The sequence below is a fragment of the Spodoptera frugiperda genome, chromosome 22 (assembly GCF_023101765.2).
Source record: "Spodoptera frugiperda isolate SF20-4 chromosome 22, AGI-APGP_CSIRO_Sfru_2.0, whole genome shotgun sequence".
Lineage (NCBI taxonomy): Eukaryota > Metazoa > Arthropoda > Insecta > Lepidoptera > Noctuidae > Spodoptera > Spodoptera frugiperda.
Window position 1 is genome coordinate 6,160,668 of NC_064233.1, and position 113,105 is coordinate 6,273,772.

The following is a 113,105-nucleotide window of genomic DNA, read 5'->3' on the forward strand; positions in this document are numbered from 1 at the left end:
AAAATCCTGTGAAATCATCAGCTAGTTTTGATAAACGAATCGAGTTTCTTGCTCGTTCTTCTCCATTTGAAGCTACACTGTTGAACAAGCACCTTGCTCCACTGACAGACAGACTGAAAGACTATTGTTTATTTTTTTTATTTGTTGACATTTCAAAAGTACTTATTTATAGTTCAACTAGAATAAATGATTTGACTTTGTAAAGTAACAAAAATAATCTGAAAAAGTATGAGAATATTCTAGAAATAAACACTAAAACAATAATTAAACAAAAGACTGCATAGAAAATAAAATACCTATTCTATTTTTAATTCAACTAGTCATACAAAGTATAGCTTAGCAACTTAATATCTTTCTGTGAGCAATTATTTCATTACCACGATGAGCAGTAAGTATTAATCCATCAAAACCTACCGAAGCGGTCATTTCAAACTGACAGTTTGACGGCATATAGTTAGGCTATATGATGTACCGTGAAAAATACTTCAGTCATTTCATAATTAACTATTATAGGTAATGCTTGGGTTTTTAAAAACATGTTATTAAATTATCGGAATTAGAAATGTATTTTTCTTCATCATATTCAGCCTTTTTTTTAAGGGGGAAAATCATCCAATTGCTTATCCCGTCTTGGGCTAGGCGAGAGGGAATGTAAGACTCTTACTGACTAAAAACTACCTCGTTCCTACTCCTGTTTTTCGAGCTGGAGCCCTGGTAAACTCGTTAGGTAGTCCATAGTTCCGGATATCATATTCAGTCCTAAGACGTCCACTGTTGAACATAAGCCTCCAGGGATTTTTCGATCAGCCAATTGGAATAGAGTAGATGACTATTTCTTATCCTAATGTCCGTCTTGTAGATTATTTTAAAATATTAGACAGGATATATACTTTCGAACTATTTTCTTCCTTTTTTTTTTAAGGGTAAAATCATCCAATGTCTTCTCCCGCCTTAGGTGAGGCGTGAAGGAGTGTCAGACTCTGACTGACTAAAAACCACCCCGTTCCTTTAAGCCAGAGCTCCGATAACCTGTTACGTTATCCGCAGCTCCGGATTAGGAATTTTATTTGACTTAACAAAGCGTTTAAATAAACTATTGGAACTAAATAATAATTGTTCACTTATAAGTGTTTAACAAACAAAATTAAGAATTAACTTTTGTCAACACATAGAAACAATTGCTCCGTGCGAACTCATTTTTTTATCCTTTCATATCATTCAATTAAGTATTTTTTATACCTTTTGTAAAACGAAAAAAATACACTTCGTATCACAATTATGATTAGAAACAACATAAATTTTACGTTTCAAATTAGAAATTACACTTGATTTTATGTCTTATGTAGAGTATATAAGGTTACAATGACATTTTTCGAATTGAAACTTTATATTGGTGTAGGTAAAACTTCTTCGGGCTCTGGTAACACCGTTTTGCTTGAGAAGGCAAGTCAGTTGTGTGCGGGGGGTCGTCGCGACAACGCGCTTGCACCTTAAACAATTTCAATCTGTTACGCTAGCTAAAAATCTCATTGTAAAACAAATAAATATTATTGACATACTAATTATACAATATAAACACGCCGAACAGTGAGTTTCGCGTTATATTTTTATTATTTTAAAGTCGTTTAAACCGGTTTAAAGTATAGGAAGTCAGTTACAGTTATATAAAAGTTAGTTTTCATTCGCTTGTAAACGTTATACCAGAGTTTTGTTTGTGTAGTTTTATAACTAACTCAAGATTTGTTTTATTGTTGTTTTTTGGTGTGATATCGACACGTTTTGTCTGTGAAATCGGCGATTTGAGTCAGGTAAGTTTTTTTTTTAATCTAGAGCAGTGTTTCGACTTCGGTCCGCTTTCTCTTGGGAGCGTTGAATAATTACCTTCCTACGTTACTATCAGAACAAACTTAGCTGACTTAGAAGCTATGCTTGTACCATGTTTACCTTTTCCTGTATATAAATATTGTGTAAGCAATAAATTGCGTAAGTCAACCGGTTCGTTAATGTAATCAAATAAAACTCTTTTCGCTCAGATATTTGCGTTTAAAATCGCGTGTTGTTAATTATTTTTAGTTTTTAGAAGGCTATACTTCCGCCTGTTTGGGCCCCGTGGTAATAAAAGTGTGGAAAAAAACTAATGTTTTATCATGGCACAAAAAATGGCCAATGGCTAACTCTTGTTCAGTTGTTAGTCATTCCAAGTAGACTTGTTGGTACCTACCTACTAAGTATAAAAACCTCTTTGCTACTTTTGACGTTATTGGCTGAATAGGTCGTGACTATTGCTAAAAAATAAGTCGGTGTTCTGAAAAAAAATATCTTTGTTGCTGTCAGATTTCTAATTCTATTCTAGGTAATGGAAGGTTTTTTTTAGAAATCTTTAAAAATTGTGTTGATCTTAGAGTTTTATTTGCAAATTGTAATAAAATCTTGTTCAATAACGGTGTTTAAATGCTATAACTGTAATATTTACAGTTTCTTGTAACTTATTTATGTTTATTGGCACACTTTTATTGGTATTGCATATTGATTTTTAAATAAAAAAACTATACATTACGTATTTTTTATTACCTTCATTGAAAATGTTTTAATGCCACCGTAGGAATAATTCGATTTACCTACCCTATATTTATTACTTACTCAATAGTTTATAATCTGGACAGTAGAAAAAAAACTTACTTAATTACTTAACCCAGTCCTTAGCAATTGTTTTCGGAACAAACATTTTTACTAGGGAATAGTTTAATTAATCACTAAATGACTGAATACGGCATCGGCAGTTAAATACCAAAATATTTATTTAAACTTCAGTCTTCATAAAGTGAACTATATAGTGATACATACACAAAAATTAAGGAAAAATTATGGGTAAAAGTATCACGGAAATTGGCAACATTTTTGATACATGACAGGTAACTTAAAATTTGCTTGTTTTAAATAAGTTTCTGCAGTATTTAAACATTTTTCCGTTTCCTAATGCGGTAAGGAAAAATAAACAATGCTGACACATTGTAAATAAAACAAAGAAAAGGGAAATAAATCTTCTTTGTATGCAGGTACGATTCATAATAATTCAAGTAGGTAGGGAAACATAAAACATAAATAGGTACAACTCAAAAAACATAACTTTACCTAAGTCATTTCTCATTAGTCTTTATATCATCGAAAAAGGAATCAGAAGTAAAAAAAATACCCACATTTTTCAAGTAAAAACACAAATATATTTTAAAATAACCAAAATGATCACTTATTTTTATTTTACCGTGTCTATACATACTTATAAAACGTACTTAGAAGTGACGTCTCGTGACATTTCAAATCGATATATGTATCTTCGAAAAAGTATTCGTTTCCGTAAGAAAATAAATCATACGTGTCTAATGTTTTAAAATAATCTACAAGACGGACATTAAAATTAGTCATCTACCCTATTATTTTTCCATGTGTTTGATTGAACCACCGACAAATGAATCGAACCCTTTGCCCGGTTGTATAGTCGTCACTCAATAATCACGTTTACTACAATTAAAATAAAGTAAAAAATCGGATAATTAGTACCTATACCTGGATTTGCAACCTTTTTAAGTGTGGGAAAGCCATGCTTCGGCACGAATGGGCCGGCTCGACCGGAGTGATACCACGGCCTCACAAGAAACCTACGTGAAACAACGCTTGCGTTATGTTTAGTTGTGTGAGTGCGGTTACCGGAGGCCAAATTACCGCCCTTCCCAATCCCGGATTCCCCAACAACCTTTAAGTACCTGTCCCCCAAAATGCCGTTAACGCACTTGTAACGCCATTGGTGTTTCGAATGTCCATAGGCGGCGGTGATTGCTTACCATCAGGTGATCGTAACTGCTCGTTTACCGGCTTATACCATAAAAAAACCCTCAATTCTCCACGCGTCACAGGTTTCGCTGCCCCCCATTAAAATTTTCTGCATCAAACTGTCATTTCGTGGTGAAAATCGAAAATAGGTACCGCACTGTAATAACAGGTACAATCGTTGCACACTCGCAGTTTTCCATTCTGATTTATGATTGACATCGAATAAATCACATACCTGTTTTACACGCTTGTCTATTAATCTGAACGAAGAGAAAATATGTTTTCAAATGTATTTTTATTCAGTATTTAGTGTTTAGGTAGATGTGAAACGGTTAAGTCATATCATGCGGTCTTTTATTGCAAGTTTTATTAGTATTTTTGCAGTGGCTATGCAACAAATAGTGCATTTACCTCTAAAATTGCCGCCATTTTAATGTGATTTTGACATTAGTGACAGTTTTTTTAAGAGGCGAAAATCATCCAATGACTTCTCCCGCCTTAGGCGACGCGAGAGGAAGTGTCAGACTCTTACTGACTAAAAACCACCCCGTTCCTACTCTTGCTTTTCGAGCCGGATCCCCGGTAAACCCGCTAGGTAGTCCGCAGCTCTGGATCAGGCATCAGCCCTACTGGGCCCCATCTGTGGATACTCGTCGGTTAAGGGTCCTGTTTATTTGGCCTTTCTTTGTTATATCGCCGACATCAAAGAAACATGAAGATGCAAATAGGGAAATGAATAAACTTGCTAATTAATGCTTATCAATTAAATGCATTAATGGTACGCATTCTTATGCATAAACTTAATAATTTATTCCTAGTATAAGTGCAACTGGTTTCGATTTTAATAACAGAAGAATCCACTTATTATATAAGTGTGCGAGAGCCATGCTTCGGCACGAATGGGCCGGCTCGACCGGAGTGATACCACGGCCTCACAGAAAACCGACGTGAAACAACGCTTGCGTTGTGTTTCGTTGTGTGGGTGAGGTTACCGGAGGCCCAATAACCTCCCTTCCTAATCTTCCCAAATCCCGATTCCCCAACAACCCTTAAATCCCTAACCCCCAAAAGGCCGGTAGCGCACTTAAAACACCTCAGGTGTTTGGGTGTCCGAGGGTGGCGGGGATTGCTTACCATCCGGTGATCCGTCTGCTTGTTTACCGGCTTATACAACAAGGAATTTGGGATAAGGGCAGAGAGAAAATGGCTGTGATTACCTGACCATGAGTGACCTAACCTCTTTTAAATATTAAGTAATTCACTAAGCTCATTATTGAATGTTCATATTTTACGGTGTTTTACTAAGTCCTAGGTGATCAACCTTCAACTTTGGGATGATGTCCCAATATTTTCATAGTTAAGAGGTCAAGAACAAACACTATCTGTGACCAAATATTTATATATTGACAATACGATAATCAGCTGTTTTCAAACGAGTTCCAACCTTATTTAATAATTATAATTAGATCTATAATTCAAGGTCATTTAACGAAATATTTCGTTACGACCTTGTCGATTTCTGTCAAGTATTTGTAAACATGATTTAGTTTGCGATTTTAAGTAAAAATCTCATATTTGATCATCTTTTGATAAATAGGGATGATGACGAGGTATGAAAATTAAAAACATATTTAGTCTGTAAGTAAGATTATTTAGATACCACTGACAAACGGTGCAAAAAAACATCGTGAGGAAATCTGGGCTTATACGGTCTATTTATAAGTTCAAAATTGCCAACCCGCCTTGATCTTCTCTGTGCGAGAAGAGGCCTTTGGTCAGCCGTGGCCACTTATAGGCTGTTGATTTGATGTGTGAGTAACCAGAAGTGTTGAAATCGTCACAGTGTTGAAACACTCCGCGACAGTCCACTGCTGTTTTGTTTTTATTTAATTTTAAAGGGGGAAAATCATCTAATTACTTCTCCCGCCTAGAGCGAGGCGAGAGGGAGTGTCAGACTCTAACTGACTAAAAACCACCCCGTTCCTAATCCTGTTTTTCGCTGGAGCTGGAGCCTCGGTAAACCCGCTAGGTAGTCCGCAGCTCCGGATGGTTACGCTAATTTGGGTTGAAGATTGTAGTTTGAAAGGTTCAGATTTATCAGGGAGCGTTGCTGGCCGGTCTCTGTCAAATGTCTAGTTCTTTAGTTCTTAGCCCTCCTCTTCACTAGAGAACTGACCGACCCACAGACATTTTTAATGTTGTTACTAACAAACCAGACGAACTCCGTTTCGCCACCAATGGCTTCAACAATCAATCTGTTTTCCTGCTTTCCTCTAGTTTTTTTTCCTGAATTTTCTTTGCTATAAACCTCACGGATATTATGTACAATAATCTTTTAGCTTTTTTCTTATTTGCTTTTATGTTCAAAAGTGCCTTCCTGGTCTAATTGAAATAAATAATTTTGATTTCGACTTTAGGACAGCCGCGGTATGAGTAGAACTAAGCGTCCAATGCATTCTATAATGTTGTCTCACGAAATTAACATTTCTACCGACCTCAGAATCAGCTGTGTTCAAGAACAAAATGGCTAGAATTCACTTAACGGTAAACGCAATTTACCACAACCGTGTGAGCGGGACAACGTAATTATTCCTATAGAAAAGAAAGAGACAATACCACATTTGTCAGTGTCGTCAATGAGCTTAAAACTGTCATCTCCGGTAGAATTTTGCTGATGTCATTGCGTTCTTTATTCAAATTGGGACAAAACGGTTTAGAACGCTTAATTTTTTTTATGTTGGTACGCTTGGATGTTTGTTTTTTTTTTTTCGAATAGGAACTCTGTTGTTCCCATTTCAAATTTGAAAAATGCCTCCTTTCTCATTTTTGAGCTGTTTGTTATTTTTTTCACGAAATAAGAAAAATAAAACAGGATTTTCTAGTAAGTAATTTGTCTTTTTGACCGTCGAAATCTAAGTAACTAAGTCTAAGTCGGATTCGATCCGGAGCTGCGGACTACCTAGCGGGTTTACCGGGACTCCGGCTCGAAAAGCAGGAGAAGGAACGGGGTGGTTTTTAGTCAATAAGAGTCTGACACTCCCTCTCGCCTCGCCCAAGGCGAAAGAAGTAATTGGATGATTTTTCACCCTTAAAAAAAGTCGGGTTCGATTCTCCAGTGAGCTAAATCGGACGTTTTTATTGTCTGTAGATGCTAGAAGTTTCTACTATTTGCAAAAACTATAGCAAGCCAGAGAATTGGTGTAGGTAATACACACTTCTGCTCAGCACTTTAGTAATAAAAGTCGTGATGCTATGTAATATTAAACGCTCAATACTAAATAACCCTCATTCCAAGAGACACTATTAATGCATACACTTACATTTGTAACAAACCAAAACCAACTTTATTCCCAACAACATAAAACTGAAAATCGCCAAACAGAATCTTAAAGCCCCATAGCTGTTCAATTTGTTACCTCATTACAAGCTGAAATCGGCTCTAAGTCTTAGAAGATAAAGGTGATATTGCAGTGGAGTGTTAATAGTCCCATACATGATCATCTTATGACGTCATCACATTGCATGGCCCTTACATTTTTGTGACATGAGTCAATTCTTTGTTGTGTATAACAAAAGATATTAAAATAAAGGTATTTGTGTAGGTACTAGGTAAATAGAATAAGATAAATAAGTTTTTCTATGGTATAAGCCGGTAAACGAGCAGACGTATCACCTGATGGTAAGCAATCGCCGCCGCCCATGCAATGGAAACACCAGAGGCGTTACAAGTAGTTGTCCGGCTTTTTGGGGTTAAGAATTTAAGGGTTGTTTAAGGGATTGGAAAGATTGGAATGGGGGGTAATGAGGTCCTACGTAACGTCATTCACACAGCGAAACACAACGCAAGCGTTGTTTCACGTCTGTTTTCTGCGAGGCCGTGGTATCACTCCGGTCGAGCCGGCCCATTCGTGCCGAAGCATGGCTCTCCCACACTCGATATTTGCTTACCCCTTGAGATAAAAACGTATCTTATGTGGTTTTCCTGGGCAGACGTGTTCCATCGTAGGCCGCATCATCACTTACCATCAGGCGAGATAGCGGCCAAACGTCGACCCATTAAATAAAAAAAAAACAAAAAAAAAACCTATATGTACCTATGTATGCTTTAGGGAACAGAGAGTAAAATTCCCTAAGAAAAGGAGGATCCTCCGACCAGGTGAGGTAATCATATCTGGCAGGCTTTTAGCCCAACTGTTGTTCGTTGGGATTTTCTATCCATGTTTATTCGCATGTAAACTTTATAATGCGCGATGTAGGATTTATGACATCATCCGTTGATTTGCTCGTCGATAGTCTATGTGCGACTTCTGTCATCTGTCACTTGTCATGTGTCGCCACATGCAATAACAATACTAACAAACGATATACTTAATTAAATAATTATTTAATTATAATTATTCTGACCCTAATTCATATTTGCTAGGTAATCTAGGCAAGGTCTAGGCGACCTACATTCTGCTGCGTACAATTACTGACCTAAGATCATCATACACATATTAATTTATTGTTCTTAAGAAGAATATTAGTTTGTAAAATCTTTTGAAAACATATTTAAATCTTTAAAAGGTATATGTATAAGACTTCTTTTTCTTCTTATTAAAAAAAACGTTATCTCACATTAGGATTTTCTCCAGTGTCGCGGGTGCGTTTACAAACATACAAGTTCACATGCACATGACACCCAGACCCGAAACAACAATTTGTGGATCACACAAAGAGTTGCTCCGTGCGGGAATCGAACCCGCTACCCGTTGCGCGGCAGCCAGTTGCCCAGCCACCGCACCAACCGTGCAGTCATTACATGGGCTTCACTTGAGACTCACTGCCTATTACATGGGCTTCATAGCATAAGAGCTTGAAAGGCCGGCAACGCACTTACAACTCCTCTGGTGTTCAAGAGCGGCGTCGACTTTTTTTATGAAATAGGGGGCAAACGAGCGGGCTGATCACCTGATGGTAAGAGATCAACGCCGCCCATGGACACCAATTACTATCGTGGCGTAAGTTCATTAAAATCACAACAGGCACCAGACCCTTCTAGTGTAGGCTACGCGACGTCGCCATCCGAGGCTGCCGAATCCCTCTGTAACTTGAAACTAGCTTGCTAGCTTTAACTAGTGAGCTTTTCTCCACTAATGTAAGTGAGTAAACCGTGATTTTTAGTTAAGAGTCGACTAGTTTACGAGATGAAGATGACACTATAATATTTATTTTATTTAATGTGTGTACAACTCTTAATTAAAATCATGCATAGAATAAATCGTGCATAATTTGCGTGCATATAATTCTAAATGCAAATCATGCACGCTCGAAATGGTGTTTATGGGGCCTAGCACCAGTGTCGACAATAATCTTAGAAATATCTAGGCATTGCATCATACCTAGGTACTAACTCGAGTCTAATTTTAGACATGCATATTGGCGTATTTCCGAACCGATACGACCTTCAAACCTTCAAGAAATGAGCGTATTCCTTTTTAAAAGGCCGGCAACGCACTTGTGACTCCTTTGGTGTTGCGGGTGTCCATGGGCAGCGCTGATCGCTTACCATCAGGTGACCCGTCTGCTCGATTTTTTTATGGAAGAGGGATATTCCATGAATAAAAAACACGCATAAGCATAGGCTAGTATTAAGTTCCACGAAATAGTTCCGCGAAAGAAGAGCAAGAGTAGAAATGGGGTGGTTTTTAGTCGGCAAGAGTTTGTCTCTCTTTCTCTTCTATCTTTTCATCTCACCCAAGGTGGGAGAAGTCATTTTAAGACTTTTCTCCCTTGTAAAAAACCCGGAGCCTCGGTAACCTGTTATGTTATGTTGTCCGCTCCGGATCGGGCTGATGTAGCTGCTGTAGCTATTGTTTATTATTGTTTATTATTATTGGTACAGTAGCTGGAGCTGTTATTTTGTATTATGGATCACAGAGAAAGATAGACCGAAAAGAACTACGAGACGAGAGGGATTTCCAACAGAATGTTCGGTCCAAATTAGATTCACCAAAGCTAATTATTATGATAAAAAATGTAAACAACCAACTCAAAGTCGTCTAAAAAAAATCTAGAAAATTCTAATCATAGACCAAAACTGTACCTGGTACCAAAACGAATGCATCAGAAACCATTTCACACAATTTAACCGAAAAACTTCAAAAAAAGAAAAAAAAACGAAGAAATAGAAATTCAAATATTCGAATTCGCAACGCGCCACCCAATCAAAGGCTGACAAAATTGGCGCTAGAATTCTACTCACTTTCGACGCACGTGATTGGCTTGACAAACTGTCGGTGACCTGTAATTGGTCAAACATAATGGCGCGGGCGACTGTCATTTGCTTTCTCTTATTGTCTACGACTTTCGCTTTGTACGTTTTTTATTTAATTTTCTAAATACAATAGACTTATTTTGACCCTGTTTCTTTGGTTTATTATGAAACATTATGCTTGGTTAATTACTCAGTCGTTTAACCGTCAAAAACCAAACAGTCAGTCAGTTAGGTAGATATGGCTACTAGGGGAAGTATTTGAGTGGTTTCCGCAGTCAAAAATAAATTACTTAAGCTCGAATACTGAAAGGCTACTCAATTAAGTTGTACTTAAATATCGTACTATCTCTGTCATTTTATAAAGAATTAATAGTAGCAGAACTACATTTGAGAGTGTCTTAAAATTGAGTAGCGTTTGAGTTTTTTGTTTTCATTTATAGATTTGATGATGTACTTCATTTTCGATTTTATCTAGCTATTAATTCTCTAGAAATAAAACTGCTATTTGACGTACAAATCTGACGCTGTTAACGCAATATTTCATGCAAAATCCATAGAAAGTATCGTTTTTGACGTTTCGAAAAAAAAAGTATTGAATTTGTCTAGCTTTACTCGAAAAGTCGAAACCTACCAACGGCAAGTACCTACCAATGTGACATTTTCTGAGTTAAGTATATGTAGGTACTTTCAAAGCTTATTTAGACACCACTGATAAACGGTGAAAGAAAACATCGTGAGAAAACCTGAGCTTATAATTTCTAATTATAAGTTTGAAATCGCCAACTCGCATTGAGCAAGTGTGGTGATTAATGCTCAAAATATCTTCTTCGTGTAAGAATAGGTCTTTGGTCAATGGCCACTTATAAGCCACATTAAGTTCATATGACACCCGAAATAAAACAAATTCATTCGACTACCGTTCGTATCCTTTCGAAAATACAACACATCATTATATTTTAACTAGCGACCCGCCCCAGCTTCGCATGGGTGCATTGGTGATATATTATGCCTGTATTATACAAATAAACCTTCCTCTTGACTCACTCTACCTATTACAAAAAACCGCATCAAAATCCGTTGCGTAATTTTAAAGATTTAAGCATACAGACAAACAGACAAAAATAGCGACTTTGTTTTATACTATGTAGTGATATCTTTGAAGCCCTTTCCAAGAAAGTTATCAAGCTCAAGTTCACTACATAAAGATGGAAAGTAAGTAATAACAAAATGAGAACGGATATACACTAGTGAAACTTGTACGTGCCATAGACAAGCTATATTTAATCTACGTGCATAGACTATCAAGTCTATAGATGATTGACACTTGATATCTATGAATGAAAGTGTTATAATCTGTGGCGTGTGTGTCATGGCGGACTCATTGGTCGTTTGTGATTGGTGATTAGCTTTTGATATTGTCAATGTGTTGTGTTTGACGTTTTAGAGATTAGAGTGTCGATTGGAATTTGATTCCTAAGGAAACGGTCGGCTGCGGACTGATTAGCGGGTTACCAGAGCTCCAACTCGAAAAGAAGGAGAAGGAAAAAGGGTGGTTTTTAGTCAGTAAGAGCCTGACACTCCCTCTCGCCTAGCCCCAAGGCGAGAGAGGTCATTGGATGATTTTCCCCCTTCAAAAAAGGGGTAAAGTCCCAGAGCTGCGGTCTGTCTAGCGGGTTACTGTGGCTGCGGCTAAAAAAGCAGGAGAAGGAATAGAGTGGTTTTTATGTGTACCCATAAAAAAATATGATTGGTGGAAGCCTAACGCATCCACAGCAACGTAGTATAGCACATCTCTGATGGAAAAGCACCCAGATCCTGCTCGTTTGCCCCTATCTCATAAAAAATCCATCTTTTATACACAAAGAACTGCACAAACAGATTTTCAACTTTTTACTCTTGTACTTAGAATTCAAAATCAATTGAAGAGTGTTATTGTGCTTTTTAGACCAAAAAGAACTGCTCAGACAGATTTTTACCTTAGTACTCTTGTATTACAACTCAAAATCAATTGGAGAGTGTTATTGTGCTTTATAGACCAAAAAGAACTGCTCAGACAGATTTTCACCTTAATACTCATGTACTAGAATCGAAAATCAATTGACGAGTGTTATTGTGGAGGACCAAGGGGAGGCCTTTGTTCAGCAGTGGACGTCTCTCGGCTGATGATGATGATGATGATGATGATTGTGGTAGGTTTTGACATCTGCATGAGATTTTCTACGCAGCACTAATGTCCCCAATAGATAATATCGAGATAAGTGTGTAGACAGTAATTAATACAGAATACTACGTCGCTTACTATTTCCTTGACCCCTTGTAATTAATACTGATAATTGACGGGTAAAATTAACTAATTTGCTCTTACGCCTTGTCTTACTTGAGTATTCTGATAAAATGTACGCATCCACAAGCCCGCATCGTACACATCGCACGCAACGGATTTTAGTTTGTCTTGTATAGAAACTCATACAACTTCGTCCACTGATCCGCATCGTACGCATCCCACGCAACGGATTTTAGTTTGTCTTGTATAGAAACTCATACAACTGCGTCCACTGATCCGCATCGTACGAACCGCATCATCGGCAATGCCTACATGCGATGCGTACTGATGACGTCATACGGAATGTCGATGCCAAAAATCCAAGTGAAGTGACATCGGTAATCCGATTGCTTCAATACTCCCGTCGGCAATCCGAACAGTGGACGCAGTCAATTCGTTTGATGCGATCCGTCCGATGCGTGCGATCATAATACTAAGCTATACAGTCATGGAGCCATCAGACCACCACAGATGGGGCCCAGTAGGGCTGATACCTGATCCAGAGCTGCGGACTACCTAGCGGGTTTACCGGGGCTCTGGTTCGAAAAGCAGGAGTAGGAACGGGGTAGTTTTTAGTTAGTAAGAGTCTGACACTCCCTCTCGCCTCGCCCAAGGCGAGAGAAGTCATTGGATGATTTTCCCCCTCAAAAAAACAAGCCTTGTAGCGAGAGTGTGACAGACTCTTACTGATTAAACACCACCCCGCTCCTACTCCTGACTCCTGTTCCTAGGCAGAGCCACGGTAATTCCTTTCGATTCTCCGCAGACTCTGATAAACCCGTCATTTTTTAATTGCGATTTCCAATCCTCCTCTAACCTTATTTTAGAAGAAACCAAGAAGGTCCAAAGATAATAAAGTAAGCAAGCAAACGGACAAACTGTTCAACTTTATATATTAAAGTATAGATAACTTCTTTATCAGCTAGCAGGCCAAAGTGCGGTCACAGCTCAATTCCCACAATTTCTAGACATTTACTCATGTCTAGCACATTCCTTTGTTACTAGATTATTATATGTCTTACTTCTTACTAATTTATTTCTTTTTTGTTTTTTTTCGTGAAATCAGCTGAAAATCAGCGTTGAGTGTTACCGCACTCAACATAATGCTGAGGTGGAGGCCCGTTCGGCATAGACATGCTCGGAGACCTGTTTATGCACTTAAATATTGTTATTTGTAATATTTATCTTTTTTTATTATTATTTTGTCTGTACCACTGTGCATGTAATGTGCCGAATAAATGCTTTTTCTTTCTTTCTTTTTTTCTTTACTAATATTATAAACTAACTGACCCGGCAAACTTCGACGTACCGCCTCCTTAAACATTTTTATCTCACCTTTTAAATCTTCCCTGGATCTATAAACAATTTAAGGCCAAAGTTTGCCAAATCGGTCCAGCAGTTTTCAAGTTTTAGCGAGTAGGTAGTGGCGGGCTTGTCCCAATAAAAAAATATCGTCCCAATAAAAATTAGCAGGCAGATCGGAGACCGCAGTTTAAAAGGTTCAGGATTATCAGAGAGCGCTGCCTGGTCTCTGTCAAATGTGTAGTCCCATAGTCAGCTCTGACTTCAACTATGATAAGAGTTGGGTTGATGACTAAATGTATTCTCCTCTGTGGCTCGCCCCCTATTACTCATCTGTCAAAAAGTGGGTGCTACATTTAACGCGTGACCTATCTTTTTTATGGTATAAGCCGGTAAACGAGCAGACGGATCACCTGATGGTAAGTAATCACCAGGGGCGTTACAAGTGCGTTGCCGGCCCTTTGGGGGTTTTAGGAATTTTACGGTTGTTGGGGAATCGGGAATTGGGAAGATTGGGAAATCGATTTTCTGTTAAACCGTGGTATCAGAACATAGCATAGATACGCCTAATTAACATACTACACCTACATATAATTAGTCATAATATTATTGTTGACGGTACGCCTATTTCCCGAGTTCCTGATAAGCTGGGATTGGCGCTGTTTACGAGAAATCCGCTATTATTTTGTTTTGCAGTTTAATTTTGTGGAATTACCTTATCTGTGGCGTGGTTTTTTCATGTTTTGATACAAAAGTTTTACGTAATAGGTAGGTAGGTTTTTTTAGGAATGAATGGCGTGATTAATATGTTAAAAGTTGAAACTTTCGCATATTTATTCATGTTAAGGCCAGTTTAACTAAATTATTACGTATTGTTATAATATCAATTCCTTACTTAAAATAATTAATTCAGCAGACGACAATTGGTGGCCAGGGGTCGTAAAAATAAATTAACACTTCCTATATAATCCAAGTCCTCATAAGAAAAAAAAGCATCGTCACGCCTTTTATCCCCAAAGAGGTAGGCAGAGGTGCACATTACGGCACGTAATACTACTGTACAATGTACACCCACTTTTCACCATTTGTGTTATAAGTCCCATGTAATAGGGGCTGAGCCTATTACTATATACCGGATAATTCTGGGCTCCGTGCTACTAATGAGAAATTTTAGAAAAACTGAAAAATTTCATCAATTCTTTGCCCGACTCCGGAATCGAACTCGTAACCCTTTACCACCAGTCGCACTCGCGATCACTCGACCAACGACGATCATGTCCAGTCCAGATCCGAGACTCTGTGCCCGGCAGTCGCACTTACAACCACTCGACCAACAAGGCAGTCCTAATAAGACCAAACTAGATAATCAAAATACTCAGAAATTAAGCTATTTATAGAGTAGATTGTACCTCCTCCTCCCCTCTCTTTAGATAATTGTTTTGCGCGGTTTTCCCAAATATTGGAGGATGGATAATTTAAGTGTTAAAAGTTTAACAATCTTTTGAAAAGGCATCGATACTTTGTCCGGCTTAGGAATCGAACCCGAGACCCTTTGCTAGACAGTCGCATTTGCGAATACCCACTCGACCAACAAGGCAGTCCTAATAAGACCAAACTAGATAATCAAAATACTCAGAAATTAAGCTATTTATAGAGTAGATTGTACCTCCTCCTCCCCTCTCTTTAGATAATTGTTTTGCGCGGTTTTCCCAAATATGTGAGGATGACACTGCGTGGTACACATTACATGTGGTCGGCTGCGAGTGACGTAGTGGACGGTTTTATGTAGTATGTCGATAGACTGTTACTATTCCACCAAAGATTTTCTTAATGACAAACATTGAACAAAAAAACATTGTTATGGTATAGTTCATAATACATTTATAAGTAGAAAATAAGTAAGATTTGTAGAATGATCGATTCGGTAGAATGCATAAGACATTAATTAACTAAAAACACCCGTTGTGACACATATTCTAACAAATATTTTTTTCTTTCTAGAATTTTTATCTTATTAATATTATTAATGCGAAAGTTTATGTATAGGTATGTTTGTTACTCGATCACGTCAAAATGGCTTGAAGGGATCGGGATGAAATTTGGAACGGGGGTATATGAATAGGTGAAATTGGGAAAAGATTGTGGTCTGGAATAACACATTGGCTCCTTTTTATCCCACGGGACCGCGGACTTAATTACTTTTTTTTAATATACATATAAAACTGAAGAGTTTCTCTCCGCATCTCCCGAATTACTTGATCAAATTGAGTAACTATTTATGTATTGGATAACCAATTTATCGAAAAGGGCTATGAAATATTACACTACGATTAATAGGAGCCGAGCAAAGAGGGTAAAAGCGTGCGAGAGTATCTAGTTAAAAATATAGGTCAAATATAAGTATCAACTTGTATTATTTGTAAATTAATGTTTTAATTTTGTTGCAGGTATGAACCAATAACAGATCTCATGCTGATTTCATAACTATTGTAAACAGTAAGTCCTAAATTTTACAAACAAATCAATATTATTTTGCTACCTTTGAGTTTCTTGATCGTTCTTCTTCATTTGAAGCTACACTTTGGAACGAGAACACTTAGCTTCACTGACAGACAAAATGACGGACAAATCAATTTGACGTTTCAAAAGTGCCAAATTTTGGATTAATTGAAATAAATGCTTTGATTTTGACTTTGACTTCGTTGCGGGATCCAAGACAGTCATTCATGTCCCTGGGACGCGCCGGACTTCAGTGTTCCGGTGTTTTCATGGTTGTATCTACTGTAGATCCTGGCTTACAGGAGTTGCAGTGGTATGGGAGGTTGTGGCGGGCTTGTCCCAAAAAAAATGCCATAACAATAAATTATTCTGGTCTTTACTAAGTATCTTTAATTTATCATTTTTCCTTAATCGTTACATACATTTATGTAAATGTTATCTATAAAAAAAGACATGTTGACATTAATTAGATACGTTTGAAATATATCTACAGGATAATACTACAGTTTTCCTTTACAAAACAGGAAAGAATTTATAATTCTTAGTAACCTACTGCCTAATTGGCTGAAATCTCGTTTTAATATAACTCTTACAGATGGATGGACGGATCCAGGATGATATTATTCCCCCCCAAAAAATGGTGAAAAGTAGGTGTACATTGTATAGCGGCATTATGATCCGTAATCTGCCTACCCCTTCGGGGATAAAAGACGTGACGTTGCGAAAAATGTGCCAACCTTCGCGAATTAAAAGACGTTATAAGTTATGAATAAAAATAATTCTCTTATTTTTTTCTGAGTAAATAAAAAGTGTATATAGCCAACGCCTACATGTCTGTCAGTCAGTCAAAGTCGTTGTAGGTAAACTACATATTAATTTTATTCCACTTTCGTTTTTGTTTTGTATATTATGTGCATATTTTATAAAAAACAGTTAATGATAATAACATGTAATAGTTTTGAAAGTAAAAAAGATACTGTTAGGTCCGAAATATAATAAAAAAAATCTACTAACGTTTATAAAGTATAAGTTAGGTTTCTCTATTTCGAAATTCTAGTATGAAAAGTAGAAATTCAGTTTTTGGCAACGAATATAATCTTAGTCTTATACACTGAGTCCTAAGCTATGTTTTTTTGGTAGTAGTAAATTTTTTTATGGTTTGTTTAAAACTACCAAAATTTTAACCATAGATGATTTTCTACCAAAGCAGATGACATGTACACCCGAAACACCAGAGACGTTACAAGTACGTTGCCGGTTAGGAATTGGAATTAGGAAAGGGTTGTTGGGGAATCAGGTAATTAAGTCTCCGGTAACCTCACTCACACAACGCAAGCGTTGTTTCACGTCGGTTTTCTGTGAGGCCGTGGTATCACTCCGGTCGAGCCGGCCCATCCGTGCCGAAACATGGCTCTCCAACACTTAATAACCTATGCCTATATTAAGTGCACAATAATGTACTTGGTACCTGCCTGCGGTACGTATCGACAAGCGATATCACCATTTTGTTTTCTTTTTCTTGAATACAATGTACTTGTGTCGCTAGGTTCAACTTCTATCGCAAATAACCTTTCGAGAGTACGATTAGGTATTGAATTTTGAACTACTTATTAAAGTTTAGCCATAGATTTCATTTTTATCAAGAGCCTGTGTCATTCTCATACGGAGAAGGTTTGAGCATTAATCAGCACGCTTGCTCAATGCGGTTTGGCGATTTAAAACTTATAATTAGAAATTATAAACCCAGGTTTACTCACGATGTTTTCCTTCACCACTATCATCATATAAAAAAGTGCAAAGTCCCCTTAACAGACAAGCATATATGAAAAGACTGATGACTGTTGATGAAGCGCAAGAGGTGTGTAAGATTCGTAGCAATTCCATTGTCTCTGCCTGAGGGTCCATGGGAGACAGGCGTGAGGCGTATGGATGTATGTTTTTTTGAACGCGCTTATCTCCGGATCTACGGGTCCGATTTTAATAATTCTTTTTGCGTTAGATAGGGCATTTATCGAGGAAGGCCATAAGTTATAAAACATCACGCTATGACCAATAGGAGCTGAGCAGAGCGGGTGAAACTGCGCAGAAGTAGCTAGTCATTTATAATTTCCTTAATTAGATTTTAGCACCAAAATAGACAGGAAATGTGACTAAAGATTTCGTGAGCGGTAGTCAGGATTGCAACCATTAGACCAGTTCAGCCTTACACTACATTCACTGAAATTCAAGGTCGCTGTAAGCTAATCATTGCGAAAATCTCATCTAGAATTTTCGGTAACGATGCTTGTTAAAGAATAATAGGTACAATGGTGGTCGCATGCGGTTGACCACTACTTAGTTAATGTTTGCTTGTACCTGATGAGATCCGCTTTCTAGCTCTAGCTTCGCCTAAGACGGGGGAAGTCATTGGATGATTTTCCCCCCTCAGAAAAAGCCTTAAGGGATGTATCGATAGTAGGGAAACCATGCATAGTACACATCCATAGCACGCATCCATACGCATCTTTCTATATAAAAACATAGCTGAGTCCGATTCCACCAGTGCTAAGCTATGTGTATCAATGTATATGATTGGTGGAAGGCAAACGCACCCACAGCAACGTAATATAGCACATCTCTAGTGAAAAAGCGCCATTAATCTTAAAATCCGAAATCGATCCTCATTTTTAACGTAAATCCTATAGAATTAAATTAATGTCAAAAATCGATCTTAATCTAAACATTTTTGTATTAAAATCGACCGTAAATCATAGGCAGTATATTTGCGCAGACATCACATTATCCTACCCTCTAACCTGACAACAGATTTACAACTTTATGCAAAAGACAATAAGGTATAATATCTTCGACAGTGTAAGTATACCTTGATATGCGTTGGTGTTACAAAAAATCTATACGGAAATAATCATTAGGCATGACTGTTTGTTTTGTTACGTGACCAACATATTAGGTAATGGTAAAGTAGGACGATGTGGGCTCAGTAGTATTGTTTATAGACACAACGCACTTTCTTGTCTTTAGCTTTAAAAGAGCAATCATGGACTCTTGTATAGCGACACATGACAATTGACAGATGACAGAAGTGATTATAGCAGGCAACGCACCTATGACTCCTCTGGTGTTGCGGGTGTCCATGGGCGGCGCTGATTGCTTACCATCAGGAGCTCGTTTTTACACCTATTCCATAAAAAAAGAAGTCGCACATAGACGATCGACGAGCAAATCAATTTGTACTTGCTTCTAAAATTAATTATCTAAAATCTAGAACAAACATACATTACCTAATGTTGCGACGACGTCAGTAGGCTGCGCGACGTTGCTCATGATGAAGAGTCCCTCTGTGACTCGAAACTAGTAGAGCTTTTCTCCATTAATGTACCTGAAATAACCGTGATTTTTAGTTAGTTTAATATTATGTCTCACGATAGTTATTATAAAAATATAACAAACATACATACATACAGGTCAAACTCGGTTAAATAGACAGTTAAAAGTAGCCAATAGATAATAAAACACACAACGTCACATTACGAACGCATTACCATACCATAGTAAACAAAAAAAAAATTTGGTCATAATAAACTGCAGTTGCATCAAAACAGACAAAGAACTGAGATAAATACAAATTAAATAATGAGCTAGTATTTAAAACAACAACGTAGATACGTACGAATAAATATTTGATGTTCACTGCGTGCGTCAGCTTCGCATAAACCCGTCCAATTATCATTGGCACAACAGACGAGCGGTCATTATTTGTTATCTGTGTACACCGGCCATCACAGTATTAACATCAATAAAATAAACGCAGAATAGATTCGTTCACTCTTCAGTGCATCGCCGAACGCCGCGTCGACGGGTTGTGCGCGCTTTTAATATTTAATAATAATAATTTAACGCACGATTATAAATATTAACAGTAATTTTCGAGTTTACTTATAAAAAAGTGTTTTGTAATATTTTCTCAAAATGGCGGAGGGCGATGTGCCTTTGGTTACTAGTTATGGCGGCAGTGAAATTGAATTTGGAACGAACGGATCGAAATTGTCGAAGGCTAATTCGAGGTTTGTGTTTTTTTTTTTCTCTCAGCTTAAGGTATTTTTATAATCGGTTTCGAAAATTTTCTGCGTTGAAAAATGTGTTTTAATATTTTATTTTTATTTTATTTTCTTGTTTTTGTTTTGTTTGTGTGCGAGTCGACGTGATTATTATTTAGTAAAACACAACGCAAGCGAGAACCTTGAATGTTAATCATTAGTTGACTTAGCAAAACTTTGTGGCTCAATGTTAAATCTTTGTTTTTCTTTACATCACCTTTGTGCGATTCTCGACTTTATTACCAGTGACGGAGCTAAGATATCAGTATTTACATAGATTCACATGACAAGTTTTGTAAATATCCGAACATTGAACGTGGACAATCATTTTATTAGGACAATGTAGCCATATGAAAACAAAGAGCGCATAATGAAACGTCTAGTTGAGTAAATAAACACAACACACGTAGACCGCGTAGGTTTATTTTTTATTAGGACCACTCATAACTAGTTTTCATATTATAAGCGTTATAAAATTATCATACTACCTATAAAACGAACCTCTTTCGTTCTTTTATGTCACGTCACGTCAGAGAGAAACAAAAAAAAAGTGTTTTGTTAGAATTTCGAACTTTTTAAAGTTTGACGTTTGGGTAAAAATGGCGTCTCGCATTTTAGATTGAGATTGATGTTATTTATAATTGATCAACATTAAATATGAACTTTTAAAGTTAGTTGGGACCTATTTTATTACAAAGAGTGGGTAATTGTTGTTTCATATCAGATATCAGCTGATCACTGGTGACGGGAAACTGCTATCAGCGGCAATTATAGTTGCCGTACCGTCCCATAACGCAATATTTAAACATATGGTTTTACTTTATATGTGTTGTTTTTATAACATATTATATACTATGTATTAAGCACGTACAATATTTGTACAATTACACATTCTTAATGAGGTCGAAATGATTGAGAAACAGAGAACAGAAATAAAATTGCAAATTTATTTTTACGTTAAACTGCCTCGTTGTTCGAGTCGCAAACTTGCGACTGCCGTACAAGGGGTCTCGGGTTCGATTCCCAGTACGGGCAAATTATTGCTTTTCGGTATTTTGAACATTTCTCAGTAGTAGCACGGAGTCTGGAATTGTGCCCAGTATATGGCAATATGCTCACCCAATAATGTAATAGGTACATGGGACTTATAACACAAATGGTGAAAAGTGGGTGTACATTGTATAGCGGCATTACGTGCCGTAATGTGCACCTCTGTCTCTGATAAAAGGCGTGACGTTGCGTATATGATTTTTACGTAGATAAATAAGTGGTGAATGTTTTTTTTAGATTTTTTGTAGTTTTTTTTTTAAATCTATAAATGCTAAAACTAGTTTTGTTTATTTGTATGTTTTTACGTCACAGTTAGAGTGTTAATTAACATCGCATGATTTGTATGTTTAGACAAACAAACAAACACATCTTCTGCTGTTTATTACTATGTATTACGAATACACGTGCATGAGAGAAATTATGTATTCGGATTGTATGTGAAAACGAATGGATGTTTGTCACGCAATCACTCCGAAACAGCTGAACAGATCTACATACAATTTTGCAGAGATATAGACCTATAAAAATACCTTTGGAATAACACATAGATTGCTTCCTGATATAAGGTTTCAAAGAGCCATCATACCACCACAGATGGGGCCCAATAGGGATGATTCCTGATTCGGAGCTGCGGACTACCTAGCGGGTTTACCGGGGCTCCGGCTCAAAAAGCAGCAGTAGGAACGGGGTGGTTTTTAGTCAGTAAGAGTCTGACATTCCCTCTCGCCTCGCCCAAGGCGGGAGAAGGCATTGGATGATACTCCCACCTAAAAAAAAGGTTTTCCGTGGTTGTGAGATAACTGTCGAGTCGACAAACACAAGCGAAGCCGACAGCAGAAGATAAATTGATATTTTTATAGGATGTAACTTTAATTGCGGTATAAAAAAATAAACAATTAATAATATTGTTGGTTTATAGACCTTTGATAAGTCATTCAACCGACGTTTATATTTAATTTTATTATTACATTATTGTTGATTGTGCCGAGGGTCAGACACTTCCGACCATTGCATTCTATGGCTGCATACAAACATAATTGTCATCATGATATCAGCGTCAAGACATCCTCTGGTGAACGTAAACCCCTCCAATGAGTTTCAGATCGTCTTTTTTACTGAGAGCGAATAATCTTCCAAGGACTTTTCCATCTCCCGCGTATGGTGAGGCGAGAGGGAGTGTCAGACTCTTACTGATTAAAAACTACCACGTTCCTACCCTTGGAGGAACCGCAGCTTCGATAGTAGTTCACAATTCCTGGTCCATCCATCGCCATCTGTAGCGGTCTAATATCTCTTTGAAACGCGCGCAGAACACATGCCACTTCGCATTTTCCGGATTGACAATTACAGAAGAGCCTAGCGGTTTCTGGTCAAGCGACGAGCTACCCTTACCCTGGCTCGCTGTTTGCAGACCCGTACTTCCAAATCAGCTAGCATGAAGTAACTTTATGTAATGTTAATCGGTTCGATTTTTTGTCACACTTAGGTCATATAAAAATCCGGTTTTATAAAATTATCAATTACAAAGGTTAAGTAGCTTTGTACCAGTCTGTGTGTTATACCTACATACTATGTTGTTTCTGAGAATAACATAAAGAAACAAACTAAACACTGAAAATAGAATTAATAAACATAATTCGCGGTAATTCCCAATATGTATGTATGTAAACAATTTACATAAAACGAAATTAGTTTGTGAAAAACCCAATCATTGTGAGATATATAATCATAATACATACTTGTATTATTATAAAAACATATAAAAGTAGGTAATTATGGATTGATATTATTTATACAATGTGATAGGCGTGGGACTTCTAACCCGTTAAGGCTGAGTACTACATCTAATTTTATCGACAAAAATAATAATATGGGGGTTGAACCCCTAATTGAAAATATTGAAAAATAGTGATTTTTTCAGTAAAAATAATTCACAAATGATTTTTTTTCTAACCAAAACATTATCAAACATATGAAAAAAGTAAAGAATAAGTTAGCCAAGGTTATTAGGTACCGTTAGTCGTTTTTTTTGTTTCTACGACGCATACAACCTTTGATTTTAAAAAAAGTAAAAAAAATATTAAAATAGCCATAACTTTTAGGGGAGGGGATTCGACCACTTCGACCCCCGACTTTTGTCGATAAAATTAGGTGTAGAACTCAGCCTTAACGGGTTAGAAGTCTCGCCCCTATCACATTGTATAAAACGTTGTCATCTAGCTTCTGCTAGCGGATCGCTAGCGATCCCGTAGGATAAAAAGTACCTATCCTATCACCCAAATCAGCTCAAGCTGTATACCAAATTTCATCAAAATCCGTTCAGTAGTTTCAGCGTTATTGATAGACAAACATCCAAACAAACTTTCACATTTTTATAATACTAGCTGACCCGGCAAACTTCGTATCGCCTCAAATATTTATTTCTCATCTTTTAAACCTTCCCTGGACTTCCACAAATAATTCAAGACCAAAATTTGCCAAATCGATCCAGCCGTTCTTGAGTTTTGGCGAGACTAACGAACAGCAACCTCCAAGAAAAGAGCATACTCCTTTTAAAAAAAAAGGCCGGCAACGCACCTGTGACTCCTCTGGTGTTGCGGGTGTCCATGGGGGCGCTGATCGCTTACCTTGTTTGCGCGTTTGCCTCCTATTCGATTAAAAAAAAAACAGCAATTGATTTTTATATGAATAGATTAGTGTGATATGAATAAAACTACATCGTTTGTTAAATGAAACCAGGTAGAAAAAAAACCTAGACACATGCTATTAAGAATTGAACTTAAATCCATTAAGGATAAGGCTATTTTTAGAGCTAGCAAACTATAATAGCACTAGATACCTAACTACCTAAACCTATTTTACCTTAGATTATCCTTGTATGCTGCTCATCCTTGCGAGCAGTTTTCCTCTATTCTGTGTCTAATACTTCACTCACATATTTTTTTATACCACGACGATTGTTAGCAATCACTACTGTATAACGGGGTGAATAGAACTCAAAAGGTTAATAGATACAGGAATGGGGTGATATTAGAACTGACTGCCTTGTTGGTCGAGTGGTTGTAAGTGCGATTGCTAGACAAGGGGTCTCGGGTTGTATTCTCGGGTTAGGCAAAGTGTTACTGGGCTTTTATCGGTTTTTCGTAAAGTTCTCAGTAGTGCAATAGGCTCACCCCCTATTACATGGGACTTATAACAATCTACAACGGACTTATAATGCAAAGTGGGTGTACGAGTACATTGTATAGCGGTTTTACATTTCGTGTGCACCTCTGCCTACCCCTTCGGAGATAAAAGGCGTGACGTTATAATTCGCCCTTTGTATGATTAATATTGTTGTATTTTGTATATATGTATGTATATAGTCCACCCACTTTTCGCCGGATATGATACATATTAACGCCCCATTTCGGTGAAAAATTTGTAGGTAAGGTACAGTTTAAAAATATTAAGCCTCGTGTTCATGGTAAACATTTTGTTTAGCAACAGTTGATGAACAGCGAGAATGCTGCTGGAAACTTTGTTTAAACTAATATAAACTGATGTTTTCGCTCGCCGGGCGTCAACTCTGCAGCATGGCGCGATCAACTCCGCAACACAAGTGTTGCCCGCAACATGTTTATGCAACCATGTTGCTAAACAAAATGTTTACCATGAATACAAGGCTTTATGTATTTTGTATTTGTACACCCACTTTTTTCTAGTTACAAATTGAATTCATTGTAAATTGTGATAAAATTCTTATCTTTAAACACCCACTCGCACGAAACGCTTCACTACAAGCTTCCTAATGCGAACTGCTAGGGAGTGGAATTCTTTGCCGGAATCTGTGTTTCCTGATGGGTATAACCTGGGTGTCTTCAAGGCCCGAGTGAATAGGTTGCTTATGGGCAGACGTGCTCCATCGTAGGCCACATCATCACTTACCATCAGGCGAGATAGCGGCCAAACGTCGACCCATCAAATGTAAAAAATAATATTACATTGTTTCGATTTTCTTTTCTATCACTTTGACTAAATATTAGTTTTACATTGTTCTCACATAGTTAAAGCAATCTAAACAATGTAACCAAGAATTGTATTGTTAATCTGATTGAATAAAAATAAATAAATTAAAAAAATTAAAAAACCCGACTGCATAAAAAACACTTTAAATAAAAACTGAAAAGTAAAAAACAAGCTTAGTCTATAAAAGTGTAGATAGCAATGCTATTACCACAAATTTAAATAATTTCATAATCAATACACAAAAAATAATAATCTTATGCGAAACATAATTGAGTGTAACAGTCGGGACCCATATTGAATGATTTTAGTCTAGTTTATTTAATGGGCCCCGACTGTTACACTCAATTATGTTTCGCATAAGATTATTATTTTTTGTGTATTGATTATGAAATTATTTAAATTTGTGGTAATAGCATTGCTATCTACACTTTTATAGACTAAGCTTGTTTTTTACTTTTCAGTTTTTATTTAAAGTGTTTTTTATGCAGTCGGGTTTTTTAATTTTTTTAATTTATTTATTTTTATTTAACACTTTTTAGTTAGTTATAATACGGCTATGTGTTTCTCAAGTGTTTTTTATGCAGTCGGGTTTTTTAATTTTTTTAATTTATTTATTTTTATTTAACACTTTTTAGTTAGTTATAATACGGCTATGTGTTTCTCAAGATTTCACCCGCGACACGAGAGAACTACTTCCAATACCAAGATAATAAAAAAATAACACACGTCGATCCAGTTATTTTAGATTGATTGCGTAACACAAAGAGAGTAAAGGAATTAGAAAAAGAAGAAGGATTAAGGGCAGTAAAATTTACTATTTACAAATTTCGTAAACGGTCTAATTCTTTAAAAGAATTTTCGTCGTGTGGACTATTTAATATTTTTTTTGGAACTTTTATTGTGAGGGTTTTTGTCCGTAATAGTATTAATCCTTATCCTTTTAAATAGTCTATTAATTTTCTACATTAAATGAAGATAAAATTTGCTCTTTACACTGTTTCAAAATTTCTACTAGTTTTATACAAAAAACGGTCTTTACAGTTGACGCGTCGCATGGGCTATAGGTAAACGACTATGTAGATAGATTCCTTATTTAACGTTCAGCAAAGCGAGGGCGGGTCGCTAGTCCTTTATTTATAAATAAATTCATTGTAAATAATTTAGTTAAGACGTACTTTTATTATCACTTTTCACTTTTAAGTTCAGACACCGCTAGTCAATCGCGTCGCGTAGTACCTATACGAGTATTTAGTTTGGATAATAAAGAACATAATTGCACATAGTATTTTTATTTCTATATGTCAGTGATATACCATTTTGGAATCCTCATGTTGAGCTCTTTAATTTGATACCCATATTGTAGCAAATAAAAAAATTTTTTTTTTTTTTACTCCTATCTAGGGCGCCTCACGGGCGCCATGTTGGTTTTTGTTTTACGTCACATATCTAAGAACACTTGGGTAATTAAGACGAATCCAACGATACCCTGATTGTCGAAATCCATCAAGCCGTTTCGAAGAAATGAGGTAATAAAGAATATTAGGCTCATACATACAAGATACGCGCGAAAAACATAACCCTTCCTTGGCAGTCGGGTAAAAAAAGTAACCTATGGAGTTTCTTGCTCGTTCTTCTCCATAGGAATCTACACTTTGGAACAAGCAAATAGCTTCATTAGAGGACTGACCGACAGACAGACGTTATTAATATTATTATATTTGCTTTGACGTTCAAAAGTGCCTTCCTGGTCTAACTATTTGAAATAAATAATTTTGACTTTGACTTTGATTTCGAGTACCATACCATAAGAGATTTAACATTACATGTGGACCCTAAACCCATATATCATAGTGAATTGGAAAATAACCCAACAAATTGGGTCAGGAACCAACTGGCCATTCAATTTGGCCCCCATAGATTGTATTATTGAAAGTCAGATGTGACTGGATTGTGACAGGAGTACCTACCATTACGACAGCGGTAGAATACCAGCTCAATGCATAGTCTTACACATACTGAACTGGGCCCATTTTACCGAAGATAAAATACCTACATTGTAAAATTTTTGCATAAACTGTACCTACTTGACATTGGTTTTTGCGTGTGAAATAAGTGATTTTTCTTTCTTTCAATAAATAGCATTTCATTCAACTATATATCTATATTTTTAGACACAGATCTCTAGAGAATGTTATAATTAAGTACGTAGCTGAACCACCAGATTCAGAGAGGAGGTATAAAATGATTGGACTATCGTAGAGCTATTATAGACGTGCGAACTGTTTTAAGTCAGAGACCCAATTCCTAAACCCCGATTCCCAACAACCCTTTAAATTCCTAACCCCCAAAAGGCAAACGCCTCTAGTGTTTCGGTTGTCCATGGGCAGTGGCGATTGCTTACCATCAGGTGCTCCATCGGGTGTTTCCGTTTTCATCCCACGTTTTCATCCCAGGAGTTAAAAATAATAATAATTATTCCGCTTTCAACCCGCAACAAAAATGGACTCCGTTTTCAACCCACGGCATAGTACATAACTGTTTAGTAACTTATGTACTTATGTAAGTAACGTTAGCAGACAAACAAACTTTGTTAGAAAAATCTTTATTCATAATTAACACAACTAAGTCTTTAGAATATTGATATCTAGAAAATCACAGATTCGTACTATTATCAATTCTACATTTTAAAAAAATCACAGATTGTAAACAGTATTATTCATCCTACATCCTACATCTGTGCTGCCCATGTCACCATGAATGACATATAGCTGCATAAATGGTCGTATGCAACATTTAAATGTTCCGTCTCCAAAAAACATTGCAAGTTTACTCATTCGATCTCTAGCTTCATGTGTAGCGAACGCAATTATTCTATTATTGCTATCTTCGTAATCAAACAGTAAAAAATCTTTGAAGGTGTTCGGTATTTCTACTTCCCTTTTGTTCTTAAATACTAATTTAGAAAAATTTTGACTTCTGTTTCGGGCATCGAAAAATGCTGTTTTCACACTTGAGAACTTGGGGATTTCTTCTACTAAATCTAACCCTTGTTCTTTTATTTTCTTCATCAAATTATAAGTATAAAAAGTTTAAATAGTTTAAGATTATTTTTCTGTCTGTACAAAAAAACAATTAAACTGCAGTGGGTAGAAACCGGAATATATTTTAGGTAGAATACGGAAAAAACAACTATTATTATGATTGTGGGTAGAACACGGATTAAGATTTGGGTAGAAAACGGAATAAAATATTCGTGGGATGAAAACTTGGGATGAAAACGGAAACACCCGCTCCATCTGCTCGTTTACCGGCTTATACCATTAATAAAAGCACCTCGTCTATCTAAGATTTCTTTAAAATATTTTAACGGATTAGTCGAAATAATCTTCAAATTGTCGACTAAAAATGTTTAAAGTCAAAGTCAAAGTCAAAGCATTTATTTCAATTAATCCTAAATTAGGCACTTTTGAAACGTCAAATTGAATTGTCCGTCAGTCTGTCTGTCAGTGAAGCTAGGCGCTCGTTCCAAAGTGTTGCTTCGAATGGAGAAGAACGAGCAAGAAACTCCATCGTTACTCTTTTCAAAAAATGTTTTTTACAATATCTCTGATACATTATTTGATCATTTACCTATTGTATATATATGTAGGAACAATGTAACGACAATACGACGTCAAAACTATGGGACAATAAAACCAATTTGTAAAGAATATAAAATAAAAAAGCGGGTTGTTTCAAACATAGTGCCCACATATGTACACTTACAATTTTGAAATAATGCTTCTATACAAATAAAAAATAATCTTTAATTAAATTTTTCAAATAAAAAAATAACTGCTTGATGCCACAGGATCCCTAGACTACATTGGAATAAATTAATACTTTAATTTAACGTGTAACTAGTGGTCGTATTAGAGCATTGTCTAGTGTGAGCGAGTGTCCAGTGGAGCCGGACCAACATGCTGCCACACATTTTTATCTTCAATATAATCTGACAGTTTATAATATGCCTGTTTACACAGTTCACGCTTTATACAAGATTTAAATTTTTTCTCATTCAGATTCAGTATGGTGGTTGGTAGTTTATTGTAACACTTAACACAAAATCCCATGAAGGATTTCTGCACTTTGGACAATCGGAATTGCGGTATAGCTAACTTATTTTTACCTCTCGTATTAAAATTGTGTCTGTCGCTTCTTTTTTCAAACAATTGTTGATTTTTTCTCACGTACATAATATTTTCGTAAATGAATTGAGAAGGCACTGTAAGAATGTTTATAGTTTTAAATAGTTCTCTCAAAGATTCGCGACGGGGCAAGTTATATATTGCTCGAATAGCTCGCTTTTGCAAAATAAAAATTGATTCTACATCCGCAGCTCGCCCCCACAGCAAAATACCGTAAGACATTATGCTGTGAAAATAACTAAAATAAACAAGTCTTGCCGTACCTACGTCCGTTAGCTGCCTAATCTGTCTAACTGCATAAGCAGCTGAGCTTAGTCTCCCCGAAAGTGCTTTTATATGGGGCCCCCATTGTAATCTATCATCTAATGTGATACCCAAAAATATAGTCTCCTTAACAAATTCCAACTTTTGTCCGTTCAAAGCAACATAACATTCGTTATTTTGTACGTTTGGCAAGCAAAATTTAATACATTTGGTTTTTTTCTCATTAAGCGCCAAGTTATTAATATTTTTTCAGTTCAGTTTATTAAACCGATAGTAATTTTCCGACCTGCTCTAGTTAATTCCAAACATGTTATTTGTTTATTACGTCATGTAGGCATAAAATATATGATTCCGCTATTTTGTGGTTTAATTTCCGCCTGTTAACAAGTTATTTTGCCAAACAAACTTGCGGTTTTCATGGTACTAACTATGTTGAGTAAGAACCATATTAATACTGGGGTTCATTCATAAACAACTTGGTTATGTAATTTTGTTACATAATAAATCTCCTTACACTAAGGCCTAAGTAACTTTGTTCTTATCCCTTCTTTTTCTTTCTTCCCACATCTATAACCCATGGTATTCCACCGCTGAACTATGGGCCCCCCTCTACTTAAGCGGGGTTTGCCAGAATATATATGCTCGGCAGATTAGAGTTCGAAGTGTAATGCGTTAAAAAGTAGCCCCAAATTAGCATTATCTACCTCTGTTCTAAATGAAATCCCGATCCCTTCAGCCGTTTAGACGTGATTGAGTAACACAAACACAAACTTTCGTATTTATAATATTAGCAACATTGCATTTTTTTTTTTTGATGGAAGAAAAACATCCAATGACTTCTCCCGCCTTGGATCGAGAGGGAGTGTCAGACTCTTACTAGACTAAAACCACACCGTTCTTACTCCTGCTTTTCGAGCGGGAGCCTCAGTAAACCCGCTACATAGTCCGCAGCTCCGGTTGTTACAGACTATTTAATAAAAGAACGTGAATAAATAAGAAACAAAAGAAAACTAAAACAATCTACACCTAAAATATGCATCTTAATTTCGACTATTTAATATTCATAAGAACAAAGAAAATTTCTATTAGTTAACAACTTAATAAAACCAAACGTTTTATATAAGCAAAGGAGCTAGATATTCGGTTACGTAACGGTAAATGAAATAAACAACATTGGTACAGGAATTCTCTAGTTTTAGTCAATATGGCACCGGTTTTCAGATTACCATAATAATGGCGTAAGGTCGCGGACATTTGACGCAAATCATCATTACATATTATGTTGGTAGGAATTGGGTACTATCCTCGGTCAAAAATAAATTATTACAACTTTTCAATACAATAAAATACTCAAAAATAATCACACTCTCATTCATAAATTTGATGAACTATTTAATTTTCGATTTTTTCTAGCTAAATTTCTAGAAATAAGTCTGCTATTTGACGTCAAAAACTTATGACGTCATAACGCACTATTTCATACAAAGTTCATAGAAAATATCGTTTTTGACGTTTCGAAAAAAGTATTGAATTTGACTAGTAGGAAAGTAGCCTATTGTTAAATACTATCTTCTAACAGCGGCTTTGCCCAGGTTCCCGTGGAATAAAAAGTATCCTATGTTAATTATTATGTTATCGGCTTATGCTCGTAACTGTTTGACGAGGAACTCGACTAGTTTCAAGCCATGCTAGAGGCTCATATTCATGAGCAGCATTCCGCGACACACGACGCGACGATTGTCGCGCTGCTACTGGTTACTACAGTTACGTGAGTAAGCCGATAACATAATAATTAATTTAGTATGTCACACGAAAGTTACAATAAAATTATAGTATCCTATGTGTTATTCCAGATCATAATCTACCCCTTTTCCAAATTTCATCCCGATCCCTTCAGCCGTTTTGACGTGATTGAGTATCAAACACATAAATTCACGAATTTTTGCATTTATAATAATATTAGGAAAATAGATAAGCCCAGGTTTTTGTTTAATGACATGTGGCGCGGCTGTTATAATGCCGTATTTGTAAAGAATGTTCAAATTAACTCAAAGAGAATAATGCACTTTTTGGCTAAGGTACCTACTACGGGGCCTATTTCGCTCATTTTTCGTTTATCTTTAGCCAAAATGATAACAAATATGTGATTTCAATTAAGTCATAAGAGGTTTCCCCATACGGTATATTTTACATACATACATACATACTAACCTCACGCCTTTCTCCAATGGGTAACGCCAATAGCTTACGATTCTTATGCCCGAATACTCAACGCTACTCAATTTTAAGACGCTCTCAAATGTAGTTCTGTCACTATCAGTTCATTATAAAATGACAGAGATAGCACGATATTCAAATACAACTTAAAATTGAGTAGCGTTTAAGTGTTTGGGCGTTACACTCATTATATTTTATTTTATTTTAAGTAAATAATGCTTTCCTGCATACTGCGTGTGCGTAGCACGCAATGTTTTTTGTTAATGTATTTACCTTATATTTTCATTGAACAATTTTGCATGTAAATCGATTATTTAACAATATATTTTGTCCTTTAAAACTCACATGGTCATATGATTGTATACGTGTTTTAATGGTTCTAACGAAATTGTCAAGTTTTTTTTTTTCATTCATTTGTATTTGTGATCTACATTCTGTATGTTGTCTGTGGTTGTTGTTTCGCGGCAAATGTGTTTGTGAAAAAGGAAAATGTTTAGGCACAGATGTTCTGCTGTTTCGGGCCTTTGTGTGCCAAATATGAGGTGAGGAGATTTACCAATTCTTTTATTGTAACTTTCGTGAGACATACTAAATTAATTATTATGTTATCGGCTTACTCACGTAACTGTTTGACGAGGAACTCGACTAGTTTCAAGCAATGTTAGAGGCTCATATTCATGAGCAGCATTCCGCGACACACGACGCGGCGATTGTCGCGCTGCTACTAAACTAGTTGAGTTTCTCGTCAAACACGTGAGTAAGCTGATAACATAATAATTAATATACCAATTCTTGCTTATGTTTTAGCAAAATTATGCTCCTCTAGTTTTAGCTAGGTATTTTATACAGTAGGTATATGGCAATAATTAGACAGTCTTTTAGTCCACAATACAGTTTAATGACCCCATATTTTACGTGAAAATTTCTAAATACCTACCTCGCTCTGCCAATAGCAAATGTTCAACTTTTTTCTGATAGTTTTGACTGTGTTGTCTGTTAATAAGGTAAATTACCAATTTATATTTCAATGTCCGTCTTGTAGATTATTTTAAAACATTAGACACGTATTTTTTATTTTCTTACGGAAACAAATACTTTCGAAGATTATTTTATTATTTGAAGTATCACTTGACGTCGCTTCTAGGTACGTTTTGTACGTAGAAATGATGAGTATTTGCTCCCACTCCTAAACTTTGATTCGTTTTATCTGAGTATTGTTATCTTATATGACAAAATAATAAAAAAAGTATTTTATATTTTTTCATTACCTAACTGACGGACTAAATAGATTTTTATATTTCATACCCCATCCTCATCCTTATTCTTTTAATGAAGTATGTTTTTTCTGAACTATATTGATCACATCATAGTAGGTATTTTAATCTTAATACAATTTCGTAATCAAAACAGAAAGATACCTATAGCTATATTAAAAACGTTTGGCCTTTTGAATATGAATCACACAGCGGTGGATCTACTTTTAAAAGCCGGTTAAACAACTTGCTAATATTCTATTGAACCAGATTGCGGCGGTTTCAAAAATTGCCTGTTATTTTTGCGTAAGCTTTTGCAATTTTAAAAAATAATGCTAGAACTATGTTGATTCGGCGCTACGGACTACCTAGCGGGTTTACCGGGGCTCCGGCTCGAAAAGCAGGAGTACGAACGGGGTGGTTTTTAGTCGGTAATAGTCTGAGGCTCCCTCCCGCCTCGCTTCGGCGAGGCGGGAGAATTCATTGGATGATTTTTCGCCATTAAAATAATATATATTTGGTTATGCAACGAGTCCTATATAGATTTTAGAAGGTTTTACAAAAAACCAAACCAACCTATCGTATTCGTTGGTAGTACTTCGTATTGGTGGAAATGGACTGAGCTTTTCTGTTTTTATATGGATAGATGCGTGTTATGGATGTATGCTATAAATCGCCGGGAATAAATAATATGAACTATCGATACATCGCATGAGTATACGAGCAGCTCTAGTGAGCTCCGCATCTTCCTCGCACAGATACATAGCTTAGTGGACAGTGGAAACAGCATATAATTTTTCTCTGGTTGAAAAACCGTCTAATTATTATTATTGATGCATTTAATTCCCTATCCATACATTTTAATTTTTGGTTAATTTATACAACTTATTATCGATTCTAGTCCATGAGATGAATTATTGCATCTCGCGTGTTAGCAATTATGTAAGTACCTAACACGAGAATACAAAAAGGTATGAATAGTTCAAGGATGCCGCTTTGTATTCGTTATTTTGATAAATGTAGTACATTGTTTATGCATTATCGAATTTAAAGCAAGAAAATATCAACATTTTTGGCGAAAATGTAAATATAAGTTTTTAAACTAACATGTTCACTAACACTAATATTAGAACTTAAGACGGGATATTTACCACGTTTATTTGATGAACAGTTCATCCGTGATCATGGCGCTTGCAACAGTGCCGAAATATCGGAAACTCATCGACATAAATAAACATGGTAAATATCCCGTCTAAAGTTCTAATAATAAAATTTAAATACTAATATTTTGTAAAGAATCGGATGTAAAATGTTATAAGGCGAACGATGTTACCTATAAGGTTAAACATTACTCACCATCCGATTACTTCTCCCATCTTGGGCGAGCAAAGTGTCAGACTCTTACTGACTAAAAACCACCCAGTTCATACTACTGCTTTTCGAGCCGGAGCCCTAGTAAACCTGCTAGGTAGTCCGCAGCTCCGGATCAGGAATCCAGCCCTACTGGACCCTATCTGTGGTGGTCTGAAGACTCTAACGCGCCATACGCATGGGTCTGGTCGGGCGGCGAGCTAAGCTCGCCGTCCAGAGACCCGCTATTCATCATACATATATAGTATACTTTTTATTCAAGTTCAAAAAAATTTTTTTTTCTATATAAGTATAAAGTTTGTATGGAACCAAACAATAAAAACAAAAAGCAGTATTCGTTTATAAAACACAAAACTGAAACAATTAACATACATTTCCGATGATTGAACACGAGAACATTGAATTTATTGTGTAAATTAAGCAAATTTTGAGGTTATGCGCAAGCGCAAGGTCGGACATAAGTGTTACGTTTAGGGGTCAAACGTTTCAAGATTTATTGAGGGGCATCACGTATTACGATTATTTAATTTTAATTTTAATTATGTAGAATTTTCTAGACTGCATAGTTTTTTTAGGGGGAAAATCGTCCAATTACTTCTCCTTGGGTGAGGCGTCAGAGTGTGTCAGAGTCTTACTGACTAAAAACCACCCGTTCCTACTCCTGCTTTGAGCCGGAGCCCCGGTAACCTTTTACATGAAGATAAATAAATAGGTTTTGACATGAAATTTATATTATTTATTACGATTACTTACAAATTAAAACTTAAAATTAAAAATAAAACGTTATTTGAAGTAATTCTATTCAATAAAACTGACGGCCGAAGATTAAACGAAACTTCGCATTCGAGAACCGGAGTAGACCTACAAGGAACGGGCGAAGGCACGGGCAGAAGCTTTTTTTTTTTTGAGGGGGAAAATCATCCAATGACTTTTCTCGCCTTGGGCGAGGCGAGAGGGAGTGTCAGACTCTTACTGACTAAAAACCACCCCGTTCCTTCTCCTGCCTTTCGAGCCGGAGCCCCGGTAAACCCGCTAGGTTGTCCGCAGCTCCGGATTAGGCATCAGCCCTACTGGGCCCCATCTGTGGTGGTCTAATGGCTCTTTGAGGTGCGCGCAGAACATGACGCGCCGCACGCACGGAACGCGACGCGCCGCACGCACGGGTCTGGTTTCTGGTCGGGCGGCGAACTACCCTTGCTCGCCTTCCGCAGGCCCGCACACGGGCAGAAGCTAGTTCTTATAATATGGCAAAAATCATCATCGTGTGCATTCACTTCCGTATAATAAATACTAAATAAATTTTACTGCAACTGAATGAAGTCAGTCAATGAAACAAATTACGTCATTGCGGTTATAAATCTTTATGTCGGACGAGTAAAATAACACTCACACGCACACCCGGTTGCTAAAAGGCTCATCAATGGAAAAAATAAATAATTTTAATCACTATTGACATGATTATTGTGTTAAGGTGCTATGTAGCTACGCTATGCTAAAATGTAATAGCTAAGCTGTGAAACTGTTTGACCATTTCCACTGATACTAAGTTATAAAATAATATCACTCAAATGCTCACCCGGTTGCTAAAAGTCTGATCAATGGAAAAATCAGTAATTTTAATCGCAACTCACATAATTATTGTGTTAGGGTGCTATCTAGGTATGCTAGGAAGATGTAATAGCTAAGCTATGTGACCGTTTCTACTACAGTATGCGATGTATCGGTAGTAGGGAAGTCATTCATAGCCCGCATCTTTCCATGTAAAAAAACTTAGCTTATAATAACTTAGCTGACTCCGATTTCACTAGTGCTAAGCTATTGTGTACCAATGAATATGATTGGTTGCCGGGTTGACCTGACGGGTTGCCGGGACTCCGACTAGAAAAGCAGGAGTAAGAACAAGATGATTTTTAGTCAGTAAGAGTCTGACACTCCCTCTAACCTCGCCCAAAACGGGAGAAGTAATTGGATGATTTTTCCTCCTCAAAAAAAGTGTTGAAATGAAAGGGTTGCTGATGCCAACTACTTACTATGAGGCGACCCGTCTGCTCATTTACCCTACGATAAAAACAATATATTTCTAAAAAATCATCTTGCAACATCGGAAATCAGACAACATATTTATCCTCGTACAATGTCATAACCAAAAGCTAATACAAATACGTAACAAAAACAGTAACTATGACGTTTTGTTTACTAAACCATTCACAGTATATAAGTGTATTCACAAACACAGATCACACTTGATGACAGCCGTCAAATATCTGTGTTTTAAAAGTTCATGACCAATCTATTCAATATGGCGTCGGTGGCGTCATTGTCTGTACTATAACGTTTATATAGACTTCTCCCGCCTTGAGTGAGGTGAGGGGGAGTGTCAGACTCTTACTGACTAAAAACCCTTCCTACTGCCCTTCAAGCTGGAGCCCTGGGGCCTTAGTCTGCTATTACAATTGCGTCAGAATGGTCGATCACTGAGCAGTGCGAGAGGGACGGAGCTATGTAGGTTGTATAGCTCCATCCCTCTCGCACTGCCCAATGATAGACCATTCTGACACAATGGTAAACCCGCTAGTTTGTCCGCAGCAGTAGACTGTCTATGTTTATGAATAAGAAACTTTATATCTAACAAGTTACCCATTGCTCGGGTACTATTGGTCATAGCGTGACGTCTCATAGCTTATAACCTTCCCCGATAAATGGACTATCCCACATAACAAGAATTATTCAAATCGGACTGGTAGTTCCTGAGATTAGTACGTTCAAACAATTCAACAAACAAACTCTTTAGCTTTGTATACTTAAATATGTATTAGTGTAGAAGATTAATAATATCACTGTCACTAACATTAGAACTTGAGACGGGATATTTACCATGTTTATTTATGTCCGATATTTCGTTCGTTCATCCGTGATCATGGCGCTTGCAACAGTGCCGAAATATCGGAAACTCATAGACATAAATAAACATGGTAAATATCCCGTCTTAAGTTCTAATGTTAGTGTTAGTGACCATGTCAGTTTAAAAACTTATTCAGTAGACATTATTATAATACATCCGTTTAGTACTTTAGCTCTAAAATGAGAAGGAAGGTTACCTAAAGCGAAAGTACATCCTACAGTGTGACGTCATCCAACGCTGTGCACACTAAGTACTAAGTGCAATACAATAACTAACCTTATACTGAAAGAAAATTAAGTCCAAAATGCAATGGACTTAACAGACTTTAGAATTTGTCACCGTGATCTTTGCTATTGTTAAGTTAAAGTATACCTTTCAGTGTTGTATTTAGAGTGTAAAATTCTTTAATGCGGTAAATTATGGATTATTAACTCTTGTTCTTAATCAATGACTTAGTAGTTACTGTATATGATTTGTCACATTATCTAAAGAATTAATACTATTTGCCTCCTTAAGTGTGGGAGAGCCATGCTTCGGCACGAATGTGTCGGCTCGACCGGAGTGATACCACGGCCTCACAGAAAACCGACGTGAAACAACGCTTGCGTTGTGTGAGTGAGGTTTCCGGAGGCCCAATTACACACTCTTCCCAATTCTCCATTAACCCTTAAATTTCTAACCCCCAAAAAGCAGGAAATGCACCATGTAACGCCCCTGGTGTTTCGGGTGTCCATGGGCGGCGGCGATTGCTTACCATCAGGTAATCTGTCTGTTCGTTTACCGGCTTATACCATTTCGTGGATCTAAAACATTTTGCCCGCCTGTGTTCAAACCTTTATCTAGTCAGATATTTAACTAAAGAAGCAAACCACTTTCCTTAACTACGATTCTATTGTTGGATCCTCAACAATACCATTTTACAAACTACTGCGGTTACACAGATGTTGAGTAATCAACTTTCTCGATTATAATCATGATCAGTCGAGAATTATGTGTATACCACCGACTGCGTCGTAATTTTGTTATGTTATAGCTAACAAGTATGTTTTTGCCTTTATTTCTATTTATAAATTTAAAATGTGTAAAATAAATCTTTGACTGTACTGGCAAGTAAGAAGAAATATTTAAAAATGGAACTTTATTTTTGGTTCTATTTAAAAAATACTGGCTGTTTTAAAATTATTTATGTTATCTGTGATTTTAAGAGTTGTCAAAGTCATTTTTATGTGTCTAATGAATTTGAGACAGACCTGTCACGATTGAATGGCAAATCCCGCGCTTTTTCCAGTATTTTGTATTTATTTTTACAATTTACTTATTTAGAGACGGTTAAGGAAAGCGTCCACAGGCCCGCATCGCACGCATTCCGTATGACGTCATCAGTACGCATCGCATGGAGACATTGCTGATGATACGGTCCGTACGAAGCGGATCAGTGGACGCAGTTGTATGAGTTTCTATACAAGACAAACTAAAATCCGTTACGTGCGGTGCGTACGATGCGGGCATGTTACCTTTGATTGCTTCTTCCTCAAACATTTCTGTCAAATCAAAATCTTTATGTCATCTTATAAAACAGAACAGACTCGCACTTTATAAAACTTCCTATTCACGCATTTTATTTCTGCACGAAATACTAAATTCAATTCGCATTGCCTTTCCTATTTAGTCTTTAGACTGAATTGTAACAACATTATATAACAGTCAAATTTCTAGCTTTTTAACATAAAGTGTCAAACGTAATTTGTTTCATAGCAGGAATTTGGTAGTTTCCTACGTCAAAAATAAATTATTTTGACATTTCAACATAATAAAATATCCCAAAATAATCGTACTTTCATTCATTATTTTGACGATATACTTATTTATTTAATTTTTCTAGCTAATTTTAGAGAAATAAGTAAGTATGCTATTTGACGCAAAAAAATTATGACGTCATAAGTTGCGATCTCCTACAAAATTCATAGAAAAGTAACGTTTTTGACATTTCGATAAAAGTATTGAATTTGACTAGTAGGAAACTAGCGTATTATAAAGTTTGTCAAAACTGAATCAGTTTGCTTACTTTCGAAAACCCGGAAGGAATTGTAACTATGTTATTGTGTCTAAAAATAGTTGTGAATGAATTTATTTTATTGTGTATTTCTTACAACAAATCAAGTTACCTAATACTGTCAAATGTATTTAATAATAATATGTATTTCTAAATATATCAACTTGTGAATAAAATAGATGACTAATTTTTATTCTAATGTCCGTCTTGTAGATTATTTTAAAACATTAGACACATATTTTTTATTTTCTTATGGAAATAAATACTTTCGACTTATATCGCGTGCCGTCACTTCTAGGTACGTTTTATACGTAGAAATGACGTATTTGCTCCCGCTCCTAAACTTTGATTCGTTTTATCTAAGTATTGTTATCCTATACGACGATAAAAAAATACGTTCTAATGTTTTTTCATTACCTAACTGAGGGACTAAATAGATTTTTTATTTTCGTACCCCGTCATCATCCGTATTACTTACATATTTCAAAAAAATATTATTTTACGGCTCAAATATCAGACTGAAACAATAGTTACAGTCACTTTAATAATATCCTTGACTGTCTATCAGCCACCCTTCACTTTTGAGCAATTTCGAAAGTAACATAGATACCTTTGTCTGCCTTTATTTAATAAGTAAGTATATATAATATATTTCATCCTGATTTATCACTAACTAACATTAATACGTGTGTTTGTTGTTTACTCCTAAATAGCTGAACAGCTTTTGATTTTAATTAGCATAACTGTAGAAATTACTGTCGTCGGCGGTATTTCCGAACCCATGGGCCATGGGCGGCGCTGATCGCTTACCATCAGGTGACCCATGTGCTCTTTTGCCCCATGTTCCATAAAACATCTTTTTATCCTAAATTATTACTTACTACTAACTTTAATATGTGTGTTCGTTGCCAAAACTGCTGAATAGATTTTGATGAATTCAGGTACTAAGTTAGATAGACAGATACGCTTCTAATTGACGGATCTGGAAATCATTGAGTGAGGTCTATGTTCAGTAAAGGACCTGTTATAGCTGCTTAATGAATAATGAAACTTTAAACTACCTATAACTTTTTTGAATTTACCTAAAATACAATCGATAAATAGCAAAAATAAACGTATAATCGATTAATAAGTCTAGTAACTATCGTCTCGTTCCAATCCTAAATCGATTATCAGAAGCTAAAAAAAAGTTAAGACTCTTTAAAAGATTCAAAACTTTCACCTTGACTCCTCAACATTGACATTGTATGTATGTATCTATGTAATATTTCATAAAACATTTGACTTTAACGAGGTCATCAAACCTCACATCAAAATGACCCAAAAATGTCAACATTCTTTAAAGAATTCTCAACTTTACTCCCAATAGTGTAAGTTTGAATATTGATTGATAGATTAGTATAGGTTTATGTGCGTCAGATGGGGCCCAGTAGGGCTGATTCCTGATCCGGAGCTGCGGACTACCTAGTGGGCTTACCGGGGCTCCGGCTCGAAAAGCAGGAGACGGAACGGGGTGGTTTTTAGTCAGTAAGAGTCTGACACTCCCTCTCGCCTCGCCCAAGGCGGGAGAAGTCATTGGATGATTTTCCACCATCAAAAAAAAGGTTTATGTGCGTCTGTCCTTTATATTTCCATGTTTCATATTGAGTAACTTCATAAGTTATTCTAGTGAGCTAATTGTTGCTAACGAACAATGGTTATGCAATGTTTATACCGACGATCCGACGATTGCGAGAGACAAAAGAATTTGTTATAGAATTCTCGCTATTTTAATTTAATTAGCAAAGTATTTTAGGTAATCAGAATGCTAAACATACAAACTAACGCCTTTATGATATAATGGTCTTAACATACTTGTGTGTGGGAGAGCCATGTTTTGACACGAATGGGCTGACTCGACTGAAGTGGCGCCGCGTCCTTATGGGCCGTTCGACCGGAGTGATAGAAAACCGACGTAACACAACGCTTTTGTTGTGTGAGTGAGGTTACCGGAGGCCCAATTACCAAAATCTTACCAATCCCAATCTTCCCAATGCCTTATCCCCAAAAGTAACGCTTCTGGAGTTTGGGGCGTCCATAGCTGGCAGCGATTGCTTACCATCAGATGATCTGTCGGTTCGTTTACCGGCTTATACCATAAAAAAATCATACATCTGGTTAGGGAAACAAAGCCAAAAGTTAGACACCAGTGTATAATTTTATGAGAGCTCACAAGCCAAAAAAAATTTGACTATAATAATTGTTAAAAACTTAAAAACTCATATTTATCTGGACATTTTTTGTCTGCTGGATAAAATCGTCTTCTATAGCACACCACTGCTATGCTACGCTGCTGCTGTGTTACGCCTTATCAGCCTCTAGGCTCCAAAAATTTCGATATAAGCAACCTTTACACTTTCTATTAAACAACAAAACAAAAAGTTTAAGGAAAACGAAGCATAAACAATCATCAGTAGGTAGCGCTTTTGTGTCTTAAAAGACAACAAAAATACATTATGCACGTATGCAAATTTTATACCTCAGAGTTCTGTGACCACAAAATTTATTATACCTTCAAACGCCAGTATAATTTACGACATCACACCAATTCATATATCACTGCTAAAACAAAGGCTTTTTTTAAACGGGTAAGACTAATCGCAATTTGTCGTAAGTCATTGTCAGTTTGCGCGGAAGTCGAGTCGTTCCGGAGTTGGTACGTGAATGGGTCGCCTTATAAGTGTGTCTTTAATTTGAAATTGACGTTCTAGGAATTAGTTTGATGAGGATGGCGGTAGTGTCACGTGTTTTTAATGACCTACAATGGATGTAAGAGCTTAGGAACTAAGGAGGTGTAATATAGGAATAGGGTAGATGGCCAATTTTTATTTTAATGTTCGTCTTGTGAATGATTTTAAAATATTAGACACGTATTTTTTATTTTCTTACGGAAACAAATACTTCCGAAGATATATTGATTTGAAATATCGCATGACGTCACTTTTAGGTACGTTTTATACGTAGAAATAACGTATTTGCTCCTATTTCTAAACTTTAATCATAGTTTAGATGTAAGAGCATTTTTGTGAGATTTGTCTGCTCATAAACATCCTCCAACATATACTCCAGTTCATCCGTGATCATGGCGCTTGCAACAGTGCCGAAATATCGGAAACTCATAGACACAAATTAAGACGGTAAATATGCCGTTTTAGGTTCTAATGATATAAACAATGGTTTTTATTGTCTTCTATTTATCGAACAATTTTTCACACACAAAATTATTTTCTTTACTTATTTAGTGCTTGGAATTCGATTATAAATAACAATAGCTAAAACAAATAGAGGTTATGTTTATTGTTTTCGCGCGCTTTTAATAATGGCGTCCAATGAAATGTCAACGTCAAAGTTCATAACCAGAGGTCGCTTACCTCTCTGATTACCATTTTAACATATTTTGAGAGAACAGTTTTATTTAAATTCTTTATTTACAGTTACAAACATTATTCATATTTGTTTTTGAGTAAAATAACAGTATACCTATATAGTAAAATAGTTATTTGTTACTTTTTTACTATGAACCCGGTTACTGAATCCAAATGAAAGACATAGGGTTCTTTTTTCCAGAAACGCAGGTGTTATTTCGTTGCCTATTAACAAAAATGAAGAAATATTTTAATAACTGTCTCGTTGGCCGAGTGGTTGCAAGTGCGACTGCCGGGCAAGGGGTCTCTTCGATCCCCGGGTCGGGCGAAGTATTACTGGGCTTTATTTCGGTTTTTCAAAAATTTCTCAGTAATAGCACGGAGCCTGGAATTGTGCCCGGTATATGGCAATAGGCTCACCACCTATTACATGGGACTTACAACATAAATTGTGAAATGTGGGTTTATATTGTAGTGGGATAACGTGCCATAATATGCACCTCTGCTCTCACCCTTCGGGGTTTAAAAAGCAACACAAAAATTATAAGTTTTTAAACTGACATGGTCACTAACACTAGTATAAGAACTTGCTTAAACGCTTGCAACAGTGCCGAAATATCGAAAACTCATAGAAATAGAAAAACATGGTAAATATCCCGTTTCGATTTCTAATACTACAAACACAAAAGTGACACAAAAATTGCCTCTTAGTACACAAATATAGCCGTTTGACATAACATCCTAATCGATCATACGCTTCAACCTTGAAAAGGGGGATAACTAATTGAAAACACAATAAGTGACCTTGTAACAGCGTCTCAGTAACCAATATATTGCTTTACGTGAGTAAAAATTGCTATTTTACGTACATATATCGTATCGGTATCGTTTAATTAAAATTGTTTTCTTATCTTTACGGTATTTATGTTTTTGCGAGGTCGACAGATTTATAATTATTGTGATACCCATCTTGTGTTGGTTAAAAGAGTTTTTTTTGTGGTATAAGCCGGTAACGAGCAGACGGGTCACTTGATGGTGAGTAATCGCCACCGCCCACGGACACCCGAAACACCAGAGGCATTACAAGTGCGTTGCTTTGTTGCCTTTGGCCTTTAGGAATTTAAGGGTTGGTGGGGAATCGGGGATTGGGAAGGGGGTAATAGAGCCTCAGGTAACCTCACTCACACAACGCAATCGTTATTTCATGCCGATTTTCTGCTCGACCGTGGTATCACTCCGGTCGAGCCGGCCCATTCGTGCCAAAACATTGCTCACCTACACTGTTTTTTTAAACAACAGCTGTTAAATTAATTCAGTATCGTATGCAAATAATGCAATAAGATTTCCTTGTATTCATCTTTGTTCATTGACTTGTTGCGGTAGACAGAGAGACGCGAGTGGTTTGTAATTATGTGGACATTGAAGGTAATAAACATAATAAACAAAGAACTGTTTCTTTGTGTTTTATACCTACATACTTACTTAGTTTCATCCTAATCCATTCAGCCTTTTAAGTGTATAGGACTTAAAAGAATCAGGTGTTAGTTATGAGTGCTTTCTACTCACCCCCTATTACATGGGATTTATAACACAAAATGTGGTACAACTTCTTTATTCTTTTTTTCGGTTTTTAGAATTTTTTTCAGTAGTAGCACGGAGTCTACTTGTAACTTACTTCGTTTGACAGAAACTAGGCAGCGGCAGTCTCTGGTAAACCTAAACCTCTGAAGCGCCTTTCTTCGAAAATCGCTAATCAAGTGTGGCGTGGAGATTATGGCATACCATCTTATTTAGAATTTTTGCAAAGGAGGAAAATCATCCAATGTCTTCTCCCGCCTTGCGTGTCGCAAGAGGGAATGTCAGACGCTTACTCACTAAAAACCACCCCGTTTCTACTCCTGCTCTTTGAGCCCCGGTAATCCCGCTAGGTAATCTTACACGGTCTATTATTTCACTCTTCACACTTTACAATATCTACTATCTAGTCATCCACCACCTCACTACAAAATTGTAAACAAGTATCAACGAAGTTACGTCACTAACACCGTAAACCCAAACAATACATTGTGACATAATAGGATTGAAATCATCACTACATACTAGTATAAAACAAACTCGCTTTCTCTGTCCCTATGTCCCTTTGTATGGTGATTGCTTACCATCAAGTTATCCATCTACTCATTCGTCTCCAAAACGGAGTGCTACCACGGTCTCACAGAAAACCGACGTAAAACAACTCTTGCGTTGCGTTTAGTTGTAGTTATGAGTGAGATTACCGGAGGCCCAATTCCCCCTTCCCAATTCCTAACCCCTAAAAGGCAGGCAACGAACTTCGGCTCTGGTCTTGTGTCCATGGGCGACACCGATTACCATCAGGTGATCCATCCACTCATTTGCCTCCCTATCCCACAAACGTTCAACAAAACATTTAAACATGAATTTCATCATCTCACTCAGTTTGTCCTATTTAAAACAAACAGTATGATTGTATTAGTACCTAGTGCAGTTTCGCGTTATCTATTATAAAGTCCCTGACCTGATTTTCTGTTCTCGTTCCTTTTCATTCAACTGCTCTAATAATGATAACAGAAGTGACCCCGTGATAGTATTGTGTTAACCTATTTTGGTAACATCATCTGCCTATAAGTGGCCACTGCTGACCAAAGGCCTCTTCTCGCATGGAGAAGGTTTGAGCTATCAGCTAGCAGACTATCTACATATGGAGTAGAAGGAAGCTAGAAACATGAAAAGAACATTTTTCTAGTCAGAAAACCTTCAGATGTCTCCTCCCGTCCCGAATAAGGCGAGAGGAAGTGTCAGACTCTTACCAACTTGTTTGTATTACATCACATCCTCATCAGGCTATAAGTTGACCATCTGACCAAAGCCTCTTCTCGCATAGAGAAGGTTTTCAGCATTAATCACCACGCTTGCTCAATAGCCACCACTATGAAAATCAAAGATAAATAACCATCAGGTATTTCAATAAATCGATTTTAATTTTGGACTACATTATACCTTACTACCACCATTACACATGACTTCCGGAGCTGCGGAATACCTAGGGTTTACCGAGACTCCGGCTAGAAAAGCAGGACTAGGAACGGGGTGATTTTTAGTCAGTAAGAGTCTGACACTCCCTTTCGCCTCGCCCAAGAGAAGAGAAGTCATTGGATGATTTTCCCTCCTCAAAAGAGACCTATTTGGTTATTCAATGAGCCCAATATAGTTTTTAGAAGGTTTTATAAAAAAGATATATGTCCGTACAGCCAATTCCATGATTTTACCCCCTTAAAAAGTAATTACACATGTATGACTTCTCGGAAAGCAAAACATACATACAGCACGTTTCTTCAAGACAACGTAAGAACTGCAGAAATTATAGTGATGACTCATAACTTCATACAATGAGGATGCGCCGTGTTCCACCAATGAAACGGAGTAATTCAGGTAGTCGCCAGTTTCTGATGTTAATTCACGAAGACGGATGAATTAGTTGATTAAGTCGTCTCGTTTTTATGGATTTATGGTTGTTCCGAATGAGAATTGATGGTGTTTTAGCCATAGTAACGGCAATCGCCGCCTATAGACACCCAAAACACCAATCGTTACCAATGCGTTGCCAACCTTTTGGGTGTTAGGAATTTAAGGGTTATTGGGGATTGGGCTCAACTCATAGGCTCACCACCTATTACATGGGACTCGCAATATAAATAGTGAAAAGTGGGTGTACACAGTGGCATTACGTGCCATAATGTGCCCCTCTGCCTACCCCTTCGGGGATTAAAGGCGTGACGATATGTATGTATGTATAGGGATTGGGAAGATTAGGAAGGAGTGTAATTGGGCCTCCGGTAACCACACTCACACAACGAAATACAGGTTTACATTTTTCTGTGTCTACAATTTTCTGTGAGGCCGTGGTATAACTCCGGTAGAGCCGGCGCATTCGTGCTGAAGCACGGCTCTCCCACACTTAAACATTTTCATAATATTCTCAAAATATATTACGAAATCTCCTTTCCTGTTTCAAGCGCGTTGAGTTAGGACAACAAACCGCTAAGTCTGAACTAATACACCTAAGATTATGCTCCCAGTAGTTTATCTTACGCAAATGTGTCTGACTCACGGACTATAAATAATAATGGCTAACGGCTTATAATATATGTAGGCATCTACTGCATTTATCCGGTAGATATCTTAGTAACAAAGGTAAAGGTTCTAGGTTCTAATAGAACAAACGCGAAGCAGGGATAAAAGGTCCGGAGCTGCGGACTACTTAGCTGGTTTACCGGGGCTCCGGCTCGAAAAGCAGGAGTAGGAACGGGGTGGTGGTTCTAGTCAGTAATAGTCTGACACTCCCTCTCGCCAAACGCGGGAGAAGTAATTGGATAACTTTCCCCTCTTAAAAAAAAAAGATGGATTTTTCTCTGTCTATTTCTAACTTTAAGTGTCTCTTATTGGTTGGTGAAAAGAAAATGTCGTTAAATGTCACTTAGTTTACGGGTCTCTTAGAATTTAGGTGTGTTTGGTTTAAACGGTCATTAAACATTCTTCATTAATCACTATCCACTAGTGAACACTACATAAAAATTGGTTCAGTAATTTTTGAGCTCAACACTAACAGAACAGATTCACAAAGCATTACTTTTTTTAATAAATATGTACAGATTTACATACATAACCTCACGCCTGTCTCCCATTGGGGTAGGCAGAGACAATGGAACGCCAATTGCTACGAATCTTACACACCTCTTTCGCTTCATCAACAATCATCAGTCTTTTCATGCATGCTCGCCGGTTAAAGGTACTTTTAATTTGGCACTTTTTTAATATATCGCCAATCTGGTCGCTATATGTCCGTCTGAGCCTTCTACCGACGGTCCCACTCATATTCGCCTATATACATACACATTTAAATAGATATTAGGAATCGGAAAGGTTATAAGCTACATAACATCACGCTTCAACACTAAGGAACCGACTAGAAGTATATAAAACATTACAACGGAATTCATAAAGTGCACAATTACGCACAGACACGCACAAATAAACGTAGCTAAGCATTTATCTTCCTCTTTCATAATTTATTTACTGCGTAGTACATAAGTGTTCATTAATTCATAAGCATATCTAATATTTTACTGTTAATCAAAGTGGCTTATGTATTCGATAGTATATATTATGACTGCCCCATTGTTCGAGTGAGAGTGAGAAAATTACTGGGCAGTTTTCGGTTTTTAGAAAATTCTCAGTAGTAGCACGGAGTCTGGAATTGTGCCCAGTATATGACAATAGTCTCACCCCCTATTACATAGGACTTTAACACAAATGGTGAAAAGTGGGTGTACATTGTATAATGGCATTACGTGCCGTAATGTGCACCTCTGCCTACCCCTTCTGGGATAAAAGGCGTGACGCTGCCTATTTTTTTATGGAATAACCCGGTAAACAAGCAGACGCGTCGCCTGATAGAAAACAATCGCTGCCGCAAATTTATTTCAATTAAACCATAAATTGATACTACATATAAATAAACAAATAAATAATAGTCTGCCAGTCTGTCCGTCAGTGAAGTTGCTCGTTCCAAAGTGTAGATTCGAATAGAGAAGAAGAATGAGCAAGAAACTCCATTTGTTACTCTATTCAATCTGCTTTGCACTCTTTCATATAAAACACATAACTTAGCTGAGTCCATTTCCACCAGTGCACTAATGAATATGATGTGTACTAATGAATATGATTGGCAGAAGCCAAACGCATCCACAGCAACGTAGCATAGCACATCTCTGTCAAAGTCAAAGTCAAAGTCAAAGCATTTATTTCAATTAATCCTAAATTAGGCACTTTTGAAACGTCAAATTGAATTGTCCGTCAGTCTGTCTGTCAGTGAAGCTAGGCGCTCGTTCCAAAGTGTTGCTTCGAATGGAGAAGAACGAGCAAGAAACTCCATCGTTACTCTTTTCAAAAAATGTTTTTTACAATATCTCTGATACATTATTTGATCATTTACCTATTGTATATATATGTAGGAACAATGTAACGACAATACGACGTCAAAACTATGGGACAATAAAACCAATTTGTAAAGAATATAAATTAAAAAAGCGGGTTGTTTCAAACATAGTGCCCACATATGTACACTTACAATTTTGAAATAATGCTTCTATACAAATAAAAAATAATCTTTAATTTAATTTTTCAAATAAAAAATAAATAAATAAATAACTGCTTGATGCCACAGGATCCCTAGACTACATTGGAATAAATTAGTACTTTAATTTAACGTGTAACTAGTGATCGTATTAGAGCATTGTCTAGTGTGAGCGAGTGTCCAGTGGAGCCGGACCAACATGCTGCCACACATTTTTATCTTCAATATAATCTGACAGTTTATAATATGCCTGTTTACACAGTTCACGCTTTATACAAGATTTAAATTTTTTCTCGTTCAGATTCAGTATGGTGGTTGGTAGTTTATTGTAACACTTAACACAAAATCCCATGAAGGATTTCTGCACTTTGGACAATCGGAATTGCGGTATAGCTAACTTATTTTTACCTCTCGTATTAAAATTGTGTCTGTCGCTTCTTTTTTCAAACAATTGTTGATTTTTTCTGGTGGAAAAGTCTCTATTCTTTATTTACTAAGTGTCTCTCTCTATTTTTCTATGTAAATGTGTAAATAATGTTAATTAATGTGTATTTTTATTTGTTTGCAGGTAATTTCTTATTCATTAGTGACCTGGACGACTCGTGAAGGTAACTTTGGAAAAGTCAGAGACATGTTTATTATACGTACCTATTACAACTATATTAGGTTAGGTATGTTTATAAATATATTTTCTAATATTTACATTTAAAACTAAAATCAACCTTTGTGTGTCTTCCCACCGTACTCAGTGTCATTTAATGGTTACTTAACCCAGTCCTTAGCAATTGTTTTCGGAACAAAATCGTTACTAAAAAATAGTTTGAGTGAATATCTCTGACTACGGCAGTTACTCGTTAGGACGAAACGTTATACATAATAATTATTGGATTTTTTAAAACATTTTGGATGAATTGGAAACGAAAGTTAAGATATTTTTACTATAGTATTCAGAACCATTCACAGCTGCCAATCAGAGCGCCGAACGCGCTCTCGTTTCGCTTTCGTTCAACGTAAAGCAAACTTGTACTAAGGGTACAGATAAATTCCGGAATTACAGACAACGTAACAGGTTACCGGGGCTCCGGCTCAAAGCAGGAGAAGGAACGGGGTGGTTTTTAGTCAGTAAGAGTCTGACACTCCCTCTCGCCTCGCCCAAGGAGAAGTCATTGGATGATTTTCTCGCCTCAAAAAAAAAAGGCACAGATAAATCAAATATAAAACAAAATGTCGTTAAAAATTGAAATTGGAACACGTTTAAACTTTTACGCGCGATTGTCACGTACCGATTGAGCCTACAATCGATTACGAATCGATGTGACTAATCGATACACATCACTGATTGTAATTATCGTTGTTTTAAATCGATACGCAATGGATATGCGGCTTGATATTTAAGATATTATTTATACAGAGTGTCATATCATTTTGTTTGTAATTTGGCATCGAATAGACGGAGTATCAGACTATTCTAAGTACCGAAATGCCGTTGAACGGAGGCCCAATTACCCTCCTTCCCAATCTTTCCAAACCCCGATTCCCCAACAACCCTTAAATTCCTAACTCCCAAAAGGCCGGCAACGCACTTGTAACGCCTCTGGTGTTGGCGTGGGCGGTGGCGATTGCTTACCATCAGGTGATCTGTCTGCTCGTTTACCGGCTTATACCATAAAAAACACGCTAAGTAAACGGTTACTCACAAAAATATTTATAGAATTAACTTTACTAGTTTCGAGACATGGAGGGACGCTTCATCACTGCAGCAACAATCCTCTTTTAAATTCGGGAATCAAAATTAAGAGCTCTATCTTCCATTATTATCTACACTAGTTCTACAAAACCAAGTTTAGAATTAAACATCCACAAAAACAGACTCAGAATAGAAATTGTATTTAATCAGCACGACTTGCTTTCCATTTAGGGACGGGCAGTAATGTAGGTCGATGTTCTATGTGCCTTATTACCTATGTATGTATGGTACATATTATGTACGTAACTTTGCAACTAAGTAGGTACATTATGTAAGGAGTTAGGTGGTATAATATGTAACAGCAGCTTCTGCCAGCGGTTTAGCTCGGTGGTAAGCAATCGCCGCCCATGGATACACGAAACACCAGAGGCGTTACAAGTGCGTTGACAGCCTTTTGGGGGTTAGGAATTAATGGTTGTTGGAGAACCGAGGATTTATTATTAATATATTTATTAATAATATTATGTTTAAATATAATATATACAGGGTAACTGGTAATTCTTGACCGATACTTAAACACGTGATTGTACTCATGATAAAAAATACAAAATTTTTGTTGTTTTGTTTTGTTATTGTGATAAAAATAAAACTAATGAGTATACAAAAAGTTCCTTTAGGAAAGTTGTTTGTAATCATGAATACAACCACGTGTTTAAATATCGTTCACTAATTACCAGTCACCCCTATGTATAGACTAGATAATAATAAAAACAAAGACTAAAATAATTCAGGAATTCAAAACCAAGTTGTTTACAAAGTTTTTGCACTATAAATAAGTCATAAATTTAATATTGTCTGAAACGCGTTCGTCAGTGAATTTTCATGAAAAACCCAAGTAATTTGGTTTTTCCCAAATTGCCGGCAAAGACTACACAGCTATTCAATTGCCAGCCTAGACGGTTAAAACATAACGTGGATATTAATAGATTGCAATCTGCATTATTAGGTATGATGTGCGGAAATAACTGAGAATTATTTCTCAGTTATTTACGCAATACCTGTGTTTTTCTCAGTTCTAGAATAAATTCTAAGAATTTTGGACATTAAACCCCAAAAAGACCGGCAACGCACTTGTAACGCCTCTGGTGTTTCGAGTGTCCTAAGCGGCGGCAATTGCTTTGAGTGTCTATGGGCGTCGGCGATTGCTTACCATCAGGTGATCCGTCTGTTCGTTTACCGGGTTATACCATAAAAAATATCGGAGTTTTATTTCGGCTGTAAAGGACTTTGGCAGCAGCGCTCTCTGATAAACCCTCAACTAAGTTCTCCAATCAGCTCTTGCCGAGTGTGAATCTTGAGATTATGGCAAACCCTCTTACGTAGAGGAGGCTTACGGTGCTTTTCACCAGAGATGTGCTACGCTACGTTGCTGTGGATGCGTTTAGCTTCCACCAATCATATTCATTGGAACACATAGCTTAGCACTGGTGGAAACGATAAACTATGTTTTTATATAGAAAGATGCGTACCACGGATGGCTTCTCTACTATCGATACATCGCATATACGAGCTGCGCATCTTGCTCGCTCAACTTATTCTCACGGCTGCATTAAATAGGAGCGAGTGAAACCGCGCGGGCTTGCTAGTCGGTTCTAGTTTTTCCAAACCTATGACTAAGACCTAGGTATTAAAATTCAGGCTCGAGTTACATTTAAATGAAAGTAACAAAATACTAAACGCGAACGTAATATTACACCAATAATCTTTCCGATCGAGTAGGCAGAAAACTAACAAATCCTACTATCACATTACAACTGATATTCAACCTTGACTTTCATGTGATAGAACTGAAATTTCACTGTCTATTTTCTGGGATATGTTCGAAAATTTTTAGTTATTGTAAATTGAACTTTGTCTTTTAAAAGGTAGGGTTTGAAATGCAATGTGATGAAATGACTGGATGAGTAATCCCTTTAGTGTTGAGTTACTTAAGCTCTTTGTTCACTGTAGTAGAAATGGGGGTGAGCGGACATATGCTAGAGTATTAAATTAATCACATTATTAGGATTCGAGAAAAATAAAAATATTATAAGCATTGTCTATGGAAAAGAGGGTCGAAATTAAATCGTATAAATCAGTAATGATTTTGATACCTTCCCAATATTCCCAATCCCTGATTTAGCAACAACCCTTAAATTTCCCTCCCCCAAATAACCCTCCCAAAAGGTCTGCAACGCGTTTATAATGCCTCTGGTGTCCATGGGTTACCATCAGGTGATCTGTCTGCTCGTTTACCGGCTTTTGCAATTAATGAGAACCTCCTCCTTTTTTTGAAGTCGGTTAAAAAATGAAGATGTTTAGGATAAAAATAAGAAATTAATATAATTATGATAAACTAGCTTCTGCCAGAGGGAGTGTCAGATTCTTACTGACTAAAAACCACCCCGTTCCTACTCCTGCTTTTCGAGCCGGAGGCCCGGTAAACCAGCTAGGTAGTCCGCAGCTCCGGTAACCACTGCGCTTAGGATAACAATATGAAGATGATGAAACCTACCATGGGTGATAAAGAAATTATGATCGAAGTATATTTCATCTGATTTCATCAAATCTTTTAAACTTACAAAGAATGTGAGTCATACACACATGTATTTGGAAAGCATGATGCATTTGTTTTCCCAGAAACACTAAATATAAACTTCTTGCGGTTTTTCCTCCTTGCACATAGCATCCTGTGTTTCCTCAAGGGTTAAAGTCACAGTTTTCATTTCAATTAACCAAAATAAAACCACTATATTGCTTTTGCCCAAATATATCGACTAGGGGTCTCAGGTCCGATTCCCGGTTCGGGCAAAGAATTACTGGACTATTTTCGGTTTTTTTTTAAACTCAGTAGTAGCACGGAGTCTGGAATTGTACCCAGTATATGACAATAAGCTCACCACCTATTACCTACGTGGGACTTATAACATAAATTGTGAAATGTATGTACATTGACATTATGTGCCATAATGTGCACCTCTGCCTACCCCTTGGGGGACTAAAAGCGTGACGTTATATAAAAAAATGGACGGAAACGGGCTACTATGATGGTGATGAAGCATTTTCAGTTCCCGAAACCGACCACATCCAGGATTTCCGTCCTAAAGATAATAGTTGGCACGGAACAGATCTATGAATCACTTTAAATGGTGCTGACTGCTGACTGACCTGATGATTCAGGAGTGCTAATTCTGTACACTTGCTGAGAGATTGATGAATGAGGATAACGGTGAAAAGAGGTAGACTAGAGTTGAGAGAAGCATTTGGTTATATTTTTAGACTTGCTTGTCTTAATGAAAGACTATTGCCCGAATACTCAAACGCTACTCAATTTTAAGACGCTCTCAAATGTAGTTCTGTCACTATCAATTCTTTATAAAATGACAGAGATAGCACGATATTTAAGTACAACTTAAAATTGTCTGCCTCAAAGAGCCGTCAGACCACCACAGATGAGGCCCAGTAGGGCTGATACCTGATCCGGAGCTGCGGACTAGCTAGCGGGTTTATCGAGGCTACGGCTCAAAAAGCAGGAGTAGAAACGGGGTGTTTAACTTCGCAGATTGCATACTACAATTCTATTTATTGCGAACTTTCGTGAACAAAAATTAACGAATGAAATGAAGATAAATAAATAGGTTTTGATATGAAATTAAAAATAAAACGTTATTTCAAGTAATTCTATTAGTAAATCAATAAGACTTACGGCCGAAGATTAAACGAAACTTCGGATTCGAGATCCGGAGTAGGCGCCCAGGAGTGACAACCTTTAGTACCTAATAAACATAGAAAAACAGTGCTTATATGAACCGCAGACATAATTAAACACTTTTTATCCCTCCGCACAATGCAACCTGATTTACTTAACAATCTTTTTACTAAAGTACAGCGTTGTAAATGTTGCAGTCAAAACTCTTAACCAGTCAAAAGTACTATTGACTAGCAAAATCAGTCAAAAATACTTTTGACCGTAAGCTTTAGTCAATAATAGGTACTTTTGACTAAAATAACACTCAAAAGTACTTTTGCCCAATGGTTCATATTTAACAAAGATCTTTTTTACTTTAATTTACATTTTAACTGATGCTTTATTTCAGTTAAAACTACTTTTGACGAAGGGCGTCGGTCAAAATAACTTTTAACTGCAAAATTGCAGTCCAAAAGTACTAATGACCAATAATGTTCAGTCAAAATGAGTTTTAATCAACCTATTTAGTCAAAAGTACTTTTAACTGATTTTGCTAATCAATAGTACTTTTGACTGGTTAAGAGTTTTGACTGCAACATAAACAATTCTCTCGCGTTAACAATGGCGAAGGCGAAGTATCTTTCACTTTTAACCTCAAAGGCTTGCCATTTCGCGCCATTCCTACAATCCGCCATCTTGCTTTTAAGAACGTGACCTTTTTGCCGCCTTTTGCTGTTTGATTTTAATCGTGTTCTAATATTTTTTTAATGATATATTGTTATGTATAATGTCTTATAAGTATTTGTCGTCACGACTTTTAAATCTGGAGACCATACATGAAAATGTAATCGAAAAATCCATTATTAAGGTAAGCGTCCACAGGCCCGCATCGTACGCATCGTAAGCATTTCGTATGACATCGTACACATCCCACGCAATGGAGAGCGCGTTCTGCCCTCTGATTAGTCGTACCTATTCCCATATACTGAGCACAATTCCAAACTCTGGGCTACTACTGAGAAATGTTCGAAAAATCCAAAAAAGCCCAGTAATACTGTGTCCGACCCGGGAATCGAACCCTCTAATCCCCCATGTCCGGCAGTCGCACTTGCTACCACTCGACCAACGAGGCAGTCAGATGTAAACTTCCATTAAGTACTGGTGCCCGCATAAATCAGGAAATGTTATGTAGTTATAGGAAACTGGATTATATCATCTGATAATTATAATTCAATTTCCTATAACAACTCACTGTACATAAACTAGCAATAAATTTTAATTATAGTATTTATTTATAACTCAAATTGTTTCCAAGCAATTTGTTGTAATAAAAATTAATTATTACAAAAGATTAATTGTGTAATTAAGTTAATTGTAATATCTTGTCTAGTTGCAAGTTTTTTACTATATTTAGTTGTAATAAATATTTATTGTTAATGCGTCCAAATAAGTGTATTATGAGCCCCAATGTGACTTGAAATTATTCGAGCATCCTCGAAGTGTTTGAGAGAATGAGCCGTATCTTTTGGTGTTCTTTCTATCTCTATAATATAAAAATAGGTCGGGTTTTCCTTTCTAACGTTATAACTCCAGAACGCACGAACCGGTTTCCACTGTTTCGTGAGGATACGTATGTATTAACTTCACCTAATTTACGAATGTAAATAGACATTTAAAAGGGAATTAGCACTTCAACGATAATTCGCTTTGCATGACTCGACTAAATCAATTAGGCTGTGTGCGGTAAGGCCGAATGCGTTGACGGTTGACATATAAAAAAAAAACAATGCTAAACTCCATTCAGGGAAGTTTGAATTTAGAATCGATTGTTTTTTTTATTGGCGTTCGCTATTTTATTATCTGTGTGTGGTAAAACAAAAAATGGTTGTTAATTAGTATTTTGATGCAATTTACCGAATGTAATTAATGTAATTAATGCTTTGTTTTAGGTATATATGTATTGTAATTATTTTAGTTATGTACTTAATAGTGGTATTTTCCGCGAATCGCTGTTGTCATCTGTCAGTTGTACAATGTAACCAAGAATTGTATTGTGAACCTGATTGAAAAAGAGTAACTTATAAAGTTTCTTGCTTGTTCTTCTCCATAAAAATCTACACTTTAAAACGAGCAAATAGCTTCACTAGAGGACTAACCTACATACAGACGTTATTAATATTATTATATTTGCTTTGACGTTAAGTACCTTCCTGGTCTATTTAAAATAAATAATTTTGACTTTAACTTGTCACAAAAGTTAAAAACAAAATCGCCAATGAATCTCATTCCATTTTGAATAGAAACCACAGACCATATTTCATGTTTTCTCAAATGTCCAGCCGACATTGGCATATGACATGTGTCTAATCATCTAATGCATTGTACGGTACGCGATGTATGTCTAGGCCATCGCTCGAGTATGTGCCGGCAGAAGATGTTCTAACGTAAAGTACAAATATTAAAGCCAGTATGATGTATTATTTAATCACATTATCGACTTACTGGTGTGAATTGATCGAGTATTTTTATTTATTCATGTTGTTTGTGTGATATTGAACATTTTTTTGCATTTTTTTTATGGTATAAGCCGGTAAACGAGCAGACGGATCACCTGTTGGTAAGCAATCACCGCCGCTTATGGACACTTGAAACACCAGAGGCGTTATAAGTGTGTTGCTGTCCTTTTGGGGATTAGGATACGTCTGCTCGATTACCGTGTGTGTGTGTGTACCGTGTGTTTTAACTTTGCCACCTTCTAATACTTGTAGTAGTTTCGCCCACTCTTAACTTGAACCGACAAAAAAATTAAACTAAACACACACAGTTTTTAACAAAGTACTTAATCTGCCAACAATGATATTTGTTGCAAAAAACGGCAACATAGTATTGTAAATACCGAGTAGCATTTGACAATGGGCAAGAATGGGCGTACCAAGGTTGTACGTTAAAATGGTTGGACATCACAACAAAAACAACATGGCCTGTGAAGGCATTAGGAAATAGGCATGTTTCCTACTAGTCAAATTCAATACTTTTTTCGAAACGTCAAAAACGATATTTTCTATGAACTTTGTATGAAATAGTGCGTTATGACGTCATCAGTTTTTTACGTCAAATAGCAGACTTATTTGTAGAAAATTAGCTAGAAGAAACTCCATCACATCCAGGATCACACAAAGAGTTGCTCCTTACGGGAATCGAACCATCTACACGTTCCACGGCAACCAGTTGCCCAGGCACCGCACCAACCATTACCAAACCATATAATCCTCTGCCCTCTACCTAACTAAAAACATACACAAACAACCATGTCATCTGTCACTTAAACAAGCCAACAAGCCCAAAACACACAATAATCCCTTGCGCAACAATCACTACAAATAGACGATGGACAAATGTCATAAAAACCAATGACCTTCCGACCCGGGTACGGAGTAGCACGGAACATATAACGCGATGATCAAAATTAATAATCCGTAGGGTATTTGGACCTCTAGTCCAGTTGTGACCGCGATAGTGACCCGAATTGCTCTAAATGCTGGGGGGACCGAATTGTGTGGAGTAGCGTCACATGTCCAGTTCCTGTTGGGTAACCTTTAGTGGTTAGCGATAGTTTTTGGTTGATACGGGTTGGTACTGGTCTTACTGCCATACTCAGTCATTTAACCTAATCCTTAGCAGTTGTTTTCCCGTACAAAATCGTTACTAAGGAAAAGGTTAAGTAATCATTAAGTGTATCTGCGTGCGACTGTTAGGCTGGTAGGTTTCTTTAAAGTAATAAGTGCTGACATGTGGTTAGAAGTGAACGTAGTTTTTGTCAATTATATTAATAGTCTAATAAAAGGGTTTATGGTTAACTTTTATTATTTTTTTATGAGGAGACGTCATAGTGGATGATATTCCATCATCCAATATGACGTCTCCCGCCTTGGGCGAGGCGAGACTCTTATTGACTAAAAACCACCCCGTTCCTACTCCTGCTCTTCGAGCCCGAGCTCTAGCAAACCGTCAGGTCTTTCGCGCCTCCTTCGTTATTTGTATTACGATCCTATTTTAAAAGAAGAAAGGTAAGGATATTCAATGTTGTTAGCGAGCAAGTCGCAAAATCGACTTTTAAACACAAAAACTTAGATTCTAGTTTAAGTTTAGAAAGTTTCCTTCGCCGTTAGTCAGTCTCAATAATCTTAGAAAACATATGTACTTGGAAAACATCACATTGGTACTTTAGGACCCTCGTGCATGAGAAGCGGGCGTTTTAAACCTAAAAACTCACATTGGTACTTTCGGACTCTCATTCTCACGCATGTGAACCGCATCATAAACCTTCGGACCACCACGACCATTTCATACTTCCTAACCACCAATCAGACCAGCCATTAAGCAGCAACAGACACCCTACTACACACTCCATAGTGACACGCCGCTAAACTAAAAATAGCCCATTCTACACCGCCGAGTAACAATGGCCACTCATCGTCACTCACGGCCCATTGATAGAATACTACTACAGACTACTACGGAATATTGTTACCGTTTATTGGCACTGTCTATTCATATGTACCTATGTAGATTTGCTGCGGTTTCATCCACGTGGAGTTAATATGATTTTAGATGACTTTTTACCCGACTGCGCCAGAAGGAAGGGTTATTTTATGGTATACTAGCGACCCGCTCCAGCTTCGCATGGGTGCAATGGTGATATATTATGCATGTGGTATACAGATAAACCTTTCTCTTGAATCACTCTATCTATTAAAAAAAACTGTATCAAAATTCGTTGCGAAGTTTTTTTTTTTAGATTTAAGCGTACAAAGGGGCATAGGGACAGAGAAAGTGACATTGTTCTATACTATAAGCCGGTAAACGAGCAAACGAGAGCTGAAAGTTAGCAATCGCCGCTGCCTATGGACACTCGAAATACTTAAAGCGTTACAAGTGCGTTGCCGATTGCTGACATTTTGTGGGTTAGGAATTTAAGGGTTTTTAGAGAAACGGTGATTGAGAAGATTGGGAAGGGGGAATCGGGCCGGTAACCTCACTCACAGAAAGAAACACAATCTTGACAAGATTCCATGATATATTTATAACGATTGGAGACAGCCGATCAGAATACATCTGAAACAGTAGAGGTTTTGGGAGGTTGGGACGGGCTTGTCCCATTTAACAAAAAAAAAACTATTCTTCACGTGGGTATCATAAGAGCCGAACAAGGGACTCATCATTTAATAGAAAGAGAGTAGCAGCGCTCTCTAATGAACCTTTTGAATCATGGAAATTTTAGCAAATAGTCTTATTTACAGGAAGCCTATCGTCCATCTATGTCTGCTGATGATGCGGGCTCAAAGACGTAGCCAATGGGGATTTTGAGGGTAAAATAACTAGCTAGTAACAGGTTATATTAACTACTGGTTGTTGATGGGTTATGTAGTTATGTTCGTTTTATTTTCTTGAACCTAAATTGATACTAAAGCCTGGTTACGCCTAAGGGCGGGTTACTAGAAATTACAAACTCAAAACATATATTTATATGTCAAAACTAACTCACCATCTTATGTCTAAATCAGAAAGGAGGTTACACACATTAATATTTTCGTCACACCACCAGTGAGAACCTTTGTCTACGGTACAGGCACAAAAAGCCAGCCGTGAGAACAGTTTTATAATCTGTGTATTTTAATTGGCGGCAAAACCTATTGTTTTAGTGTCGAGAGGAAAGATATTTTGTATTTTCGTTCGTTAGATAATTAGGTATTGTTGTTGTTGCAATTTTTCATACCTTTCGTTCGTTAATTGTATTTTTGGTTTTATCAAAATTTGCGAAAATACTGGGTTTTTTCGGTTTTTCGAAAAATTCGCTTCGCCGTTTTGGCAGTAAGAGGATTGGTGGCCAAACGCAGACTTTTCAACGTTGAAAAAAATTCTCAATAGTAGCACGGAGTCTGGAATTGTGCCCAGTACATATATGGCAATAGGCTCACCCCCTATTACATGGGACTTATAACACAAATGGTGAAAAGTGAGTGTACATTGTACAGCAGCATTACGTGCCGTAATGTTTTCTGTGAGGCCGTGGTAACACTCCGGTCGAGCCGGCCCATTCGTGCCGAAGCATGGCTCTTCCTAACTTGAAAACTTTTTTCTATATAATGTTATACATTTACTATGAAGTTTACTATTAAATCAATTAAATATCAATAATTCTCATACTATAAGACTATATGTACTGCGCACTTAATTAATATTATCTACAACTTTCCGACTTATGTAACCAATTACTTATAAATTGCAATTACAAGGTATTCTTACGTTTATTCATAATTGCAATACTTATTTATATTTTTTCAATCACATAGATCATGTAGGTATATATGTGGGGAAAACCGTAGAATTTTACCATTCATTAGGTATTGTAGAATAAAAAATCAACTGTCGTGGTGGCCCGGAGGTTTAAGAAGCCTACTTCTCATGAACGAGGGTGCGGTTTCCAAACCTACCAACATCAAATAGGTACCAATGTGACTTTTCCGAGTTATATGTTCTTTCTAAACATTTAGACATCACTGAAGGAAACATGGGCTTATAATTCCTAATTATAAGTTTGAAATCGCCAACCCGCATTGAGCAACCGTGGTAATTAATGCTCAAACCTTCTCCGTGCGATAAGAGGCCTTTGGTCAGCAGTGGATACTTAAAGGCTGTTGATGAAATAATCTCCTCGCTAGGCAGAAGGGTTCTGATCCGGAGCTGGGGACCTAGCGGGTTTACCGGAGCTCCGGGTCGAAAAGCAGGAGAAGGAACGGGGTGGTTTTTAGTCAGTAAGAGTCTGACACTCCCTCTCGCCTTGCCCAAGGCGGGAGAAGTCATTGGATGATTTTCGCCCCTCAAAAAAAAAAAAAAAAAAAAGGCAGAAGGGTTGCAATTTTAATGGATCTGGAAAGGTCTAAAATACATTCTAACGAATACGTTTTTAAACAAAGTTCGCTTTTTAAAATTCAATTCCAATATGGCGCATCAATTACAACAATTAAACAGCTGAGTGAACTACGCAGCGATGTACAAACATAATGAATTATACTATCGATACGTAATAAGTAAGTAGATATATCTCCGCACACGTGTGGACTGTTAAACAGTATAAATAAATATTTAATTACATGTTTGTATCCTTATATATTTAACCTATTGTATATAGTAGCGGAGGTATTTATTGTGACTAGTGGTCGCCTAGTGGCCGAAATTCGACCATATATGATTTAATTTACAATACCACTTAACGTACGTTGAAGGATAATTTTTATATAACTCAAACTCTTTTATAAAACTCTTTTCATATGAGACGTGAGAATATCATCGCAATGTCTATCGATTTTGACGTTTTGTCAAATACGATCAGATACTATGCATGTGTGTGTAATGTTTTATTTATTGATTTAATGTACTTTATAAGGATTATTTTTGAAAAATATTAGCGCTATGCACTTCTCCTACACATAAACTATAAGTGTACCAAATTTTATGCTCCTACGTCCGCGCAATTTTCGTAAAAAGAATTACAAAGTTTTTGCTTCACGTATTAATATATAGATTTGTTTTTAGACAGATTATCAGCAGTATAATTACGATTTGTCATCGTTCCTATTTGTTTCGATATTGTAAAAGCCGACTGGAAGGGAATACATATTTGACAGAGCCCAACAACGTTACTGGAGGTCCAACAACCCTTAAATTCTTAACTCCAAAATGCCGGCAACGCACTTGTAACGCCTCTTATGTTTCGAGTGTCCATAGGCGGCGGCGATTGCTTACAATCAGGTGATCCGTCTGCTCGTTTACCAGCTTATACCGTAAAAACCGCGTGTAATGCCCGATTACTCAAACGCTACTCAATTTTAAGACGCTCTCAAATGCAGTTCTGTCACTATCAATTCTTTATAAAATGACAGAGATAGCACGATATTTAAGTACAACTTAAAATTGAGTAGCGTTTCAGTATTCGGGCGTAAGACTAGAGAATGTAAAAACTATTTCCACATTTTGATACCAACCTCGTTCTAATGTTAGCAAACCCTACTTAGGTTTAACGATCTCGAAATTACGAATAACCACGAAAAGACATATTATTGCAATACTGAAATTGTTGCCTGTTACATTACAGTGTAAAGTGAATCGTAATAACAAAAGAATTAGGTTTAAAATTCAATGTAATGTGGTCTAGTAATGAATTTTGTTAGTTGCAAAATGTTTGGCTAGCTTTTTGATTTTAAGTGTATATAAGTAATCATATACACTTAAAATCAAAAAGCTAGCGGGAAAATCATCCAATGACTTCTTTCGCCTTGGGCGAGGCGAGAGGGAGTGTCAGACTCTTACTGACTAAAAACCACTCCGTTCCTACTCCTGTTTTTCGAGCCGGAGCCCCGGTAAGTCCGCTAGGTAGTCCGCAGCTCCGGATCAGGCATCAGCCTTACTGGGCCCCATCTGTGTTAGTCTGATGGTTCTTTGCGGCGCGCGTAAAACGCAACGCGCTGTATTTATTCTATGGGATAAGCCTTTCCTCCCTAAAAAAGTCCTCTGGGTGTTCATGGGCGGCGATTGCTTACCATCGGTTGATCCGTCTGTTCGTTTACCGACTTATATCATAAAATAATAACATTTATATACAATCGTATTTTAAATACAATTCCATTATAAGAAAAATCCTAAACTGACTCATACCAATAAAGTTTTAAACGGTTTATTCAAAGAGTTAACTTTTAACTGCCGGTTACGTGTGCTTACGTAACGTTCCGCGTTACGTTTTGTTAAATTTGTTATTTATGTAATATGTGTGTGTGTGTGGTGCGGTTTCTAGTTTCCTTTTAACTAAATATAGAATTGGCGGTAACAATATAGTAATGTCATTATGTGTCTCTCTTAAAGTACTGAGTGACTGTCTAACTGAGTAGCTGAGTGGCTGAGTAACTGAGTAGCTGAGTAACTGAATGACGAAGTGGCTGACACATAGCAGCGGTCTACTGGCGGTACCATACTACAAAAATGTTGCCAATTGTCCACATTTTAGCCTCGTTGGTCTAGTGGTCGCAAGTGCGACTGCGGAACAAGGGGACTCGGGTTCGATTCCCATTTCGGGCAAAGGATTACTGAATGACATTGAACTAGTCTACTAGTTTTCCTATAGTAGTAATAATAGTCATAGGTGTAATACATTTAATCTCCAACTCCTTTCTATAACAGAACGACATAAAACTCAGCGTTCACATTTCTTTTTATGTCAAAACTGCATCAAACTGCAATAAATTGCATAACCCGCTACGTCTATGCGTTCGACGGATACACGACACGCGAAACGCATTACCCTCCTTTTACGATTGTTCGCAGTCGGGTGAAAAAAAGTTAAACAAAAGAAAGAATCTAGAACGAGAGTTTTCCCAAACAATTTCACTTTCATTTTAAAGTTTATTGAAGCGAGCAAATTACTTTTTCTTAAAACCTTTTATTTTTATCCAAAGATATGTTTTTTTCCTGTTTTAGAAGTTCCAGTCAGTAGTCTTAATTAGAGTAAACTTTTTGAGACTTAAAACTATGCTAGTGACATCTATCGCCCAAAAAAGTAACGGATATTGGAAAATTAGATAGGCTCGAAGCTGTGGACTGCCTAGCCCGGAGCCGTGGACTGCCTACCGGGGCTCCGGTTCGAAAAGCAGGAGTAGGGACGGGGTGGTTTTAGTCAGTAAGAGTCTAATGCTCCCTCTCCCAAAGTCATTGGATGATAATTTTCCCCTTAAAAAATCCATGCAGTATCAGAAGTGGTTATAACTATTCCGGCTAAAGCTGACACGTCAGATTTATACATAAAAATAATTATTTATACGTAACTAGCAAACCAGGCGAACTCCGTTTCGCCACCAATTTCCCTGTCTTCTGGCTTTTTTCTTAAATTTTTCCTGTTTTTTTTTTTGCTATAAACCTCACGGAGCCCGAGACCTTTCCAACGAATGCAAAACCGTGGAAATCGGTTCGTGCATTCTGGAGTTATAGCGTCAGGAAGGAAAACCCGACTTATTTTTATATAATAGATATTATGGAATTCTACAACATACATTATGTATTGTAATTATAAAATAATAGTTTTTATAAAGAAATAATTGAAATGCTTTGTTTGTGTTTGTTTCTATGGCGGATATGGTTTCTTGTTATTCTTGTACTTCATATCATATCACATCACATCATCAGCCTATAAAAGGCCATTGCTGAACATGGACCTTAAGTGTGGGAGCCATGCTTCGGCACGAATGGGCCGGCTCGATCGGAGTGATACCACGGCCTCACAGAAAACTTACGTGACTGAGGTTAACGGAGGCCCAATTCCCCCTTTCCCAATCTTCCCAATCCCCGATTCCCCAACAACCCTTAAATTCCTAACCCCCAAAAGGCCGGCAACGCACTTGTAACGCCTCTAGTGTTTCAACTACACCGCCCTGTTCATACCTACTCAGCCTATTAGAATTAACACGCATTCTTACCTCATTACCTTTTCTATTGACAACAGTAAACAAATTCTCCTTATAATGGCCCCTTTGTTTTCACAAAGACCCATAATGACCATAGGTCCGTGACCATAAAACTCAAATAGGAATTGTCATAGACTAACAAATAGTAATTGTCATAACTGTCAAACGTAAAAGTCAATGTCATTACTCATTATTGTGTCTATGGTTCCTATCTGGGGGCACGGTAGTGACGGCCAAGTTCAGTAAAAAAGCGGTATGGCGTAAATAAAATAGATTGACTTGGCCATCGCATGAAAACACAAGTATACTTTTGTTGACATTTCTCGTATTATATTGTTTAGTCTATTTCATGATTACGAATTACGATGGTCTATTGCATGATTACGTGCGATGGCCAAGTCGATCTATTTTATTTAAAACGTAAAATAAATGTAATATTGATATGATAACAATTTACATAATAACTTAAGACAGAAGATCCTTTAAGTAGAGACTAATAACCAACTTGGTTCGATTCCCGGGTCGGGCAAAGTATTACTGGGGTGTTTTCGGTTTTTCGAAAATTTCTCAGTAGTAGCACGGAGTCTGGAATTGTGTCCAGTATATGGCAATATATAGTCCCATGTGATAGGGTCACATGGGACTTATAAGACAAATAGTGAAAAATGGGTGTATAGCGGCATTACGCGTTGAGCACCTCTGCCTACCCCTTCGGGCATAAAAGGCGTGACGTTGCTGGTATTATATGGATCTCACAACTTTTTACGGTACAATAACAGAGGTGCGAGACTTGGGCATTTTTCACAGGATGTTTTATATGGTATTTAATTTGTCCTAAAAGCAGGCAAAGGTATCGTTATATACAGCCAGCTGTGTCGCAACCTAAACCTAGCATGCATTGGTTTATCTCACGATTCTAAGCGTTCCGTGCATATTTTAAAGTGACTCACTATGTCAACACACCTTATAGCCGAGCTAATAGTATTGTTTGTAATACAATGCGGGTTTAGTAGAGAAACAGTTAAACCGCTTGCTAATATATGCGGTAATGTATGTGGTACATTGTATAGAGGTCGTATGCATAAGGTGTGTTAGAAGAGCGCGTAATTCGAACGCGTTCAAATTCTGAATTTGAATTTGTAAGGGTGTTCCGCTATTTTATGCAATGCTGGTGTTATTTTGTTGCCTTTCCTAGCTGTACATTGTATAGCGGCATTACGTGCCGTAATGTGCACCTCTGTCTACCCCGTCGGGGATAAAAGTAACGTTGCAACAACATTATATTAAAACATCATAAGTATACTTAAATAGAATTTTATCCGATTTCCTTATCGTTTTTTCTAGTAAAATCTTAACAAATAATTCCCAGAATCATATTATGAAAGCAATAACAAAACTCGTGTCGGTGTTGAGATGCGCAAAAACAATCAGTGATGTCTTACGCTCGATCATAGACTATAATAATAAACTTTTTTATGTAACGAAACGAAACCTGTTTACTGGCTTGCTTGTTTACAAAAAGTTCTTAGTAAAGAGTTTTAATGTTCGGTAGCTGTTTGGTTCTCTTCGATAAGATCGGTAGATTAGAGAATTGAAAATAGTAATATTGTGTTTTTTCCATTAAATAGAAGATAGTAGACGCTACTGGAGTATGGGCGTCGAGGGTTTGTGTAATATTTAAAACAGTGGGTCCACTATGGACCTGAAATATCAGTGCCAAAAACAAACATTAGCGAAAGGCTTTGGGGGTTAGGAATTTAAGGGTTGTTGGGGAATCGGGGATTGGGAAGATTGGGCCTCCGGTAACCTCACTCACACAACAAAACACAACGCAAGCGTTATTTCACGTCGGTTTTCTGTGAGGCCGTGGTATCACTCCGGTCGAGCCGGCCCATTCGTGCCGAAGCATGGCTCTCGCACAACTTAAATAAATAAAGACAAAAAATCATTATACCTATATAAAGTAGATTTCTACGTATCATATTCATAATGTATTTATCCTTTTTGAATTCATCGGAATCGAAGTAGGAAAATCAGCATTAAAATCATAGGTACAGTACATCGGAATATTTTGTAAACCGCAAAATGATAAATAAAAATACGGTTTCCTTGTGCAAAAAATTGTGTGATCGTATGATTAATATGGCAATTAGGAACTTGACGTCTTTGGTCTGTCGTGGCCGTGGCATATGCCTTTATTTACCAATCATTGATTCACTTATGCTACCGGCTTCGCCCATTCTCGTGGGATAAAAAGTAGCCTATGTGTTATACCAGACTATAATCTACCCCTGTTCCAAATTTTATCCCGATCCCTTCAGCCGTTTTGACGTAATTGAGTAATAAACATACACACAAATACATAAACGTCAAACTTTAAACAACTTTAATAAAATTAGATATTACATAGTATCTAACTGAATTTCTTTCAAAACCAAGATCGATAGAGAGATTTTGAATAAAGATCAGCCTTGTTTAATTTAAAAGCGAAATTGTTTACCTCGTTTCCGTGGTAACAAAGTGTAAAACATAATTATGTCCAAAATGGGTTTAAGGACTCAAAATGATCCTGGCATACGCGGGATACCGAGGCTTCGGCTCGCAGCAGGAGTAGAAACGGTGTAGTTTAAAGTCAGTAAGAGTCTGACACTCCCTCTCGTCTCACCCAAGGAAGAAGTCATTTAATAACACAGGATACCTATGCTCCATCTCGAAGCAGGAGTAGGAACGGGATGGTTTTTAGTCAGTAAGAGTCTGACACTCACTCTCGCCTCACCCAAGGCGGGAGAAGTCATTAAATGATTTTCCCCTTCATAAAAGAAATCTGCGTTATAGTTCACTTCAGTCCTTAGTAATCAAACAACAAAATCGTTACTAAGGAATAGTTTAAGTAATCATTAAATGTCTTTAAATGATTTTCCCCTCTCAAAAAAGGATTCAAAATGCTATGTTTATCTCAGTTATACCTGAACTGAAGGATAGTTCGCAGTAACCTAGTCAAAGCGTCTTACGCCTATGTGTATGTATGTGTATGTGTTATGCAAGGTATAGTGATGGGGAAGCTCTGTTGTGTGTTTTTATCGATATTTTTACACTTTAGTACAAATAGCTTCACTAGTAAGCGACAGATCGACATTGTAATATTTGTTTTGACGTTCAAAAATGCTTTCCCGGTCTATTTAATATAAATATAGCTTCACTAGAGGACTTGACAGATAGACTTACTTTTTTAAGATTTATAATATTTGCTTTAACGTTAAAAAATGCTTTACAGGTGTATTTGAAATAACTAATTTTGCATTTGACTTTTTTTATTGAGGCTTGTGTTTTATGATTGGTTTTATGGTTAATGGCTATTTTTGTTAAAATATATTTCTATGTAGCAATTTCTTGTACTGCGTCTCATATAGGCCCTTAAACTACATATCTATGTGGCATGTGTTGTTTATTTTTTGTTCATTATCTACCTGGAAATACTGCCTAATCATTACAAAAAGTCCAATAATGCACAACAAATAACATTTAGTTATAAACTAAAGACAATTTGTTTATTTGATGAAAACACAATAAATTAAATAATAGCATACAATCAGCTTTAACAATAGATATTTGTCACAAGATTTAGTTGTTATTTGACAGAATTAATAAATAAGATCTAAGATAAAGATTAGTATCTATATACACAGACACACATACATAACCTCACGCCTGTCTCCCATGGACAGGCAGAGATAATGGAACGCCAATTGCTACGAATCTTACACACTTCTTTCGCTTCATCAACAGTCATCAGTCTTTTCATGCATGCTCGTCGGTTATTTATATCTAAAATAGATCTAACTTATATGTGTTAAGTATAAAACAAGATTAATCACATCAATTACTTTTATTTTTATGACATTAACTGCTATATTCAATTAAAGTGGTGGCGATATTGTTCAGTATAAATTAATTGTTATTTTCCTTTCATATTAATTAAGATATTTGTCAATGTGACGTCTTTTATCCCCGAAGGTGTAAGCAGATAGTGCACCTATATTTTACTGCACGTAATGCTACTGTACAATGTACAATCACTTTTCACCTTTTGGGCATTGTAATCGTACTAATAATGTTTGTGTGTATGTATGTTACTCAATTACGTGAAAATGTCTAAAGGGATCGAAATTACATTTAAAACAGGGGTAGAATATGATCTGGATTAACACACAGGCCAAGGGAAGTCGCTGGCAGAAGCTAGTATCGGCATACATTTATGACTTGTTGACATGACATGTTTATATCCCTCATAGAACCAAATCTATGTGTCACTATTTTATTGTATTGTGTACATTATTAATATTTAAATAAATAAACAAAATAAAATTTTTGAGATTGTATAATTAAATTAAGGTTTACACGTTCCATTTTTTATATAAAAGTGATTTAAATTTTTTATCAAGAAAATTATTTATCACGACGTTAATTTGCTATACATCTGCATTCTGCATTGTTTACCAATAATTATTCAACTTTTTATAATAACAATTATATTTTATAATATTATTAAAGGCACATAAGAATGAAATATAATTGATTTAGTGCTTGAAACAAACACGTGTAGGTTTATTCTGATGACTTCGCGGTTGGCACAGTGGCTGGGCAACAAGCTGCCGTGCTATGTGTAGCGAGTTCGATTCCTGTGCTGAACTGAATTGAACTCTTTATGTGATCCACAAATTGTTGTTTCGGGTCTGGGTGTCATGTGTTTGTGAACTTGTATGTTGTAAACGCACCTACGAAACAAGGTGACACGTTTGCTCGTTTGCCCCCTATTCCATAAAAAATACAGTTAATACAGTTTATTAAAGTCATATTATACCAGCAGTTTTAGAAATGGATCATTTAATTAACTTTGCTTTTAGATTCTATACACCTTTAAGTTTATAAATATGAACAAAAATGCTTATGTAAGACTCAAACTGATATAATATAGCAATAAGTGTTATGCAAAAAGTTACCCAATTACTTATAGAAAAAGAAACAAAATTAAATAACATAGGAAGGTCAATGAACAGTCGAAGGATGATTTATTATAAACCAATGTCTTAAGAAGGTTATCCTTCATATTAATCAGAACGTTTTTTATTTAGTTTAAAAATAAACGCATCTAAATTTGTATGTTCAAGTCATGATTAAAATAGGATCTATTCCTGTAGTGTTGCTATGGGCTACGTCTGTCACTTAGTAAGTGGTCCATTTCCTCGTTTCCTCTCTGTTTCATTAACATTGACATCTTTTTATCACGTGACAAAAAGAGAGGCCGTGCCAGTGTACCAGTTTTACTACTATAACAAAAACTATTCTCTATGTCATCTTAAGAAACTGGAAGTTCCGGAGTTCAGCCCAATAGCCCGTGATAGTCCACGACAGGGCTTCCTTCTGTGGTCTACATAGCGTGTTTACCGGGGCTCGAAGAGCAGGAGTAGGAACGGAATGGTTTTTAGTCAGTAAGAGTCGAACACTCACGTCACCCAAGGTGGGAAAAGCAACAGGATGATTGTCCCATCTAAAAAATACAAGAAGTTACTGTCTTAGTCAACCCATTTCACCTTTATCATCTCATCATTATTTTTAATTTACCACTTCACACAATTTCCAAAACATCGATTTATAAGCACCATCAATTTTATCGACTCTAAAAGTTACCAAATTATCGAGCGCCACCCATCACTACGCTCGCCGAGTGTGAATGAACGGCCGTCTACATCTGTGTGCGTAAGCGCCGTATCACCCGGTACTAAGTACGGAACGTCAAACCATCCACATACCTACAACGCAACAAGTGGCTCACCACCATCCATTGAAAATAAACTCTAACCTCTGTGCCACAACGTCCAATTTAAATTGCTCCCAACACAGTAACAATGACGGAAATTCTTTTGTATGTCTCAACTTTATTTTCTTGATTTTAAAGTTGATTATCGCTTGTGTTTTGTTCGGTGTCGTCTAGTGGTTGTGTGCGAGGGATTTTTTACCGTATTCTTGTTAGGTTAGAGTGGAATTTCCTTTGTTTGTCTCTCGTTAGAACCAGATCCTTTGAGTAAGATCAGATGAGAGTTTTTAAACGCTGTTAAAATGTTTTGATAGTTATTTTTTCGGGTTTACTTGTTATTTGAAACTAATCTCTATGTGTACAGAATAAAGTTTTATTTACAAAAACTAATTTGAAAAGGTTTTAAAGGGACATATTCGAATTCAAGTCAGTTTTCAACATTTTCATATATTTGTAACGTCAACAATACGAAATGGGTTTAATCAACCTCCTCGAAAAGGTTATTCAAGCTAAAATCAACTCTAACAAGTAACTAAATAAGATCTAAAATGCAAACAATACAAATCCCTATTTTAAACTTTTAGGAAAAATTCCTTATCACCAATTTTTACTGTTGATAATCATAGACCGTACTCATAAACATTTAATGATTACTTAAACTATACCTTAGTAACCATTTAGTATCGAAAACAATTGCTAAGGACTGGGCGGTTAGTAACGACATTAAAGAAGGGCCAAATTAAATTTAAAAGTCCCTTTAACCGACGAACGTGCACAAAAAGACTAATGACTGTTGATGAAGCGAAAGAGGTGTGTAAGATTCGTAGCAATTGGCGTTCCATTGTCTCTGCCTACACCCATGGGAGACAGGCGTGAGGTTATGTATGGTTTCCTTACGATGTTAAAGTCTCGGGCTCCGTGGGGTTTACAGCATTTATTTATAAAATGTCTCATTCCCCATTTTCATGCCATACTTAATCAAAATCAGCTCAGCAATTTAAGAGAAAATTGCGACAAGTTGACCAACGAAGCAATCACGTCACCGCTGACAAAATCCAGTATTACACAGTTAGAATGAAACACAAGACCTAATCAATCTAGAATCTAGACATTTTGCAACATTTTAGTTTTAAAAACTACAATTTTTAAGCAACACTATTATTAATACTAATTACACTAAAATTAACTATTAATTACATGTGTGTTTTCCTTAGTTTTTATCGCAAAATCTTTTTATTCTCAGTGTTGCCGTCATTGTAATTATATGTAATTTTAACTGGCAACCCCGATTAGTGGGATACGGAAGTGGCGGCATTGTTTCGTTGTCTATGTGTGAATGCTGTGAATCTTATTGCGATATATCCCTTGTGGATTAGCAAATGTGATGCGTTAAGAATTTTTTATTATTTTGACTGCACGGTTGGCGCGGTGGCTGGGCAACTGACTGCCGCGCAACGGGTAGCGGATTCGATTCCCGCATGGAGCAACTCTTTGTGTGATCCACAAATTGTTGTTTCGGGTCTGGGTGTCATGTGCATGTGAACTTGTATGTTTGTAAACGCACCCACGACACAGGATAAAATCCTAATGTGGGCCAACGTTTTTTTTAAAAAAAAATATATTCTGTGCTATGCAGTCAACATCTACTGCCGGTGGCAGTCCACTACTAGACTATGCTTCTTCCCATGTGTGAGATGCGTCACATTCCGCGCTAGCCTCAAAGAGCCATCAAACCACCGAGTAAGGTTGATGCCGACCCGGAGCTGCGGACTGCCTAGCGGGTTACCGGGGCTTCGGCTCGAAAAACAGGAGTAGAAACAGAGTGGTTTTTAGTCAGTAAGAGTCTGACACTCCCTCTCGCCTCGCCCAAGGCGGGAGAAGTCATTGGATGATTTGTCCCCCTTAAAAAAAGTACAGTGATAGATGAAGAATAAAAAATGTCATAACAACTTAAAACATATCATCATCATCATCAGCCGAGAGACGTCCACTGCTGAACAAAGGCCTCTCCCTTAGTCCTCTACGTAGAACGACAAAACACATAGGTTTTGTAAATTAATATACAATGAAATGTCCAGTGTTGATATCTCCTTTACTTATTTGGTAGATACAATCAATTCATTTTTACTTAGCCCACTAGCTACCTCGTTCATTTTGCGTATGAGATTAATCTCACTGAAAATGGACTCGCGAGATCGGTATTGTATTCCCTATTTGTGATGTGTGATACATTTGTTGCCACTCCTACGCCTTACATGGGTTTTGCTACAAACACCATCCTATCCTTTACAACCAATTTGATCAAAGTCAAAGCATATATTTCAATTAAACCTTAAAGCTTAAACTGCCGGAAGAAAACTGTTGAAGGCAAATCATCCGCTAAGCGTCAGTCACCAGTGTCCGACGTGGCGGCTAACACAAGATGTTAATTAGGCACTTTTGAAACGTCAAATTGACTTGTCCATCAGTCTGTCCATCAGTGAAACTAGGTGCTCGTTCCAGCGCGCGCCTCAAAGAGCCATCAGACCACCACAGATGGGGCCCAGTAGGGCTGATGCCTGATCCGGAGCTGCGGACTACCTAGCGGGTTTACCGGGGCTCCGGCTCGAAAAGCAGGAGTAGGAATGGGGTGGTTTTTAGTCAGTAAGAGTCTGACACTCCCTCTCGCCTCGCCCAAGGCGGGAAAAGTCATTGAATGATTTTCCCCCTCAAAAAAAGGTGTTCGTTCCAAATTATAGTTTCTAATAGAGAAGAACGAGCAAAATACTCCATCGTTACTCCTCTCAAAGAAAAATGCTTTTTACAATCTCTCTGATACATTATTTGATCCTTTACCTATTTGTATGTGTATGTTAGTACAATGTATCGATAAAACATATATATGTACCTAATAACATAGATTATTCTATGGACCTTGGCGTGATCAAACGAGCTGATAAAAAGCTAAAACCAATTAATATGAACAAACAATCGTGCGATATAGTCACGAACATACATAGTATACATACATATCACGCTTTTCATTCCCCTTAAAAGCGGTAGACAGAGGTGAATTTAAAAATCTATAACAACAACAACATCGTCACGCCTTTTATCCCCGAAGGGGTAGGCATTACGGCACGTAATGCCGCTATACAATGTGCACCCACTTTTCACATTAATTCCCATGTAATAGGGGGTGAGCCTATTGCCAAACACTGCACACTTCCAGACTCCGTGCTACTGCTGAGAAATTTTCGAACAATTGAAAAAAGCCCAGTAATAATTTGCCCCTTTCGTTCGCACCCAAGGGAAGTCCACTCTGTAGGGATGGTAGTGGGCCGACTTCCTACTAGTCCTAAGTTGAAAAAATGGCTGTATCCATACTCCTAGCTTCCTTCCACTCCACATATACATAGTCTATATTCAAATGATTACAATTTCTCAATAGTGTGGTCGGTTGCGCAATTCGTACGACTGTCGATAGTTACGACATCGTTCGATTCCCAGTAAATGCTGTCATCCTACTTCTAATTAGACATTTGCATCGATATTTATCTAAGACTTAAGTTACAATTAAGAAAAACGCTATTACAGTAACTATAATATAGTATTCATTTAAAAGGACATCGGGCGTTTTTTACCCGATTTTTTAAAAGTCGCGAACATAAACCAAAACATTTTTACATGATAGTGTTTGCAATCATATTTAATATTGTGTAGTTATTTTGATTCACAATAATGGGAAAATGGAAATAATAAGTAAAATGAGTGAATAAGTTGACTATTTTTCCTAATTACTAAACGACCGCTCAGTAAGTTAAAATATCACTCCGTGGTATTTTTGTAAACCCAATCAGACTAAATCCGTCAAGTTGATGTGCATGTTTCGTTCTCACTCTCGCCCATAGTCCTAAAACTGGTATACATATGTTGCGCTCGCGCAGGTAGCTAGCTTATCTTACTACATCGCAGTCCTTCGTCATCATCATCGCAGTCCTTCGCCAAAAGTTAAGAGAAAAATATGTTGTTTTAATTATTTTTGATTCCCCTTTTCCTCTTCAATTATTGCCCAAAAACATTTATAAATATTTTTTAAATGTCCAATTTCTCCTTATTGCCACGACCCACAGATATGGGAACTATACCATTGTGAACTAGATTTAATTGCCTATCCACCGTACCTAATTTTATTTTTGTTCGCCGTAGGTAAGTGTCCCATACAAAATTGCCCGATGTTCTTTGAGAAAAATAGTTTGAGAGAAGCTCCTACTTTTAAATAGCTTACGAAATTGGTCGAGCGTTTCTCGAAAAAATAGCGGTGTACCAAAACAGCCAAATTTACCGGCAACGCACCTGTGACTCCTCTGGTATTGCTGGGTGCCCATGGGCGGCGCTGATCGCTTACCATCAGGTGACTCGTCTGTTTGTTTGCCTCCTAATTCCTTGCTTACCATCAGATGACTCGTTTGCCTCCCAATTCCATAAAAAAATGTTATGTAATCGATAGTTTTCCGTAAACATAGTAAATAATAAAATATGTACATTACATATGTAAATAATATGTAATTGTTTATTAATGTTTCTTCATATATACGTGTAATTTATCGCGGATATCTTCAATATAAATTATCACACAATACTTGTAATATAAAACCTACACGATTAAATTAAAATAATACATACACATATTATAAGTTATATGATATTCATATGAATCCTTCATTAATTTATAGATTGTACTCTTAGCTCGTAACTTTGTATATAAAAGAAACCATTTATTTCGTTTTCGCTGAGTCTGATTCCACTGGTGCTATGTGATTTAAGTGTTGGAGACCCGGCGTCATACCACGGCCTCACCGAAAACCGACATGAAACGTGAGGTTACCGGAGGCCTGATTCCCCTCTTCCCAATCACCGATTCCCCAACAACCTTAAATTCCTAATCCCTAAAATGCCAGCAACGCACTTGTAACGCCTCTGGTGTTTCAAGTGTCCATGAGCGGCGGCGTTTGCTTACCATCAGGTGATACGTCTGCTCGTTTTTTTATGGTCTTATCTTCCTGACTTTATCCCCATTTTCCCCTATCAGACGCCATGCTATCACAAATTCCATTCTCTTACGGACTAAGGGGAATTAAGTTGTGCAATTCGCAGCTCCGGGTATATTTAACAGTGATGAAAGCTATAAAGCTAGTCTATAATAAGGTGTTTATAAGGATTATATTAATATAGCATTAAATTAATTAGTAATTACTTTTTAATGACACATTTGCTTTTAATCTACCGCTCCTATTCACACGTAGCAAACTTAGGATTGGTCTTGCATTTTAATCATATTTTCACTTAAATGAAAGTTGTAATAAAATAGTACCTAGGTAATTAGATGCATAAATAAATACTTACTGCGGTTTCTTCTGCCTTTAAGTGTGGCAAAACCATGCTTCGGCATAAATGGGCCGGCTCGACCGGAGTGATACCACGGCCTCACAGAACACCGACGTGAAACAACGCTTGCGTTGTATTTCGTTGTGTGAGTCCAAGTCCAGTCTCCAACAACCCTTAAATTCCTAACTCCCAAAAGGCCGGCAACGCACTTGTAACGCCTCCAGTGGTGCCAACGCACTTGTAACGCCTCCAATAACGCCAACGGTGTTTCGAGTGTCCATGGGCGGCGGTGATTGCTTACCATTAGATGATACGTCTGCTCGTTTTCCATAAAAAAACCCTTAATTTCGACCATAACAGTAACTGTCTTCAAATCTAGTGTGATGATGATCAGCGTTTCTGATGTGACTCTCTCTTGTTCCAGGATGTCTACCCTGTTGTTCTGGCAGGGCAAGGGCAAGGCGAATGGAGCCCCGAACGGCAGGAACTGGATACACGCACCTGATGCTCTGGTCAAGGGCCACGTCGCGTATCTTGTTAAGGTGATATTCCCTTTCTTTTGATATTCTTTCAGGTCCCAGCCGATAGATATCCGGAGCTGCGGACTACCTAGCGGGTTTACCGGGGCTCCGGCTCGAAAAGCAGGAGTAGGAACGGGGTGGTTTTTAGTCAGTAAAAGTCTGACACTCCCGTCTCACCCAAGACGGGAGAAGTCATTGCATGATTTTCCCCACTCAAAAAAAAGCCGATAGATATCCGTCTACTCCTTCTACGGAGTAGTCATGTGTGTGGAGAAGGCGGAGCGTTTGTAGGAATGAACCTCCTCACACCCCAGCCGTCGCGAGAGACACTCCGGGCATCACTCTGCGTACGGCAAACAAGGTATCAGAACCAGACCCGTGCTATCAAAGACCCATCAGACCACTACAGATTGGGCCCATTAGGGCTGATACCGGATCTGGAGCTGCAGACTGCCGGGGCTCCGACTCCTAGTGCAGGAGTAACGGAGTGCTTTTTAGTCAGCAAGAGTCTGACACTCGCTCTCGCTTCACCTCAAGAAGTCTTGGATTATTTTTCCCCCTCAATAAAAAAAAGGAATTCAATCACCCAACCATGATTCGCGTAGTCTATTTATAAGCACCAACAATCATCATACACATCATGACCAAAGGTCAGTTTAAACATACCACATTCCTGGAATGTTTCCGATAAAGCAACATATGTGGGGAGACGCCCCCCAAGCTGCAATGCTTAACAGATGGCATCATACTGACACGTGCATCGATAAATATATTTATTTATTGTTTGTTATTGTTATTCATCGTGTGATTGATGGTAGAATACATTTAGCACCGCTTCTCTTCTCGTGGGTGTGTGATACCCATACGTTCTAATGGAGTAGTCGACAGTTAGTGACTTTGCAGTAGCACTCTCTGAGGCCTTAATGCGATTTGATTTACGTTTTTGGAGATCGAAATGTTTCCGTGTTCGATGCTCTAATTGGCCTGTTCCAAAGAGTCCACCGATCAAGACAAAACACGGTAACGTTTCAATTCATCTTTAAACGTAAAACAAAGTCGTAATAGGCACTCTAATAGACCCTGTAACGCATTCAGTGCCCGGAGCTGCGGACTACCTAGCGGGTTTACCGAGGCTCCGGCTCGAAAAGCAGGACTAGGAACGGGGGGGTTTTTAGTCAGTAAGAGTCTGTCACTTCCTGGTCTGGTCCCAGAGAAGTTATTGGATGATTTTCGCCCCTTAAAAAAACGCATTTACTGCCCTGCAGATTTTCACACTGCCCAAATTAAACTAACGATCTCCAACCCGCCTGCCAAGGCGTACAGGCAAACCCCTCTTATATAGAGGAAGCCCATTGTCCACCAGAGGACCACCACGTCCTGTCAATCATTGTTCTTAAGAACTTAGCCAATAATATACAATTCTTCACATTGTATGTCTGTGAGACAATCAGATTCTTGGAATCCATTGCTTTAGTCTCTAAAGGATATGATTGTTACAGATTCATTGCATACCACGTTGTTGGTGACCGGTCATTCATAGGAATGTTAAAAGATCTGATACTTCATATCTCATCTCATCAACAGCCTATTAGTGGTCACTGCTGACCAAATGCCTCTTCTCACACTAAGAAGGATTGAGCATTAACCACCACACTTGCTCAATGCGAGTTGTCGATATCAGAATTATAATTAGAAATTATATAAGCCCCGGTTTTTTCACGATGTGACTTTTCCGAGCTATACGTACTTTTTAAAATTATTTAGACACTATTAACAAATGGTACCAACGGCAGTACCCATGTGACATTTTCCGAGTTATACGTACTTTGTAAGATTATTTAAATATCACTGACTAACGGTGAAGGATAAAAAAACATTGTGCGGTAACCATGAAAAGGAAAAAGAAACCTGGGCTTATAATGTCTAAATATAAGGTTGAAATCGCCAACCCGCATTTAGCAAGCGTAGTGATTAATGCTCAAACCTCCGTGCGAGAAGATGCCTTTAGTCAACAGTGGCCACTTATAGACTGTTGTTGTGATGGCGATTCATTTCCACTGATAGTCGGCTTCTGAAGAGCAGGGATGGTGACAACTAATGTCTTCTACACTGCTCTATCAGCAATCGACGGGTTTTATGACAAAGCTGTATTTTTGACTTTGACTTTGATTCTCGGGTCGGGCAAAGTATTACTGGGCTTTTTCCGGTTATACGAAAATTTCTCAGTAGTAGCACGGAGTCTAAAATTGTGTCCAGTATAAGGCAATAGACTCACCCCCTATTATATGAGACTTATAACACAAATGGTGAAAAGTGGGTGTATATTGTGCAGCGGCATTACGTGCCGTAATGCGCACCTCTGCCTACCTCTTTGGGGATAAAAGGCGTGACGTTGCTGTATAGATAATAAAAATACAGGTAGAAATAATGTCCCACGGCACCGCCATGACCTCACGTACAATAAATAATTAAATAAATAATAACTGCAGTTATAATAATCTCTAATTGCAGACATTCACACCTCGGGCCATTGTTTATGTACTTATCCTTATGTACTGATTATCAGTTAACAATACTTCCCTCCAGAAAGAAAAATAGCAACGACCGTAAGATAGCCGTTCAGATAGATTAGCCGTTTTTACCCAAAACCCCTTTTTTATTTTTTTGCGTGGGATAAATCATCCAATTGTTTCTCCCGGCTTGGGTGAGGTAAGAGGGAGTGTCAGACTCTTACTCACTAAAAACCACTCCGTTCCTACTCCTGCTTTTCGAGCCGTAGCCACGGTAAACCGCTAGGCAGTCCGCAGCTCCGGGTCGTCACCAGCCATACTGGGTCCCATCTGTGGTGCTCTTTGAGAAACGCGACGTCCCGTACGCATGGGTCACTTACTTTTTTTATGGTAAAAGTCGGCAAACGAGCAGACGCATCTATCATCTTGCGGTAAACAATCGTCGCCGCCCATGAATAATCGAAACACCAGAGGCGTTACAAGTACGTTGCCTTTTAGGGGTTAGGAATTTAAGGGTAGTTGGGGAATCAGGGTTTGGGAAGGGGACTAATTAGGCCTCTGATAACTTCATTCACACAACGCAATAATTGCCACGTCGGTTTTCTATGAGGCCGTGGTATCACTCCGGTCGAGCCGGCCCATTCGTGCCGAAGCATAGCCTACCCACACTTGAAAAGCAATTTAGCTCTGTATTAAAAAACCCCTTTTTCATTCCAGTTCCTCGGCTGTACGCAAGTCGACCAGCCCAAAGGTATCGAGGTGGTGAAGGATGCTATCAAGAAACTACAGTTCACGCAGCAGCTGAAGAAATCGGAAGCCAAGGATGGTGCCAAGTGCAAGAAGGTGGAGATCACCATCTCCGTCGATGGTGTTGCCATTCAGGTTAGTATTTTGACCATTCTTCTTTGGGCCATCAATCATCAGAACAATATTTGTTGCTAAGTTCTTGAACCGCTCGACCAATACTGATAAATTGGCTGGTGGTGCTCAAATACACATGTAGCAATGTAAAATTAAATATATATACAAAAAAAAAAGGGTTTTCGTTAATCTTTAGTTAATTGTAACACTTTAGTTAATCGTAAATATTATATATATCTGTGGAGGCTTGTCATTAGCAACTTAATTATATATTTTTGTTACCTATTCTGTTATTAGTCTGTAAGCCTTCTTAAAATGAATAAAATAAAAATAAAATAAAATAAAACTATTTTTTTATTAATAAAAAATATCGAAAACTCATAAACATAAATAAACATGATAAAACTATTAAAAATATTTAGCATTTTGACATTTTATAAGTGCCTGTCTATAAATTTAAGGGTTGTTGGGGAATCGGGGATTGGGAAGATTGGAGAGTAATTGGGCCTCCGGTAACCTCATTCACACAACGCAAGCGTTGTTTCACGTCGGTTTCCTGTGAGGCCGTGGTATCACTCCGGTCGAGCCGGCCCATTCGTGCCGAAGCATGGCTCTTCTCTCTCTTGGTCGTCGTCTTTATAGGTTTGGTGCGCAGTAGATCAAAGTATGCGATTTGCGATTCTATACGTAAAACCTAAAAAAGTAAACAAAAACAAACGTAGGTACATTAGGTACATTACACAATATTATAACATTACAACCAACTTTCCCTCCTAATTAAACATTTAACATAATTAACTAGATAACAACTCTACATCTCGCGGCTATCTCTGCTTACACCACAATTAGCTCGCGTAACCATTACGTATACTTCTACACAGCTTCACATCAAGGTATACTAAACCAGTTTATCAAGACCTCGCTTTGTATGATCTTTTCTCACATTCGACGGTCAGTTTATACTGGTTAAATACTCCAGTGGTTGGAAATACCAGTCTATCAAGACCTCGCTTTGTATGATCTTTCCTCACATTCGACGGTCAGTTTATACTGGTTTATATCACCAGTTTATCAAGACCTCGCTTTGTATGATCTTTCCTCACATAAAACGGTCATTTTATACTGGTTATTAACACCAATTTAACAAGACCTCACTTTGTTTGATCTTTCCTCACATTCGACGGTCAGTTTATACTGGTTGGTTACGCCAGTGGTTGCATATACCAGTGTAACAAGACCTCGCTTTCTATGATCTTTCCTTACATTCAACGGTCAGTTTATACTGGTTTGTAACACCAGTTTATCGTGGTCCGGCTTTGTATGATCTCTCCGCACATTCGACGGTCAGTTTATACTGGTGGTATATATGTAGTCATATATGTATGATGTATGTATGTGAACATTGGATTTAACACGCATCTTACTAAAAGTGAAATCAAATTGTAGGGGAAAACCGGGAGACTTGCCCAGGTAGGAGAGTTGAACCACCTTTCAAAATTGTATTTGAATTTAGTGCGAACGAAACGACAAAACGTTCATTGGTCGCACTCAAGAGGCCAATCATAAGTATGCAGTCATTTTGCATCTTAGTGGTGTGGTTCGTCAGTGACAATGTAAAACGTGTTTCTGTTGCTGCGGAGTATATTTTTTTGTTTTAAGTAGTTTTGTGATTGCTGTCATATTTATTGAGGTACGTATTGTGTGTTGATATTATTATATTGCCAAACAAATGTAGTTAGACGTGTGCTTAGTGTTTTTTCTCTACGATCAACGGTTTTTGTATGTCATAACCTAAATTGGGAATTAGTGTGAACGGGAGAGTTGCACCAGGGTGGTTGCGGGAGACTTGCTCAGTGGTTCATGTCTCCCTGTGCAGGGAAATTATACCTACTTAATATATTTTTTTCTGTCTTAATATAATTTATTGTTTTTGCAGTGCCAACTTGTACGATGCCTTTTCAATACAAGCCTCCTTAAATGATCGCAAACGAAAAAAACTCACAAAAATGGAATTGCAAAATGCCATAGATGAAATTAAGGGAGGCGCTTCTATCCGACAAACTTCAAATAAATATGGCATAGATAGAACTACTTTGAGACGGTACACATTAGATGAAGATAAAATTAATAAATTTGAAGAAAAAAACCGGCCAAGTGCGAGTCGGACTCGCTCATGAAGGGTTCCGTAACAGCAAGTAGATGACATAATATAAAAGTTATAAAATAACTTGGTTTTTGCATAGTGTTTGTATGAACGACAAAGTTATATTTGCGGTTTTTGAAAATGTTTTATTTCTTAAAAACTAATAATGATATCTCGTTCAAACCAATTTTCGTTGTTAGTTTCCATTGAAATCTACAGCATATATTTTTTTCAGTTTTCTTACTCTCTTATTTTAAAAGTTAGAGGGGGAGGGGGACACACATTTTTCCACTTTGGAAGCGTCTAACTTTCAAACGATTGATTTTGACGAAAAGTGGTTTTAGAAACCTTAAACACCTATCACGGATATGTAAGCTGAAAAATTTTTTTTTTGAATCAGTTCCATGTATGGGGTTTAATTTTATTCAAAATTGTAATAGCGGTTACCGAAATACATCAACCTACAAAGTTTCAACTATGTAGGCCCAACAGTTTCGGAAATAAATGGCTGTGACATACGGACGGACGGACGGACGGACGGACGGACGGACGGACGGACAGACGGACAGACGGACAGACAGACAGACATGACGAATCTATAAGGGTTCCGTTTTTTGCCATTTGGCTACGGAACCCTAAAAACAGTCAATATAAAGCATCACAGGTGTTTACAACTGCCGAGGAAAAGCTTCTTGTCAATTATTTGTTGACGTGCAGTAAAATGCATTATGGTTTGACAAGAAAACAAGCAATGCAGTTGGCATTTGAATATGCGACAGTCAATTCAAAGAAATTTCCTGAGAGCTGGGCGAAGAATAACGCCGCTGGGAAAGATTGGTTTCGAGGCTTTCTTTCCCGTGATTATGTTGATTTTGAAACAATTTTACAAAAAAAAAAATATGTTAATTACATTTTCTTTGATAGCAGTATTAAACACAAGTTAATTAGTGTATAAGATAAGATATAAAAATATGATTGAAGCCGAAAATGATTTTTATTTTCCCCAAAAACAATATGGTCAACTCTCCCCATACCCCGGTTCAAGTGTCCCTGTTGGTAGGGAGACTTGACTCATTTTTAATTTTTTAGTAAAATGCCAATAAAATGTTACTAGCGCATTTATTAGCAATATAATTAAAGCACAAATATACCTACTAAAGTAAGGCATCACATAAGTGTATAATCGATTCTCTAAACCCAATAAACAAATAATTATGATATTTTATATTAAAAGTGGTTCAACTCTCCCGGACTTCCCCTACTATCGACGAAATGGTTTGTGTTTAGGCTTCTGCTAACAGTTGTAATACTTTCTACTACCCTCTGCCAGGGGCTTTGCCCGCGTTTCCGAGGGGAAAAAGTATCCTATCACCCAAATCAGCTCATTCCCTGTCTGTATACCAAATTTCATCAAAATCCGTTCAGTAGTTTCTGCGTGATTGACGGACAAACATTCACATTTAAAAAAGCTCTACTACTTTCGAGTCAAAGAGGGACTCTTTTCACTTTCAAACATACTGGGCGGCGCGACGTCACCGCGTCTGCGCTGCTCATAATGAAGAGTCCCTCTGTGATTCGAAACTAGTAGAGCTTTTTTCCATTAACGTTCGTGAGTAAACCGTGATTTTTAGTCAATCAAAGGAACTACTGACAAACGTTAATGTTGTCGATAGTACTTCTGCCTACATAACAACGATCGACACGCAAGAAAAATAACACAATACACATATTACATAGTACAGTGAAACCTCGTTAAGTGAGACATCAAGGGACCTTCAAATTGGTATCACTTATAGAGGTATTCCACTAACCCAGTGTCTCAGATAACCAGGTATAAATAAACATTTGTCTCATTTACAGAGGGTTCCATTAATGGAGGTGAACATACGGGTTATTTTATATAAAGAGGTGTGATTCTTAAATAAAACAATGTGTTATGTGCACATTATAAATGAATAAGAATAAGTAAATCAACAAACAAAACGATGTTGTCTCAGTTACTGAGGTTTATGCATTAAAATTCACTTTTTGTCTCAGTTATAGAGGTAACTAAGATAATAAATCGAAAGAACGAATCCCAGATATAGAGGGTTGTTTGTCCCACTAATAGAGGTAATTCAGTGCCATTGGGTAGGGACCTCAATATAAGTTCCATTTGTGGAGGTTTCTCACTTATCCAGGTCCCACTTAACCAAGTTTCACTGTATATATACACTATATGTATGTTACAATATATTACTCAGACAGATCTAAACGAATGAAAGTAAAAGCATTAATTTTATATACGCATAAAAATTGATTTCGCGGCAAACTATGTGCGGTGGGAATCTCGCATTTAAATGTGATTTTTACACATATAAGTACTAGCTACTTTCGCGTTGTTTCACCTGCTCTGCATCAGCTCCTATGGGCCGTAGCGTGATGTTATATAGCCTATAACCTTCCTCGACAAATTGACTATCCAACACAAAAGGAATGGACCTAATATCGAACCCTGTGGTACACCCATAGATACGCTAGCACCATGTGAGTTTACCTCGTTTATTTGTACTTTAAGTTGCCTATCCTAAAGGTATGATGAGATGAATGCATTATTCCTTCTCTGTTTAAGAAGAAGCCATAGTGAGACAGCTACAGGCTTACAATGACGATAATAGCTTCAGAAAAGACGAAAATACCAACAAAAGTCCAATCAAACCTTCAAATCAGCATAAATATACATTCACACGAAACACATTACCTCTCTCTTACTGTAGTCGGTTAAGAATGATTACAGGAAATGATTATGACTGTTATATACAACGTATTATGTATGCGTTGAGTATATAATGCTGCTATTTACATTACCGTTTGCATGATACATTGATTATTATAATTATCAACTCTGAACTAGCTAGGAATGTTGTTAAAATTGTTTCTTTTTTATGGTATAAACCGGTAAACGAGCAGACGGATCACCTGATGGTAAGCAATCGCCGCCGCCCATGGATACTCGAAACACCAGAAGCGTTACAAGTGCGTTGCCGACCTTTTGGGGGTTAGAAATTTAAGGGTGGTTGGGGAATCGGGGATTGGGATGATTGGGAAAGGGGGTAATTGGGCCTTCGGTAACCTCACTCACACAACGCAAGCGTTGTTTCACGTCGGTTTTCTGTGAGGCCGTGATATCACTCTGGTCGAGCCGGCCCATTCGTGCCGAAGCATGGCTCGAAATATTGATAAATAATCTACCACAAATTAGAAATTGTAACGAAAATAGCTAATCAAAACAATACCTAACTGCGGCACACAGAAACAATAATCGATTAACTACTTTAAACTATTCCTTAGTAACAGATTTTGTTCCAAAAACAAATGCTAAGGACTGGGTCGAATAACCAACTATTAAATGTCTCTGAGTACGACCGTAAGTCATTAGAAATAAGGTAAACACACACAGACACAGCTGTAATCACAATCAATGGTGGTTACTGGTTAGCCGAGTGCGTTCGGGTGAACTCGGCCGTTTCCGTCGCTTTCACGTCACGGTGCGCAGGCGCAAGGTCAGGAGCGAAATGCGCGACACTCTCTATTGTCAAAATGGATTTAGATGACCAGCTGGTTTTATTCAAATTGTTTTGATATTGATTACGTTTACTGCTATTTATAACTATAAATAATCTAGAAACATTCGAGTAGTTTTTGGTAGTCCATGCTACATTGTGTTATGTATGATTGAAAAATAAGTTTTGGTATACAAACAGGGTATAATCTGATTTGCGTGATAGGATAGTTTTTATTCCACGGAAATGCGGGCGTTTAGTTTAGTTTGGATGTTTGTCCGTTATAAATAAAATTTGTATTCAAACACTACGTCTCTTTTGGCGGTTGCCAGTGCTTACAAAATTCAATGTTGTTTCTCTATTTCTTTCTCTGTTTCTGCATTGTAAACCTGATTGAAAAAGAGTTTTTTGCTCGTTTTTCTCCATAGGAATCTACACTTTGGAACGAGCAAATAGCTTCACTAGAGGACTGACTGACAGACAGACGTTTTATTTTAATACTAGCTATTCCCGCGCGGTTTCACCCGTTCTCACGATTGTCTCCTCACAAAAAAATAAAATAAAGTGTGGCTTGAAACTAATCGAGTTACCTCAATAAACATTGAGTAAAATATAATCCATAATTAATTTACGATTTTTTAATTCCAGGAGCCACGATCGAATAACATAATGTACCAATTCCCGCTACATCGGATATCGTACTGCGCCGACGACAAAGGGGCGAAGAAATACTTCTCGTTTATCGCGAAAGGGGGCAGCACAGTCAACGGTATGAACGGCCATGATGGCGCCGTTGAGAAACACGAGTGCTTCGTATTTATTTCAACGAAATTAGCTTCAGAAATCACGTTAACCATCGGACAGGCGTTCGATTTGGCCTACAGGTAATTAGACTCTGTATTTATTTATTTTTACTCTACTTTGTACTTTTTTTAATGGGACAAGCCCGCCCCAACCTCCCATACCGCTACAACTCCTGTAAGCCAGGATCTACAGTAGATACAACCATGAAAGCACCGGCGCACTGAAGTCTGGCGCAAAGTATTATTCGGCTTCGATTCCCGGGACGTTCGAAGTATTACTGCTTTTTTCGGTTCATCGAAAATGTCTCAGTAGTAGCAAGGAATGTGGCATTGTGCCCAGTACCTATATGGCAATAGGCTCACCCCCTATTACATTACATGGGACTTATAACACAAATGGTGTAAAGTGGGTGTACATTGTACAGCGGCATTACGTGCCGTAATATGCACCTCTGCCTATTCCCGCGGGGATAAAAGGCGTGACGTCGTTAAATATAGACCAAAACATCTTTTAGTATTCTCATGAAAAAGCCTTGTTTCTACAAAAGAAGATCATTGGCTAATTGACATGGGTAAAACAGCTAGTAACAGCTAGTACTTTCATAGTAAGAATTCTAATCAACTTCTCCTTCTTTCCAGACGGTTCTTGAACGACAACGGCAAATACATCGAGATGCAGAAGATGCAGCTTCAAAACAAGAAACTCGAGTTACAGATGAACGCGTACAAAAGTCGTTTACAGGTACATAATTTATTTATTTATTTATCTTAACATTAAATACATCTATCTTTACAGGCACACCTAATACGATAAACGCAGTACTTATAACTTTAAAAATAAAAACCAAATATCTGTATGAACATAAAACTAAACTTAACAATTTTATTCTAAGTAGCTGCCTTCACTTAGCTTCAAATGATTTCTCTTGAGTGCTGTTGTACCTCGCCCGCTAGATGGCGCTGAACTAAAAATGTACCTATATGACATGTGCAGCTGCCAAAATCAAAAGCTAGATTGCCGTACGCAAATATTATATTTCGTAAAGCGTTTTCAGCTACACTAGCGCCTCTAGCGACCAAGAGAAGTACTTTCATTAGTTATACCACTCTCTAAAAGACGTTATCCCCTATCTTGGACTGACTTAATGTAGTAGCTGGATAACGTGTGGCGAGTTCGGTTCTCGCACAAAACATAATTATTCGGTATTCATTTTTCTTTTTCCAGAACTAGTTTTTCGAGTGTATTTTTACACAAATTTTTGTTTCAATAACTTGAACTGTATCACTGCTGTCAACCAATCCAATATGAATAAGTATGAGAATAAGCTACCACGATGCTACCTATAATGCGGGAATGTAATGAATAAAAGTTTCAAGTTCTTTGAAGAAACACCCGTTTATGGTTGTAAATACATCTTTTATACAAGAAAAAACCCTCACAAAAACTACTCAACAGCGCCACAAAAATAACGCTCCCCTCTCAATGTTTCCAGGAGTTATCAAAGATCACATACAAGGACGACCTGTCGTCATACTTGGCTCGCAACAAGTTGTCCGACATCACGGAGTTCAAGCCGCCCCCGGAGCTGGAGAAGCAGATCAGCTCGCTCACCATGGCCAACGGCTTCGCCAACAGCAACGGCAATAGCAATAATAACACTGAGACAGGTGAGGGGACAAAAGAAAGAAAAGAATAACAGTTTATTTGCACCGATTACAAAAATAATTCATAAAAAAATAAAAGTATATAAAACAATAGATTATTTTATAGTTTATTTTATGGTATAAGCCGGTAAACCAACAGACGTATCACCTGATGGTAAGCAATCACCGCCAAAGGACGTCCAAAAAACAAGAGGCCTTACGAGCGCGTTGCTGGCCTTTTGGGGATTAGGAATTAAAGTGTTATTGGGGCAATCGGGGATTGGTAAGGGAAAGGGGGTAATTGGGCCTCCAGTACTCTCATTCACACAAGGCATGCATTGTTTCACGTCGGTTTTCTGTGAGGCCGTGGTATCACTCCGGTCGAGCCGGCCCCTTCGTCTGAAGCATGGCTCTCCCACCTAAAATATGTCTACCGCTTCGCAGATTCAAAGACGCGAAATAACCCATACTTATATTATTTTCTACAACTAAATAAATATTTGAACAAATTGTCAACAGGCACGGACGCGTTGTCGAACAACTCGACGGACACGTTCAACTCGAACAACGACAACAACCTGTTGCTGTCCACGCCGCCGCCGCAGCATAATGGGAAACATAGCTTCGGCACTGGGTGAGTATATTCTTATGCAAATATCACTACATAGTATAAAACAAACTCGCTTTCTCTGTCCCTATGTCCCTTTGTATGCTTAAATCTTTTAAACTACGCAACGGATTTTGATGCGGTTTTTTAATAGATAGAGTGATTCAAGAGGAAGGTTTATATGTATAATATGTACATGCATAATATATCACCATTGCCTTTTTAAACTACGCAACGGATTTAGATGCGGTTTTTTAATAGATAGAGTGATTCAAGAGGATGGTTTATATATGTTTAATACATGCATAATATATCACCATTGCACCCAGGTGACTGGGCAACTAGCTGCCGGCTCCTGCTGCTCAGACTCGGAAAGCAGGAGTGGGAACGGGGTAGTTTTTAGTCAATAAGTGTCGGATACTCTCTCTCGCCTTGCCAAAGGCGAGAATAGACATTGGATGATTTTCCCCAAATAAAAATCCCCAAAAAAATCAGATATATAAAAGAAGAGATCCTGCCTAGATATTGAGATGAAAATGCTTGCTGAAAAATAAAAGGTATTTTCAAAATAATTTATTATGTGTTTGTATTTTCCAGCAAACTCCTGGGTGATTTGTCGACGAACAAGAACCCCTCTGTAGGCACCAAGCTTGAGGGTCTGCTACTCAACTCAGATTCAGACAGTGGTACGTAATCACCCTTCGTATCATAAGATTGTTTGTTTGGATATTTGTCGGTCATTTGCGCTGAAACTACTGTATGGATTTTGATGCCGTAATATGCATCTCTGCCTACCCCTTCGGGGATAATAAGCGTGACATTATGTTACGTTGTTGATTTTGATGAAATTTGGTATACAGACAGGGTATTAACTTACTTGTTTGATTGGACATTTTATGCCAAGGGGACGCGGGGGAAGCCGCTGGCAGAAACTAATATAAAATGCAATAATGTCATTTCAATAAATAAAGATTTTTATGATGTCATACTTGAAAAATGGAACACTATGCTAATGTAATATTTAAATTTTAAATAATAAATAACCGCTAGTGTTGCCACTTACAAAAATATATAAAACAATAATTAAACCTCAGTGTTGCCGACAAATAAATGAATTTTCCCCATTAATTGCAGACTTCGACCCGCGCGCGTTCGAGTCGGAACCAGTGTCCCGTTTCACGGCGCCGTCACATGAGAACACGCTCACGACAACTCCTCCGCTTTGTAAGTATATTTTAACATAATAACATATTTATGCATTAACGGTTCTATTTATACACATGGTTATGGGCCCAGGGGCGTAGCGTCGTGTTACATGCACTCAAAGAGCTCCTAGACCACCTTACTGCCGCGCAATTTATAAACGCATGTGCAGTAAATGGTACTTACTGCGTTTATGAATGGTTCGGCCATGTTGTTTACTGCGTTTGATGGGGCTCAGCAGGGCAGATACCTGATTTGGAGCTGCGAACTACCTAATGGGTTATTGGGGTTTCGATTCAAAGCAGGAATAGGAACAGGGTGGTATTTAGTCAGTTTTTTTTCAAAAGAAAAGCAGGAGAACAGGGAATATCGTTGGTGGCAAAACGGAGTTCGCCGGGTTTGCTAGTAAAAATATGAAAAAAATCGTTCATCTAGTTTGAAAGATTCCCAAAAATCAACGCATATCTCCAGTTAACTTTTTCTATTTCAAATATAATAACACTACAACCGTCTCCTTCTTTCCAGTGGCCCCCCCACCAAAAGCCTCAAAGCGTCACACGCCTCAACAGCAACAACAACCACAGCAACAACAGCAGCAACAGCAACAAGCCCCAGCAATAAACGGCAGCGACCTCTTCGGATCCACACCTTTCGCGATCCCAAACCAGCAACCGGCGCCTCTAGCCCAACCCTTCGCAGCCTCAAACAAACCGAACTACGATATCGCAGATTTTAACCTCCAAACGTCAGTTTTCAACACAACATCGTTCACGAACGGGCTCAGCGGCTTCGACCCCTTTGATACGCAGAAATCTGCAAATATCTTCGGCAATGGATTTAACTCTACGTTCAATGGTTTTGGGAACTTAAGCGAGAAAGCCACAGTTGAATTGGACAGCAATTTCAACGGATTCCTAGATAAAACTATATCGGAAATGAAGGTGAGTGAAATTTGTCTTTTGGTTTTTTAAAGTAAGCGTCCACAGGCCCGCAATGACCGATAGTGTTGCTACGTAAGAAAAGTAATGTCGAAATCTGGGAAAATTATTTTTAAAGTAACCTTTTATTTTGATTTCTTATTGGTATCAAAATCAATGATGTTATTTTAACTAGTTCGATTAAATTCCTAGCATAGTGAAATTCTACTAAGTTTATTTGCTTCCCAAATGGGGGACATTGTTTTTTAATTCGTTCTGTTCTATTAAATATAGATTTATTCTATGTGTATTAGATATTCTATTAGATGCTAAATTATTTTAAAAGTAGGTAGATTTTTAACTACTTTATTAGTTATGTAAATAAAATTATCCGTAATAACTGAAAGAAAGATATTAAACTATTTCTTTTTTATCAATTTTGACAGCTCAATGATCGGTGAGTTTTAACTTTTTAATAAAAAAAGTGTGATCGTCCATGGGGTTTTTTTTAAATATTATTGTTTGTGTCGTTTTTAAAATTAATGGTTTTGGTTTCGTTTTTCATCTATAAGTATTTATAACAGATTGGCACATATTATCATTCTCATTAATAGGTTCCTAACTTCCAAAATGCGTTTCGCTCTCATGCCTCACAATTGGGAAAAAGGAAGAATCTCTAAAAAAACAATCACTAAAAGACTGCCTCGTTGGTCGAGTGGTCGCAAGTGCGACTGCCGGACAAGGGGTCTTGGGTTCGATTCCCGGGTCGGGCAAAGTATTACTGGGCCTTTTTCGGCTTTCGAAAACGTCTCAGTAGTAGCACGGAGTCTGGAATCATGCCCAGACTATGGCAATAGGCTCACCTATTAAATGGGACTTATATCACAAATGGTTAAAAGTGTACATTGTATAGCAGCATTACGTGCCCTTTGGGGATAAAGTAGGCGTGACTAAAAACAATTAATTCCATTGCTTTCATTAAACATTTTTCAATAGCCTTCTAACAATAATATGTATATGTAAAATAACGTCAATGTTGTATTTTAAAATATACTAGCGGACCCGATAGACGTTGTCCTGGTCTACACGTCTTTAATTTGAAAATTTTAAACTTTTTTTAATAAGCTAAAACATTCTGGACCATTTTGATGAAAAATATTATTCAAATGTTATGACAATATCTAACGTCATTCATATTTGACACTGCGATGGTAGCGCCGTCTGTCAGATCCAATGTAAAACATTCCAAAATCAACAACTACTAATAAATTAAAAACTAATTATAAAAACATTGTCCAGCGGACAAAATTGTGAATCTAAACCATTCTCAGATCCCCTTGAACACACACAAAAAAAATCATCAAAATCGGTCCAGTCGTTTAAGAGAAGTTCAGTGACATACACACTTACAGAAGAATTATATATATAAAGACAATAAGTCTAGGCAACGAAATTATTGAAAAATTCATTGTTAAGGTCATTATTTTTAAGGGAAAATAACATTGTAGAACTACTTAAAAGTCCCAGTCCCCATTTTAAAAAATGACTAATTTGTTTTTTATTTCTTTCCAGGACGGATTCAGCCGAGGGATCTCATTTGGAAACGATGATTTTTCAATAGACAACCTCGATCCCCTGAAGAAAAACTAAAACACAACGTTTTTCGTAAATTTAAATAATCGATTAGTTAAAAATTTAGGTAAAATGAAAACTATTGTTTTAGCTCATGCAGCCTATAATATAGACAAAATGCAATGAAATTATTGATTTTTTCGAAAATATTATACTATATTTCAGGAATTATTATTATATTATTGAAATAAATGTAATTTTAAGTGCTGAATGAACTGAAATGACGTTTTGTACACATGTGTTGCCATGTTATTGGTTATTACATTATTTGATGCATTCGTGATAATAGAGATTAGAAAATATTAAATATTCTGTCATCATTCATTTTCCTATCTAAAAACTTTAGTAAAATTCTTAACCAGTAATATGACAAAACATTTAATAACTCGTATTGAAAAAATAATCTAAAATTTATTCCGTGATAAACTGTTTTTTTTTTTTTAGTATTTACGCGCGAAATCGCTCAATGTCATTCTAAAAGTGCCTTTTTTTATAAAAAATATACAATTAATCGAATAAAATATTCATAATAAAATAAAACTTTATATGGTAAACATTTCTCCGGTAAATTTTTAGGACTAAAAATGTATTTTGGTAGAAATTAAATGACTAAATAAATAAAAAATATTAATGAATAAGTAGGACCAAATTTTTATACAAAGCGATTATTGAAAATTTGAAGATTGCCTCATTATATTCTGTGATAATTTCTTTTCAAGTTGAGGTTCTTCAAATTATTTTACAAGAATAATGTCCAAAAGGCGACTGAATCGAAAATTATTAGAATGTCTAACAGGGTGTGTAAATAAACTAACATACGATTAAATTAAAACGTAATTAATTTTAAGTTGAAACTGGTACCTTTAAAATAACAGTTGTATTTTTCTGTAGGAAAAATGACGTCATATTTTTTACTTCTCTAAAATTAGCTAGAAAAATGAAATAAATAAGTATATCGTCAAATTATTGAATGAAAGTACGATTATTTTGGGATAATCAAATCAAACTTTGATTCCCGCCAAAACTAAAGAAAACATGGCGGCATTCGAAATGCGAAATAAAATAAAGTTGCCAGTTACAACTTAAAAAAAACGTAATTATACGGATGACATTGCAGCTTAAAGGCCTACATTCCAAGAACATAATTTTAAAAAACAACTATTTTTACTCCTGATTTTAATTATTATGAATAAATAAATAAATAAAAAAATGTTTTATTATTTTAAACTTGTATAATAGTGGTCGTAGAACTGTTGTATTGAATATGTGTCATTAGTTATTATTTTGTTTTAGTATTGTGTACACTAATGTTACTTTAAGGCCAAAAGATATACATAATTGTGTATTTTCAATAATAAATTTATATTTATAATAATGTCTTTTTGTTTTATTTAATTCGTAGAAAACCAGAAGTAGCTTTCTATCTAATAGGCACTTGTGGATATCCAAAATCTTTCTATTTATTTTTAAGGCGGGATAATCATTCAATGGCTTCTCCCGTCTTGTGCGAGGCAAGAAGGAATGTCAGACTATTACTGACTAAAAACCATCCAGTTCCTACTCTTGCTTTCGAGCCGGAGCCTCGGTAAACCTGCTAGGGTGGTAGGGTAAACTCGCAGTTTGTGGATTAAGATATTATAATCCACAGGTATGTGCTACCGTCATAGTGGTATATAGTTTTTGGTCATTAATTACTAGATGGCACTACTGTAACCTAAGGTCCTCCTTGAGAAATCAAAGCAGCGGCCTCGGCAAAGAGGATAAGAGGTATAGGGGAAAGCGTCAGATATGGTACGGCGAGAGGAATAATTGTAATTTTTTTACAAACTGGAACTCCTGTAACCCGCAAATCATCAGCAGCCCCGGTTTACTTATGCCTCTGAACCCTGGTTCCCTAGCGCGCATTCATACATAATAAATCAATAAATTTTGCCCAATGCAGGACTCGAAACAGAGGTCCTTATGACTGTGATTAAAATCATGTTAAGGAAGTCAAACAAAATCACTAATATTGTACAGCTTGTTGACTGTTACTGAACGGACGGAAATTTGTGACAACATTTTAGTTTCATAGTCTTAAAATAAATAATAAGTATCTGTAAAACTTATTTAGGACCTATTTTTAAAATACCCACACAACACAACAATCGCGTTTGGCATCTTACATTTTTATCCACCAATATTTTATATCCATTGCAGTTTGAGTCGCAAAAGCCTCGTATCCGAACAAAGAGAAATTGAAAAGCATAATAAAAATTAAAACTTGTTTGCGTTTCCCGTTTTTCGGTCGGATAAAAGATTTATATGAATTTAACGTAAAGTATGTGCATTTTATAATAATTATGGTACATTTAGTGTTCTGAATAAGTGGAGTGATTGTTTTTGTCGCTTTAATTGGAGAGAGCAGCTCAGTATTAATTGAAAATGGTGGATCTCGGAGGCGGGTCGGAAGGCCCTTTGGAGCACGCATTTTCCAATAGTGTTTTTATAATTCCTGGGATTATTGTCATCGGTTTATCAGGTAAGATGCATTTAAATATTTCCTAAAATATTTACGAAGCTAAAAACCTTTAAACATAAGTTTCTCTTTGTTTCGATGTGTTTAAAAAAATATTTTTTTGTAATCGCGAAATAATACGTATATTTTCGCGCATTTTAATTTGTTTCGGTGAAAACAACCGATTATGATTACATGTTTTCGATTTCAAATAAACAATTTATTGATTTTTATGATACTAATAATCATTTTCTATTATTTCGATTTCAATACGATAATTCAATTTCACTTTTCTTATCAGTTTTATGAAATTAATATTTTTACGAATTCATAACAAAAAATGATTAAAAAAAATTGCTGATAACAGATTAATACACCAATAATGTTAGAACAATACATATTTTCATTCATTTACTAATGAATAGAAGTAAAATTATAATCAAATTAGATATAAGAAATAGTGAAGTAACACCCATTAATTTTAGACTTGTAACTTTATAAAGTACAGTTTAAACAATTATCTTCAATCTGCTCGGGTGTGTCTGACTTCCTTATTAAGTATACTGCCCTCTCACAGCCAGGAGAAATTGTTGTTTTATTTATTTTATCTTTTATTTTTGTTGTTCACACATAACTCATAATAAAAACAAATAATATTATAAATGCGACCAGAACCCTTAACTGACGAGCATGTATGAAAATACTGATGACTGTTGATGAAGCAAAAGAGGTGTGTAAGAATCGTAGCAATTGGCGTTCCATTGTCTCTGCCTACCCTGATGAGAGACAGGCGTGATGTTATGTATGTATTACAAATGCGAATGTCTGTATGTATGTTTGTTTGTTTGTAACATCTTCACATCAAAATAGCTGAATCGGAATCAGGATAAAATTTAGCACTGAGTAGATTATAGTCTGGAATAACATGTAGTTGACTATAATACTAAGTACCCATTATTATTTTATTAATTTATTCCTTTTCCATATAGATTACATTATAATATACTAAGCCCCACAAAACCGTTGTAATGGTTTGACTGTGGGGTCGCTGAGTCTCTGTGTCATTGTATTGACTATCCGTCATTTTATTAAACCTTACCTGTGTCCTAATGGACAATTTGTTATTCCTATTAACTAGGTATCTACATTACAATATTCAGATACTCTTTTAGCTTTGAGCCATAGTTACTACTTTTATCATATTTTTATACAGATTACTCAATTGACAGGATAAAAGTCGGGATAGCATGTTGATAACAAAATCAATAATTTTATCAAAGCATTGCTTGGTAGGACCATTTTAACCGACTTGAAAAAAGATAGTTACCAGTTTGTCGAATATTATGTGCAGGAAGACTACTAAGGAAATATTTAGAATTCTACAATATCAATATGTATAGTGGTTTGAAAAAAATAGTTGGTCTGGTTGGTTGAGTCGTCGGAGCGCGAGCGTCGAGAAAGAGTTCTCGGATCAATTCTGAGGTCTTAGTACGAGTTTGTTTTGCGTTCAACGATATCGAAAAGAGAGCGCCTTCGCTTCGCTCTGATTGATTGGTTCATTGGAGCCGGCCCATCAGAGTGCCGATCGCGCTTTGGTTTCGTTTTCGTTAAAATTAAAGCAACCTCTGATTATATGCATGTCTGCCTATCTCTACGAGAATAAAATTAAAAAAGCAAAACGTTGTGTAAATGTATTTTTTTATTATTTGTGGTAATTTTTATACCAATTCAGTTTAGTTATAGGTACCAACCGCTTGCGCTGTTCTCCGACTATCCTAACGAACATTTTTTTTTCTTTTATACGAGACTTTGCGCTAACATAACACTGAATCCAATTTGGTGCAGTCATATCGCTAATATTTATTTTTAATTTAAATTGAAGATATCTGTCCAATATTATTAGACATCTCCAGAAGAAAGCGGACACATTTAAGTGTAGGAGAGCCATGCTTCGGCACGTATGGGCCGGCTCGACCGGAGTCATACTACGACGGTCTCACAGAAAACCGACGTGAAACAACGCTTGCGTTGTGTGAGTGAGGTTACCGGAGGCCCAATTACCGCCTTCCTTATCTTCCCAATCTCCGATTCTCCAACAACCCCCAAAATCCCGGCAACGCACTTGTAACGCCTCTGGTGTTTCGGGTGTCCATGGGCGACGGCAATTGCTTACCATCAGGTGATCCGTCTGCTTGTTTACCGGCTTATTACATAAAAAAAGACACAAATAGCTCTCATAAGATTCGCTATTTTTAAACAGACCCAAATAGCTCACTGTACGACATAATATCACACAAAAATTTACTAATACATATTATTATATTTTTTTTACGCTCTAGAAACACGGAACGAAAATGAGATGAGAAAAAATAAATAGAAATAGGTAAACAGGTCCGTTTCACAGTCGAGACGGACGAGTCAATAAAATCGATAATGAAGGCACTTGTGTACGTATTTATTATATTGTTGGGAGGCGCGAGGCATAAGCGGAAGCGGGGCGGGCTTGGTATCTTGATATTAGGGTAGATGACTAATTTTGTTTTATTTTAATGTCCGTCTTGTAGATTATTTTGAAACATTAGACACGTATTTATTATTTTCTTACGTAAGCAAGTACTTTCGAAGATATATCGATTTGAAATGTCACGTGGCGTCAGTTCTAGGTAATTTTTATACGTAGAAATTACGTGATTGCTCCCACTTCTTAATTTTGATGCGTTGTATCTAAAAATTGTTATCTTATATAACAAAGTAAAAAAATACGTGTCTAATATTTTTTCATTACTTACCTAACTGACAGATTAAATAGATTTTTAATTTTCATCATCTCTATTGCTTACCCTCAGGTGTTCCGTATGCTCGTATACCGGCTTATAAGTACCATAAAAAACCAATAAGGTAACAAAATATTTTTTCAAAGATTAAAATTGTCTGTCTGTGGAAAAAAGGAGAAAAGCAACCTTTTTCTTATAATCAGTTAAACTTTTCAATGCCATGTAATTTTACGAGTATGCGTGAATAATTTTACATGAAGTTATCCGTGTCGTCGTTTTTATGCGAAATTAATGAGATCTTGTCCTTAAGTGTATGAAACAAAACGTCGGCTTATTGCAAGAAATCATTTAGGTACTGCAAAAAATCACTTAATAAGTTTTTATCTACAGTGGACTTATTTTGTCACATTCTACAAAATGCAAAAACAAGTTTCATCAACAAAGTCAAAGCATTTATTTCAATTAAGCCTAAATTAGGCACTTTTGAAACGTCAAATTTAATTGTCCGTCAGTCTGTCTGTCAGTGAAGCTAGCCTTTGCTTCAAACTTGTTACAGGTGTTACGAAGTGAAATTAATTAGGTAACATGGCGTAGTTATTTGATAAAATAATGTTAGATAACTAATTTAAATGACACAAAAATAAATGGTAGGTAAAATGTTTGTATTAGATAGACTGATTCAAGAGGAAGGTATCTATGTACCCCTAATATAGGTATCCATAATAACCGCACAAAGCCAGGGCGGATCGCTAGTAAAAAAAATGTAATTACTAATCTCTGTTACGGCACAACCGCGTCGAATCAAATCGCCGCCATCTTGCCGCTCGCGCCACACGCCAATTCCAACGTGGGCTCCACGTTTCAAAGATAGTATGCTACCGACTTATCATTTTGTGTTTAATTTGACACGATCGGTCGGCCAAAATGGACGGGATAGATAAAGAATCTTTGGACAAACTCCAGCAGTTGATTGATCAGACCACGGAGCCTGGAAAGGCTCCGAACAGGAAGGCCATTATTGATATGCTGGATTCCGTTGACTTAGCTGATGATGTGAAGGAAAATTTGAAAGCTATGTTGACTGGTGATGTGCCAAAGGTCTTTGGCGGATATGCTGGAGGTTCCCTTTTGGCTATTTTCTTCATTATACTCGTTTTTGCTTTGATAGGTAAGCCATTTTTTTATTTGTTTATAGTGGGTGTTTTTCCGATTTGGTATTTTTCTTTTATTTGCGCGCGGTGTTCTGTTTTTCTTTTTTGGTTGAGTGAATTATAGTGTTATGTATAATTCGTAATTTAATTGGTAAAAGAAGTAAATAATGCATTGTTAAAGACTGTGAAAGTGAAGTTTGTTTTGTCAGTGTTTATTTTGTTGTTGGTCTATGTAGATTCAAGGTTACATAGTCACAGGAGTTGCAGTTGTTCAAATAAAAAACTATTTGTGACGTGAACCGATCTGAAAATAGTCTGTTATCTCAAGTGATACGTTATTCTTAAATTTCTTTATAAATATGTATAGAGATTAGAGAGTCAATTTTTTCAGTGTATTTTAAAACATCTTTAAATAATAACAACAGTTTTTGCTATTAGACCTACTATCACCCTTACCGCTATTTCATAGTACTCGTAAAATGGTGAAAAGTGGATATTACATTGTATACATAATTATTATGTGCACTTCTGAATACCCATGCTATTTTTTGGCACGAATGGACCGGCCTCACCGGAGTGATACCACGGCCTTACAGAAAACCGACGTGAAACAACGCTTACGTTGTGTGAGTGAGGTTACTGGAGGCCCAATTATCCCCCCTACCCTTCCCAATCTTCGTAGGCCGCGATTCTCCAACAACTCTTAAATTCCTAACCCCCAAAAAGGCCGCCAACGCACTTGTTACGCCTCTGGTGTTTCGGGTGTTCATAGGCGATGGCGATTGATTACCATCAGGTGGTTCAGGCTGCTCCTTTGCCGGCTTATACCATAAAAAACATAACCCTCCTTCTGGCGCAGTCGGGTAAAAATACCCATAATTAAAAAGTCTAACATTATGTTATGTTATATCATTATGTAAACGATAACCGGTTCGGAGCTCATAGGAACCCAATTTGTTATCAGTGATAAGACTTGTATTATCTACAAACCAAACCCACGACTTAATTTTTGTTGGATTTAGGATTACTTTCATTGATTGGAGCATTTAAAATATTTACTTGTTACCTACTTAAAAGGTCGTTGCTACTTGTAGTACCTAAATATTATATAATTTATATATAAAATTAATTACTAGAAACGTCGTTTATAAAATGGTAATAAGTGCAACAGCTGAGAACAGGTTCGAAGTTTTTTTTATGGTATTAGTCTGTAAACGAGCTGACGGAACGGCTGACGTTGTTTCACGTTGGTTTTCTGTGAGGCCGTGGTATCACTCCGGTCGAGGTGTCTAAACAATCTTAGAAAGTACATATTACTCGGAAAAAATCACATAGTTATTTGCTGTTGATAGGTTTCGAAACCACACCCGCATGCATGAGGATCGGGCGTTTTAAACCTCCTGGTCGCCATGACATTTCTGGTGATCATTATTTTTATGTTTTCCTCCAAAATATTAGAAAAAAAAACAACTTTTGTTTAAATTTCAAAAGTGTGGCAAACTTCGTACCGTCTCAATAATTTTTTTCTCACTTTTTAAACCTTCCCTGGACTTCGACAAATAATTCAAGACCAAAATTAGCCAAAACGGTCCAGCCGTTTTCGAGTTTTAGCGAGACTAACAAACAGCAATTCATTTATCAATATAAGATGAAGTAATAATCACGTATACTAGTTGATGTTCTATTGTAGCCTATTATTATTGGATGTCTGTTATTATCCTTCCCCGATAAATGGACTATCCAATACAAAAACAATTATCCAATTCGGACCAGTAATTCCGGAGATTAGCGCGTTGAAACAAACAAACTCTTCAGCTTTATATATTGACTAGCTACTTCTGCGCGGTTTCACCCGCTCTGCTTATCTCCTATTGGTCATAGCGTGATGTTTTATAGCCTATAGCCTTCCTCGATAAATGCACTATCCAACACAAAAATAATTATTTAATTTGGACCAGTAGTTCCGGAGATTAGCGCGTTGAAACAAACAAACTCTTCAGCTTTATATATCGATATAGGTTTTATTATGATATTTGTCAAGGTCATACGATATTAGCTATTCATAAACAAATTTTTAATGAAAAAAAACTTGATTCTCTGCATACATTAATAGTTTATTTTTAAATCGATTGGCTGTAGAACTAATTTAGTTTTAATAGCTTTCTTTTTTGTTTAAAATTATTTTAATTAAAATGGATTTGTCACAACGTCTCACGCCTTTTATCCCCGAAGAGGTAAGCAGAGGTGCACATTACGGCATGTAATGCCGCTATACAATGGACAATGTATACTTACCCACTTTTTACCATTTATGTCATGTAATAATCGAATGGTCGCAAGTCAGACTGCTGAGTAAAGGGTGTCAGGTTCGATTACCGGGTTGGGCCAAGTATTACTGGGCTTTTTTTGAAAATTTCTCAGTAACACGGAGTCTTATATTGTGCCCAGTATATGGCAATAGGCTCACCCCCTATAATATGGGACTTTACAAATGGTGAAATGTGGTTGTCCCTACATTTTATAATGGCATTTGCGTAATGTGCACTTCTGCCTACCCCTTCTGGGAGAAAAGGCGTGAGGATACGATGATGACTAATCTACTAATGTGCCTTCTTGATCAATAGAGCATTATATTATGTATTAATGATAAACAAACAACAATGTAACGCCTATCTATTTATCTACTTTTCTCACATGTAGGTCACCTCTCTAATAATCTCTCTCTCTACATATTATATACTTACTATATAGTATATTATTATATTACATTGTACATAATATAAACAAAGATAAAAGTATGTCATGACAAATATATTATGTCATAATCATAGGTATACATCTATTTTTACATAAAAATTATGTATCGTGAAAAAATTGATTGAAATAAAGAACGATAGTTCGAAAAATACCCATGACCTATTATAGCGAGTCTGTATGGTGTTTTGTAATAGGTTTGTGATAAGGAATTTGTTAGATAGGATTAAAAAGATAACTGACAAGGTGTATTTTTTACGCCTGTAGTTAGTATAAAGAAAAAAATAAGCTTCGCAAATAATTAATAAGCGTTTATACCAATCTTCTGCCTCCTTACCTATCTTCCCAATCCCCGATTCTCCAAAAACCCTTAAAGGCCGGCAACACACTTATAACGCCTCTGGTGTTTATTGTGGCCATGGGCGGCGGCTTACCATCAGGTGATCGATTATCGGCTTATACCATAAAAAAATCAATTTATTCACAGTTCTTCTGTCCTAAAACTTTACTTTTATACATAGAGAAAAAAATCTAAATAACTAACTAAAGTAATCCTCAGTCTTCAAACTATCTCCATACCAAATCGCATCACAATCAACCCAGCAGTTTTAACGAAAAAGCCTAAAAAACAAACATACGAATATCGCTTAATCTTGCTCAGTAGCAAAAACACGTTCGTAGGTAAAACGCTTGTTACCATTTACCGTAAAGTTTCGAAATTTCTGATACCATTATCACAACGAAAAGATAAATAATTTTCCAATTATATTTGTCCACGTAGTAGTGATAAATCTTAATGCTTTGATACAGTTTATCTATAGGAGTCAGACCAAACGGTGAGTGTCTACTGTCTTTACTTTAAACGCTAAATTAATACGATTTTTAAGTCTATTTTTTGAGGATTCTGGTCTAAGGAACCTGGTGGTCTCGCATGGTCTTGTAATTGTTAAAGTTTTGGACATTTTCTGTTGTCTTTCAATTATTTTTAGTTTACACTTGGAACTGATAACATAACTATCCAAATAGTATGTTATTGTAATGTTTTTTTTCCAAAACATCTTTTGCGATTTCAAAATTTTATCAATACGGTGGATAACTAGTAAATAATATGACTTATATTTTATTATATTCTGTGAGAATACGATAAATAATTAATACTTTCCTGGGCCCAAAATAAAAATCAAAATATAGACCTTATTTAATATTATTTAACTTCGAATTCAACCAATTTATAAACAACTTCAAAGGCCATTTTCACTATAAACTAAATTCTCCAAAGAAATCCTTTCGCTCCACAAAGAGATTGACCCCAAAACCGTCCACTAACCAGACCGATGCGCCAGAATTCTCAAAATAAACCTACGAACATAGTATTTTTGGCCGTCAATATCAGAGCGCAGTCGCTCTTAATGCATCTCTCTATTATCTAAGATGCACCAGTTATAACCATTAAAAAAACACCCAAAATTCGCACCAGGGACCGCAAAATGGCAGAGCAAGAAGACTTAGAACCGCAAGACCCGGGAATGTCCATCAGTAAAATGATTGGTGAAAAGCTAACCGAATCGATACAAAACATGGATGTCTTCACCACGCTACAGAAAATGGTATCCATGGAACCTGGTGATGAAGAGTCCCAAGGCATACAGAATCAGCTAAAAGGGGTTTTGGAAAAGTTCAGAGATATGAATCCGGAAGAAAAGAGGGAGTTTGCCAAGAAGATTAAAGATGGACTTGCAAGCAAATTGAGTATGCGGTTGAAAGATAATGCCATGTTGGCTAATGTTGAGGATGCCATCAGGAGTGCTGTGATGACGAAGCTGTATATGGTTGCTGCTGCTGTTCTCATCTTTATACTAGTGCTAGGTATGTTTGGTATAACAAGTTGTAGTGAAAAAGTGGTGGCAATATGGCAGTGTTTAGTTTTGATGGTGATTAACCCCTGGTATGCACTGATCAGTGCGAGACACAATGTGTATTATACTGTTGTCTCATATAGCTGCAGACAAAAGGTTAATGTGTTGTTTTTGTTTGTGATGCTATTTGAAAAAAAAATTGACACTTGATCAAATTATTCGATGGGTTTTTGGTGTGATTTAATGTGTGGTTTAGGCAGTTATAATAAAATTGTCGTATAGATTAAAGACATAGAATAGACCCAGCTTACTACTTTGATAGCCGTCTGTGCACGCTGCTCATGATGAAGAGTCCCTCTGTGACTCGAAACTAGTAGAACTTTTCTCCATTAATGTACGTGAGTAAATCGTGATGTTTTGATAATTTTGTACGCCTCAGGATAGTTGTTAGAAAAATAATGTGATATAGAATTTCAATTCTACACAATTTATTCTAAGTTGCAGACGGGTATTCCGAGGCTCCGGCTCGAAAAGCAAGAGTAGGAACGGGGTGGTTTTTAGTCAGTAAGAGTCTGATACACCCTCTCGCCTCACCCAAGGCGAGCAGAAGTTTTTGGATGATTTTCCCTCCTTAATGAAAGTACAATTTATTCTACATTTGATTAAATAAAATAGATGTCTTGTTTTTGGAGAAGAATTTGATTAAATTGTGATGATTTGGAGATAGTTTGAAGACTGACGATAACAATGGCTATTTAGATTACAATTGATTTCACTTGAAACTTAAAGTTATCAATGACGTTGTTCATTAACAATTACGATGTGTGGTATGTATGTAACTGTGCTACGAAGATGTAATAGTAAGGCTGTGAAACTATGTGTCTGTTTCCTTTAATACTAAGCTATGTAACTGTGCGAGAAAGATGCGTAGCGCGAGTATCTATAGTAGAGAAACCATCCATAGCACACATCCATAGCACGCGTCTTTCTCTAAAAACGTAGCTTAGCTGAATCTGTTTCCACGAGTGCTAAGCAATGTGTACCAATGAATATGATTGGTGAAAACCAAACGCATCCACAGCACTATAGCATAACACATCTCTGGTAAAAAAACAACCTTATAAAATTAACGTAATTGCTATTGGTTATAGACGTATCAATTTATTTATTCTACTCATTAAAACCCACGTAATATATTAGAACAACTGTGTTGATCATCAAATAAGTTTTTAATGAAATAGTTTCGATAATAGCCTCTAGGGAAACGTAGTTTTATCATGTTAGATATAACAGATAGATATCTTAATTCCTAATTACTAGACTTATCGTATTTTGACACAGATTCTCCTACTAATTAAGTAGGTAACATTGAAATTCATGGGTTTTCTTCTATGGACTAAATCTGAATTGTGTTTTATATGATGTTAATAGTTGGATGTTTTACACCGCTGGACAAAGGCATCTTTCAACACGGAGAACGTTTGAGCGTTAATCACCACCCTTGCTCAATGCGAGTTGACAATTTCAGACTTATAAGGTTTCCTTACCATGTTTTCCTTCTCCGTTTGTCAATGGGTTCCAAATAATCTTAAAAAGTACAGTACACAGATACTAAGTCTTTGACCGCCAATAGAAAATTATTGAAGGGAAATCCTCCGCTAACGTCGTCGGTTACCGGTGACAACTACGGCGTTCAATGTGTTAAACAACCCTTAAATTCCTTACCTCCATAAGGCCGGCAACGCCTTTGGTGATCCAGTGAATTAGTGTTTGCGTAGATTTATCGGCTTTTCGAAGGTTTATTTATTTTATTTACTAAGTATATATGTATTTAGTGTTATTATTGCCAATGCGATTGTCGTTTAATTGTAGCTATTTGTAGCAGGTTCGCTAACTTAATGTTCGATGAAACCGTGTTACAAAAAAAGAGTGTTAGGCAGTTGTCCCACCGGCAACGATGAACGAGTAACGAGTAGAGCTAGAACTAGTGAAACGAAACAAAACAAAACAAAATAGTGAAGCGAGCACTCGCCGGCAGTGTGAACAGTCAGCGATCAACTATTTGTATATGCATCTCTTTTGTTTACACGGAAAGTATATCTATTGTACGTTTCTTGAGCGAGAAAATAGCCGATAGTTAATCGTTCACTCGCCGTTGGTGGGACAACTGCCTAATTTATAATTTTAACTTGTCTGACTTTGGCTTCTAATTAAAACGTTTTTTTTTATTGATAAAATAAACCGTATTTTGACTTAATATCGCCTACCATAATTTATTATTATTAACTAAATGAAATAATGATTTTATTTTTTGTAAATAGTTATAATGATTTGGTTATACAAAGAGAAACTTATGTCCTTAATACATTTACTTAAGATTGATATAATAGCAGCGAGAGTATTAATTGTTTATAAAAAAATCCTCATGATACCTGAGTTTGCAACAAATTGGCGACTTTAGATCGCCAATGTACCCAGGTTGCTTCCAATCGGGCGATCTGTAAGCCATTAGGGACCTAGGTTCGAGTTTGTTTCTATGAAATAAAACTTGTAATCCATAAAATACTGTTTTAAAGTAAGCGTCCACAAGTCTGCATCGTACGCATCGCATATAGGCATTGCCGATGATGCGGTCCGTACGATGCGGATCAGTGGACGCAGTTGTATGAGTTTCTATACAAGACAAACTAAAATCCGTTGCGTGCGATGCGTACGATGCGGGCATGTGGACGCTTACCTTAAAGTCCCACAAAAAAACTTTAATTGGCAAACCAGCTAACTCCTTATGAGCTAATTTTTCAGAAGACATTTAAAACTCTATCATATTATTTGTTCCAGACGATGTTAACAAAAAAAAATTTACGAAATGTGGAGTTAACTGGTTTACCAATGAAGGTATAGTAAATAAAAGTAAGTATGTTATATTAATCAAAAATATTTCTCTTAAATTCCAGTATTCTTCGGCTACAAACTATACAAATCTATAAAGGAAAAGGAAAAGAAGCGAGAGGAAAAGAAAAAAGCTAAGCAAATGAAGAAAAAGAAGTGATTCGGACACGCACACGGAGTGAGGCTTACTAAGCGTTGTGTTAGGAAAATTATGTAAAGACACACCCTTTAATTTATTAATCTTCTGTCATACAAACTTCTATTTTAATCCACCCGGTTAGTTATTCAAGCGACGTTCCGATACGACCTTCAAGAAAAGAGCTTAATACTCCTATTTAAAAGGCCGGCAACGCACCTGTGACTCCTCTGGTGTTGCGGGTGTCCATGGGCGGCGGTGATCGCTTACCATCAGGTGACTCGTCTGCTCCCTTGCCACCTATTCCATAAAAACCTAATTGTCGTTAAGTCTATCATACATAGCTTAGGGGTTAATCAAATTTTAAAAGAGATCGGTGTTATTGAAGATTTTGTCAGATTTAAAAAATCTCATTCTTAATATGGAGTCGCTAATTCTGCGTGGTATATGGCAATAGGCTCACCCCCTATTACATGGGACTTATTACACAAATGGTGAATAGTGGGTGTACATTGTATATCTTTGTCTACGACATCGGGGATTAAAGGTTGACATTTTGTTATTGACATGTTGTTATAAAAACACTTTTCTTTTATCTTTTGTCTTTTATTATATTTCTTCTTTATAATAATCTTCTTTATTATTCTGCTGAGCGATTATTTTAGTCTTTAAATTGTTTTCTATACGTGTCGCGTTGTAATTGAAGATTTACGTGTGTAATAAACATAATAATTAATATATACCAATTTAAAGTAGTTGCAGACATAATAATATATTTACGGTAATACTATTATCAATAATTAATTATTATGTTATCGGCTTACTCACGTAACTGATTGACGAGAAACTTCCTAGTTTCAAGCCATGCTTTTTTTAAAGGAAAGCATCCAATTACTTCTCTCGTCTTGGGCGAGGCGTGAGGGAGTGTCTGTCTCTTACTGACTAAAAACCACCCCGTTCCTACTCCTGCTTTTCGAGCCGGAGCCCCGGTAAACACGCTAGGTAGTCTGCAGCTCCATTCAACTCATGCTAGAGCCTCATATTCATGAGCAGCATTTCGCGACACACGACGCGGCGATGTAGAGAGAGAGTAGTAGAGTCGTGTGAATATGAGCCTCTAGCTAGACTTGAAAACTAGTAGAGTTCCTCGTCAAACAGTTACGTGCGTAAGTCGATAACATAATAGTTAATTTAGTATGTCTCACGCAAGTTATAATAATGTTATCAATATCCCAATTTTAATAATATTTCCGTGTTTTTAATACATAATATGCATCATATATAATCGTAAACCGTAGTTACTTGATAATCTTGATATGTTATCAGTAGGTAATTTATCTTAAATGTTAGTAAAAACGTGAATTTAAAAAAATACGTAATTTTCCAAACGCAACTCTTGACGACTGATTAAAAAATATTTAAGATTAAAACCTTTTTTATTTATTAATTCCTGTTGTATTAGTGTTTGGGTATGGTAACACCGATTATTGTGAGCTAGCAACCCTGGTTTTTCGCACAAATATGAATAGTAATGTTTTTGTGTCATGATGAGTGTTTTGGTCTATTTTTTTGACCTGAAAATGGCCTAATATGACCATATTATGACCATGTTGTAACATACGGGATATTTATTAACCAAATTGCCAAAATGAAAATGCTCAAAATAATTTTTAAAGCTGTGGGTTGCAAGCAAAAAATGTAGGAATTTTAATATTGCAATATGACAATTTGTATGTATACTTATCGATGCCAATATAAAAGTCTATGTGGGGATCGATTTTGATTCCTATTTCCTTAGCTTACGGGTGATTTTTGAAGCTTATATGTATTTTAAAAACAAAATATCTTCCTGCAGTTTTCATTTGTCTTGTTGCTAAGGTAATAAGAGTCAAAATCGATTGGATTTTCTGTATTGTAAGCTATTACAGAGCAAAAAGGAGGTTTGTAAGTCGTTCCATGTATTTTTAAAACCTTTTGAAAATCGATGACATACATTTTATTATTTAGGCAGTTGTCCCACCGGCAACGATGAACGAGTAACGAGTAGAGCTAGAACTAGAAACGAGTGAAAACGAGTGAAAACAAAAACAAACAAGTGAAGCGAGCACTCGCCGGCAGTGTGAACAGTCAGCGATCAACTATTTGTATTGTACGTTTCTTGAGCGAGAAAATAGCCGATAGTTAGTCGTTCACTCGCCGTTGGTGGGACAACTGCCTTAGTTTGACAAAGCTAATATCTATTCGACAAATAGAGAACAGCGCCATCTAGTGTGAAAAAACTGTAATTATCTCTATTTAAAATATTCATTGATATAAGCCCCACATAGATTGTATTTTAATGTATGTAGTTTTGAAAACACACAATGTAAGAGCGTGGGTTATTATAATATATATATTTATTTTATGTTTTAAATGCATTTTTTATATATATTTAAGGACTTTGGAACATTCCACAGAAATTCTTGTACAATGTTAATTAATATTATTATTATTTTTTACGAAAAAAAGTTGTTGATTTGTCAATTAATTATGATTTTAATATTCGCTGATCTTCTGTTGAATACAGTTAATTTTTTACATGTGTACTTTGGCGTTTTATTTTTGAACCTTCGTCTCTGCTTACCCCATCACCTAGTCTAGTAGTCGCAAGTGTGACAGTCTAACAATGGGTTCGATTCCCGGTTAAAGCAGTGTTGTTGGGTATTTAAATAATTCTTAGCACGGAGCCTGGTATTGAGTGGGAGGAGCTTAGCGGTGCACGAATTGACCAATCACTATGCTCGAAATCTTTTCCATTGAAGCGGAGCGGAGATTTGGAGCATAGTGATTGGTCAATTCGTGCACCGCTAAGCTTTTCTCCGCCCGCTCCGCGTCAGTGGAACCGCACCCTAAAAGTGGGTTCACCTCTGATCTCCTGATCGATTTCGATCACGGTGGCCAGTCTGTCTAACTAGACTAGCCCAATACGCAAGAGATATTATAGTGCACAAGTGTGTGCGCATACACAGGTGCACTCTCTGTTCCTTTTCACTCTCTGAACCCGATGAGACGGCAGACCGACACGACCAGAGGGCACAGGACTTTGAGGGACAGGATTAACGGTGACATGTGCTTTCCAAAGCACGGAGTGAAATAAAAAATAACAAAAGTAAAATGTTTATTTCATCAACTATTATCTACGTAAATGTAACTATAATAGGAAATACCGCCGAATTTCCAGACTAACGGACTAATAAAAGTAATTTTTCTCAGAAAATGCCATTACAACTTTTTGACTGGCGCGGCAATCGAAGCCGGGACACCTTACATAGCACCCATTATTTATTAAGACTCACAACATTATCGATAAAAAGGGGATGCTTCAGGATTAGTTACTTTTAGGGGGTTTATTATGAGGGACTATCCAGCCCTTTTAGAGACCAGATGGTACAACTGCCAGCAGTATCGTCGCGCAGAGCTAAGTCTTCTCAGACTTTTTTTAAAGTGGCTAAATTATCCAAAGACTTCTCTCGCCTTAGGCGAGGCGAGAGGAAGCGTCAGACTCTTACTGACTAAAAACCCCGTTCCTACTCCTGCTTTTCAAGTCGGAGCCTCGGTAAACCCGCTAGGCAGTCCGCAGCTCCGGATTAGGCATTAACTCTAGGTAATGGGCTGTAGTCAGTCTTCCCAGGCTACCGCTCCAAAGTGGTCCACGTGGTCCCTCCCAGGGATGGACAGGTGACCCTCCAGGTAAATGGGTTGTGGGTTCCACTTTCCAAAATGTTCCATTCATCAATCAATTAAAAGATATCTACACTGAAGTACAGTGTAGGGTTTTTCTATACTTAATAGGATTGCGTTTGGCTACCGTTTCGCCTGGTGGTGAGCGATGATGTGGCCGATGATGGAGCACGCCTACCTATGAGCAATCTGTTCACTCGGGACTTGAAGACACCTAAGTTTTTGCAGAAAACAGACCCCGGCAAGGAGTACCATTCCAATTACCGAGGGGGGTTTCGAAATTTTGGCTAATTTTTGAACTCCAGAAGATTTATTTAATAAGATAGGGAAAAAATATTTTATTGGTTTTTTTATATTTTGATGTTTTGGTTAGTCTTTTACGGTGACAGCAGAGACACTTGTCACCATCTCTGCTCGTCCTGCCGGCTTTGCAAAAGAACGGGCCGACTGACGTTTGACAAACCGGGTAGCTATGTGAAGATTATGGCGAATCCTTGGACCTGATTTAATGAACTATTATATATTCAGCTCTATCCAATGAAACAAGATTAAGGGTGCTTCCACCAATCATGTTCATTGGTACACATATCTTAGCACTGGTGGAAACGGACTCAACTAAGCTGTTTTGTATATGGAAAAATGCGTGTTATGGATGGCTTCCCTACTATCGATACATCGCATACTCGAGGAGCTTCGCATCTTACTCGTACAGCTACATACTTTAGTATCAGTGGAAACAAGTCACATAGTTTCACAGCTTAGCTATTACATCTTCGTATTATATCTACATAGCATATATCTGGTGGAAAAGCACTCTTACGGTGGCAACAAAGTTAAATACGTAATTTGTCACCATCCCTGCTCGTCTCGCGGGTATCGCAAGAGACTGAAAACGGCCTGATGAATGCACTATCAAATTCAGCTCAATCCATATGTAAGTAAGTACTACTAAAATAAAACAACCACATTATTCAAGGAATGTATTTATTTGGTATCCATTTATGTTAAAACAATCAGATCTCACACATTATTACTTTGTGCAAACATTTTACAGACTAGAGGGAAGTAACATGAACATTTTTTATGCATTCATCTATTTCATTACTTACTAGTGGTCCGAGATCCCAGAGCTGTCAGACATATCTTATTTTTACAAGCATTTAACCTTCGGCTTACAGTAGTCTTGTATATACTTTTTAATGCCTTAATGTTTGTAAAGCTTGCCGAGTGACACCTGCGCAGGTACCAGGTGAGAAAGGTAACTAAAAATTAAACTCACTTAACGTAAATTTTTGTCTGATTTTTATATATGTTTTGTAGAATATAATTACTTTGAAATCATTTTAAAAAAATCAGACACTTTCCATGGACCAAAACTTTTATCAGACGGCTTAAAGCTCTAAAAAATAGTGCGCCTTACAAAATTGTAATAGCAATAAGGTTAAATGCTTGTAAAAATAAGATATGTCTGACAGCTCTGGGATCTCGCTCTATAGCGACCCGCTCAGCTTCGCATGGGTGCAATGGTGATATATTATGCATTTATTATACACCCGAAACACCAGAGGTGTTACAAGTGCGTTGCCGGCCTTTTGAGGGTTAGGAATTTAAGGGTTGTTGGGGAATCATGGATTTGGAAGGCTCAATTACCACCATTGGGCCTTCGGTAACCTCACTCACACAACGCAAGTGTTGTTTCACGTCGGTTTTCTGTGAGGCCGTGGTATCACTCCGGTCTAGCCGGCCGAGCAGTGCCGAAGCATGGAAAATTCTATCATCATTTAATTCCATTGAGCTAAATCGGTGCGAGCCTTCGACCTTTGAGTTTTACAGTCCACACATTGATTTTTACTCGACATTAAAAGTAGGGACCATAAAAGCTAATTTAATAACATTTTCAAAGCATTTTATAATCCTATATTAACTCGATACCCTTCAAAATTCTCACTATATCAATTTCTTGTATCACCCATTTATCAAATGCATGTTTTACGTCTCACTCTACAAATCTCTTTGACAAGGCAACTCGACTAATTTCAAGCCACTTCGGGACTCATAGACACGAGTCTCGTCAAACAGTTATGAGAGCAACAGCCGTACTCACGAAACATTTAATGATTACTTAAAACTATTCCTTAGTAACGATTTTATTTCGAATAATTTGCTAAGAACTGGGTTAAGTAATCATTAAATCATTCTAACTACGGTGCTTAGTCGTTAAACATAATTAATTAATCATATTTTACGAGAGATAATAAGATTTCAACAATATATTTTTTTATTAACAATTTATTTTTATACATTTTACTGTACATAGGAAAGTGTAGGAATCTTATAGTTAGATATTTTTACACAATATAAGTTAGGTGATTGATGCTCAAACCTTCTCCGTATGAGAAGAGGCCTTATAGACTGTTGATGACGATAATGAAGCGGTGGGTGGGTAATCCCTACTTATTATAAATGCGACAGTAAGTTTGTTTAATTCTTATGTTATAGGCTTACTTACGTAACTATTTGACAAGGAACTAGACTCTGCGGGCGGCTTCGCGCCGATAAAAGGTATTCTATGAATTATTTTAGACCGTAATCTACCCCTGTTCCATATTTCATTCTGAGTTACGTTCATCCGTTTTGACGTGGTTGAGTAACAAACATACAAACACACAA

At 36.9% G+C, this 113,105-nt stretch overlaps 2 protein-coding genes across 3 annotated transcripts; both read left to right on the plus strand.

Annotated features, from left to right (window-relative positions):
* The first annotated feature begins 1,444 nt into the window (after positions 1-1,444).
* On the plus strand, positions 1,445-94,033 carry LOC118279796 (PTB domain-containing adapter protein ced-6). 2 transcript variants are annotated; one of them, XM_035599576.2, is made up of 11 exons: positions 1,445-1,808; positions 76,700-76,817; positions 80,024-80,188; positions 86,501-86,736; positions 87,295-87,397; positions 88,149-88,323; positions 88,819-88,933; positions 89,504-89,592; positions 90,041-90,130; positions 90,635-91,050; positions 92,599-94,033. In XM_035599576.2, exons 2-11 carry the CDS (start codon positions 76,701-76,703, stop codon positions 92,674-92,676), a joined length of 1,584 nt encoding a protein of 527 aa, XP_035455469.1. In that variant the 5' UTR covers positions 1,445-1,808; position 76,700; the 3' UTR covers positions 92,677-94,033. The 2 variants fall into 2 exon arrangements, with proteins under 2 accessions (XP_035455469.1, XP_035455467.1); XM_035599574.2 differs by lacking the exon at positions 1,445-1,808 and adding an exon at positions 20,018-20,272.
* Positions 94,034-102,508: 8,475 nt separating this feature from the next.
* On the plus strand, positions 102,509-109,300 carry LOC118279803 (uncharacterized). The gene is made up of 3 exons (XM_035599588.2): positions 102,509-102,670; positions 103,312-103,700; positions 106,645-109,300. Exons 2-3 carry the CDS (start codon positions 103,322-103,324, stop codon positions 106,737-106,739), a joined length of 474 nt encoding a protein of 157 aa, XP_035455481.1. The 5' UTR covers positions 102,509-102,670; positions 103,312-103,321; the 3' UTR covers positions 106,740-109,300.
* Positions 109,301-113,105: the final 3,805 nt, after the last annotated feature.

Bases quoted from the DNA above. Each gene is read 5' to 3' on its own strand.
- LOC118279796 (XM_035599574.2), top strand. From the start codon at position 20,178: ATGGCGGAGGGCGATGTGCCTTTGGTTACTAGTTATGGCGGCAGTGAA. The intron at 89,593-90,040 runs GTACGTAATCAC...CATTAATTGCAG, and splicing joins CAACTCAGATTCAGACAGTG to ACTTCGACCCGCGCGCGTTC. The intron at 90,131-90,634 runs GTAAGTATATTT...CCTTCTTTCCAG, and splicing joins CACGACAACTCCTCCGCTTT to TGGCCCCCCCACCAAAAGCC.
- LOC118279803 (XM_035599588.2), top strand. From the start codon at position 103,322: ATGGCAGAGCAAGAAGACTTAGAACCGCAAGACCCGGGAATGTCCATC. The intron at 103,701-106,644 runs GTATGTTTGGTA...CTTAAATTCCAG, and splicing joins CATCTTTATACTAGTGCTAG to TATTCTTCGGCTACAAACTA.